This window comes from Pipistrellus hanaki (assembly GCF_964339955.1).
Source record: "Pipistrellus hanaki genome assembly, chromosome: 14".
NCBI classification, from domain to species: Eukaryota; Metazoa; Chordata; class Mammalia; order Chiroptera; family Vespertilionidae; genus Pipistrellus; species Pipistrellus hanaki.
In genome coordinates, this window is record NC_140516.1 from 32,307,171 (window position 1) to 32,451,349 (window position 144,179).

A 144,179-nucleotide genomic window follows, 5' to 3' on the forward strand; every position below is an offset into this window, starting at 1 on the left:
TGTTAAAGTGTAGAATTTTCCCCTTAAAGGAATATGAGGAACAAGGTTTTCTAAAGCAGCACACAGAACTCAGGGTGGCACTTGTAGCAGTTTATTAAAGGCTGTGATAACAGATAGAGATGATCAGCCGGATGATGAGGTACACAGAGCAAGGCCTGGGAGGGTCCTGAGCCCAGGAGCTTCTGTCCCCATGGCTGTAGATGTGTTGACCCGCCTGGAAGCTCCCTGAACCCCATACTACTGGGATTTTTATGGAGGCTTCTCATATAGGTATGATCGGTTAGTAACGCCATAGCCCCTCTCCCCTCTCTGGAGGATGGGGCTGGGAGAGTTTGGTTTTTCTGGGTGACCAACCCCATCCAAGAGCCAACCAGGAGCCCACCTAGAGTCACCTCATTAGAACAGAAGATGCTTCAAGTGCTCTTCTCACTTAGGAAATTACAAGGGACTTGGGAGCTCTGTGCCAGGAGCATGGGGCAGAGACCAATGTATGTTTTCTGTTACCTCACACCATTATTAATCAGGGAATAAGCTGCTGTTTTGGGGGTTTAAAAGGACAGGAAAGAGTTTTCATTATGTTTGTTTTGGTAGGTTATTAACCAAATCAGGTGAAGTTAATGGAACAGTGATTCTCCATAATAAAACTTATGCAGTAATACTATAGAATCTACAACGTTAAAATCACCAAGAGTTTGTAGAACTTATAAAAAGATTCTTCCTATCATGCCAACACAATCTAACAGCATCCCGAAGTGGGAAAGCCATAAAAGAAATTGCTTTATTAAGTTGCAAGTAACTGCAATGTCTTTTCTCCCAAAAATAATCTGGGAAAAAAAAATCAAAAGGCCCCTTTGCTCGGGAAATGAAATAATAGTGAAAGAATACTCTTCTGATAAAACTACATCTGGTGAGAAATACAAGTGATACATCTGCATTACATTCAGATTTTCTCATTCAAGTTAATATTCATTACATTCAAAATGCAAGGGAGAGGAACAGTGGCATAAATTATTCAATAAGTAAATAATACAATTTCCCAAAAAATGTCCAGTAATTTTCATAAATTACCTATCCACAAATAAACACAGATTCCTTCAGCATTCCTGTGTGGCTTATCACTTCTCACTGAAATCTCCGTCCTAGGTGTGGCATCTGTTTCATTCTTTCTCTATCTCAGACCTGTCCTGATTATTTTGCCTTCCTGATATTTTTATCATTTTTTTCTCCTGTCCAAGTTGATCCCAGGTCTAGCATAATGGTAAAAGAAATAGGAAGTAGATCAATTCATGTTACTTTGGATTGATTAGCCAAAAGGTGATAAAAAAAAAAAAAAGGAGAGAAAATAACATACACCGAATACCTACACTGTGTCAATAAGTAGGTTGCCTCATTTCATCCTTAAAATAACTCTGAGAGGTTATCCCTATTTACTTATGAGGGAACTGAGGCTCAGAAAGTTTGAACGTACTGAATAAGGTTATTCAGCTGTTGGGCTGTAGAATTCAGGTTCAGTTCCAGTCCGTCTTTCTGTGAAGGCTGTGCGCTCTCTCTGGATCTCATCTGGGAACACATACCCAGGTGGCTTGGGTAGTCTATGATAAATGAATAAGTTAGACCCGAACAGAAAGTGAATTTTTCTGATTCTAGCCGATTAGAAATGTAACTTATATAAATGTGTTACCCTATTTTTAGATTTTATTATGGACATGATTTTATAACTTTAAATTTTGATTAAGCTCAGTGAATAAGCTAAATATATAATACATTTTGTCTGCCCCTCTTCTGAAATAATAATACTCACCACTTTATAGACAAACCTCTTCTGTTACTTAACTTCAATATATATTAGATTAAGTTGGGATTTTATATTATTTCAAAAGTTCATCTAAAAAAATCATCTAATTTAAGATATCTCATTTTGGATCAAATTATCTGGAACATGATGCAATGGATCACCCATAAAACTGTAATTGCTAAATAATGTTTCTTTCATTAAAAAAAAATTTAGCCTCAAGTGCTAGCTTTATTAAAATTTTACTTTACCCTGTTCAAGTGATATCGTGAACAGGGTAAAGTAAATTTGTTAGATTGTTTAATAACACTAACTTTATTTACTTTAAATCATTTTTATTTTTTATCTATTTATTTTTTAATATATTTTTATTGATTTCAGAAAAGAAGGGAGAGGGGGAGAGAGAGAGAGAGAGAGAAACATCAATGATGAGAGAGAATCATTGATCGGCTGCCTCTTGCACACCCCACACAGGGGATCGAGCCCGCAATCCACGCATGTGCCCTTGACTGGAATCAAACCTGGGACCTTTCAGTCCACAGGCTGAGTCAAACCGGCTAGGGCTACTTTAAATTATTTTTAGATTATGAAATCTGAAATATATGTCATTAAAACAAATCAAACAATACAGTTGTGTATAGACATGTAATAAGACAAATGAGGTTGGAGAAATAGGTAGAGGTCAGTTCCTGTAGGGAGTTTGGAACTTCACTTACATTCAAAGGGCATCCCATGGAAGATCTTAAGCAGGAAAATAACAGGAGCTGATCTGTGTTTTGAGAAAAGATACTCCGGCTGCTGTCTGAAGAGTGGATTCGTAAAGGAATGGGATCCGGGAGCCCCTTGAGAGGTACAGTCAAACAATGTTTGGGGGAAAGACAGTGGTAACTGAGAATGTTGGGGAAACAGTGTAAACAGAGGGAAGACCACGTTTAGTATCTATTTGGTGGATTGGATTGGGGGATGGGCTGGCTAGAGATATCTCCTCTATATCTCCTCTATAGGTGGAGCACTTTCTGAAATGGAGAATGAGAGAGAAATAAAATACTTCCCTTGTTGTAAGGTTTTCATGTGGGCATGTTTTAGAGATGGGGTGGTTCCTAGGATTTCACCCCTACTCCACTGCTCACATACATTTTATGATTCTCCAGTTGTGGTAGATAATGCTCCAGGGTGATCCCCATGATTCCAACTTCCTGGTGCTCAAGTTTTAAGTGATCCTCTTCCCTTTGAGTATTAATGGGATCTGTGACTTGCTTCTAACCAATGGGATACAGCAAATGTGACAGGATGTCTGTGGATATAAGTACATGACCATATTACATAACACCGTAATCCAATTTGCTAGGAAACTCTAGTTTGTTTGGTGAAGTAAGCCATCGTGTTGTGAGATGGCCTATGAAGAGGGCCAAGTGGCAAGCAACTGAAGTTATATACTAGCTCTGGTTAGTAGCCAAGAAACTGAGGTCCTCGGCTTTTAAAGGATTCTGGTTTGGCGGGGGGGGGGGGGGGGGTGTGTGTGTGTGTGTGTGTGTGTGGGGGGGAGACACTTACATTAAAAAAAAAAAATAGACCTATCGCTAGAAAGGCAGTGCTGATTCAAATAGTTTTTAATATATATATATATATATATATATATATATATATATATACAGTATATATATATATATAATTGATTTTTTACAGAGAAGAAGGGAGAGAGATAGAGAGCTAGAAATGTCGATGAGAGAGAACATCGACCAGCTGCCTCCTGCATACCCCCCACCGAGGATGTGCCCGCAACCAAGGTACATGCCCTCGACCGGAATCGAACCCGGGACCCTTCAGTCCGCAGACTGACGCTCTACCACTGAGCCAAACCGGTTTCGGCCAATTCAAATAGTTTAACACATCTGATTCAAATCCCAGCTTCGCAGCCTTAAATGGGACCTTCTTGGGCTAAGTTACTTAAGTGCACTTTAGGTTCCTCATGTGTGAAATGGAAGCATATAGTAATATCCACCTTATAGAGTTATGGTGACAATTAAGTGGGAAGCTGCATGTAAAGTTGTTAGCATGATATTGGGCCCACCACACACACTCAAAATTGTTAGTTATCATTATTATAGTCATCATTAACTTTTTGACCCTGCACCTTGAAAATTATAGATTACAACAGGATAGGTGAAATGGTTATGGGAATTTAGCAGCTCACATACGAGGTCAAACAACTTATGATTTCTCTATCTGGAGAAATTCAGACTGAGAAATAATACCATCTAATCTGAAATAATAAATAATGAGAAGAGAGGCACAGGCCTAATCATTAGATCTAAGAAAACAAACCCCCAGGGAAAGGCACCTTCATATGTGAAACAGAGAGGTTTAGAACAAATGGAGTACTGTATACTCTAGTTGAAACTCAAAGGATATTTAACATTTCCTTAAGTTCATTCCATGTTATACCAGTTCCATGAGAAAGACATTTAAGGAATACATGCATTGATGGTCAAATGTGTTTGGGGAAATTCTACATATTTTATCACCCTCCTTTAGAAATTCAGGATTCACATTAGTGTTTTAAAGGTCCTGTGAATTCCACTGAAAACAAAACAAATTAATGTTGAACTGTTTAATTCTGTTTCACCCAGTCTTTTTCTTTTCTTTTTTATAATATATTTTATTGATTTTCCATAGAGAGGAAGGAAGAGGGATAGAGAGCTAGAAACGTCGATGAGAGAGAAACATCGACCAGCTGCCTCCTGCACATCCCCTACTTCGGATGTGCCCGCAACCAATGTACATGCCCTTGATCGGAATCGAACCTGGGACCCTTCAGTCTGCAGACCGACGCTCTAACTACTGAGCCAAACCGGTTTCGGCTCACCCAGTCTTTTTCAAATTACCTGACTAGACAATGCTTATTTTATGCAATAGCTGGTATTGTTTTGGGAACACACTTCCTCAAGTTTAGAAAAGTTTCAGAATGTGTGTGGGGGGGGGGGCGGGAGGGGGAAGGTTGGGGTAGATCTCTAACCATCTGAAGTATCATCATCATCATCACTGTGGAAGACAGCTACTGAATACCTACTCATCACCCTCATGAACTCTAAACTCAATGAGCCAGGCTTCCAGGAAGCTTGAAACCCAGAAATAGCTGCAACTAGAGAGAATGAAACAGTAGGAAAGGACTGAGAGCAGAGAAGTACCAGAACTGGTCATCATTAACCATCATCCTCAACCTCATCATTGCTGAGAATTTGCTGTACACACTATACAAAGTACCACTAGAAAAGAAAGATGATTATTTAGGGACACGGTCCCAGCTCTGTAATCCATGTTGTCTTACAGTGATACTTTTGCTATCTTGGAATATCTATATACCTTTGAGCCTCCTGGAAATGTGTTAGGAAAACCACTGATGTGAAAATACAAACATTTCAGTAGAAAACACTTTTAAATTCATCATATCATTATTTCCAGGAGTCCTAATCTAACTGATGAGAGACAAATGAAGCAGAAATATTGGATCTGGTTCTAGCTTTCCCCCATCACAGGCTGTGTGTAGCTTTGCATATGATGCTTGGCTTTTTTGGGTCTTGATTACTTAACTATACAAAGAATCGTTTGGCCTTTGTTATCTGCGAAGTCTTTCTGGATTTAGCATTTTATTATTCTAGGATCTATTAAAACCTCATTATTAGAAGGCCAAGGTCAATATTTACTATGAATCAAAAAAGACCAGATGTCCAAATATAAACAATCAGATGCTCACAGGGCAACAGGCACTCGGGGAAAGCAAGGGAACATGGAAGGCATGGAGTATCAAGTACAATTTAGAAATACAGTGGGCCAAAGACTAACTCACAGAACACCTGGAAAGGGACATCAAAATCAGTAACCAGGGGGTTTGTTTTGTTTTGTTTTAAGCATCATCAAAGGGAATAAGACAGTAAAATCAGACAGTTTTGATGATCATGGAACAAAAAACTGCCTTAAGGGAAGGAACTGAAATAGTAATAGAGACCAAAAGTATGATTTCCTGGGACACCACTAGGGAAATTCCCTTTTCTAAATTGTCTTTTGAGGCAGAAATGTCTGACAAACAAACAGAGCTAGACACAGAGACTCTTTTGTCCTGACCATGAGAAAGGACACATGTAAGTGTAAGCACAATCTGAACAAATCTCTGGGCTATCACTATGAACTGTTCTTGGGTCAGAGATTGCCTAAGTCCGTGGTCGGCAAACTGTGGCTCGAGAGCCACATGAGGCTCTTTGGCCCCTTGAGTGTGGCTCTTCCACAAAATACCACGGCCTGGACAAGTCTATTTTGAAGTGGCCTTAAAAGAAGATTAAGTTTAAAAAATTTTGGCTCTCAAAAGAAATTTCAATCGTTGTACTGTTGGTATTTGGCTCTGTTGACTAATGAGTTTGCCGACCACTAGCCTAAGTAATTCCCATTTTATCAAGAATACTGCAGGGCCCAATGAGGATGAGGGGGCCTGGGTGAGTACAGAGCCTTAGCAGTGCAAGAACCACTAACCATCCTTCCAGCCTGTCTTCGGGAAGCAGACACAAGTGGTACCCAGCAAATTGGACTATCATGAATTTCTTGTCTCTTGCTAAAATGATGGTAAGGCTCAATTTCTGAAAGAAATCTGGAAGGAAATCAGAGAAGAGGTTTTTCTCATTTCTTTAAGGTGATAATACTGATAATAAACAATAATAGCTACCATTTACTAAGTGCATTCTATGTCCCAGTCTGTAGCATACAGGTTTGTTCAGATTTCATTGCCCAGCTCTGAGTCCTGGTTCAGTCATTTCTCGGCTTGTTGATATTGGGAAAGTTATTAAACTTCTTTGAGTTTCTTTTTTTTTTTCTTCTATTTACAAATAATAATGGAATCTATACTGTAAGGTCGATAGGAGATAATTCATTTAAAGAGCTTAGAATAATACCTGTTGAGAGTAAGATCTCAACAAATACTAGCCATTATCAACTATTATTGTTAATTGCTTTACATTTACTATTCCATTTGATTCTCAAACAGCCCCATGAGTTAGGCACATATGCCAATAATAACACCAGTTAACAGACCAAGCACATCGCAGTTCATAGAAGCTAAGCAACTTGCCTAAGGTCACACAGCTAGTTACTGGTACATATTTCAGAATTGGGAAGGCTTGGCAAAAATAAACTTGTATTTGATTGGTAGTCTAAATGCATGTTGATTTTGATGTTTATATGTCAAAATAGAATTGTTTTATTATAACTGTAAAAATATTGGATCATATTAAGATGGTTCTGCTATAAGAGAAAGGTTGGAGGGAGACAGAGTTGTGAAGAGAAAATGCCCTGAACCGTGGGCCAGTTCACTCTAGGAAGACAAGTCAGAGAGGAGATACCCAGAAGTGAAAGAGGAGGTCTGAAGAAAGGAGAGCCAACCATCACTCGTATTAATCCTAAAGGGCACAAAGGATAGTGGTGAGGGGCAAAAATGGGGCAGTCAGGAGGGCAGCTGGTGATGGAAAGTTCACCTTTAGGTGGACAGAGCGTGGGATGAGAGCTTTGCCACCAACATCTCTGTGCCTCAGTTTTCTCTTTTATCAAATGAGTAGTTAATCTAGAATTGGTCCTTTGGGTTCCTTCCGGCTTCCTAGAGGAAACATATAAATGAAATAGAAGATGTAAATGAAAGAGTCAGTGAGTGATCAGGGTATTGAGTCACCAGTCTGGCTTTGAAGGAAAAGAGAAAAATGGTAAAAGAAAACTGTGCCTTTTAAGAAATGACTTGAGCAGGATCATTAATATAGCCACCTGTAGAAACAGGCCATCTACCAATGAACCCAAGAACTCTAAAGCAAAATGGTTAACAATGCAAGTCAAATAGCCTTTATTTCAGTTTATGTGAAGGTGTTAGGAGAGTCCAGATGCCCCAAAAATGTATTCCTGACCTTCTTAAAATACTGCCTGGATTTACACCCTTAAGATAAACCCCTTTGAATGTAGTTTGCATCGTAAGGTGCACATTTCTTTCACATTCAGCTGTTGACATGCTTTGCGGTGAACTAATGTAGCGGCTGACAACTAGCTAAGGACAGTCTGCTGCGGAGACGAGGATTTGGAGTGGGAGGAGGAGGGACGCTTTTGATATGTGTGGCATTGCTCACGTCAGTTGGCTCAACAATACATGGCTGTGTCTGTTATCCTAAGCTAGGCTCTAGAGATAAGTAAGGTCCAGGGGCTTCTAGTCCAGAGGAGAGATTGCACAAAGACCATGGTGATGAGGAGTTTTGAAAAGTGAAACCAGGGACTCAGAAAGGAAAGGCGGAGGGACAATGAAGATCCTCTCCCATCACAGTTTGGGTGAAGGATTGGACACTCAATTAGAACAAGGCTTTTTCTTGGTCCCAGCGAATTCCTCTAAGGAACTGCCGAAATTGAAGCGGGCGGTTTTCACTCTGGAGGTTGAGGAAGGACAGATGATTCAAATGCCTTTAGTTCCATGATTTTTCGAAATGTGGATAGTGCTTTGAAATTTGAAATTGTAAAACATGGCTGTATCAGAACGTGTAAACCATATTGCCCACTGTGAAATGCATGCCCGTTGCTAATTTTTCATGACCCCCTTCTCTCTGGAAGGACACAGTGGTACTGATTGCACAGCAGGATTGCCTGCGCAGGTGGCAGAGGAGGCAGCAGGAAGTGTGAGGAATGGGAGCCAGAAGGACTACTGAGAACTTTAAGCAGCAGATGGGAAGAGAACCATATTTTCACAGGTGGCCTTCAACAGCACCCTAAGACATAACTTCCAGTAATGGGGATAACTCAGTTATGGCTGACAGGACTTTGAGGGACCAGTTCTGGCTCTGGTATTTACTAGCTGAATAGCCACGGGAAATCATAATAATATTCACTGGGCATCAGGCCATGCCTTTTACTCGTAAAAACATTTAATTCCCACAAACTGCTGAGGTGGATTCTATCATTTTTTTTCCTATTCTATTAGCTGAGGAAACTTAAACTATACAAATAGCCTAACATTTGTCAAAGCAGGGATTTGAATACAGGTAGTCAAATACAGGTACTCAAACTCTAGTGCTCATGTTGAACTGTCTTTTAGCCCTCCCCTCACTTAAAAATGGACATGTTGGGCCAATATCTAGATAATGTCTTTCTGGCTTTAAAATACTATGCTCCTAATTTTATGAATGACATCTCTACTCAATAGAGCTAGGGTTAATCTGAGTTTCTGAGTAGTTTGTCTTAAAGAACTGGGACCTAAAAGCAAATTTATGGAATCTGGCTTTACTTGCTAGCTGTCTTTTGAGTTTCAATTAAGTTGGATGGTAATAGTCACAAAGAATGCCCTTCCTTAACCTCCATTTACCGAAATTCTACCTATCTTTCAAAAGCCAGCTGAAATGCCACCTCCTCCAAGTACCTATTCTCAATCGTTGGAGATTTAGAATGGAGATGTATTAGACTCTAGAGGGTTGGGATTTGGGAGAAAGATGGGTGCTAATGAAAGAAAAAGATGTAGAATAATGGAGAAATAATGGAGGATGACATATAGATGAGAAAGGTAGAGACCTGTCACAGAGTTGAAGGCAACCTATGCTAGCAAAGCCTTCTCTGTGATGGGCAATAGTAAAGCCACCAAATTTATATTCAACTAGAGGCCCGGTGCAGGTGCACGAATTCGTGCACAGGTGGGGTCCGGCAGGCCCACCCAGATAGGGGCTGGTTGGTACTGGGAGGGCAGGGAGGAGGGGACGCGGGAGGTTGGACAGACAGCCCCTCCTCCAATCAGGGGTTGGGGGAGCCAATCAGGGGTGGGGGTTGCTGGGGGGAGGGGCCGTGAGAGGTTGGGGGTACTATCAGGCCTGATCTGGTCAGTTGGCCTCCACAGTGCATGTCATAGCGACTGGTCATTCCCGTCACTTAACTTTTATATAGAGAGATGGTGCCCAGCTAATAGATGTGAGTTGGACATTAAATGAGATAATGTGTTAACAACAATATGATAGTTCTGAATCCCATTGCCTCCCACAGGAGCCTTTCATCTCTGTCAGCTGAAGAAGGCTGCCATCCTGCCCAGGCAGGGGTAAGACAAGCAGAGGTGAGAAGAGACTCCTTGGGGAAAAGAGGTCAGGAGCATTACATGTGAACACAAAGAGGAAAATGAGAGCCAGAGACAGGACAGCCAGAGAGAAAAGGGAAATATAAAGGCATCATGTTAGAGATGATGATACATGATAAAGAAGAGAATAGATGGATAAATGGAAGCAAAAGGGCAAAGAGGAAAAATAAGAAGTTCATGTTGCCCTGCAGGCTCTGAGAAAGAGCCCCAGAGGTAACCAGGTGCAGCGCCCATGCTGCGAGTGCTAGTCACTTGCCACCTCTCTCTCAGACCCATTCTCCTTTTCCTGCTCATCTCCAGGGCATTTCTCTGGGAGGCAGCCCCAGCAGTAGATGCATTTCCTTCTAAGCTCCAGCTCCCACTGGACAAGCCCTTCATGGCTCCAGCAGCCTCTTTCCCTCGTCCCTCCAGCCCTATAGGGAGGAGCTGAATCCAGTACTTGCTAATCGCAGGATTGCCTCGCCTTCCCCTGGTTACACATCCAGTTCTTTCAACTCCTGTGTAACTAAGCCACGATTGAATTGTCTGGGCAAGAAAACTTGACTCTCATTTGGATTCACCCTCAAAGTCCAAAGACAATTTTCCCAGAGGAAGCAGCACATCATGAAAGAAAGAAATCAGCCATCCTGAGAGTCAGGACGGCTCAGGGTCCAATTCTCCAGGGTCTGATTGGAGAGTGACACTGTCCGAGTTGAGGGACTCTGAGTCTAGAAATTAACTATAAAATGACTGCGTCCATGGCCATGCATGTCTATTCTTCCCAAAGTACTATATTCACTTTGATCATTTGAGCCTTAACTTAAAGAACATCTGCTTTTTCTTCCTCCCAGGTTATGAAGTGCCCATCATGAGTATAGAGGGTACAGAACTAAATGTGATGGGGGCAGGGGGCAGACACAGAGACGTAGAAGAAATGGAGGGCATTCCCAGTTTTTTAAAGTGTTTGCTTTTTTGCAAAATGAGGTTCGTGAACCCTCTCTCAGGAGACCCTCTTGATAGACTGGAGTTTTTCTAGCCCCAGCAGAACTGCAGACACTCAGACAATTGCATTCTTGCAGCGTTCATCTCTCCCATCTTCAGAGCCCGTTAAAACCCGGCTCCTGTGCCTCAGGATCCGCAGACAGTGGGGGCACAGTGATGCCAGCAACAGGGCATTCTGCGCGTGAAGGGGTGTGTGGGGGGGGGGGGAGAGGGGGGCTGCACTTGTTAGACATGCTGAGTAGATGAGGCTTTGACAGGTGGAGGGAGTCCTGGGGTTTTCTGTTTCCTGGCCGAGAACAGAGTGGAATCAAAATCATTTGTGGAAGGTCAGAGGCATCTGATGAGGTATCTGAAGACCAGGCTCATTGGGGTGCTGGCTGGGCAGTGGAGAGGAGACTGAAAGGGAGAGGCCCAGCCCTGGGGACTCAGACGAAAGGATTGGGGCTTGAGGACATGGGGAGTCATAGGAGGGTCTTGAGCACCACGAGGCAAGGTCACTCCTGGGGGTGGCACCTTTGAATGCTGCGCAGGGGGGCGGATTACCAGCAGAGAAGCTGGAGACGGGGAAGGAGCCGCATCCCCAGGGATGGCTTAGACTGGAAGGCTGGGGTGACCATCACCCAGGGGCCATATCAACATTTGAGCTGCTTTTCCATCCATTCAAGGGCACCCTTCCTCCGTCTGGGAGGCGGGGAGGGGGGGTGCGGAAAGAGCCTCTTCTCCGGTGAATGGATACAAAGTCTCCAGCATCAGAAGTTTCTAATTTCCCCCTCCCTGCCAATCGGCCACTACAGGTGGGCAACTGTAAGCTCTGGGCAAACGTCTGCAGCCGGGGTGGGTCCCTTCCAGGCCCCGGCGCCGCTGGGGGTGGGGGCCGAGCCCAGCAGGGCGCTCCGGGAGCTGCGCGGCGGCGGCTGGAGGAGGCCAGGCGGCCGGCAGCCAGAGGCTGTGCCCCAGTTTGTGTCCAATCAGGCCGTGCGGGCTGTGCCCCGAGCCGGGCGGCGATGCGTAAACAAACCCGCGGCGACTCCTCCGCCCCCTCCGCGCTCGCCCTGCGCCCGCCGCCCGCCCGCCCCACTCCTCGCGCCCGCCCGCCCGCCCGCCCGGCCGGCCCAGCCCCCGCCCCGCGCGGCTCGCACCCCCGCCCCGCCCCGCCCCCGCCGCGCGGGCCTCACCTACCGCCCCCCGCGCGCTCGCTCCCGCACCACGCGCCGCCCGCCCGCCCGCCCGCCCGCCCGCCCGGATCGCGGCCTCCGGAGAGCGAGGTAAGGGCGATGCGCGGGCGCCGCGGCTCTGCTGCCCGGCGCGGCCCCGGGAAGTTTCTGACGCCGCTGCTTTCCGCCGGGTCCGGGGAGGCCCGGCTCCGGGCGCGCCCGGCGGGCGGGCGGGCGGGAGGCGGCGGCGGCCGGGCGCCCGGGGGTCACAAGTTGCCCAACCTGACCGGGCGCGGGCGGCGCGGCGGGAGCGGGCGCGGGGCGGGCCCCCGGGAACTTTCTCCTCCCCGGAGGGCTTCCTCCCGCCGCGGCCGCGGCCCCGCCGCTCGCGCCGCCGGCCCCCGGGCGGAGGGAGACCGTGCACTGTGTGGGGAGAAGCTGACGCAGTTGGTGACGCTCGCTGCTTCCTGGCGGGGACCGGCCGCGGCAGCGCCGTCTCAGAGGAGGGACCGGCCGAGCGGCCGCCGCGCCGGCCCTGCCTCCCCCGCCGGGGACCGCGCTCCCTCCCGGGCGCTCCGTGCGGGGCCCGGGGGCCGGGAGCGCACGCATCTGGCCCCGCCGCCCGCCGGGGGGCCGGGCCCGGCAGCGCGCGCGGCTTCCGTCCGGATCCGCTCGAGTTATTATATAAGATGCTAAGATGTCACGGAGGGAGAGGGGCGAGCGGGCGGCGCTTTGGCGGGGAGCGGCGGCCTGGCGCGCGGCGGGAGGGGCGGGAGGCGGCGGCGGGGACCCACCTGTGCGCCCTCCGCGCCCCCTGGCCGCGCGCGTCGGAGGGAGGGGGGGTGGGCAAGGGGCGCCAGGATCTGCCCGCCGCCGCTTCCCGGACTCGGACCCGGACCCGGGAACTCGGATAGCTGCCGATAGGTGCCTTTCCTCCCGGCCCCCCGGCCTGGCTCCGCACGTTGTACTTGGAGACGTTGATCTCGCACGGAGGAAGCTGCGTGTGCGGCCGTCAGAGCGCCGCCGGGAGCGCGTGGCCGCGGGGGAATGAATCATCGCCCCGCGGAGCCGCACCGATGATTCACCCGGGGAAGGTCCCGCCGCGCGCCCCTGCCCCGCGGACAGCGGCCCCCTGGCAGCCACGACGCCTGGAGGGGCGGGGGAGAATGCCTGCAAACGCGGAGCGGTTTATTTTTTTTCTCCCCCTTTTTCACAGTTTGGGGGGAACTTTGGGGGTGCCAAGTGGCCCAGGTTTCCCCAGGCCTGTTTGTTGCACGTTCTTGGGAGGGTAACCGGACTCCTCCACCGGGCTGAATGAATGAGTCGGCGGAGGAGCGCTGATTCGCTGCGGGGCTGGGACTGTCTCATTCAGGATTTGGATGGTGTGGAATGAGGTATTGGGCTCTGAGAGAACCTTCTAGGAACCGCCTCTACTTAAGTCCCTCTAAAATGATTAGCAACTTTAAAAGTTAGTGGCTCTTAAAAGAAAAATGAGCGGCTCCTAAGTAGAGAAGTCCTACTTGAAGATTTAGGTGGGAGTTTGTGGGCTCTTTTTTTGGGGGGGGGGCGGGGTGGGGGTGAGGGTGGACGGTGATAGCCAAGTCCTAATAGTTTGCCATTAATAGGAAACTTGATCGTTGTGACCTCCCTGTGAGATTAAGAATAAAAATTTCTCATCACTTAGGACTTAGCAAGGCCCTCTTGGTCACCTGAAGTAGCCTTATGTCCCTCACTCTGAGAACCATTTCCTAGTTCTACTTCCTTTTCTTCATAGTATTTCGTCGCTATATGAAATGACTTCATTTAGAGTTGTTCTTTTAAATCCCGTTTCTTTGCATTGGAACGGGAGCTCCACTCTGGCAGGAATCTCTCTGCCTATTCTGTTCACTGTATATAACTACCACCGAGGACTGTGCCTGGCACATAGTCAGCATTTAGTATTTGTTGACTGGTGAATACGTACATTCTTTTTTCCTGATTTCTTGGTAGAAGTATCTTTGACAGTTGAAATTCAGAGCCTTTCTGGGTCAGGCACTAAGAGAGGGTACCGTTCGAGTTTTTTTTTTTTTTGTTTTTTTTTTTCATCTAAGTTTTTTGGTTGGTTGGTTTCCTCCTCTGTGCCGTGTTACCTTACAGCACAGGATGGTTTGCACATCCCCTCCGAAGATGCTGAGTCTGCAGAAAGAGAAGGTGTGGGGAGCCTTGTCAAAGAGAAAGTGTGTTACCGTGTAAGTCAGTGATGACGATTAAAAATATTATATGTGCTAGCTGGGGGAAAAAAAAGCGAGGATATTGAAATGAAATCTGCAAAGTCTAGTTCCCATTGCAATGTGTTTCCACTGGTATTTAAAATAGTGATAGTTCATCGTCTCCTCTTCCCACTGCGTGTGCACCAACCCCACATCTAGCTGCAGCCTGGGAAGGTCCATAGCAGATAGAAGTTACGAAGTATTAATGTAACTAAATGAATACAGGATTTATATCTCTGCAGAGCTCCTAACTCTGTTGTTAATGCCGCTAACTTAACTCCACAGAAGACTAGATAGAAGTTACATATTTTAAACATCTTGAGTGGGTTGTAAAGAATTAAAGCCATAATACTAAGCCAATGATATAATGGGAGAATGATTTGAATGTAGTGCTTCATACCACTTCCTCAGCGGGTAAACTTGACTTTGTGATTGATACATACTAAACTTGGGAAGCACATCAGTCTACCTTCATCTTGTGGCGGCATTTTTAGAACTCGGCACTTCCAAAGTCACTTCTAAAGAAGGCTGGGCATCCAGCAGTTCCCTTCCCTTCCAGAAGCATAATCTCAAGAGTGAGCTCAAGGATCGTAGAAATGTAAAGCTAAAAAGGACCTTGAAATTGCTTGGCACCAGTCATTGCTTTCTACCAGTTGCTTTCTGAGGAAGTGAAGAGGCTGCGAGGTGACTTGCCCAGGGTGCAGGTGGAGAGGAGAAGCCAGGATTGTCCCTGAGTTAGCCAGAGCTCCCCTGGGTGGGGGAGGAGTGATTTCTACCCGTAGTTGATTGATTGCCTCTTGCTTAAGAACTCTCAGAGAGTAAAACTCTACCTTACTCAGTTTTGGACCTTCCCATGTGTCTTGGCCATCTAGGGGCTCAACAGATACTTGTTGAGTGTGGTAGGACAAACAGTGTGTTTAAAATGGAAAGCATACTTAAGAATGGAAAGCATGTATCTTTTCCAAATTGAAGAGGTTTTCTGACGGAGTCACAATGTTGGCAGTAATTAACCTTAGAACTTTGATAGCAATGAAGCTACTATTGAGTTTTCCTGCCTCCAGGATTTCAAACAAAATGGCTTACGACTTACAAGTGTGTTACAAGTGTGCCTGCTTGCTTAGCATAATTACTCACTGGTGGAGAAACAAGTAGGAAAGACACCTGCCACAGTGTTTAATTAGAGAAGCCTAAACTTTGTAGCCAGATAGATGTGGGCCTGAAGCTCAGCTCTGGCCCTCACAGACAGGGCTGGCTCTCTGTAGCAAGTTACCTAACTTTTCTGAGCATCCTCTCATCTCTAAAGAGGATGGATGTAATACCACTTACCCCGAAAGGTTGTTGAATGAGTGGGATAACTTAGGTAAAGTGCCTGGCGTACACTGGGCCCTTAATAAACTGTGATAGCTATCATTGTGATTTCTGACTTGTGTGATCATGGGAATAGCTTAAACTCTCAGAGCTTCAGTTTTCTTACCTAGAGAATTAGTGGTTGAGATGGGGGGGGTTGGGGAGGGTCTTAAATGATCTCTTAAAATTTTGTCCATCTTAAGAAACCAATAAGAATGCACAACTTTCCTATAATTTTAGTTTAAATAAAATGATTCATATTGATCTAACAAGAGTAACTACAAAAAAAAAAAATGGTTAGTTTCTAGGCATTCCTAAGAATTTAGCATAATGAGTTTTTGGTGATATTAAGTATATTTTCATTATTTTATGTGCTGTGTAATGGATACGAAGTTAACTTAATATTTCAACCTCTCAGCTTATATACAAGGCAGTATACAGAGTGTACAGATTAATAAGCCATGGACACCCTTTCTGTGAGAGCATAAGAAAGGAAACCAAAGGCTGAATGTTACATGGAAGAACTGGTAGAGAGGCATAGCAACAATGCTTTGTGATTTCAGAGAAGGAAAAATTGGAGAAGACTTAAGGAATCTTGAGCAAAGCAGTAAAGAATTGGTAGGACTTCAACTGGCAGTGATGTAAGGATCAGCCTGTTTTAAGACATGAAGGATATCCAGAAATGGAGGGACAAAAAGCTGGGGACAGGATCGTGGGACAGAAGGCTTTAAGGCACTGTATGGTTAGGATCATATTGTGAACACCTTGAATGCTGGGCTAACGAGCCTGTTCCGTAGGCAGTAGCTAACCATTAAAGGTATTTGAAGTGGAGGGAATGATGTACTAGTCATTAAAGCTGTGCTTTGAGAAGATTGATCTGCATTGGAGGAGCAATGGGTAGTCCCAGCTCGGAAGCTATTAAAATCGTCTCCAGAAGAAAAGCAGTGAAAATCTAAATTAGGGTGGGGGGCAGGTGGGTCGGGTATGACACTGTGCAAGTAAATGCAAGAGGACTTGTTGGCAAATTGGGTGAGGGAGAAGTCAAAGATTGAAACAGAAACTTGGGATGGGGATGGAGAGAAGTGTAGTGAATGGCCGGTTTAGCAAGAACAAGGAAAAGAGAGAACTGGGAGTATGGAGGGATGATTCTGAGGCTGGTGGCAAAGGGTTATGAGGAACTTTCAGAATCTCTTATCCTCGTGGAGGGATCAGTTATGAGCAATTATGTAAATTCTAAGTGTGGCTGAATTTGAGGATGGTGAAGTGACAAAGGCATGAGGTAGAAGGTCATTGAACCTCAGGTGTTAAAATTGAGCCACGGTGTTAAAATGATCATATATCAATGTTCGTGTCTTTTAAATATGCTGGCATACATTTATTATTACAGCCTTTCTGAGCTTTTAGACCATAGAGTGGAAAGTACCTTACAGTTATTCCTTCCTTTAAAAGATGAGGAAGCTAACATCTTTTAAAAGACTTTCTGGAAAGATTGCAACTTTCCCAGATCACAGAAGTGTGGCAGAGCTGTTTCTGGGGGAAGAACCTGACCCTCAGTTTAGTACCCCTCTGTAGGACAGTGGGAGGAATTAAGGTACCCCCTGCACAGAATCTGAGAAAGCTTCCTCACCATGCAGCTTGCCCACACCATTGTTTGTGGGCCCGGAACTCCACTGCGGAGCGTTGAGGAATCCAGTCCTTGTGTTCAGACTTCCAAACCAAGGAAGGTGATGGCATTTTTGAGGAGGACTCATGAAAAGCAGCAGTTCTTCCTCACCAATCAAGGAACAGATAAGAGTTCGGCCGATAGACAAAATGTTAACTTTATTATTGATGAAGGTTGGATCAGAAAGCTTAGCTTGGTGTGAAGCCCAAAATAGTCTCATGCGCCATCTACAGCCTAGTCCAGACTTCGATTCTATTTGGTGAGAAGTTTGAGTTCGCAGAGCAGAAATACCCATGTTTCTGCCTTTCACTGTCCAGGTACAGGGAAAGATGGAGGCCAAATCTCTCATGGCTAGTATATTTGATTGAAAAACTCCATCCATTTAAGAACTGAGAAACAGAGCCATGGCTGCCACACACCAACCAAATGAACGGCTCCACCTCATGGGGAAGGAGATGGTGCAGGGCAGTGGTCGGCAAACTCATTAGTCAGCCGAGCCAAATATCAACAGTACAACGATAGAAATTTCTTTTGAGAGCCAAATTTTTTAAACTTAAGCTTCTTTTAATGCCACTTCTTCAAAATAGACTCGCCCAGGCCGTGGTATTTTGTGGAAGAGCCACACTCCAGGGGCCAAAGAGCCGCATGTGGCTCAAGAGCCGCAGTTTGCCGACCATGGGTGTAGGGCAAGCAGACAGATGTGCATCAGGAGTGTGCCTCCTTTGGAAACTGTGAGAAGGGAAAGAGGCATTCGTTCTGCTTAAACATAAAGTCAGTGACCACTCCTAAGCTTCCTGTTTTCATTTGAGTTAAACAAACTTCTGAAACAGCAGGTGAATTTTTATTTTAACTAGAAATGAGTGTAATGACTCAGAATGGTTAATTGATGACTCAGATTTCATAGCCGTACCCAGTGAATCTTCCCTTCCCTTCAGGGAATGCCAGGGGGCCCACAGATGTCACAGAAACCACCAGCTTTCATACTGTGTTGTTGAATTCAGAACTTGAAAGTTCTTTCTCCTGATAAAATATTTAAGGAGCCCTTATTGGACATGGGACGCCTGGAATCAGTCCTGATTCTGTCACTATTAGTGACCCTACTGATAACTACTCAGTGCCTTAGTTTCCCCATCGGCAGCATGGGAGAAAGTACTACCTGTTCTATTTCCCAGGGATTCGTCCTGAAAGCTCTTTGCAAATAAATAGTCTTATGCAAAGGTATCCATATTACCTTAAGGGATGCAAGGTTTGGGGTTTAAGAACTCTTTTAATTAACATGTTTCACATAAAACAACAGAGATGACTAGTGAAGTTTGGTGGGACTCTTGTTTAGGCATTGAAGGGTAAATCAGGATGACCTTTCTCCTTTTATCACTGCCAGTGTGTCTAATAATTATGGCCAAGTGAGAGGAAAGCCCTGTGCTTTCTCAACAAATGAGATTTCTGCCTTTTCATTTATTTCTGGTAACTGCTCACAGTCTTTTTATTGCCTGGCTAGTGTGGCGCAGGGGTTGAGCGTCAACCTATGAACCAGGAGATCACGGTTCGATTCCCAGTTAGGGTACGTGCCCGGGTTGTGGGCTTCGTCCCCACTGTGGGGCATGCAAGAGGCCAATCATCATTGATCTCTCTCTCCCTCTCCCTTTCTTTCTGAAATCAATAAAAATATATTTTAAAATGTTTAAAATCCTTTTATTGTAAAATATATAACTTCTAAAATGTAAATGTACAGTTCAGTGAATTATTAAAAAGTGAACATCTATGTACCTACCCACCCAGCTTAAGAAATAGAACATTTTAATCTCCCCCTACCCTTAGGAATCCCTTTTCTTTGTTAGATCCATGGTTTTCTTCTCAGGAAGGTCATGAGTAGTAGCTAGTCAGAGGCAAAAATAAGTATTGACAGGTCTAGAATATGTGCTTCTGGGTGGAATTACACCAAAGGTATAATATTCGTTTTTTTTCTTACTTTTACTCTGTAGTTATTTCTTGTTTTATAACTATGAATTTGGTGTTTAGGACAAGTTCTAGATTTCTCAGCCTTCAAGATCAAAGTCTTTAGGTTAAGAGTAGTCACTTTTGTATGTCTGGATGGGAGAGGAAAAGTTGTGATCCTTTAGATATGAGAAAAGGCCTGTGCTTAATTATTTTTTAAATGTTCTGATCTTCTCTCCTTTGCCCATCTTTGGAAGCAAAACAGCTAAGACTCCAATATTGATGATGACTGGGTGCAGGAGTCAGACGTCTTCCTGGAAAGTACTTGATCACTATCAAGGCAAATACCTTTCAGCTCAGGCCACCACCGATTAGATATGAAGTGGCAAGAAAGGAGTCAAAGCAAGCAGCTTTACTTCATGAAAATCTGTATTTTCTTGGTTTAATTGTAATGTTCTACATTCTCCCATCTTTTAAAACTAAAAGGGTTAGTAAATCGAAAGTCTTTTGGGGCACCTAGAAAAAAGGTTTTCCTGATACATGTTTTATAGTAAAAAAGAAAATGATAAACATTGAAATAATTGGAAAAGTTATCTTCGTTAATCTGGTGTGTCTGTAAAAACAAAAATTATGAGTGTTTAAAAAATTGGCAAAGGCTCATCTCTTGGGGCAGTTCCTATAGTTGTAAGATTTAGTTATAAGGACTTTAGGTTAGAATTTGGTGGACTGAACATGTGTTTACTGCCAGTCCGTCCCGAAACACCACTCTAGAAATGGCAAACCTGAGAAGAGGCAACAGCAGATGGGAGATGCCAACTAGTTTTTGGAGGATGAAAAGCAGAGAGACCTGGGGCAACTGACTTCGTGTAGCAGAGAAAGTTGATGCTGAAGGGCCCTTGAAGAAGGAGGTTGTGAGTAGACACTGGGAAGAAACAGCCAGTTTATTTCCCCCACCTCAGAAAGGCTCTAGAATTAGAGGCTTTGCAGTGGGGCACAAGGCTGGCAATAAGGAATGGATTGGAAGTCTGTAAATGGAACCGCACCCTCAGTTAACTTTCCCCATTGCATACAGCAAGGTGAAGTCCTTGCCGGAAATGGGGCATTTCCCCCCCCCCCCCCCCCCCCGAGAAATTGAAGTAAATGAAAGGTATCCCAGATTTAGGGATTTAGGGATTCCGGGCAAAAAAAGAGAGGAATAGTGAAATGCTCAACTGAAAACAGGAACTTAATGAACTTATATGTATACCAGACAGTGAGACCCTGTGTTCTTTTCACCTGTCCTGATCTTAGGATACCTAAGTAATTACCTACCCAGGCAGGACACTAAAGGATCCCTCTCTGGATAAAATGAAACCCCCTAGAGAAAAGTCCTATAGATTCTATCATCTGAGATCCCACAATAACAAAACTGACTTACTGCCCATTCTTCCTGTGGTGAGCCCACTAGTCAACAACTCTACTCTATTCCATGAACATGGAACTCTCAAAGAGCTTTTTAGTGTCTTACCCTTAAATACAAATAGATAGCCAATGAGTATGGAGTATGAGACATTTAAAGGAAGCATTTCATTTTTTAAAAACACAGAAACAAGAAAAAGTATGAAAAAAAATCGAGGAAATACAATTAGTACAACAGCACTGGAACATATAGACTGAGTATCAGCCTTGACTGCAGGAGAGGCTGGGAAACAGTGGTGATATAACTATGTGCAGCGACTGAAAGAGAGTAAGCTGGTGCATAACAGGGCATCAGCAGTGCTATGAGTTACAAAATTAAATTTGAAAGGTAATAAATCAAGAACTATCAGTAATATATTATTTAGGAATATATAATTAAATATCAAATGAGATAGCTAAATGATTTTTAAGTAGGTTGCCTTTGGGAAGTGAGTGGAGTGAGGGTTTCGGGGTGAGTGGAGAGGTGATGTGGGTTTCTGCTGTGTTTTCATTTTAAGCCTGGTAATACTGTTTGAGTTTTTACATAATTTGTGTGGGTCATGTTGATAAAAATAAAACGAATGAGAAAAAAAGTAATGCAGTGCTAAAAAGTGGATTAGGGCATTGATCCGTAGACCACTGGTGGTCTGTGAGGTCCAAAAGGTTGGCGACCGCTGGATTAGGGAATAATTTTGAATGGATCCGGAGCTTTAAAAAGTGAAGATCCTTCCTCTGAACTGTGATTCCAGCCCTCTAATGATTCTGAGAGATAGAGTGAGGTCTGGAATTCCAGTTGTGAGGAAGGATTCTAACTTCGAAACAACATTTTTAACTTTTAATATATGCTTTTTAAAAATTCAGATGATTTCCTCCATCCCATGATTCTGAATTGGTTTTCACTAGGCCCCAAGGAACCAGTAATTTTTAAAAGAATCACAGCTGCTTCTGACGTATAGGTAGGGCTGGCTACTAGCCCATGGTTTAAACACCTTTGTTTCTTAAAGGTTTCTTGTATTCTTCCTCGCCTCTCTCATGCTTCTGCTTCAAGTCCCATCTTCTCTGTCTCTCAATTCTGAACTAATATGGTCTCTTCGGGGTCAGAGGAGTAGGAGGGGAGAAAGGGAGAGGTCATTGGGGCAGCCATGACTAATGAGGATGGCTGTGCCAAGAACCAATATTTGTTTCCTTCTATTTTTCAGAAACTGCTTTAATTGATGACCTTATCTTGAATTTCCGAAGGAGCAATTTTAGAGCTCAAGTTCGAGCAAATTTGAATTTAATAGCATTATGCTGTGCCTTTGTCTTCAGTGTGGCCTCCTGGGACTCAATCAGCTGCACCCTCAGATTGCCCTCAAGATCTTTCACCTCCAGTTTTGGCCCTGGTGCTCCTAGCTGTGATCTACTGGGTGTCCGTCGATAACAACATTTTGGTTTTGCACCTGGGATCACGAGCAGTTTTCATAGTTCCCAAATTTTCTGTGAGGCAATTCTTAGCAAAATTGATTAGCAAGAAAGAATATTGGAATTACGTATTTACCAAGGTTAGACATCTTGTTGTATTGGCCTTTGACTGGAGATTTTGTACATGGAAAAGAAAAAATGGTTGTTGTGTGGATGAGAGAAATATTTAAGACCTCAGAGAAAAACTGTTGTTGTTGTTGTTGTTTAATCTAACTTCAGATTTTTAAAAACATCAATAATTACAGGGATACTTCAAGTTTCTTTTGTCCTTTTTCCTGGGCCCATTTCCTGCCTCCCTAGACTCTCCGGTTCTCATGAATGGAGTATATCTTTGATCTCCTTGTGACAGTTGCACATCAAGCCAGACTGCGATAGCACTGGCCTCTAGCCTTCTGTCCAGTACGTAGGGAGCTGTCCTGACAGTTCCTGAGGAGTTACTTTACACCTAATGCATGTATACAGCTGGGCCAAGGTGAGGGATCGATTCATCTCATCCATAAGTCTTATTTAGAGCTGGCCCACTTGGCTGACTCCTCCAGGCCAGTGCTTCTCACACTTGAACGTGCACATACATCACTAGGGATGGCATTACATGGCAGACTCCAATTCATTCATCTTGGTGGGGCCTGAGACTCTGCATTTCTATGAATTCCCATGAGATGCTACTATTCCACAGATCACACTTAGGGAAGGAAGGGTCTAGCTGATAGTTCTCAACCCTGGTTGCTCCTTAGCAAGAACTATCAATAGTATGTTATTGAGAACCATCCTTAGTGTTCCTGACTTAATTGATCTAGGGTAGGGCCCAGACATAATATACACATGTGTGTGTGTGTGTGTGTGTGTGTGTGTGTGTGTGTGTGTATAAACTCCCCAATTGACACTAGTATGCAAGTAGGATTGAGAGCCACTGTTAAGAGCTCTGTACACTTTTGCTGTGTCTCAGAGGTAAAGCTCTCATGTGGATGTTGTAGCAACCTGGGAAGCACCTTCTGGAGCCTTGATGATATGAATCCACCTGCTTTATGGATTGCTGGGTTCCTGGAGATGAGGTGGAGGTGGCTATCAGAGGGGCATACCTAAGAAGAAAAACCGGCCTTTTCCTTTTCATAAACCCAGGTGCCATCTGATACAGGAAGGATAGTTGAAGTGATGAGTAAAATACGAAGTTGGCATATCTTTATTCAGGGGATCCTTCTGTTTCCTTCACCCTTTTAGTAAGAGATCATGGAAAAAATATGTTATGAACTTTGATGCTTTTTTTTTTTCTTCAGAGAAGTCTGTAAATTTATTTCTTACTATTTCTACACATTTACTTTGGGGTCCTAACTTGTCCTAAAAATTGAGTGACTTGCCATCTTGATGAAGGGGCTGTTTATTCTCAGGGGCTTCCAATGCTAATGGCAGATTGATGATTCGATTTTCTCAAAAATCATAGGGCTTAGCTCAGTTCGAAGGTTAATTGTTTTGTTATTATAACAAAGATGTTCCTAGAAGCAGATAATACAATTTTATGTATATTAAAAATTGTTAATTACAGTTTCTTGGAGGCAGTCAACTTTTCAAACTAGCAGATTAAAATTAAATATAATTATGCTGCTAAGAAATGGGAATCCTCTCCTCTGTCTCCTCACCATTCAATGATACAAAAGGCCTTTGATTTTATTTTCTTAAAATTATCTTGTCTCCCTCATGGCCACTGACTTCGGTTAATTCTCATTCACGTTCATTGTTCATTTGCTCAATGGACCACCCTCCCTCCAGCCTTGTCCGTTACGGTCCTTCCGCCAGAGTCCTCTCTGGTCTCCACGGTCCTCTGTGCCTGAGGATAAAGTTCAAATCTCCAGGTGTCATCTAGAGCCTTCTGACCTGGCCCTACCTTTTCTCCACTCTGCCACCCGTCACTTCCCTCCGTAGCAGTTTATTCACTTCTAGGCTGAGGACTGGGGAGGAAATGCTGGAGGTTCTGTAGAAAGATAAAGGCATGAAAGAGAGGTGTAGGTGAGTGGGAGGGCAAGTAGCACAAGGAGATGAAGTACCATTGCCTGGTGGCAGTGAAGGTCCCCTGAGATAGGTGGTGGGCATAAGGGGAGACCACCTGGCATTGGCTTCAGGGATACAGGCGTGGAGGAGCCGGCGTTTGGTCAGCTGCCCGACTAAGCCATTCCACATTGTCTCTGCTTTTGTACCTGCTGGGTCCTCCATCTAAAACATATCCCTTATCCTCTTTGCCTGGAATAATCCTTCTCTTCCCTTAAGAAGCCCTGATGATCATTTTCTTCTCCTTCCAAATGGTCTTTTGTCATCTCCGTGGAATTTGGTCATCTCCCTCCATTCTGCCCCCATTGTTCCATTCACCAGCCACTGTGACTGCACTTACCATTGCTGTGACAAGCGTCCGTTCATTGCTGTCTCTGCTACACTGTGAATTCAGCAAGGGCAGGGGTGTGATCTTTTGGTGCCTCCGTTCATAACACAGTCCCTGACATGGAGTACCCACTTATTAGTATAATAAATGCTGGATGAATCAATACAGGATTTCTCTGTGAAGTGTTGAGAATCTGTTCTTACTGAATAAGGATCATTTTAAAAGTGAATTCAACTTAGTAATATATGGCGTGAACCATTTTAGGGCCTTAAGTTTTAGTCTGATCTACCCCTACCAAATATCCAAGTTAGATCTTTTTAAATATACACATATTTGTGGAAGAAAATTAGATCAAAGAGTATAACTATTAAACGTCTGAGATAACAAACATCATGAGGGCCTGCACAGTGCCCGTGGTTTATCTGTCCTCCTTCAGGCGGGCCTCTTTGTCTGGTAGGAAACAGGTTAAAACCTAAGAAACATATGAGCCAGGATTGAACACATCCATATTTTCAAGTTGTATTGAAGTTAGCAGTATCAAAATGTAGTTTTCAAAAGGTTTTTTTCCCAATCACGTAGAACCATACAGAGATTTTCACTACCAAAACAATTGCATACAGTTGACAGATGAATAAAACCCAGGGAGAAATTCAGGGTACCTTTTTTCGGAGGTAATGATTTTTCTGTAGGAGCGGAGGGGACTTGGGTTCTGTCCTGATGTGTCATTAAAAAAGGCTGTTGTGTCAGACAATGTTTCCCACCTCTCTAAGCTTTAGTTTCCCCCATGTATAAAATATGAGGTTTGGTCTAAATTATTACCAAGGTCATTTTGAATCATCTGTGATTCTGGAAAGTTATGAAACACAGCCGGTAACCATGGTGAGGAAAGTTGATTGGTGACTCCAAAAATAGACTTATTTTCTCCCTCTGCCTAACATTGATGCTCTCCCATTGAGTAAATCATTCCGTGTGTGTTGCCTTAATAAACCAATCTCTTTTTTCCCCCCATAATGAAGAGTTATCAAAAGTGAATGAAAGATTGCCTTAAATACCGAATAAACAAGCTCTTGTTTTAAATATAGACCTGAATTATTGTGCGCCTTTGCAGTCCTGTTGTAGGTATTCAGAAGGCAGAAGGTGGTGATTTAGAAACTATTCCACATCAGTTCCTGCTAGTTTGTGTGAGAACCCTATTCCAAATACGCCTTATTTATTCTTCCCTTAAAATATGCTTTTCTTCGTTTTTGCCTTCCTGCTGGCAACAAGTCCATATCTGTAAAAACAGATTTTTGTCACAATCTTTAAGTAACAGTTGTTTTTTTTCTGACTAGCTGTGTGATATTAAACAAATCACTTACCCTCTCTGAGCTTCAGTTCCTTTCTGTATAATGTTGGGATTTGATTTCTAAACTGCCTTTGACTCCAAAATTATTTTTCTTTATAACTTTGTCATCCTCTATCCAGCCCTAAAGTGACTGATGGCAATCGGTAATCTTAAACCTCAGCTAATCTCTGTCTCTTCTCCTGGTATTTCCTCAAGCTACTATGAATAGTTCGCCTGCTCCACAGGCATTTGTAGAGGCTTGTATGACAATTTTATTCCATTTATTTTTCTGTGCATTTTGAGACCAGATCAATTCAACAACTCAAATTTATTTTACTTGTATATCTGGGTGATAATATAAAAATAAATTGTTCTCATTTTTGTAGAAATAATAAATATTTTTTTCCCAGCATGCATTGCCGTAAGTCTTTGTTAATGGGAATTAAGATCAATAGGTACGATTGATCTTAGCTATGGAGCACATTAAAATATCAGGTCTTTGATATTTACCCATATTCCTCATCATCAATCAGGAATCTGTTTAAATTAGTGTTTTCAAACTGTTGAAACTAAAAAAAAAAAAAAAAAAATCTGTGGAAACAGGATTAGAGAATGTTCTAGGGTGGGTTAAGTTTATCTGTTTATTCAAGAAATACTCTTTGAATGTCTACTGGGTAGTCATTGGATTATCAGTGAACAAAGTTCCTTGATGTAATAGAGTTATTTTCTCTCAGGGGAAGACAAACAATAATAAGTATTAGTTATATGGTTTGTTATAAGATGATAAGAGCTATTAGAAAGATGAAAAGGTCAATCAGGAAAAGGGGAGTGAAAGGTGGGTGGGGAGTGGAGAGCTGGGTTGCAGAGGAAATGCCGTGGTCAGGGAAGTAGGTGTGGTGGGCAGAAAGCCCCCTGAAGATGCCCCGCCCTAACCCCTGTAAATCAAATCCCATGGTAAAAGGGACTTTACAGCTTTAATTAAAAGTGTTGACCTTAAAAGATGGGGATCATCGTGGATTATCCTGGTGGTCCAGTCTCATCAAGGGAACCCTTAAAAGTAGGGTAGTGGTTCGAGTCAGAGAGATGTGGCTGAAGTTGGAGGGATTCAAAATCTGGAGAGGCTCAACCTACTCAGACTGAAGTGGGTGGGTGGGACATGAGGAAAGTATGGGAAGAAAGCAAAGACCAACCCCTGACTGATAGCCAGCAAAGGAACAGGACTTGTCCGAAAAAAACCGAATCTAGCCAACAACCTGGTGAGCCTGGAAGCAGATCTATCCCCAGAACCTCCCAACAGGAATGCAGGCCCACTGACGCCTTGGTTTTGGCCATTTAGACTCTGAGCCGTGGACCCGCTGAGCTACGCTGTACCCAGACTTCTGATCTGCAGAACTAGGAGGCAACATGGCTGTTGTTTCAAGTCCCTGAATCTGTAGTAATTGCTCACGGCAATAATAGAAAACTCATACAAGGGATGAGGCAACGAGCCGAGGGTGTTGGGGAAGAGTATTCCATGCAGACAGAACAAGGAGAGCCAAGTCTTACAGTGAGGTCCACCTGGACCAGGGGTCTTCAAACTACGGCCCGCGGGCCACATGCGGCCCGCAGAGGAGTCTGATCCGGCCCGCCAGGTTTTTTGGGCAGTGAGCGCAGCCGAGGTGTTACAGTAGGAATTAGTAGTTCATATAGTCCGGCCCTCCAGCTCTCTGAGGGACCGTGATCTGGCCCCCACTTTAAAAAGTTTGAGGACCCCTGACCTGGACTGTTAGACGGACCGCGTGTGGCCAGTGTGGCTAGAGTGGAGAGAGCAAGGGGACATGTAGCAGGAGATGAAGCCAGAAAGGCAATTAGGGTGGAAAGTAGAGACCATTGAGGTCTTTGGCTTTTATTCCAAATGAGCTAGGGAGACAGTGCAGCATTTTGATCAGAAAAGCATTATCTTTTGACTTAATTTTTTTAAAGGGTCATGCTGGCTGTTCTGTAAACAGACTGTAGAGGGGAAACTGGAAGACCAATTAGGAAGAGACAGCAGAAATTCTACTCTGAATGGTGGTGGCTTAGACCAGTAGTAGTGGAGATGGTGAAAAAGTGTCAGATTCACAATATATTTTGAAGACCAAGTCTAATTCTTTGTGACTTTGATGTGGACTATGAGAGAGAGGGGAGTCAAAGATGATCTATAGTTTGGGGCCTGAACAACCAGGAAGATGAAGTTGCCATCAACTGAAATGTGGAAAGCTGCGGGTGGAGGAGATCCAGGCTAGAGGGGAGAATTGGAGTTAAATTTGGACATAGCAGGGATGATGTGTCTATGAGACATCCCTTTGGAGATGCAGAGTATGGTAAGTAGAATCATGGCCCTCAGATTCCCAGAACCTATGAATATGTCATCTTAGGCAGCAAGAGGGATTTGCAAATGTGACTAAATTAGAGACCTTGAGATGGAGAGATTACCCTGGATTACCTGGGTGGGCCCCATATAAACCACCTGAATCCTAAAAAGTGAAGAAACTTTCCAGCACTGGCCAGAGGGAAATACAACTCGGGGAGGATTGTCAGAGGGATACAGCATTGCCGGCTTTGGAGATCTAGAAGAGAGGCATGGCAAAGAAAGGAATCCTCTCCTAGGGTCTCAAGAAAGGAACACAGCCGTGCCAGGATCTGCGTTTAGCCAAGTGAGACCCCTGTCTGACCTGCAGGAAGTTAAGACAATGAATTTGCATTGCCTTAAGCCAGCGATTTTCAGCTGGTGTGCATGTGGCCAGAGACATACTGGTATGCCACAAGAATTTTTGAAACATTTAATAACTGACTATTTAGTCAGGGGCACTGACCTCTTTTACCTTACTTAGATTGTCAAATAAAAATAAAAATAAAATCAATGGCAACTAACACAATAGCCATCTGATTTGAATGAATCAAAATTATACCTGTTTTTTTTGTGTGTGTGTCAGATTGGCAAAAAAATATATGTTTTGCTGTGCCCTGAGATGAAAAAGGTTGGAAATCATTTTGTTGAGCCATTAAAAATGTGTGAAAATTTATTACTACCGTCATAAAAAACTAACACCGTGTAAGTGGTTGGAGATAAATCTGGAGGTGAGGAGGGAGAGTGTTGAAAGCATAGAGATGGCATTTAAAGCCAAGGGACTGAATGAGATGGCAATAGAATGAGTAGAGATAGAGACAAGGACAAAGCATTGAACCATTTGGCAGTCAACAGCCAGAGGAAAGGAAGAAAGAGGGAAATAGCAAAGCACCTCAGGAGTGATCAGGCAAGGAGGTAGGGGGCAAAGGAAGAGAGGGTGAAGCCCTGGGAGGTGAGCGAGGAAAGCAGATCAAGGAGGAGAGAATGATCGCTTATGATTTAAGTAAGTTAATGAGTTAAGTAAGAAGCACCCAGAAGGCTCCTCTGAGAATCATCTAGGTCAGTGATCATCAAAGGGGATTCTCCATCCTGATCTAGAGGGAACTAGAGTAGTTTGTAAATGCTACCTTCCTCCTCCCCAACCTCTTCCCTCCTGCCTTGAGATTGGCCAGACTTGTAGCACTCAGAATGACAGTGTCTGTGAAATCCTATTAATTTTAAATTTCACTGTTGAGCATTTTGAAGACACTATTGTTCAATAGATGTTTAATGAATGAATTCCATAAATGCAATACCTCCCAGGCTGCTGGTGCTTCTGTGATTTCCCCTGCATCGATACATTTGGTTTTAGAAATTAGAAATATGTTTAGTTTTAGGACCCTCTCCTGGTGCCTGAAAGAGATCATAGGTAGGTATTCGTTGTTTTGGCTTCAACATTGATTTAAGAACAGACCTTCCGAGGAAGTAGAAACATTCTTCTCCTTCTCTGGATTCATATTGCCTTTTAGAAAAGAATTATTCAGGCCCATCAGTGTGGCTCAGTGGTGGAGTATTGACCTGTGAACCAGGAGGTCACAGTTCGTTTGCCCAGGTTGTAGGTTCTATCCCCAGTGGGGGTCGTGCAGGAGGTTCTATCCCCAGTGGGGGTCATGCTAATCAATAATTCTCTCTTATCATTGATGATTCTCTCTCTCCCTCACCCTCTCTGAAATATATATTTTAAGGAAAATAATTCTTCAGGTTCCTCTCAAGGTGATGCATTCATTCATTCAATAAATGCTGATTATCTACTGGGTGCCAGACACTGGGGGAAATCGACAGCAGTGGACAGAATAGACAAAAATGTCAGCCCTCATGGAGCTTATCTTCCAATGGGTTGAGACAGTCAATAAATAGGTGGTGAGAAATGCTATGGGAAAAAAAACCGACTGGAGAAGGGAAATGGAGGGGTCACATCAAGTCACTCCTACCCAGTTATGTTCCCATGGCCTCCCATCTTCTCCAAGAAGAAGCCACAGTCCCTACGGTGGTCCAGAAGGTCATACACACCTGGTCCTCATCCCCTTCACCGCAGCGCCCCGTTCTCAGCCACACCGGCCTCCTTGCTGTTCTCTGTGGCTCTTCCTTGGCATCAGGATCATTTCTGCCCATGGCCCTTTCATTTCTCTCTACGTGGCCACCCTTCCCTCAGGTAACCACCAAATGAACTCCTTCCCTCTTCTCGGTCTTTGCCCCGGTGCCACCTGGTCAGGGATGCCTTCTGACCACCTTGCTTTGAAGGCCACTTACTCTCCTTACCCTGGCACTCCTTACTCTCCCGGAGGTCACAGCCTAGCAGAGGAGATGGCTGGGCACCACCAGTTGGGCACCACCACTGGCAGAGCAGCATTCCTCCCGGGGGCAGGTCTGCCTGTGGGTTGGAGAGGGGTCTGTCTTACAGTTTTGTTGGGAGTGTTTTCAGGAAAGGCCCCGCCTCCTGGCTGCACCTGGGAATCTCCTGCCCCTTCAGTCACATGGTCCAGCCCAGAGCCGAGTTAGTGGGAAGCGCCAGGATGGCATGTGCCTTTGTCATGCATGGTCTGATCTCTCTGACTGGATGTAGACTCTTGAAATAGAGGGCCCTCTTCCCGATGGAGTATTTCTCCCCCATGAATTTGACTGGGCGTGATGGGTATGGTTAGTTTGCTCCTCCCTGGCAAGGCCATTCTCGTTTTCCTTCTCCACCAGGCAGTTCTCCGTTTCTGCACCCTCTGTGACAGCCTCGTCCGAGTTCTCAGCTTTCAGTTTCACTAACTGTGCTGCCCTTTTATGTATTTCTAGCTTTTGTTCAGAAACCGAAACTGCATTTCATACATAGCTGGTTTCTATCTGCCTCGTTGCCATTTTATTAAAAGCTTAGCCTTTCCCCCTCGTCCCCACCACTTTCTGGTCTTCCAGCATCAAAAGGAACAGCCCTGCTTCCTCGGCAGAGTCCCGTAGTCTATGATTTTCGTGACATAATAAACAAAACTTAAAATGCCATTGTTATAGGTTGGGTTCCCTGGGGGGCAGACACTGCTGTGGCAGCTCAGGATCTTTACGAGGGAGCCATCTTCAAAGTGGGGGAAGGAAGCAAGAGGCAGGAGAAAAGTTTAGGGGTGTGCAAGCCCAAGGTAGCGTTGGTTGGCTCCATGGGGAGCTTGCAGCTAGAATCACTCCTCAGAGTATAGTCTTGGCGTGGGCAGAGATGGCCAGGTTTCTGTACTTCAGCATCCCTTGGTCGTTGCATGGTGGCTACCTTGGGAAAGTGCATGACCTTGGACAACAAGGATCTATCTCTATAGCTGAGACCAGCAGCATCCCCGGGCGAGTGCTGAAGACGGTGTGTGATGAGGGGTCTGGGCAGGTCTGGGCGGTACCTCCCGCTGCTTCCCCACTGATGTAGGTGCGGTGCAGCTACGGCTCCAAGATAGGGCGCAGGGTTTTCTTAGTTAAGAAGTAACCTCCATTGTCAGCTTTAGTTTGATATTGGAATTTGCTTTATTTCATTGAAAGCGTAGGGTGTTGGAGCCTGAAGAGGCCATAGAGAGTCTCTATCCAGCCCTCTGGGTTAATGGATGGACAAAAGGAGTAATAAAGGGGAGGAAGTCTCAGTTCGGTTTCCCCAGCAACAGGCCCAAGGCAAGGATCTGAGAGTAAGGGATCTGTCTGAGAGCTGTTCCCCAGAAACAGGGAGAAGAATTCCCCCACACTCCCAGGGAAGTGGGCAAATGGGAGGGAAGAAGGGGAAGCCAGTAAAGATGAACTTCAAGAGAATGACTGCCGTGGACGTGTGGAGCTGAGTGCCTGGAGGGAACTCAGGGAGACAGTCCACAAACTTTAGAGTCCTACCCACAGTGCAAGGAAGCTGGGATATTTGCCCGGAAACTTCCCCATCCGTCCTAGCTCTCTTTGCAGGCCTGGCCTGCTCCCAGAGCCAGAGGTAAAGCCACAGGTGTTCACAGGAGGGGGTGAGCCTTGAGGACACAGGAGGTGGGGGGGGACAATGACAGTCTCCCACAAGGCCTTACTCACAACGGGGGTAGAACTTAGGTGTCCTGACTACTGGCCAGGGCTCTTAACCCTGATTATTGAGCATCTCCCTACACTGTGCTCAAACCTGTCTAAGTAACTAACTAGTGAGGAGAGGGAGGCTGCAGAAGGAGCAGGGGATATAGTCCCTCTTTTCTGGGAGAAGGTCTAATGGGAGAGCCAGTGCACCTCCATGTCTGAAGGGACTCAGAGATGTCATACGCATTCGCACCAGCTGGGTGGATGATACTGCCCTGAGCAGAGTGTGGCCTCGTCAGTGCCGAGGTACTTCTGTGAAGGGCTGCTCTAGAAGGAAAGGTGTTTTTTTGTTTTGTTTTTGTTCCTTTGTTTGCAAGAGATTGAGTCTGGGACAGAGTCTCCATTGAACATGGGTTGGTGTGGACAAGAGGTGAATAGCAAGCACACTGGTTAAGAACTGGGGGCCATCGGAGTGAACCATCCAGCTTTCCATCCTACTTCCCTCATGCAGGGGTCCTTGGACAGCGGGTGGATTAAGCTTCCATTGATCTCCTGTAAAGTAGGGCCAGTAAAAGAAACAAATTCCGTGCGTCCATCTGACCTAACGCTGCTGTGTGGGGGAGTTTGGTCTTTAGCCGTGGTCACGATTCTTGTTGGAAGGGAAAGGCAGAGTCAAGTGGGAGAATGACTAGGGTGCGAGATCTGAGAAGCAAGAGGAGAAAGGCTGTGAAGGCCCACCTTGGGTGCTGGGGGCGGACGAGGGAGGGGCTGTGTACGTCGAGAAGGTCTGCCCACTCAGACCACGTTCTCATGGGAGCCTCGGCCCCATCAAAGCGAAAGCGTGTGGGGAAACCCAGCATGTAAAAGACATAAACAGAGCTGCTCGCTTGAGAGTGGCGTGGGGAAGCAGGGTTCCTTTCTTCCCCCTCCTCCTCAACCACCCACAGCCCCCGAGGGGTTCTGAGAAACCCCAAAGCTGCGGGAACAAAAACAGTTTCTTTTAGAAGGGTTTGGAAAAGCTACTGTAACACCTCATTTTTTCTGTATTTGAGTTGGTTTTTCCGGAAAAACATTTATTTATTTATTTTTTTAAAGAAACTCATCTTGGACGAAATTTTGCTTAAGTGTTCCCTTTTTTTGCCTTCTTAACAAGGCTGAATGAAAACCTTTTAATCTGTTCTTGATGGTTTTTGATTATCATAATGAACACTTAGTTACGGTTCTGTGCTTTAATGTGGTGATTTCCAACCTCGGAGGTTCTCAAGAGTTAGGACTGTTTACTTACACTGTGCTTTCCAAATTTCATCAAGAAGCAGCCAAACTGTCCAGGTTTGTGTCCCAGTTTTGCATTTTATTAGCACCGTGACCTTGAACGAGTACTTAACCACTTTGCCTCAGTTTTTTCTTCTATAAATTGGGAATACTAGTCGTACTTAATCCATAGGGTTATTGTGAGAAATTTTATATGTTTATTGCTTAGAATAGTGTCTGAATATAAAAAAAAAAGTGACATACAAGTATTCTTCTTCTCCTTCCTGTTTTTATAAAATTTTCTGTTTTCTCGTAGCACGGTGGTTAAGCCTGTGAGCTCTGAAGCTCAATAACCTAGATTTGAAACCCACCACCATTGTGATTTTGGGAAAGTTAGCTTAATCTTCTGTGATTTAGTCTATTCATATGAATATTGGTTTTAATAATACAAACTAGTTGTGAGGGTTAAATTGGGTAAGATTTATAAAGCCATTAGCACAGTATCTGGCACATTGCATCACAGCCATCATTATTACTAATTATTACAGCTCTAAATGAAGGCTACTGTAGCTGTGATGTAATATAGAGCCAGAAGTTTTGTAGGGTTTTTTTGTTTTGTTTTTTTTACCAGGTTGACTCCTCAGAAGGCTTTATAAAGTTCCTTCTTGTGACTTAACTGGTTTTCAGTTAGCAGAGGTTAAGGTGTCGAACTTAAAAAATATTTTCAGTGTGCCTCTTACTATTGAAACGAGGGGTGGTAGAAGAGGGCTTGACCATTTATACTATATCATGTGATGTTTATTGTCAAAGTGTGACTCAGAACTTGTACTAGTGTTTATGTTGGAGGAGTGGATCTTTTGGGTTACCAGTAAAAGGTTGGCATGGTTAGCATTCATACGAGGGGATAGATGGGAATGGCTTGAAACAACACAGGGTAGACAGCAGCTTTTCTGATATAGAAGAGTAGAGGCCAAATGGGATTAAAAAAATAAGCAGGGAAGCAAGCACACAGTGATTTTGCAGCCCTGTGTGTGTGGGGGGGAGATGTTCAGCACCAGCACCAGCACCAGCCATCAGCGTACTCCTTGGTGCTAAGCATTTTAAGGGCTAATTCAGGTCTCTGGAGCATCCCCTATCGAGACTAACTCATGCAAGAGGGTTTTGTATAGATGAGCATTTTTTGCCTATTGATGTAAAAGTACCGAATCCTAAGAAATAAGGCATAAGAATGATCACATGTCCTTTCAGTGATATCAGGAGCATCATCAGGATCACATCATTCTCTAGGGCAGTGTTTCCCAGAGTGTGGTACGTACCCGCAGGGGTACGGGAAGAGTTTGGTGTGGGTACACATTGCACCGGAGTTCGGTGGGGATATGCACTGCACCGTGCTTAGCTGCACCTAATTCTACATTCTCATGAGTACGAGGGGTTCTCAGTGTTACGAAAATTATAGAAGGGGTACACATATGTCAAAAGTTTGGGAAACACTGCTCTAGGGAAATGTACTTTATGTAACCTACTAATTACTTCAATTAGGACCCAGACTCATTATAGTTAAATGTTAATCGTAGATTGATGACTTGCAAGTGATTTCTGTCTGATAAAGAAGAGAACCCCCAAAGCTTATAGAGTTTTACCGACTATAGGACATGAACCACCTTTGTATCTAAATTAGCAACCTTATTTCAGTATTCTGTTTTTCATTGATTATATACATTTCAGTCTTTCCTGTAACCCACTGAACCAGATGTATCATCCTGCTGGTTTCCTCATTAATGGTTTCAACAAATTTTTGACACAGGCCCAGTTAATATATTTGTATGAGCCATATTTTTAATTTTTAAAAACTGTACCCCAACAAACCAACTACCAGTTAATGGAAATTTTCTTTCTTATTGTTTTCTACTTTCTCTAAAAATTTCATTTGCTTTTCATTACAATTTCAAAATGGAAATGTATTTTATTCTTTTAATGTAGGCATTCTGTGAAGGGTAGCAGTAAACATTAGGTTGTTAAAAGTTTTAAACCTGATTGTTTCAGGCTAAGTTTCATTGTGAACCTAATGCTTTCAGCAAGACCTACAGAGTGTGACATTAAAAAATTGTAAAAATGTCCCAATTCCTGTAACCACAACTACAAATGAGACAGTGATAATTTTAGAGGACATTTTTGAAGTTATTTGCTTTTATAAAGACTTCTTTAGAATTATGAGTATAATTTTTAGTTTGTATACGTTTCTGTCCATCTTTACTCCTTATAAAGTACTCTGACAAGTCTTGCAATGGGGAGGAAAGCTGTTTTTTAGGGGCGTTAGTGTTGGATAAACAACTGAACTTGTGGCCTTTAAAGTCACTTGGATTGTTGAAGTTATGTGATCCTAAATAAGGCTGTCATGGGAAAACTTTTTAAAAAATATGTATTTTTATTGATTTCAGACAGGAAGGAAGAGGGAGAGAGAGAAATAGAAACACCCATGATGAGAGAGAATCATGGAACGGCTGTCTCTTGCAAGTCCCCCACTGGGGATCGAGCCCACAACCGGTATGTGCTCTTGACCAGAATCAAACCTGGGACCTTTCAGTTCGCAGGCTGATGCTCTATCCACAGCCAAACTGGCTAGGGTTGGAAAACTTTTTGTGTTAGTCTCCACTCCTTTGGTTAGAGGTTTGCTCCCCACTATTTTAGGTAGTCTTAACTAGTATTTACTTACTAGGTATTAATTTAATTTAATTTAATTAATATGTAATTCTCCTAGAATGTGTTAATCAGCTTAACAATAATCCACAACCTTCGGACCAACTTAATTCTCCTAGAATGTAAACTCTGTGAGGGTAGTCATGCCTGCATAATCCACATTGGGGTCCAAGCACCTGGCCTAGTACCCGGTACATGGTGGGCCCTCAGCAAAATATTTCTGGCCTGACCGAACTACTGCCTGCTCACTGTCCCATCAGACAACAAGGACACGGGAAGAACTTGACAATAGACAGATGATTTCAAATGCTGTGAATGCTGAATATGGTTGCATGTGTAATCCAGGACTTCACCAAGCTCAGACTCATGGGGACATAGATCCTCTGTGCCAAACACTTCCAATCTCTGCAGCATTTTGGTTTTTGCCTTTTTTTTTTTTTAATTATCCTGCTTGAAATAATGGGGAATAAATTGATATGAAGTGATAGAGCTAATTTTGGGGGGGTCTTTTGTTGTTTGTTTTTTGAAGGAGGGGCGTTTGTTTTTTTAAAATATATTTTATTGATTTTTTTACAGAGAGAAAGAGAGAGGGATAGAGAGTTAGAAACATCGATGAGAGAGGAACATTGATCAGCTGCCTCTTTCACAACCCCTACAGGGGATGTGCCCTTGACCGGAATCGAATATGCCCTTGACCGCAATCGAACCTGGGACCTTTCAGTCCGCAGGCCTACGCTCTATCAACTGAGCCAAACCGGTTTCGGCGCGGAGGGGCGTTTTTAACAGAGAATGCTACTTCACAAAGTTTGTTGAGGTATTTTTGTTTTGTTTAATATATGCATACATATATACAATATATGTTTTTAATTGTTTTCAGAGAGGAGGGGAGAGGGAGAGATAGAAACATCAGTGATGAGAACCATCCATCACTGCCTCCAGTACGTGGCCCCCAATAGGTGGGGATGAAGCCTGAAACCGGGTGCCTGCCCTGACCAGGAAAGGAACCCTGACCTCCTGGTTCACAGTCTCAGAAGCCTCAGAAGATGCTAAACATAGGAACCCAGAAAATGCTAAGAGGGATAGCTTAGAAGATAAAGCCTCTTAGTCATCGCAAAAGTTCCCCCACCCCCAATTCACTATTGCTCTGCCCCTTTTCTTTTCTTTCTCAAATTTCCTCCTCTTTGTGTTTCTTTTGCTGCAAATGAGTGCTTTGGGTATTGATTTGATGCTGTGTAGATCGCCAAGTTTTAAGAAATGTGTGTGTGTGTGTGTGTGTGTGTGTGTGTGTGTTATAACTTATATATACATATAATCTAAAATTTTATAATTTGTATCTATATAAAACAACTTAAAATTTTATGGGCAAATCAAATTATATGTCCTACAGGTTTATAATGCTAGTCCTTCTCACTGAGCTATTTAAGCATAAATTGCAGCCCTGGCTGGGCGGCTTAGTTGGTTGGAGTGTCACCAGTATACTAAAAGGTTGCAGGTTTGATTCGCAGTCAGGGCACATACCTAGGTTGTTGGTTCGATCCCCATGTGGGCTCATACAGGAGGCAACTGATGGGTACTTCTCTCTCACATTGATATTTCCCTCTCTCCCCTTCCTTTTTCTTTAAATTCAATAAAACATATTCTCAGGTGAGGATTTTTTTTTTTTTTAAAGTTAAAGATATGCCTCTTCCCCTCTTTGGTACTTCAGTTCGTATCATCTAAAAAAGAGATACAGTTACCATACTCAGGAAGTATAGCATTGATACAATAGCATTACCTAATTAAGACCTGTCATAATGATGCCCTTTCTAACAACAATATACATATAACAACAGGAGGAAGTCTCAATCCAGGAAACAGTGTAGGATCACACATCACATTTAGTTATCAAGCCTCTTCAATCTTTCTGTCTGCCTTTAATGGCATTAACATTTTTTAAAAATATAGGCCATTTGTTTTGTAAAATGTTTCCCAATGTGGGCTTTTTTTCTACTTCCTCATGATTAGAGTCAGGTTATGCATTTTTTTTTTGGCAGAAATACCACATAGGTGATATCCCAACCTTCTAAGTGCATCACCTCAGCAGGTACATGAATTTGGTCACTTGGTGTAGGTAGTATCCAACAGATTTCTTCACTGGAAAAGTCCCCTTTTCACTGTGTAACTTAGAAATAGTCTACTGAGAGATAGTAGGACAGCTACAAAACTCTGTAAACCTACTCCCCAACAAACTTTCACCTGATGGTTTTAGGATCTCTGGAAATTCTTGCCTGAATCCATTATAACGATGGTGGTTGCCAAATGGTGATTTCCTAATTTGCATTCTTTATGTGTTTACTAGAGGCCCAATGCACAAAATTCGTGCAAGGGGCTTGGCCCTTGCAGCTGCACAGCTTGCCTTGACCCTTGTAGCCCTGGCTTTGTCCGGAAGGTTGTCTGGAAGAATGTCCGGCTGTCTAGTCTAATTAGCATATTACGCTTTTATTATTATAGATAGTTGGCATATTCTTATAAAGAAGAGCTTTTGCTGCCCTAGCTGGTTTGACTCAGAGGACAGAGCTTTGGCCTGCGGACTAACGGGTCCCAGGTTCAATTCTGGTCAAGGGCACATGCCTGGGTTTCGGGCTCAATTCCCGGTGGGGGATGTGCAGGAGATAGCCAATCAGTGATTCTCTCTCATCCATGTTTCTATCTCTCTCTGAAGTCAATAAAAATATATCTCCCTTCCTCTCTGAAATCAATTAAAAAAAATTAAGAAAAAAGAAGAGCTTTTGCTTTACTCATTTATTTCCTTATAAATAATGACATGGATTCTTTTCTTTAAAATCAGTGTGTAATAATCTCTAACTATCATTCATTTTGATGCTCAGATTTTCTGCCTATCTAACTTAACTGATCCCTGGCATCTGGGGAGAGAAATATCTAATCCCAGGAGTAAGAAATCTTTTTTGTACATTCACAAGGCTTCTGAAATTTTAATTGTGTATGAATCATCTGGGGCCCCAGTTTCTGCATCCTGTCCAGTTCCCTGGTGGTGCTGATGGCCTGTGGACTGCAGCTGAAGTAACAAAGGTGTAGAGTCTGCAGGCTGACCTGGAAGGCTTAAAACATGTCTTGCTTTCCCTTTATTAGGATGAAAAATTTTGCCTCCTTTACATGGAAGAGACTCATCTTTTGAAAGTATATGAGCTCTGGTAGGCAGTGGGGGAGAGAATTGCCACACCCAGCTACTTAATTCTCAGAAACCATGATAATGAGGTGGGCTGTATTCCCCTCCCTCAGGCTTGTTTTTACATTTCCCTAGAAATCCTGACCTTTCCGCCTTCAGGTCCTGAACCCTGGGACCAGGGGAATAGTGACACCAGAGCAGAGGATGCCTCTCTACCAGCACTGTCATTGGTCAGACTTTATTAATATCCGGGGAAGGTAAAGGGCAGGGAGGAGGGGGGAAGGCAGGCAATTTGAGCTATCTTCATCACAAAATAAATGTTCAGTGTTTTTGCTCTGTGGGAATTACGAGCTTTCTGTCATTGGCAGATTTCAGTTGCTTTTGGGCAAATAATTTTCTCTTTCCCTTTTAAAGCCATTTCTAGACAGATTGTTGCTGGCACACCGGCCTCTGCAGTTTTCGACCACTACATTCATAAAAATTCCAAATGTACATGGTGTTTTGCATTGCTTGGTGATCTTATTTAGTGTTTACATTTTAATCAGTAATCCTTTTTATTTCCTTACATCATTTCCCTTACCCATCTGTCATCTGACTTTTACATGTTCCCTTACTTCAGTCTATTAAAAATGGATGTGGCCGAAACCGGTCTGGCTCAGTGGTAGAGCGTCGGTCTGCGGACTGAAGGGTCCCGGGTTTGATTCCGGTCAAGGGCATGTACATTGGCTGTGGGCACATGCCCGGTAGGGGTTGTGCAGGAGGCGGCTGGTCGATGTTCCTCTCTCATCGACGTTTCTTGCTCTCTATCTCTTTCCCTTCCTCTCTGTAAAAAATCAATAAAATAGCCAAAAGCGGTTTGGCTCAATGGATAGAGCGTCGGCTTGGGGACTGAAAGGTCCCGGGTTCGATTCCGGTCAAGGGCATGTACCTTGGTTGCGGGCATATCCCCAGTAGGGGGTGTGCAAGAGGCAGCTGATCGATGACTCTCTCTCATCGATGTTTCTAACTCTCTATCTCTCTCCCTTCCTCTCTGTACAAAATCAATAAAATATATTTTTTTAAAAAAATCAATAAAATATATATATTTTTAAAAATAATAATAATGGATGTGGTCTTCCTGATAGAAGAAAACTTTACAATCAAGGGAATCCTTCTGTGGAGGTCTCAAAGGACACATTAGAAATCAGAGGATACCTACCCAGCAGGCATGGCTCAGTGGTTGAGCATCGACCTATGAACCAGCAGGTCACGGTTTGATTCCTGGTCAGGGCACGTGCCTGGGCTGCGAGCTCGATCCCATCAGGGGCATGCAGGAGACAGCCAATCAATGATTCTCTCATCATTGGTGTTTCTTTCTCTCTCTCCCTCTCTGAAAGCACAGTGAAAGCACAGTGCTTTCAGAGAGGGAGAGAGAGAAAGAAACACCAGTGATGATATATATCAGAGGATACCTGGTGTTATGGACTGAATGTTTGTGTCCCTCCAAAATTCATGTTGAAATCCTGCCACCTTGTATGCAGTCCGTAGGAAATGAGCCTTTAGGAGGTCATTAGGGGTAGATAGTCCTAAGGGTGGAGTCCTCATGAAAGGGACTAGAGACCTTGCTGCATCTACTCTGCTCTTGGCCGCATGAGGTTACAGCAGTAGTCTGCAGTTTGGAAGAAGGTTCTCACGACCACTCAACCTTGCTGGCATCCTGATGTAGGACTTCCAGCCTCCAGGACTGTGAGAGATCAGTTTCTGTTGTTCATAAGCTCCCCCTCCCCCAGCGTGTGACATTTTGTTACAGCAGCCTGCACCGACGGAGATACCTGTTGAGGTAAAATTATGTAATCATCCTACTTTAGCAGCGACTGGGGAGCACTGGAGAATGAAGGCGTGTGGAACCAACCCGTGGTGCACACACCAACTCACTTAACTGCATCTGGAAGGTTTCCAAAATGAACGTTCTGTTTGTGTTTGTTTGTTTTAACCTCTACCACTTGTATGTTTTTGCGGTTTCTGGCATCGAGATAGCTGATAATAGTATAAAACTTGAGTCAAGCGTGGGCAGTGTCTGACTTATGAATGAACGACTCACAGCGCTCTGTGTCCCAGTGCTTTCTCTGCTCCCCTTCCTTCCAGCTCTCCTGGCCCCACCTCCCTGCAACTCTTCCCCTTTCTGCAAAGACTACCTGCTGCTACAGCCCTTCTCCACCAGGAAGCACAGAGCTCTTGTGATCCCTTTCTTCATCTCGGCACATGCCTGGTGCTCATGGACTGTGTGTAGTTAGAAGGGGTTTTATTCTCCCTCTCCGAATGATGTGTGTGTGACACAGCCGCACCCTGAAAACATTGCTTCTAAAACCTACCCTGGAAATCTCCTTGTTAGATGCATAAACAAGGAGATGCTTTCTCTGTTTTCTTTGTTAGGAGATGCCACCTGAAGATTTCTAATATCAAATTGCAGTAATGGGCTTGACCTGGTAAGAGCTGATTGCCCCACAGAGGTTTCACGGTTGCTATAGAAGCACGGGGCCGGCAGAACTGGTGGTCTGTGCAGGCCACTGTTAGGTCCTCAGGAGTGTGGTCATGGCAGGGGGCCAGGACTCTGTGGAAACAGAAGGGCTGTCTCAGTGCCTTGAGTGCTAGGCACCTGTTACCAGTTGGACCACACCTGCTTTCTGCTGTTTGGTCTCTCTTAAAAAAAAGTCACTGAAAATCAGAAATGTTTCAGATTCGGACGCAGATCTCTATGAATCTTTATAACCTCTCAAAACTGTGTGTAAAATCTGGCCATAATAGTAAGAGAGCAAATTTCCTCTATTCTCTGCTTCTGATGAACAAGAATGTCATTCTGACATTGAAAAGTTCTCAGACAGGCGAGCTGCTTCACACACAGGTGCACACACATGCACACACATGCACACATGTGCACACACACCTTGGGAGGACTATGTTGGCATCCTTTACAGTGCCCCACACAATGATTAACATGTAGGTATGAGGAAGCATTTGCTAAATAAATGATCCAAAGCATATATGTGTACACACACACACACACACACACTCTGAGTGACCAGGTTATTATGCATTCAGAGATCATAATTATCTATGTATAACATACAGTACTCAATCAGGTACTCATGCCTGTGCTTCTAAGTTCAGTTTCTAATTATAAAAATTATTTCCTTTTCTGGTAGAAATGAGCACCCCACTTAAAACTTGAGACTTCGTTGATAAAAGGAATTAAAGAATAAATTGTTCAGGAAATACTGTAAAGGAAACGGTGATCTACCAATTTATAATCATCAACTTCCAATTAACCACCTCGTCAGTATGTGTGATAAGCATCATCCTTCTAAAGTTTTTAGGAAGGGAAGTATCATTATAAATCGTTGAAATCAAGAACAATCTGAAAAACCTTACCTTTTAAAAAAAATAAGTTAATACGTTTAATTACCTCTCTCCCTTGGGTTTTTTCCTGCAGTGTTCTTAAGTTAGTCAATTAAAATGCTGAATACCAAAGGCTCCTCAATTGTAACTCAGCAATATAGGTAGTGAATGGACCTCAATCTGATCACTTGTATGAAAAGTCTACTTGGAAACTCTTATACCCTCTTCACAGATTATTCTTGATTTGTAAAAACAGTCATCCAAAAATCCAGAAGGGGAGGATATTGTCACATCCATTGTCTTTGATTGCATCAATTCCTTTCAGCATCAGAGAATTAAATGCCTCCTTTTTCTTCTTCTTCTTCATTTGTCAGGTCACGTCTAGTTCTCATAGCTGCAGCTTTCTTATTTCAAGTGTGTCCTCTCTTGTTGCAGCTGCGATCCTTCAGAGGAGACGAGATGGTGAGTTCTCACCACTCTGACCTTCAGGGCCTCTTCTCAGCCGGGACGCAGGCTGCTGAGGCTGGCCTCAGGGAGGCTGGCCACAGGGAGACTGGAGCGGACCTACACAGCCTCCAGCTGCCTTCCCAGGCCAGGCCAGCATGCAGCACTCTCTCTAAGTGAGCAGATAGCTTACCCCTTGAAGCCCTGTGTTTTCTCTAGATCAGAATTCTAGAATCTCAGGTAGAATGGGAAAATACTTTCTCTTTAAATGACACTAAGACTGTGTGGTGTCTTGAAGGCAGAGAGAGGTGAGAGACAAAGCCTACTCCTTGGCAAACAGGAGAGAATGTTTTGGTTTAACACTCCCTTTCTCATCGTTGGTAGACTTTCTCCATTGTGACACAGGAGAAAGATAAGATCGTGGCAGCCCTAACCGGTTTGGCTCAGTGGATAGAGCGTCAGCCTGTGGACTCAAGGGTCCCTGGTTCAATTTCGATCAAGGGCATGTACCTTGGTTGCAGGCACATCCCCAGTGGGGGGTGTGCAGGAGGCAGCTGATTGATGTTTCTCTCTCATCAATATTTCTGACTCTATCCTTCTCCCTTCCTCCCTGTAAAAAAAAAAAAAATCAATAAAATATATTTTTTAAAAGATTGGGGCAGACCTTTACAATGAAGAATCAAGGATGGTTTCTAATTCTCTGAGCCATTTGATGATGGTGATGGTGAGGAGGAGGATACCACCCCCTTTAGTAGTTAAGCTATTGGAATTGTAGAAATGATCGATCCTGGGCTATAGGATGCTTCTAATTGCTATCGTCTATGCACCTTCACAGAGATCATCTCCAGGTCAGGGACTGGCAAACTATCCCAAGGGCCAAATCTGGTTCACTGTTTCTTAAATAAAATTTATTAGAACACAGCTACATACGTTCCTTTATATACGTTTTTGATAGCTTCTGCCCGATGTGGGCAGAGTTGAATAGTTGGAACTATGGTCCACAAAGCCTAAAATGTTTACCCATTACAGATAAAATTTGCTGACCCCTACTTCAGGTAATGTTTCATAATTGTGCAACTATATAATTAAAGAATTTCAAGGCCTGTTAGAGATTATGTACTTCAAGTCTAAAGTGACTTTATAGAGCGGCAGGTCAAAGCTCATGAAATGACTTGCCAGGGGTCTTACTGTTTGTTGGTGATTTTCTTTTACTTTTTCTAAAAGAGAAGATTTTTTCCCCCCATAACTATTTTTTTATTTCAAGATACACAGAACAAAAAAATTCATCATTTAGCCATTTTATGTGTATAGTTTAGTGACATTTCAGTCAAACAATATAAATATATTTGTACAACAATATGAATAAATTGTTCGTAATATGAATATATTGTTGTACAACCATCACCACCATTCTTCTCCAGGACTTCAATATCTTCCCAAAGTAAAACTCTGTACTCATAAAACAATGATGCTCTGTTCCCCCTGCCCCAGTCCCTGGAAGTTCCATTCTACTTTCTGTCTCTATGAATTTGTCTACTCCAAGTACTTCATATAAGTGGGGTCATATAATAGTTGTCCTTTTGTTTCTGGCTTACCCATAACATTTCTAGTTGAAGGAAATATGCTTTACAGAAACAGGAAAAGTCCAGCCTTGTCCCTGACTGATTCACCACTGGACTTGGTCCAGAGTAAACTGATCAAATTAATGTCTTAGGCTCTAAAATGTTACATCTTTTCCTGAAGAATACAACACAATATCATGTTGTTAGTCAATTAAAATTACAAAGGAAGATCTCAAAACTTAAGTGGAATAGTTACAAAATATTAACTTTGCAGCTCAGGTATGTGCTTCCAGTATTTTGGTATTGTTTGTGAGAACACAAAATAATACTCATAAAGTGACTTTGTGAATCGGAGCCAGAGATGAAGGATGATAACTCAGGTCTCATGACCCACTCCTGGGTAGGATCAAGCATACTTCTCTGGTGACTAGTTCTGAGTTTGTCAAGTTCAGTGTCTTCCTGTCCAAGACAGTGTTGCCTACACATTGTCCACATCTTGGGCTTTGTACTTCCCTTTTGTGAGCTTCACACTCTTCCTTCCTTTTCTATATACACCAAGTTATTTCAGACAGGGTAGAATAGGAATGATTACATTTTAGTTACTATGTCACATTTAAGTTCTGCCTTTCTGAGGCTATACCCAGGTCACTCAGCTAGGGTTCTGAGTGTTCATAAAACTCTTTGAACTCCCAGGATCATGCTATTTCCTGGTTTCAACCTGAGATGAGTAATTTAAGCCATGCTTTTCATATTTTACTCAGTCAGCACTTAGAGATAAAACTTACTGTGACATTCTTGTAGAGGGCACCTGGCAGGAAAGTTAGGTGACCAAATGCTGCCTCCATGTACTTTTTAAAAGAAAGTAAGTTGTACTAAGACATTTGTCTAAGTATTTGTTGGCCATCAGGCCTTAAATTATATCCTATTTTTATTGCTGTTTTGTCCCAATAGCAGGAAAGGGTATGGATATGAAATTCTTAAGATCAGTTCAGCAAGCATTTATTTGCTTGTTATGAACTAAGTGCCTTACTTGTATTAGCTCTTATAATCTTCTTAAAAACTCCTGAGATTTGTACTTTCATTATATCCATTTAAATGATGAGAAAACTGAGACCCAAAATAGTTCTTTGCCCTATGACACTTACCCCGCAAGAGGTTGTGCCAGAATTTGAATGTGAGCAGTTTTGATTGCAAATTCAGATTTCGTTTATTTGCATGTTCATTTGTCTATTCATTCAACCAATATTTAATGAGCGCCTATTATGTTTTAGACTTGGTTCCAGGGATACAGCAGTAATGATAAATACCTTGCCCTCACAGAGCTCATACTTTGTTAACCACTTTTCTATTAAGCCATCGTGTCTTCTCATTCATTACCTCTCCTGCGATGCTTCCATGCTGGTGCTTTCTTACAGCTTCTCATTAAGGAAGGTATCACATGAAGGTTTGGTAAATGGCAGTTTTTCCAATCAGCTAGGATGGCTTCTTTCAACAGGCAGAATTGAAGAAACCATTGGAGACAAATAATTGTTTCTTCTTGAGCTATCAAGGACACGTTATCATGGCATCTGAGACTCTTGTAGGGCTTACCACCCTGCAGGTCAAGGATTAAGGATCTTATATTATTGCTACTGTCCACTGCTTTAATTTATGCCAGTTTTCTCTTAGCTTTTTCTGCAAACATATTTAAAAATCAACCAGTATCTTAGTCAAGTTGAAGACAGTATGGACATATTAACTTGCCCATTTGTTTTCAAGAAGTTTTTTTTGTTGTTGTTGATGATCCAAGACAAAATTGTGAAGCATATTTGGTGGTTTGCGAACCTCTTTCAGATACTCTTTCTTTCATCCTTCTGGCTTCCCCGCCTCCCAGCCAGGAAAATGCTCCAGTTAATACCCTGCTAAAGTGTTATAACTAAAACCTCCTGTTCTCATATAGAGTAAGAAGTCTGCTAATCCTGGTGAGCTGGGCATAGATAGCTCAAGAGATGGCTCATAAGGGCTTAATTATGACCCTGCCTGGAGAATTTGCATTTTAATGGAAAACATTTCTGCTATCCCTTCACTTGAGGGGAGCGATTGAAGATTTAACACACTAAGTCTACACCAGGCATGTCAAACTCTCTGCCGGCGGGCCGCACGCCTCGTTTATGCCTATTTAAACATTACACAAGTTTATGTTTATTTAAACATAACATGAGTTAACATGCTTGGTCTACACTGTTGAACTAAACCAAATTATTAAACATTTTTGGGGGAACTGGTTTTCTTTGTATGATTTTGAATTGCTTCGTGAAATAGTTAGGCTTCCACATCTTGATTTTTTAAAACGGGTGTGATGAACATTGGTGTAGAGCACTTCTTAGTTGGGATTCAGGAATCTGTAGTTTAACAACTCCACCAGGTGATTCTCATCATGAGAGAAGTTTGGGAAACACTGGTGTAGAGGAAGGAGTACTTTCTCACCATTGCATGCCTTATTTTATGCTGTGTCCCACAGTCTTTGGATATGTCTTAGTATCAGGACCTCTGCTAGGTGGTACTATTCCACTCTGGTGGTTCACAAAATTACCACTTAGACCTCGTGCTTTTTATAGTTTGCAATGTAAAAAAACACTTCTCAGTTATCTCATTTATGTTCATCTTCTATATGCTTATTATAACAATATACAAGTATATAAAGAAGGTCTACCCTGTAGACTAGTGATGAAGATGATATTAATATCAATTTCCATAGGAAGAACATGAAGTCAAAGGAAGTTAACTGATTTGTCCTGACTAAATACCACGTTCTCTTGACCGAGTCTGGGGACCTTTGTTTCAAATCTAAGCCATAGCTGTCTATAAAATCATACCTGTTCTCTCCCTGTGCCTGGTCTCCTTTGATATGTGAATGATTATGTTACTGAGTTTCTGTACTGTATTTGCTCCAAATGAATTTCACATCTTCCTATTTGGTAGGACTTTTTTTCTTCTTCTAACTTTTCTACAACTACTCCTAATTTAAAATCATCCACATTCAGATTTGATGGAATGTTCTTAGTGTCTGCATTTAAGTTATTTGTTCATTTATGATCCTCAGATCTGATCTCCCAGAATAACAATTGTGGTTCTATAGTGATGTTTTAAAATATCACAGCCTTGATAATTGGAGTAAATCCAGTTTTTCCCTAGAATATGTACCTATTTTAGTGGTAGTCTTTGTTCTTTCAGTATAAATGGAACTAGCTTCAGCCAACTGTTGACATCACAGTAAAAAAAAAAAAAAAAAATACAGCTAGTTTTTCTGACTCTCAAAGGGGAAATAAAAATTGCCGACCTGTCTCTTTAGCATAATGTATTTCAAGTATTTGAAATATTTATTTCGCTAGTTACACAGCCTTTCACAGACTAATCTTGTCCCTGTACTTATCTGTCCCCACTTTTAGCATATTGACTTAATTTCTCTTCCCTTTATTCTGGCTTTCTCATTTAATACCATAGCTTTTGGTGTTTTACCTTGCTGTCTTTGTAACTGGCAGGTCTCCATCATATGGGACTAATTTCTTAACCACCCTTGGCATTCCATCTTTCAACTGGAGCTTTTGTCTTTTGATCAGGTTCCACTTAACATTTTATTAATAAATTTGGTGCATCGCTCTGTAAATTGTTTCTTGTGGATAAGTCTGTACTCCCTGGTGTGATTTTAATTAGTAGTCCTAGAGGCAGCTCATCCTTTGTAAAGATCCCTCTAAGAAGAAACTGAAGAAGACACAGAATACGTTTTAGATTGCGTGCAATCCTTCAGCTTTTCAGTCAGTATTAATTTGAATGTCTACCATTTGCCATCCACTCTGCTGGCGATGTACAGTCAAGCAATGTGTCTACCGGGCTTACACTAGAAGTTTGTCCACACAGTTGTATCAGATAATCCAAGACAGTGTGGTGTGGGACTTGAGAGAGTTAGTATGAGTTGTTATGTATGTGGGTGGTGTATGTCTATTGAGGAAACTCTTAAGCAACTTGTCTGGGAGGTGGCCTTCGAGATCATCTGATACCTAACAGGATAAGTAACAGTTGGTCAGCTTTAGCAAGGGTGGGGAGACTGAGACAGGGTGGTCGTTTGCAAGAAGACCCTTCTCTTTAGCCAGAGGGTAAAAAGGTTCATTATGGCTGCAGCAGAAGTTCAAGGGAGAGGCTGTGTAGAAGTAACAGGGGTCCAGAAAGGGCTTATTACGTGTTTGGTTTTATCCTAAGAACAAGGGCTTTTTCCTCTTTTTTTCTTTTTCTTTTTCTTTTTTTCTTTTTTTAAGGCCAGGGAACAGCACGATCAAATTTGTAGTGAGAAAGAGTCCTCTGGCTGTGCTGTGGAGAATGTTTTGGCAGAGAAGAGTTGTAGGGAGACTGCTTAAGAGTTCATTGAAGTAATGGAAAGTAGAAATGAGAGTGATCTGAACCAGGGTAGGTTAAGTGGAAGGATTCAAGAGACATTGAGCAGAGAGAGTCCTTGAGAATCATTGATTGCAGGGGAGGGCTGCGTAAGAGAAAACGAGACATGGTCAAGGGTGCTTGGAAGTCTTTCAGTTCTCTATTCCCCTCCCATTCCTCCACCATTGGTTTTAGGCAGTCATAGATTTTGAGCTGTAATATCTGTAGCCATAAAATAAGTACACTTGGACCCCGTAGGATACTTTAAATTGTCATCTATTCTGAAATCTCTGTAAGAATATTTTTAGAATACAAAGGGTAGTTTTATGTGAGAGAGATTCCATGTTAAAAGACTAAATAGCATACTTAAGATATATAAAATAACTTACAAGAAAAAAGTCATATTATTTAATATTTCAGGCAAATGTAAAGATATAACCCTATTTTTTAAAATGCTATGCCATTGAACAGCAGTTCAACAGTTCATTGATGATATATTCATTTAGATAAAGGAAGGAATCTGAACTTTTCAGTAGAGAATTACCCAGCCATTGCCCAGCCTTAATGGAAATAAAAATCTAGACATAAAGTATAAAGTAATGAAAACATTCGTTAGGCATATAGATAGTTTCAGGTAGTTCCAAGGGTTATCAAGAGCCACATGTGATTTCCTGGGTGAAAGTCGATCAGGGCTCAAATCAAACAAGTTACTGCTTTGGGATTCCCTTTGATAGAGAATCACCGGTGTCCAGTTCACTCCTAAATACCGTCCCAACAGCTATTTCCTGCCCTCTCTTCGCCCATTCTTCTCTCCCTTTGTTCCTTTAAAGTTAATTTGTTTCTTACCAGACCGCCCTTCAATTCTTGGACTTGAGAAGTTCTCTTGAGAGGTGTAAAACAGTATGGAACTGGTGGTACCTTTATTTTGTTCTTGGCTTTACCCAAATCAGCTCTGTGGTTATGCATTTGCCACTTTCCAGGATCTTGCTTTCTATACCTCTGTAAAACGAGAAAGCTGAAGTAGATCAGTGATAAGGGGGCTCCCAGGTATGATTCTTTTATCGGCCTTTTCTTTTTCCTGGCCCTGCATATCCAGTTGCTTCCAGGCCTTTGTCTATGGAGGGTCCCACTGGTGCTTGAGATTTGTTATCATAGCCACTCCTCATATGGAGGCTTAGAGGTGTGTTACAGCCCCCACTGTCAGAACCGAGGATCTAAAGAGGGAGCTGCCAGAGAGCTGCCCCAGGGGAGCGGGGAGGCAGCACAGCAGCTGAAAGTCTTATGCTGAAATGCTAAGAACCTGCAGGTAGGGCAGGAAAGTCATCTGTTGGTAACATTCTCTCTTGCCTTCTCTTGTTATTATTATTATTTTTTAATCAAACAGATGTTTGAATTTTTTTTCTTTCTTTTTTGGGCTTATGCATTTTTGGGTTTTGGGGGTGTTGGGAGATGGGAAAGGTAGGGTGGTTGCTGAAGCGGGAAAGAAGAGACCACTGAATGTTTTTTTTTTAGGGACCCTGCTGCCTCGAGGGCCACATTTCTTTACAAAGGTTGTAATTGTTTCCTCCACCCTCAAGTCCACCATTCGCACTTTCGATGATGGCAACCCACCGCCACATCTGTTCCGGGGTGCTGCTCTATAGCATCTTTGTGAGCCTCCCTTCCTCCTTTGTCAATGTAAACCCCCCCTAACATCCATCTTCAAGCTCATTTCTTCAGGGAATGCTAATAAACTCCACTCAGTGTTGATCACTAATCACATTTAAGCCTCCTGGACTTCATGAAATGTTATTCTGTAAAATATATACTTAGAGTAGGTTCACATGCAGAGTAGGAAAATCCCAGGTCATATTGTACATGTTGTAGTATGTATGGTAGTATCTTCCATTACGTACTTTAACTACACTAGAAATAGAGTGACTTTTCACATATTGATCTGTTTAGTCTCCAAGATGAGAGATCTGAAGAGTAATCCTTCAGCTATAAAGTCATTTGACCTGACTTGTTTTTCATTCTCATTGTGATGGCTGTGAGTTACTGAAGTTGATTAACCTTGGAAATGGGCATGTTAGCTTAAAAAAGATCACCTTTGCCTTAAAAATGCGGTAATTGAATGCTGTTTCTGAAAATGTATTGCTCCTGCTATATTACAAATGGTAATTTTTAAATGTTATGTTCAATCTACATAAGTTTAACTATAAATTGGATATTTTAAGTTGTCCTGGTCTACTTTTTGGTGTATTTTAAATTGGAAATGAATCTTTGAATACCTAGATGGTTACTGGCTTAGTGATCACTGGGTTCATTGGTTTGTCACTAGAGCCCTCTTCACAGTTGATCACTCTGGCAATAACCAAGGTGACTCCTGTCAATTGGAGGTAAAGCAAATACTTTGCATTAATTCTCCCCTCCCCTTCCACTACTGTCAACCCCCTAACCAGCCATCACCGCTCTCACTTCAATGGACGCAATTGGCAACACCTTTTCCTCTTTTTAATACTACCCAAGATTGAAAGCTGCCCTTTGCTGATTCCCTTTGTCATGTTAGTTTTAACTTCATTTTATGGGTGGAGATTACACTGCTTTCCCTGCTACCCTGAGATTACTGGATTGCAGTCTTCTAAGAAGCCAAGAACGAGATCTAATTGATGTTTAGCAAAATAACAATTGTAGTAGAAACTTGTAAGTTTGTAGAATGCAGAATAGGATTGAATGACTTTGAAGAATTTTTTTTAAAACATATTTTATTGATTTTTCACAGAGAGGAAGGAAGAGAGATAGAGAGCTAGAAACATCTATGAGAGAGAAACATCAACCAGCTGCCTCCTGCACACCACCTGCCAGGGATGTGCCCGCAACCATGCCCTTGACCGGAATCGAACTTGGGACCTTTCAGTCCGCAGACAGATGCTCTATCCACTGAGCCAATCCGATTTCGGCTTGAAGAATTTTTTAATACATGCTTTTGAGTACTTTTTTTTTTTTTTTTTTTTTTTTTTGCAATGAATGGTCGTTTGAAGATCTCAAAGTCCACTAGAACTTATGACCCTTACAGTCATAACTACTTACCTTTCCACTAAAACCCCCACTCCCTCTGTGCCAACAGTCATGCTGTCGGGACCCACCCCACAGCAGCAAGTTCGTTAATGACTTTTTTTTTTTTTTTTTTTTTTTTAAATAAGGCACAAATGAAAGGATGTCTTCGTCCCCCTCTTGGCCCAGGTGGGACTGGCTTGGCGAAGACGCAGCCCAGTGGAGTTCTGCAGGGTGACTCATTCATTCTCCACACTGACCTTTGTTGCTAACCCGCCAGGAAAACTAGACCAGACATTGTTAGGATGAAAGACGACGACCGGGAGGGGTTGGTGGTGGGGAGACGAACGGAGATAAAATTTGGCCAAAGCTACGTGTCGCACAGCTGCGCGCAGCGGGACGGGCGGGGCGGCCCCGCACCTGCGTGGAGCACGGGCCCGCGGGCGGGGCGCGGGGGGCGTGACCGGGGCGCGTCGCGGGGCGTGGCCGGGGCGTGTCTAGGAGGTGTGACCAATGGGCGGAGTCGGGGCGGGGCCAGCCCCGGCGCCGGCGGTTGGAAGGGGGTGGAGCTGCCCTTGGGGGCGGCACCGGCCCTGGGCCCGAGGCCCGTCGCCCTATCGTGCCCGAGCCGAGTGGCCCCGCGGAGCCGGCGCGCTCCCGCCTGCAGGGGGAGGGCGGACGGGGCGGCGGGACCGGCCAGGCCTCGGCGGGCGGGCGCTGTTTCTCTTTCACTTTCCTTCCTGTGAGGCCGGCGCGCTGGCGGGCGAGGAGCGTTGGCGGCGGCGGCGGCCGCTGGTAGGTATCCGGCGGGGGTGGGGGCGGCCGAGGGGCCGGGTCCCCGCCGCCCCCGCGCTCCCGTCCCCAACTTCGGGCCCGGAGCGGGCACAGCGCCGGCCCCTCCAGGCACCTGCCGCGGCCCGCCCCGTCTGGACCCGGAGACGCCTTCGGGGGCGGCGGCGGCGGCGGCCGGGGCTTGGGGGCTCCCCCTCGGGGCGCCGGGGGCTGCGGGCGCCCGGCCGGCGGAGGCGGCGGCGGCGGCCGAGCAGCGCGCCCGCGGGCCGGGCACCTGCGGGGCGGGCGGGGCGCGCTGTGCGCGGGGCGCCCGGGGACGCGGAAAAGTTGCTGTCACTGCCCGGCCCCGCTTCCTTTCTGCCCCGGTGACAGGGCTGGGAGGCTCAGGACCTCCATTCCGGCCGCGCGCTTCCCCTTTCCGAGAACTTCTCTTCCTGGGAGCTTCCCAGATCTTCGAACCACCATTCATTTCCTACCTGTGGGGAAGGCGGGCCCACGGATGGCCAGTGCCGGGCTGAAGGTCATGCCGAGCCCAGGACCCGAACCCAGACCCCTGTCTGGCTGTCCCCCCCAGACCCCTGTCTGTCCTGCTCTCCTCCTGCTGCCCCCGCCGCGCACTCTCCCTGGCGGGTAGGGTGGGCACTTGCAGAGCCTGTTTCTTGCACATTCTCAATGGCGATGGCGCCTCTTAACCTTCCTAGTTGCTTTATGTCTACTTAGCAATGAATGAACAGCTAAGATAGGAAAAAAGTTGCTGTTGACGGAAGTAAATTTAGGAAATCATCTCTTTCATGCTTGTTTCCTAAGAGGATACATTTGTTATACTAAGGAACCTTTAAAGCTTTTTTTTTTTTTTTTTTTTTTTTTTAAGTAATCTTATGTACAAGTCCATTATGCTAAACGTGTCTGGGGGGAAAAAAGTGAATGGTTTTCAGATTTTACTGTGGGCTAGTTGCATGCATGTTGTCTCATTTAATCCTCGCCAAGGAGACTGGCTGTATTATTTTCATTTTACAGTTTGACAAACAAACAAAAGACTTGGATAAGTAACAATGCCTGGGTTATATAGACATTTACTAAATTCCACCAGTTTCTAGCAAAGAGTTTGTGGTCTAATAGAGGAGATAAAGAGTGACTATATATATATAAGCCTAAGCGACTGTTCTACCATTGGGCCAGTGGCTATGATGCGCACTGACCACCAGGGGGCAGGCACAGGCATGGGAACCTGGAACAGACTGATGAATCTCAGAGGGAAGGGGGGGAGAGCAGGAAGAAATTAACCGAAGACCTTACATGCATACCAGAGGATTTGTGCACCAATGGGGTCCCTTGGCCTGGCCTGCGGGGATCAGGCCAAAACCAGAAGTCTGACATCCCCTGAAGGGTCCCAGATTGCAGTGTCCAAATCTGTGCACCAGACCTCTAGTATAACTATAAATCAAAATATGTCAAAGGAGCCCTAGCCAGTTTGGCTCAGTGGATAGAGCGTCAGCCTGCAGACTGAAAGGTCCTGGGGTAAGTTCCCATCAAGGGCACATGCCCAGGTTGCAGGCTCAATCCACAGTAGGGGGCATGCAGAAGGTTGCCGATCAGTGATTCTCTCTCATCATTGATGTTTTTATCTCTCTCCCATCTCCCTTTCTCTCTGAAATCAATAAAAATATATTTAAAAATATGTAAAAGGAAAATGTAACAGGAAAGAATTAAGAGTTAAAAACCATGGAGAGATTACACCAAGGATAGCTTTGGAGAAGGGTTTGGAAGGAAAGGTAGGCTCTAGACCAGGGGTTTTCTACCTTTTTCATCTCATGGTACACATAAACTAATTACTAAAATTCTGTGGCACACCAAAAAATAGATTTTTTGCCGGTCTGACAAAAATAGGTAACTTGGATTCATTCACACCAGATGGCTATTGTCATTTTTTAATTTGACAATCTAAGAGAAAAGAAGGCAGTGCCCCTGATAAATGGTCAGCTATTGCATGTTTTAAAAATCCTTGTGGCAGACCAGTGTGTCTCTTGCAGGTGAAAACCTATGATCTAGATCACATGTGTCAAACACAAGGCCCGCGGGCCAAATCCAGCCCGCCAGGCCTTGCAATGTGGCCCGCACCACGCTGTCATCACTGCACTCCGCTGTCAGTTTATGACATTGTCAGTTTATGACTGTTCAGTAAACCATTCGGCCCATGATTTAGGCTGGATTTTAGATTTTGGCCCCTTCTCTGATTGAGTTCGACACCCCTAATCTAGATAGAGGAGAGGAAGGGGATGTTGGATAAAGGGCATAAAGCCTCCAGAAGCTAAGAAATGTAAACGTTTTTCTGGTTGTAAAGAGGAGACACTGACATTCTTTGTCACTCTTTGACATTCTTTGCTAACCTGGTAGAGAATATATGATGGAGTGAAGATGGATGTGGATGAAAAGGAAAAGGACATCAACTTGATTTGACTACTGACTGGCTATGGGGTACAAAAAGGAAACGGGCCATTTTGATAGGGTCAGTAATGATTTTAATTTTTAATCCTTTAACTTGTGTCGCCAGGAGCTCCTAATAGAGCAGACAAGCAGACAGAATGCATTACTAAAGAGGTAAAGATGGCAGAACTGGAGTTAACAGCCTGACTGTCATTGCTATAGAGGAGGATAGTTAAGGCTTCAGGAGTAGATCAGTTTTGCCATTATTCTGAATTAAATTGTAGCAGGTTTACAGACTACGGTTACAATAAGGCAATGTTCTCTTCACCTGTTTACCTAATTTAGAACATGTAACATGTGCTGCTAATATAATGGTATTGATACAGTATGACAAATCTATACCATTTTCTCTCTTAAATTATTGTGGAAACAGGTATGGGAAAGCAGAACCACCAAAAGGAGTGATGACCAGCAATCTCGTGATACATCTGGATGTTAGTTCTCATGCCGCAGGATATCCAGCTGGGAACTCCATACCAGCTCTTGGGATCAGACTTTTATCAACTTAAAACCCTTCGTTACCTGAACTATTGAAGCCAGCCCGAGCTAACTACGAATGGCTACCCAAAGGAAACACTTGGTGAAAGATTTCAATCCTTACATCACCTGCTACATCTGTAAAGGGTATCTGATCAAGCCAACCACAGTGACGGAATGCCTCCATACCTGTAAGTAATTTTGTCATGTACTCATCAGAAGTTATGGGTTACACTTGCTTTTTTAAAATTACCACATTTTGCTTTTATCCAGTTTTTAACTTTTAAAACAATGAGTATTCTAATACTTACCTTAACTTTAAATATATTTTCAGGATTGAATTTGTCATTGGGATTCTAGTGGCATGAAATTATTCTTATATTATTTAAATTATAATAGTTGATTTTTAGCTGACATTTAAATGTTCTAAAAATAATAAGCATATTATTGGTTATAGTTTTAAGTAAACTGTTTTAGGTTTTTGATTAAGAATTATGTTGAAAGCTCTAGCTGGTTTGGCTCAGTGGATAGAGCAATGGCCTATGGATTTTGTGTTCCCCGTTTGATTCCATCAAGGGCACGTATCTGGGTTTTTGCTCCATCCCCAGTAGGGGGCGTGCAGGAGGCAGTCTATTAATGATTCTTATTGATGTTTCTAGCTCTCCCTCTCCCTTCCTCTCTGAAATCAATAAAAATGTTTTTTAAAAATTATACTGAAGGAATTAATCTGCTCAGAGGTTTTGTTAGAATATGCATTCTTTAAACCATTGTTATTTTTAAACTATTGAGGTGTGATTAACATAAACAGCTGTACTTGTTTAATGTATACAACTTGATGAGTTTAGAGACAAGTATACACCTGTGAAACCATCACCACATCTATGCCATAAACCAATTTGTCACCTCCCAAAGTTAAATATACCCTCTTAGCAAATTTTAGATATACAACAGAGTATTGCTACCCATAGGCACCATGCGGTACTGTAGATCTCAGGACTTCATCATCTAGCATAACCAAAACTTTGTGCCCTTGAACTCATAACTAGTAGCTCAGCATCATTTGGGAACTTGTTAGAAATGCAAATTCTCAGGCCCTGCCAGAATTACTGAATCAGAAACTCTGGGAGTGGACCCATCAACCTGCATTTAAACAGCTCTCCATGGGATTCTGAGGCACTCAGGTTTCAGAATTACTGTTCTAAGGTGATCATATCTGTGGAACTCCCAAGTTTCTTTCTCATCTGCCCTATCAGTAGAGAAAGAAAAAAATTTATAGCCACTTATGCCAGGATTTTACTTTTGTGGTTCTGCCAATATGAATTTATTTTCTATTTCAATTAAAGTAATTCCAATAACTCTAGTTTAATGCTTATTTGCACAAAACTAGATATTTTATATATCTACTACATTTCATTCTAGCTTTAGAGTAACCTTGGAGCAGTTTGGAGTGGGAGGAAAGAGAGGGTAGCCGAAACCGGTTTGGCTCAGTGGATAGAGCATCAGCCTGAGGACTGAAAGGTCTCAGGTTCGATTCCAGTCAAGGGCATTTACCTTGGTTGCAGGCACATCCCCAGTAGGAGGTGTGCAAGAGGCAGCTGGTCGATGTTTCTAACTCTTTCTCCCTTCCTCTCTGTAAAAAATCAAATATATTTAAAAAAAAAAAAAAAAAAAAAAAAAAAGTAAAAGAAGAGAGAGAGAGAGAGAGAGAGAGAGGGAGGGAGGGAAAGGTTATCTTTATTTTGTGGGTGTGGAAACTTTGAGTTAAGTAATTAAATATTATACCATAGTTTTAAACAGGGGTGCAAAATATAAACACCTGGAAATGGTTAAAATGACAAATTTTATGTTATGTGTATTTTATTACAATTTGTAAAAAATGGAATCACCTAGGAAGCGGTTTAAACATTCTCATGTTCAGAGTTTTACCTGGAGAGGTTTGGTGGATGTTGTGAGGTCTGGGCAGGTATATTTTGAAAAATCTTTCCAGGTGATGCTGGTGTATACTTCCTTTAGTGTTACTGGCCCATGCTGTTCAATTGGCAATTAACTATGAGTTGTCTTGAAATAATTGTCTATTGCCCTATATAATTATTTAACTTGAACAATTACCAGTTAAATGTCATCAACAGACATTTGTTGAATACCTACTGTGTGCCATGCACCATTCTAAGCACAGAGGAACAAGATGGTAAAATATCTCTGTTCTTAAGGAGTTTTAGGGGAAACTAATAATAAATATGTGTCACATTAGTGATAAATGCTATGAAGAGGAACAAAGGCAGTTTGTTGATAGAAGAGATGGGGTTATTTTATATAGAGTGTCAGGGTTGGCCTCTTCAATATAATGACATTTGAATAGAAACTTGAAGGGATTGAGCATTTTAGGCAGAGGGAAAATCAAATACAAGGCCTTGAGGTAGGAATGTTCTCGGCAAGTTCAAGGAAGACCAAGTCAGTTAGAAGAGCATTGCTACAGGTCAGTGGAAGATTACAGGGCCTTCACCTTGGGTGATGCAGCATGAGATGGAGGTAGGGAAGAGTGCTTGGATTGTGGATGCGTTTTGGAGGAAGAGCCAACAGGATGTCACTGCTCCAGTGACATGTTTCCCACTATACCCAACATGTACCTGGACATGGTCCACAGTCTGTTTTGCTTTTCTGCTTCTAACATGTGTACATTGCTTTTACATTTGGATGTCTCCAGCAATAACTGCCAAATCATTTGGAAGAAAATAAGAGGGCACAAATTTTTCATTTTCTACCTATATAATATAGATTTTATATCTGTTCTTCTCAAAAAAATATTTGGGGCATAATGAAATCCCAATTTAAATGTAACTTTTTTGGAGGAAAGACAAAAGATTCCAGAAGTATAAATAATCCATTTATAAGCAAGGGTTATGTTTATGCTTGCAACAACAATTTAAGGTATAAAAAGGGTGAGTGACAGTTTAACTGCATTTTCAGTCATTCTGGCCTGAACAGTCACTTGGAAGTTTAACAAGCCCCTTTACTGAGAGAGAATAAAAATGACAGCAGTGTGATTAAAAGACAGTGGGGAAAAAACAAATGTGACCTTTTATCATCAACAGAGAACAAAGAACAGAGTAAATGATGGAGTACTCAACCCAGGGTCACAGTGCTAACCTTTTTGCACTCCTAGTTCTTGGAATTCTATGTTTTTGTTTTTGTTTCTTTTTAGTTACAATAGGGCTTATATAAGGCAAAAGTTATCTCACTAGTAACATATCCTCTTATTAGTATTGATAAAATAAATAGCACCACAAAGTAGTGTTTTTCGGTCATTGGTTGGTCTTTGGTATTACCTGGTTTTCTTATGTATAATGTGGGACAGATAGAGTGGCACTGTGATTTGGGAGCAGTATAAAATAGAAAAATAAAAAACCAAATGGAATAAGAAGAAAGTGAGAAGTGTTAAATGACATTGTGATACTCCATAATATTTTCAGTCTTGATTTAGTTATATAAAAAAAAATATCTTATTAAGGCAACTTTGTACAAAGACTATACTTTTATGATACTATAAGTAAAGAATAATTCTTATTATGAAGCTAACTATAAATAAAAGATTTGGGTCTTACTGTTCAAGTTTGAAATATGTAAGTAGAGCTTTATTAGTGGTGAGCAAAACCAGACGTGGAATCTGCCTTTCTGGACTTTCTGGTCAAGTGAAGAAAGATAGAGTAATCAAGTTAAATGCACAAAAGCCATAGCTGGTTTGGTTCAATGGATAGAGCGCCAGCCTGCGGACTGAAGGGTCCCAGGTTAGATTCCTGTCAAGGGCACATGCCTGGTTACTGCCTTGATCCCCAGTAGGGGGCGTTCAGGAGGCAGCCAATCAATGATTCTCTCCTCCTGTCTTCTCTTAAATCAATAAAAACATATTTAAAAATATATAAAATAAAATTTGATGTTAATTGTGATGAAAATACTACTAATGAAACAGAATGATAAAATAACAGATGTGTGTCAGGTTATTGCAATAGAATGGAATGCAAAAGAAGGAACTAAAGTGTTTTCTGAAATTCCTAAAGCCATCGGTCCTAGATCTTCTCAGGCAAGGACATTAATTTTGGGGCAGTAGAGGTACATTGGGGTGGGAAGTAGGGATCATGAGTGGCTCTCTCTACTTTGATATGGATAAATTAAGTTGCTTTATTCTTCTTTCAAAATATTCTGCAAAGGCAGGTCAGCTTTTTCTCTCTTCAAATCAGAGAGGTTGTTGCTCTCCCATTTCCCATTGAAAAATTCTGGAGCTAATACTGACTGGCTCCCACGTAGATGTAGAAAGAAGGGCCAGAAGGACCTGCAGGATGGCTGAGTGCAGCAGCCCTTGATGTTATTAGCACTTGAGCTCGGTAGAAAGAGGAGAAAGGGGCAAGCCAATCAGAAGGAAGGGGGAGCCAGAGATGGCAGGGCAAGCTGTGCCCCAGGATCCTGGCAAGAACTTGGGGGTCGTGGGGGGGACGGGATTTATAAAAGCTTACTAACATCACTTCTCTTCAGCAGGCCAATGACATTCTATAAAAAGATGAAAGTTAAAAAATTTAAAACATAAATATGAGTTTTTAGTTTTAAATGAGAAAATATTAGAGGAACTAAATCTGCATTTACTATAGTTATAAGTCTATAAGATAATTTTAATAATCCAACAAATGTAATGAAATAAATATGTTCTCACAGATAATTATTGAATTTTGTCTATAAGATAATTTTAATAATCCAACAAACATAATGAAATATGTTCTCACAGATAATTATTGAATTTTTAAAAATAAATAATTAGCACTTTGCTAGCCTCTGGGTTATATTGGTTAAAAAAAAAGATAATTGGGAACTTAAAACTCTATCAAGCAAAACTTCTCATAAGACAAGAAGAAATTTCTACACATGTATTTGGATCTTTTTCTTTTTTGTGTGAGCTCATCTACTCTGAGATGTCAGTTACCTTGTTGATATCTCACAAATGTTTATTTCTGGCATAGTCCTTTCCTCTGAGTTTCAAAATCCAACCGGATGTCCACTTAGATGACCTAAAGTCGGTGGTGCTCAACATTATCTAACAACGAACGAATGAGATTCTAACACTCAGTTGTCCAAACGAGGTGTATTCCACACTTGACCTTCTTTACCTTCACTGTCAAAACAGGGGCAAAGTCCTGACTGGTTTCCCTCCTTAGTATCTCTTAAATATGCCCCTTCACTTCCTTCCCCCATGACTGTTTATTCAGGTCCTCATTACTTCTCACCAGTCACTGCAGCCCACTCCTAACCACTGTCATAGTGGTGATCATTTAAACATTTTGCTGTCTTCATCACTCACTCTTCAGCTGACCAGTATTTCCTATAGATACCCTAATGCCCTCAGGATAAATTAAAGCTACTTAGGTATGACCAGGTTCTGTCCCACCATCCAACATACACCATGTGCAAATACTTTGTTTAGCAGCTTGTTCTGCTCGGAATGCACTTCTCTTGTATACCTGGCTAGCAGTTACTCATTCTTCGAAAATCATTTCCTCCAAGATATGCCATCCACCTGCTATCACAGACATATTTGGGTTAAGTGTATTCTTACTACCTGATCCTTGAGTGTTCAATAAAGGCTTACATGAATAAGTAAATAGCCAGTCGGTTGGTTATTTTATTGTGTGTTTTTCCTTTCAGAGATTCAAATGCAGTGATAGGTAGCTTGTAAGGCATGTAAATAGTGTTGGTTAGCACTTACAAATTTTTAAAAACTACCTTTTAAAATATAGGGGGAGTCTTTTGTGCCATAGGCAGAGAGAGGGAGAGATGCTGGGTTGAGGACTGGAGATTGATGGCTCTCAGTTAAGGGATGCTCTGTCTTTTGCACTAGGGCTCTGAGGAGCTCTTTAAGGTTACATAGAGGCTGTATAGGTTGTTGATTTAAAATGGAAGATTTTTCGCTTAAACTAAGAACAAAGGACTTTTCCCCAATAGTTAAAATGTGTAGAGAAAACAGTGCATTGGTTCTTAACCCTTTTGTGGTTAGCATGCTATAAGAATATGATTATTCTCTCAGGAAAAAGGGGAAGGTTTAGACACAGAATTCTGTGGTATAATATAGGAAAGTTTTATTCTTTTTGCCCTTTCAGAGATTATTGCATTAATCCCCTAACTAAGAATGAATTATTTGGAAAAACACAACGTTGTACGTAGTGTTGACTTAGCAAAGAACAAGGGTTAATTGATAATTAAATATAGTTGATGTGACAAGTGACATGATTTTATGTGGTAATACGGAAAATGGAGGAACAATTTAATCGTAAAATGGTAAAATTTAAGTACTACCAACCATTTATTGTTTTTGAACAACTATTATAAATCCACAGTATTTAAGTTACAGAGAACTTTTGATGCATTGATACTCGGTGTTTAAAAATCTTGTAGTACATATACTTGCTATGCAAGGTGCTGACTGGAAGCATCCATGCACAGCACCACTTGGGAGCTTGTTAGGAGCGCGTATCTGTGGGCCTCACTGGGGGCCTGCTGAGTCAGGATCTCTGGGGAGGAGGCTGGAAGTGTGTGTAATGACAAGTCTCCAGGTGACTCTATGGTGCACTAACGTTTGAGAAACACTGCTCTGGACCAGACATTTATAATCTAGCATCTCTTGAACTAGGCAGCTTGTACTTTTAATCATAGAGTAATTAAAATAAATGCTAATGAAAGATTAAACTAATAGCTGTTATTTATTGAATGTCATATTTGGGGTCATGAGCTTTACTTTCATTGTCTTATATAATTTTCCCAAGGATCCTTCTAGTTAGGTGGTAGTATTTAATCATTAACGGATTTGTATCTATATTTTATCAGTTTTTATTCTAGCCAGTGGAAACAAAACAGTAAAGAACACAGTATAGTATGTGCCCTCCTAGGATTTATGTTTTAATAGGAGAGACAGACAATACATTAATAAACAATATGATTTCAAATGCTGTGTGTATCAAATACTCTGAGGAAAAATAAAACAGAGCAAGTTTTATCTTGGGAGTTACCAATTGAGCAGACTGGAGCAATAGGAAGGAGCAAACTATGAGAAGGTTTCTGGGCAGAGTATTTCAGATTCGTTTTTCAGTGTTTTTCACAAAAACTCAGAAAGTTAAAGTGACACAACTAATAAATGCTAGACCTGGGTTCTGACTCCTGGAGAGCTGACTCAGGCACATCTTCATATTAAATTGTCATATTCCTAAATTTTTTTCTTTCTGCTTGGCTATATTTTCTAAAAATTCTTAAATGGCATGTGAATTTAAAATTCTATATAATAAAACCCTAATATGCAAACGACTGAAAAACAGAATGACCGGTCGCTATGATGCACACTGACCACCAGGGGGCAGATGCTCAATGCAGGAGCCGCCTCTTGATGGTCAGTGCACTCCCTCAGGGAGAGCGCTGCTGAGCCAGAAGCTGGGCTGGCTGCTCCTTAGTGCTGCCTCAGAGGTGGGAGAGGCTCCGGCCACTAATGCTGCGCTTGCCAGCAGAGAGCGCTACTCAGCCAGAAGCTGGACTCGTGGCTGGTGAGCACAGCAGAGGTGGTTTTAATTTGTGTGCTTCTTTGTTAGTTTAAATAAATTTTTGGTTTTTTTGGGGTTTTTTTAAGAGAATAGGGAAAAAATCAAAGGTCTAAGAAGTTATATTAAAGTCTCGGTGGGTACAGATATAAATTTTTAGGGTTATATTAGAAATGAGATCACTGGTATACTGATAATACATATTTCCAACAGTATTTTGGCAGAAACTAATCACTTATTCATGAAAGTGATTATAGTGCTCATTTTGATGATTCTTTTTAAATAAGGGAAAATAATTATAGGTCTTAATCTAGATGCCATCTATTATTAATATTAAAGAAGAATTATATGAAATGTATGTTTCTTTTAGCTTTTGAAACTATGCATTAGATTAGCAATTTTCAACATGTGCCACAAGAATTTTTAAAACATGCAATACTTATTTATTAGTGGCACTAACCCTTTTTCTCTTAGTTTGTCAAATTAAAAAATCACAACAGCCAATACAACAATAGCCATCCAGTGTGAATGAATCAAAATTATACCTTTTTTGGTCAAATTAGCAAAAAACATGTTTTTTGGAGTGTCATGAAATTTTAGTAATTAGTTTGTGTGTACCTTGAGAAAAAAGGTTGAAAACTTGCTGTACTAAATAAGAATGTTTAAACAGTTGAGCAAAACATCATTTAGTGGACACTAAAAGATAGATAAAAAATAAAACTGTCTTTTATATTGGCTTCTGAGAAGAAATTATGTCTATGTCAGAATGAGTTGGAACTGATACCAATGATGATTTGAAGGAAAATATGTAACCTAAAGTATGTATTCAGAATTAGAAATCATGGTCACTGCACTTCTGCTAGACTCTTAAACTTCTGCTAGTTTAAGAGTCCAGCAGAAGCCCTCTTTGCCTGCTATCCACAGCCTGGATCGCTGCCGCCATGCCACCTGCTCACCCGAACTACTTCAGTGTCTGGAGGCTGTGAAGGTTGCACAGGGGGGTCCAGATGCATTTTGCTTTGAGAATGTCAATGGATATACCAACTGCTGCTTTGGACTTTTCCCGGTGGGTGGTGGTTGGCCAGCTGTTTGCAATGCAGCCAGTTTGAGGGAAGAATATCCTTATTTGTGGCTTTGTTACAACAGAGGAATCTACAGCCACCAGGAGCTACAGTGCCATTTTGAACGTGAATATCACACTAACATGGATGGTGAAATAATCCATCTTATGTCAAAGGGAGAATTGAATAGACGTGATTTGTATGTTGGATGGTGTATTTGCATTTATTTTACTGGATACGGCCAATAAGAAAGTGTTCCTGGGCAGAGATACCAGTGGAGTAAACCTTTGTTTAAAGCTGTGATTGAAGATGGATTTTTGGCTATGTGTTCAGAAGCTAAAGGTCTTGTTAACTTGAAGCACTCCACAATTTTTTTTTTTTTAAATGAGCCTTTTCTTCTGGAAGTTTTGGATATAAAGTCAAATAGCGAAGTTGCATCGGTGGAAGTGGCTAAATATAATCACTGCAGAGGGAGCCTCTGCATGCCCTCTGTGAAGTGTGGAGAAACTTCTCAGGTTCTGGGATAGAAACCACGGAGAGCAGCCTCCCGGTCCTTTTTGACACTGCCACTAAAATGTTTGATGACAGACAGAAGGATTGGGTGTCTTTTATCAGGGGGCTTGGATTCCAGTTTGGTTGCTGCCACCCTGTTGAAGCAGCTAAAAGAGGCTCTTCAGACATTTGTGATTGGCATGGAAGACAGTTCTGATTTTCTAGCTGCCAGAAGGGTGGCAAGTCATATTTTCCTTTGAAGCTTATGACATTACAACGGTTTGCATTTCAGTGGGTATGTACCCAATTTTCAAGTACAGTAGGAAGAACACAGTGTGGAAAAGGTCCAGATGAACTGATGCAGGGTCACATACATTTTCACAAGGCGCTGTCTCCTGAGAAAAAGCTGAGGAGGAGAGGAAGAGGCTTCTAAAGGAACTCTGTTTGATGCCCTCCATTGAGATCCAATGTGCTGCCCATGGCCTGTGACATCTGAAACTAAAGAAGGCTGTTACTGCTGTCAAGTCCTTGCACACCACTACCCAGACAGAAATGACTGGCCAACCCATTACTGGATTCTCAGGTGGATTAGTGCCACTGACCCTTCTGCACCCACTCTGACGATCACAAGTCAGCCACCAAAACTTGAGTTCTTTCTAAGCTACAGAGTGAAAGTAAATGTGAAGGTAGAGGCCTTTGGGCTTGGAAGAGTGGCAAAGAACATCATCCATCATGGGGTAAAAAAATGTCAAATCTGAAAAACAATCTTAACAGAAAGATTGAATATAAACATTAAGAATAAGTACAGTCTAACCTGTAAAAAAGACAAAAGGCAATTTCCATTGCGATACTTTAAAGACTTTTTATAGGTCCTGAGGCTTCATAACACACTGGTTTTTCCCAGACTACTACTACTACTACTATATTATATCAAAAATTTAAATACCACTGAACAAAAGCTATGTTCCCTCAGAGGCTTCATTACTGACATTGTAGAGGGTACAGGCTGTGCTGAGGGACACACACCTCCATACACTAATTTCATATACTGGGCCTCTAGTAGTGTATATTTGAAGGTAATAAATGGTATTGAAAAAGGGAGAGTTAAGCTGGTAAGGGGAATTGGGCAGTCAGTGAGAAAGTGTTAAAATTTAAAATAACCTTGTGTTCTAGGTTGGCCTCATTAAAAAAAATGACATTTGAAAAAAAGAAAAGAAAGTGATATTTGAATAGACTTCAGGAGGTAAAGGAGTTAGCCAATTACACAAATGAGGGAAGAATATTTCAGGTAGAGGGAATAGAAAGAGCCAGCAGTCTAAGGCAGGCATGTGCCTGACATGTTGAGAAATGGTCATGCTAGTATGGCTAGACAGCAGAATCACAGGGAGGTGATAGGGTGGATGTGAGACACAAGCACAGTGTGCAGTTCTCAGAGGGCCACTGTAAGGATTAGGCTTTTCCTCTAGAGAAATGACCCATATCAGGCAGGATTTTGAGAGAGGAATGACATCTGATTTATGTTTAAAAGCATCACTCAAGACTACTATTGAAAACAGACCTGTTAAGAGGTGGTTGCAATAGCCCAGGCAAGAAGTGATGGTTTGCACCAAGGTAGTGGTAGTGGTAAAAGTGGTCAGATTCTGGTTATATTTTGAAAGTAAAGCCAAATTTGCTAATGACCTGGGGTGGGGGTCATAAGAGAAAAAAGAGTCAAGGAGTTAAGTTAGTCTTAAAGAATATCTTTGAGATTTTGGTCTGAGAAACTTGAGGATAAAGATGTCATCCAATCATATAGAAAAGGCTGAAGGTGGAAGGTCAGGAGGCTATTTTTGGAGATACCAAATGGAGATGTCAGTTGGGAGTGGGATGTGTGAGTCTGGAGATTATTAGCATATAGATCATATTTCAACAGTGAAAGTACCAAGGGGGCAAGTGTAGACAAAGAAGAGAAGAGGACCAAGGATGGAGCTCCAGGGCGCTGAGGAGGAGTCATCAGTAAGATAGGAGAAAGCAGGGTAGGATTCTAGGAGGCAAAACACACAAAAAGTCAAGAAGGAGGGAGGGATCAGCTGAGTCAACTGTGTTGAATAAGATGGAACTGAGAATAGACCACTGGACTTAGCAACACAGAGGCCATGGATAATCCTGTCGAGCAGTTTCATGGAGTGGTAAAGAGTGAAAATCTGGATAAGTGAGAGAGGATGGAAAATTCCCTGGTTTTGCTCATTATACTGTGATTATGTAAGTATTAGAGGTCTGGTGCACAAAATTTGTACACCTGGAGGTGTGGGTCCCTCAGCCCACCCTGCACCCTCTCACAGTCTGGGAGCCCTCAGAGGATCAGACATCCTAAGTCCTTCTGTGGAGGCAGGAGAGGCTCTCACCACTGCTGCTGCGCTCACCAGCCATGAACCCGGCTTCTGGGTGAGCAGTACTCTCTCTGAGGGAGCACACTGACCACCAGGGGGCAGCGCCTGCATTGAGCACCTGCCACCTGGTGGTAATGTTCATCATAGTGACCAGTTGTTCTGCATCAGGCCAAAACTGGCTTTCTGGCATCCGCCGTGGGGTCCCGGATTGGCAGAGGGCTCAGGCAAGGCTGAGAGACCCCATTTGGTGCATGATCAGGGCCAAGAAGGAATGCATGAGGTTGGCCAGCCAGGGAGGAACCATGGGAGGTCTCCAGGGTGTGTTCAGTCCCAATCAGCTGGACCCCAGCAGCAAGCTAGTCTACTGATCAGAGTATCTGCCCTGGTGGTCAGTGCATGTCATAGTGAGTGGTTGAGCAACCTTAGCATATCATTAGCATATTAAACTTTGATTGGTTAGGCAGATGACCAGACAGCTGGACACTTAGCATGATTAGGCTTTTATTATATAGGATTTTATGTTAATGAAGGTTAAAAAGAGGTGGGGGGAAAACGAATGGGAAGAGAGGAATGGAGAGAATGAGTATAAGTAGTTCTGAAATGGAGTGACAGCTGACAAGGGAAGTAGGGTCAACAATTGTTTTTTTAAGATGAGGAATATGTTTAAATCTTCAGTAGATAGCAAAAGACTAATGCTAGTGTAAGGGGAGAACACTGAAGCAGTGTTCTTAGGTCATTGGGAGGGAATTTTGTGCACAGAGTAGATACTGTTAGTAGATAAGCAAATTAAACTTCTGGAAACAGGCAAGAGCACAAAGTACAGTTGCTAGTCATATGGTGATGTGAATTCTCTTGTTCAGTTTTTTTCCCTTTTGTTTTCAGTAAAAGAGGAAACGAGGTTATCAGTGGAGAGTGAGATTGGGGGAGGCTGTGTAGAGGATTTGAGGAGGACAGAGGAGAAGGTATGAAGTATTGATGGAGGGCATAATGGACTTGGGGTGTTCGGTATGACCACCTGGCAGATAAAGGATCTACTTTAGGTTCACGGTCATGAATTTAAGGTAAGATATGATCAGCGAGGTGCATGTTTTTCTCCCACAGTTATAATGTTGTAGAAACAGAGTATGTTGGATTTAGCCAGTGTTAATAGTTTAACTGAGCAAATATAATGAAAAAAGCGACAGGTAGAAAAATTGAAATACAGAAGAACAAAGTATCAGGAGTATGTGTGAGAAGTGATCATTATGATTGATAAGAATTTGTATTGATCAGGAGGTTATGAGGACATTGCTGCACTTACTGAGCTACCAAACTCTACCCTGACTCTGTAAGTCTATCTATGGAAGTAGAACCTTCCAGGACATTTTGGTCTCCTGGCCTGATTGACACAAGATCCTTCTTCTTTGCTGCTGCCTGATCCTCTGTGGTGGTGAAATCATATAGATTCTTCTCAGTGGGAAGTAATGTTATCCTAAATGTTCTTCATGATATTGCAACTCATGTGGGCCTTCAAAAGAAATATACCATGTGTAACATAACAGAAGGAGGTGTTTATTAGATCCTTATATAAGTGAAACCAAGAAGTACTGTCTCATGGAAGCAAATACTAGAAAACTCTTTTTTAATATTGTCAGTTTCATCTATAAGGATATGTAACAAAATCAGGAAGCTGTCGCCTCTTCTCTTTGTAGATGACCATAGGTTACTTAAAAACTGTTAGTAGATAATAAAGTTTTCAAAGCAAACTGTATCAGATGAGTGTTACTCAAGAAGGGCACATAAAAGATGGTAATGTGCTAAGGAAGGAAGGAATGTGCTTGTGTTGACAGATAAAATGAATACCTTAGGATGATTTTACCAAAGGAGTCAGCATTTGATCACTTTTAATAGAACATTACCAATGAGTGATAACACCAACATGAGAGAAAAGACTATTGTTTTATTATCGACTAGAGGCCCAGTGCATGAAATTCGTGCACTCGGGAGGGGTCCCTCAGCCCGGCCTGTGCCCTTTCACAGTCTGGAAATCCCCGGGGGATGTCTGACTGCCTTGGAGACAGGTAAGGCTTCCACCATCCCTGTTGCTCTAGCCAGCCATGAGTCCGACTTCTGGTCTTCTGACTGCGTGGCACTCCCCCTGTGAGAGCACACTGATTTCACCAGGGGGCATCTCCTGTGTTAAGTGTCTGCCCTCTGGTGGTCAGTGCACATCATAGCAACCAGTTGTTCTGCTGTTTGATTGATTTGCATATTACCCTTTTATTATATAGGGTGAGAGCAGGATTAGTGGTTAAGAAGAGAAACTTGTATAGGTTACTTTGTGTCATCAGCTGAAAAGCTAGCTCTCTGATACATAGAGATGTGGGTAGACCATACATACAAGATAGCAACAACGTTTCTTGTACCTGTTGTGAAGAACACCCCACCTCTCAAGAATTGAAAAATAAGGATGTAGAATGGCCCTTTATTAGTTAAATTATGAAATCAACATGCAGTAGTACTTCAGAACAGGTATATGCAAAGTGTAAAGATTGAACAAGGTAGCTCCTGACCAATAGGACTGTTTTGGAATTTTGAGGCCTGGTGCACAAAATTCATGCACAGGGTGAGGGGGAGGTGTACCTCAGCCCAGCCTGCACACTTTCCAATCTGGGATCCTTCTCACAATCCAGGACTGCTGGCTCCCAACTGCTTGCCTACACACCTGCCTGATTGCCCCTAACCGCTTCTGTCTGCCAGCCTGATCACCCCCTAACCACTCCTCTGCCAGCCTGATCGATACCTAACCGCTCCCCTTAACAGCCTGATTGCCCCCAACTGTCCTCCCCTGCCGATAGAGGCCTGGTCTCCCCCAACTGCCCTCCCCTGTTGGCCCAGTCACCCCTAATTGCCCTTCCTTGCCAGCCTGGTCACCCCTAACTGTCCTCCCCTGCTGGCCCAGACACCCCTAATTCCCCTTCCTTGCCAGCCTTTTTCCCTAACTGTCCTCCCCTGAAGGCCATCTTGTGGTGGTCATCTTGTGTGTTGGAGTGATAGTCAATTTGTATATTATCTCATTATATAGGATAGGATATAAAGTTGAAGAAGGAATGTATAATAGAGAAGTGTTGGTCAATCTTGGACCCTTCACCCCAGAAAAAGAAGTATCATGCATGCAAAGATAGGCAGTTCCCATTCAGGTGAAGCAATGTGTAGAAAATATCTTACTTGAGCTGTAAGACTATCTCTAGGGCTGTCATAACTGCAGAGGATTAATACCAATACATAATAGACATTTAAAGTCCCGTTAGCAAGATCATCTGTTATTTCAGATGGACGCATCAAACTAATCATAGTCTGTTGCCATTCAGTATTCAATTATTGATTTTTCCTTGTTATGATTTTATGCTCCTCTAGTGATCTAATTTCTAGTTATAGCTCAAATATTTGTTGAATATTTGTTACAATATACTTATTTACACATTTGACATGTATTATCTCATTTGATCCTTACAAGAACCCTGTGAGATAGATATCCTTATCTCCTTTGTACATAGAAGCATAAAGTAATATGCCTGGTGTCTGCCTTCAGATTGTCTTTTGTCTAGAGCCGTGATCGGAAAACTGTGGCTCACAAGCCACATGCGGCTCTTTGGCCCCTTGAGTGTGGCTCTTCCAAAAAATATCATTGCCTGGGCGAGTCTGTTTTGAAGAAGGGGCATTAGAAGAAGTTTAAGTTTAAAAAATTTGGCTCTCAAAAGAAATTTCAGTCGTTGTACTGTTGATATTTGGCTCTGTTGACTGAGTTTGCCGACCACAGGTCTAGAGCATTATGCTGTCCTACCTTGGCCTCTGCATTACAGGAAGAGTATCTTCATCGCATATTTTTTTTATTGTGTTTTGTCCCATGGCTGATTTCCTAACTGAATAGTAAAGTGACTTCTGATTATGATTTGGCAGAGGGCCAAATCCTATACCACCCATCAGAGGTTCTCTCTGGTAAGGATTTTGTGGCCAGCGACTAGCCTCATTTTGGCCAGGATTTCCTACTTCTCTTTGACTATCTTGATGGAGAGCTTTGCAAAGTTAGTCCTGTTGTTGATCTCCTGGAGATTGATTTGTTTTGGGATGGGCGCATTAATCTGTTCTTTAAAAAATCTCATTGGTGATTGTGGTGCCCATCTCAGTTTGGGAACCGCCATTTTAGATGACACATGACTCTATTGATTTGTGCAACAGCTTAGTTCAAATCTAAGAAATGGTAAAAGGAAAGATTTCATTTTGTAAGCTTTACGCAGAAGTTTTATGATGTTTGTGTTGGGCTAAATATAAAGATCAGCTAAAAATAACAAATCTGGATGCCAGGGATCAAGTGTTATTGGCTTTATTATGCCTAGAATAGTAGTTGGATTTTAAGCCTGGAGATGCACAAGCCTGGGAGTGGATGCTGTCTCTGTTACACAGCTGGGCAGCTTGAGCAGCCATGGCAGCCTACTCAGGCTCTCCAGTCCTGTGCTTCTCATTTGCCAAAGGGGGATGGTAACAGTCCTTACTTTCATCTATACTAGGGGTGTCTAACTCAATCAGAGAAGGGGCCAAAATCTAAAATCCAGCCTAAATCGCGGGCCGAATGGTTTACTGAACAGTCATAAACTGACAATGTCATAAAACTGACAGCGGAGTGCAGTGATGACAGCGCGGTGCGGGCCACATTGCAAGGCCTGGCGGGCTGGATTTGGCCCGCGGGCCTTGTGTTTGACACATGTGATCTATACAAAGCCCTGAGCCCAGAGCCTGATACTAGGTTCGTGCTCAGGAAATGTTAGCACTTGTTGCTATTTAAGTGGTTTTTCAACTGGGAATATCATTGGTGAGCCTAACTCCCATTCTGACCCAGGTGTTTCTTGTGGCCACAGCATCTTCCTGTAGATGGCTGGCGAGACTGAAGATTGTAATTAGTCTCCATAGAGTCTTCACCCAGACCTGGACCTTTTTATCTTGGACCTGTTGGGTTAACCAGTATATATAGCAGTTGAGCAATTAAAGAGCTTGGTATTAAATCTTTTAAGATATTTTAAAAATGTTTTATAGCTGGTATAAACCAAATTAAAGGCTAAGAATCAAAGGGTAGATTTGCAGTGATGATTTTGTAAACATCTTAGGGAAAGCAAATCTTTACTGAACTTTTGCCTTGGATTTTCTCAGGTTCTACTTTGTATAAGGTTGGGCTTTATTACAGCTTTTAAAATCATGTGGGAGATGTATTTACTACAAGAGTTGTTGTTTTTTGTTTTTGTTTTTGTGTTTTACTGTTGTTTTTTGATTTTTGTTTTTTAAAGCTGTTTTATTGATTTTTAGAGGGAGGGAGACGGAGATTGAGCTCAGGCCTGGGAGAGATTTCATTTCTATATAACATTTTTTTTCCTTTTGTAAAATTAAAATCTTTACAATTTGATGTAAAATTTGTGATTTCATGTCAGAAAACCTGGATTCAAATCTCTGCCATTCATCAGAGTAGACAGGTTATTTGCCTGTAGGAAACTCTTCTTCTTCTGCAAAATTAGAATAACATAAGGTTATTGCAAACGTTGATGTGAAATATAAATTGACCTCCAGATGGAGCTTTTTATCTTCCTCTAGAACAGCATTGTTCAGTAGAAAGAAAAGTGAGCTACCTGTGTAATTCAAATTGTTCTAGTAGCCACATTTTAATTTGGAACAAATAAAATTTTAATACTTAATCCAATATGTCAAATATTATTTCAACATGTAATTAATATAAAAATTGAGATTTTTTTTTCATGCTAAGCCTTGGAGATCTGCTGCATTTTACATGTAAAGCACCTCTCAAGTTGAACTAGCAACATTTTATGTGCTCTGTAACTACACATGGCTAGTGTTGCCATATTGGACAGTCCAGATCAGGAATATAGGTTAGTATTTTCCATCAGCATCCTGGGGCACTGGTGTTGTCTCAGCCTTAAGCAATTAACACAGCCTTATTCTTAAGACTTTGTGTACCTCTGGATGGATGAGCTTTCCATTTCTTTCTTCAGCAACCTGGGCTAGTATTTTGTCCTTGGGAGGACAGGCTCCTACCTCAGCCTTTTGGCTGACTCAGCATAGTGCTTGCTCTGAGCATATCACGTGCCTCTCTATTTGGCCAAGGCTGATAGACAACCAGGAATTCCTGAATCCTTGAGTGTGATAAACCTTTTGAATCATCAGGATTAGACTTTGCAATACCGCTTCATTCTTGCTTTCTTTTTTCTTTCTTTTTTTGCCGCCTTTCCCAAATTTCAGAGACTTGTCTATTGTCCCTGGGAAAAGAGCAAATACCAGGAATCTTCTAGGAATTCTGCTTTTCAATCCTCCACTACAGTGTAGCTTAACAAGGAAGGCAGCCCTCCTTTCCCAAACGTCATTTTGACTTTTTAAAAGACTTTTAGAACCTTTTTGCGACAAAGTGATTTGTGGGGTTTTTAAAAATATTTTTTTATATATTTCAGAGAGAAAGGGAGAGGGAGAAGAGGGATAAAAACATCAGTGATTAAAGAGAATCATTGATCGGGTGCCTCCTGCATGCCTTCTACTGGGGATTGAGCCTGCAACCCAGGCACATACCCTGATAGGGAATTGAACCCTGACCTCCTGGTTCATAGGTCCACGTTCAATCACTGAGCCATGCCAGCTGGACTGGGACCAAGAGATTTAGAGGAAGGAGGCTATATTCTTATCTAAATATACTTTTTTAATGTTTTTTAATACTGTGTTTTATCCAAATTTTGAGAGAACTATGTTGAAGGGTGTTCCCTAATAGCTGTATGTAATGGTGTAAAGAGATAGGTAATATGGGATTCAAGTATATTTAACAAAAAAAATATGCTCAGATGTCACCTTAGAAAGTCCTGCCTTGATCAACACTCTGTCTAAAATAGCTTCCAGCCCCCAGTTCTTTTAGCATTTTTTTTGTTTTTTAGTCTCACTTATTACTAAATTGTCTTCTCAAATAGAATATAAGCTCCATAAGGGTATGAATTTTGTTTACTCCTGCACCCCAGCTCCTAGTACAAAGTCTGGTCCTCCATAAATGTTCCTTGGATCAATGAAAAGAAGTGCCAAGATATTCTCTATATGTATTAATAATTTTAAAGTTAGATACCCAGTAGAATTCTTCCCTGACCATTGCTGCTCTAACTAGTATATGAAATTTGCTTGAACTTTTCAAACCTAATCTCAGTGGTAAGAATCCTTTAGTTTACTCTTGTTCAGTCATTTAAGCTTTTACTTCTTTTAGACAGTGTGGGGCATGAGCAGTGGAAAAGGAATATTTATAATGGAGTTGTAAAGTAAGGGTTGGGGAAATCTTTTCTTTCACAATACAGAAAATAATCTGTATTTTCAGATTATTATAAAGGATAGTGAAATGGAGGTGGCGGTATTAGGATAAGGAAGTGCGTGAAAATTTTTAATAGTTTGTCTAAGGTTTTGGGGCAAGATAGTTGGCACAGTAGGTAATAGAAGCTTAGGGAAAGGTGAGAGAGATTAATACTTTTTGGAGGAAATGTAAGCTATATATAGGTTTGTGGTAAAAATTGAAAAAAATCCACAAGTCATTTTTCTATTGTCTTAGTTTAGAATCTCTATTTAAAAAATCTTAATTTCCCTCTCAGTTTTGCAGTCATTCTTTCACTTTGCCTCCCGTGTCTTTGTGCTCCATGGACTCATGGGACCTGTGCAAACAGACTCTCATGCTCCACCAGGGCCAGAAGTTCTCTTGTAACCCCTGTTTTGGTCCAGGAACACCCTGCCAATGAAAAGTAATCCAAACATGTTGAGAACTCACAACTTCTTTTAAGAAATATTTATTTTGCATTCAAAAGAAGTAAATGCAATTAAGGTAAAAGCCTCGTTTTGGTCCTACATCTTTTTTTTTTTTTAATATATATTTTATTGATTTTTTTTACAGAGAGGAAGAGAGAGGGATAGAGAGTTAGATGATTCTCTCTCATCGATGTTTCTATCAGCTGCCTCTTGCACACCCCCTACTGGGATGTGCCCGCAACCAAGGTACATGCCCTTGACAGGAATTGAACCTGGGACCCTTCAGTCCGCAGGCAGACGCTCTATCCACTGAGCCAAACCAGTTTCGGCTGGTCCTACTTCTTTAAGAAAAACAATAAAATGGTATATACTTTTTATATTGTGACAGCAGGCTTTATTTCAGTTGGGTTTTTTCCAGTGTTACAATTTTAAAGTTTTATAAAGTTTGATTAAAGAATAATACTCTACCTATAGTAGATAATTTTTAAGGACTATTCAGTTTAAATGATGCATTTTAACCTAATACCTTCTTTCTTCTTAGTCTGTAAGACTTGTATTGTTCAGCACTTTGAAGATAGCAATGATTGTCCCAGGTGTGGCAACCAGGTTCATGAGACAAATCCATTAGAAATGTTGAGGTAAGTAAATACATAAACACTTAATAACTTTTATTATGTGTTGTAATATTTTTGTTGGCACCTTGATTCAATACATACAGATTTTAAGAAGAAAAGGATAAAATATGACTGTACATATTAAATATTTAAGGAGTACATTTCCAAATTAAAATTATAACTATTTCAGGCTCTCAGAGTTACTTTCGTTGTAGTTTTGCTTCAGTATTTTAATATTCTACACAATACACCACTTTTGTTAAACTACATGGCAGTAGAAAGAGAGCAGACCTAATAGTGAGGAAGACTAATCTTGGTTCTATTAAATTTTTAAACTCAGAATTTTAAAAATGACTGCCATTTTTTTTAAGTATAATCACATGTTTTTAAAGCTGGAAATGGTCTGTAAGATCCTAATCCAAACCCTTTTTCCAGTTTAGAAAATTGAAATTTACTATGACTTTGCCTAAAGTCTCAGCAAACTCAAATGTCATTAGCCAGCTGTCCCTACCACTAAACTTATTTTTCCCCTACTGATCCTACCATAGCTCTATCACAGGTAATTGTGGGATCTTAGGAAAGTACACATCTAAAAACAGTGCTAGATATTCATAGCCTTATATAATGTTCATTTCTGTGTGATGTTTGCCATCATTCCATCGAATCTGAATTTGCAAGTCTTAAATTTCAGACTTGTTTTTTCTATTTCAGTGGCATGTAGTTGGAGTAATTTATCTACAGGTAAATGTCTAGCCCGTGGTTTTCAAAATATGGTCCCCAAACTAAGAGTCTCTTGTTAGAAATGACAGTTCTGAGACCCTACCTCTGACTTGCTAAAAGTAAATATTAGAAGAAACTGGTTGTGTTTGAAGTGGTTGCCTCTGGGGTTGTAGGAATCAGGATGAGAATGTTCTATTTTACTACAAGATTTACAGGAAAGTTTTACTTGTATATTACACATTTATATAACTTTGATAAAAATATTAAATTGAGAAATGCTACTTTTTAAATATTACTACTAAATGGTCAGGGGAACTTTGTGAACAAGTTAGTATTTGAGTTAAGTCTTGAATAAGGTAACATTGGTTTGGTTGAAGGGTAGGAAAAGAATAATTGAGCCAGGATAAAGAACAATATATATTTGATTTTTTTTACAGAGAAGGGAGAGAGAGAGAAACATTGACCAGCTGCCTCCCGCACACCCCCCACTGGGGTTGTGCCTGCAACCAAGGTACGTGCCCTTGACCGGAATTGAACCCAGGACCTTTCAGTCATCAGGCCAATGTTCTATCTGCTGAGCCAAATCGGTTTCAGCCAGACAAGACACCATTATGGAAAACTGAATAGGCCTGTTGGATAGGGAAGAGAGACAAGAAAATAACACTCGTTATGGTTTGTAGGTTAGACTCAAGTTATAAAATCAATCGAAGCCAGGTGGTGGGAAGAAATTGGTGCTTGAGTAAAGCAAATGGTGAATCTTCCTTAAGCATTAATTTGATCATTATGAGCATGTCAAGTTAAAGGAACATAGGTATATTCTGTCCTCTAAGTACTGTGGTAATTAAGGAAGTAGAAGGGTAGGGAGCATGAAGACCATATTGGGAAAATATCAAGAAGGAACTGTGAAAGCACAGTGGCTTAAACGTGTGAATCAAGGGGTGGGGAGAGGTACGTGTATATGTATTAAGATAATTCTTGCATTTTGAGTCTTTGATCTCATTTTTAAATTTAATTTTTGAAAAGTATGACGGTGATATTCAATGTTTTGTTGGAGGATGGATGAGACAGTGTTGACAGATTAACAAAAGGAGGTGCTTGAGATATTAAGCATCTGTTGGAAATGTGGCACTTAAGCTCAGCAGAGATGTAGTTTGTGTGTGTGTGTGTGTATATGTAAAAGCTATTTGCTTATATGAAGTCACAAAATCCTACTGAAAAGGTCAAGAGAGCAGAGCATTGGAAAAGAAAAATACTTAGGGACCAAGAGAGAGTAGGCAGGGGAAAAAAGAAAACTCAATTGTTCTTTCTTAAAAGGAGCAATTTTAGACAATCCTATCAAACTGTTGCAGAGCAATATAGGATAAAAATGACTTTAAAAATAATTTAATCATTTTTAACTTTAATTCTAAACCTATTTAGTTGGCAGTTATGGATAATTTGGGGAAACATTATCAAAACACAGAATATGTGAAAAATGTAGATTTTTTTTCTTTCAAAGTTTTTCCAATTAAAAAACAGCCAACAGCTTGAAATACAGGTTGGATTTTTTAAGATGCAAGGAAAGTATTGATATTAATGTTCGTAGTTAGAGAAGAGTAATGCTACTGAGCAGGATGAAGGTATGAAGGTATGAAGAGAGAAAAGGGTGTTCTGGGAGAAAGAGAACGAAAGAAAAGAAAAAGGAAGGGTTACACTCTCATCAGGAAAAAACTAAAGTAATATCAAGATAAATATTTACATTTTTTATCTAGAAAGATAAAATGACTAAATGGTCTGACTAAATGGTCTAAATTTTTCAGAAGAATGGTGATTATTTCCTTTATAGGAAAGAGCCAGAGTTGTTGTAGAGATTTTGAGAGTGAATTTATCGACTGTTAAATAAATAAATAAAAATTTCTTATTCCTCACAGTTCTGCAGTTCACGGATCTAGGTGGTTCTTCTGTTCTTGGCTGGGCTCACTCATGGTACTGCTGTTGACTGGATAGATAGAACCAGCTGAGAGCAGCCTCTCAGATTGGGGACAGGCTGTCAGTGACCTGGTCTGAGATGGCCTCAGCAGGGTTCTCTTACGCATGGTACCTTGTTCTCCAGATTTGTTCTCATGGTTGGCAGAATTCTGAGAGAGGGCCTGCAAAAGCATGCAGTGCCTCTTTAGGCTTGGGCTCAGGACCATGCACAATATTTCAAGCATATTTCAAGGCCAGCCCATATTCTTGGGGTGGGGAGGTTGAATTCCTCCCGTGGCTAAGGGATGGAGTCATGTTCAGTGGTTCCCATAATGGGACACATGTCCCACAGGGGGACAATTCGGGAATGAGTTATTAACAGTGAATTTTTTGCATTTTTTACATTATAGGGGCCTCATATACAGTATATAAATATATATTGTGACATTTATGCATTTCATATAACTTCATATTATTTTTTTAACAATTTCTTAGCGATTTATTCCTCAGTATTTCAACTGGCCTGTCATTCTTTTATTTTTCTCCTTTATGGATGCCATGTCCTTTGGAAGCTTGTTTAGACCAAGTTAGTGGCCTACTTCCTCCATGTGAAATATGTCATCAGGATTTTAGAGATGCTTAGGTGGGGCATGGCCAACAAAGGCTGGGAACCACTGGTGTATATGTAGAGAGAGCTGGGGACTAGGACTGTTTTGTTATCAACCTACCACTGTGGGAAAGGCTAGAAATGGGTGTGTGTGCTCTGCATGCAGAGGAGTTTGGTGTAGATGTGCTGAAACGGAGCATGTTCTGCATTTGCAGTACATTTAAGATAGAGATCCCCAGCTGCCGATATATTGGATTTTGATATCTTGTTACTTTGTTCTCTTTTCCCCTTTGGAAGGTTGGATAATACGTTAGAGGAAATCATATTTAAACTGGTCCCTGGACTACGAGAACGTAAGTTACTCTTTGGCTTCTTGTAGAATTCTGTGTTTTATGAAATCAACATTTCTATTACATATTTCATGACTGTTTCTATTATTTTTATACTTTTTTTCTTTCAATTTAGAAGAACTTGAGCGTGAATCTGAATTTTGGAAGAAAAATAAGCCTCAAGAAAATGGACAAGGTGACTTTCTTACACTTGTATCTGACAGCTTCTCACAAATTAGCTTTTAATAGCTTTGGTCGACTAATCTCTCTCTTCAAGCTAAAGTGTCTCCTATACAGAATTCATGTACTCTTTTACTTATATTATGAACCTTTCATATAAAATCATGAGTTCATTCCAGTTAAAGGTAATAGGAAATTGGATTTTGGGAATTGGATTTTGGGAAGAGAAAAAGGAGCTAAAACAGAAGAGTACTAATTGCATGATTTGCTAGAGAGCTAAAGGAAACTGAAAGAGCTATAGTATACAACTAGACAGTGAGGGATTTTGTTTCCGTTTGTACATTTGAATAGGAAAGGGAACTGAGATGTGGCTGACAGCATAGCAGGGGGATCTTGGAATGAAGTTTTCATGAGTGGAGCTCAGGTGATACAAATTTTTATATAACTGGAAGATATTTTTATATATCTAGAAAATGCTTTTGGGAGTTTTCCCTATCACCAATGCTAAGTGTCCAAATTTCTCTTCTGGGTCAGGCACCCAGAAAATTTTTAATAATTTTAGCAAAATAATAAACATTACCAAGCAGAGAAAAGGCTTTTGGTAAGTATATAATTCACACAAAGAAAATAAAAAGTATAACATACCTAAAATTATTGTATAAGAAAGTATCCTTATATAAGATTATTTAAGATTGATTTCAAGATGACCTTACACCACTGAAATCTTTAAATATGTACATGTGTTTTTATAGGCTCATTGTGTGAGATTAATTTCCCATCTCTGGCTTTTCCATAAGATCACAGGATTGTCAATTGCACATAATAATTAAGATGGGTCAGAAAATTCTCTTTCTTTTTCATCTATAAAATTTGGGATCTTAGTTTCTTTAGTTTAACTTAACTTCCTGTAGTAGGGGAGGTTTGAGCATAGTTTTGAATGACAGAGAATATAGTAAGGGATTATTTCTGCTCTATAACAACAACAAAAATGACTTAACTAAAGGCTTGTTTTACCCAAGTGTAAAGTACAATTTAGATAGTAGTTCTAAAGTAAAAACATAGGTGATATAAAGTGGACTAAATGTTCCCAAGTTTTGATTACCTTTTCATCAGAAGCTATCTGTTAGATTTAGTTCATGGCACTATGTATCTTATAGGTTGACTTATGAAGGACTATAATCTATTTTGTGTTTTTCTCCCTCTCTAAAGTATTTTGTCTTTAGTTTAGAGAGTTTGTATTTTTTCTTGGAGCTAGGAGTTAAGTTCTTAAAAGGTGACACTGTCTATAACCCGTCTTTTTTTCCGGCGCTTTTCCATACTGTGATGCTTGATTGGCTAATTCTTTCCATTGGAAATTTTCCCTGAATCTCTACTTCACCCCACAGTTTATGTTTATTACCTTTTTTTTTAATGTTGCTGCGTAGTCTTTTACCTCTTCCATCAAAGGTCTTATCCGACTTCTGTTTTCTCTACCTGTTTCTCCTGTACCTTGACCACTGTGAGGATGCGGATGATGATTCTAGTTTCAATATTGTTTCCTCAAGCCTAGCACAATGCATATCTAACAGTTACAGGCACACAGTAAAACTATATATAGGCTGTAGGTATTTCATAGGTTAAAAACATTTGGATATAATATGAAGTATATTATTCAGATTTCCTTAATGGAGTTTTAACATTTTATAGCTATAAACATGTTTAAAAAGAATTCATTTTATTCATTATTTTTAACTAGTTAATTTTATGAATATCTAATAAATTTGAAATTTTTGAGAACTTAGAAAGAAAAAGTACTGTTTTAAATTAGAATATATATAGAATTTGAAAGTATTTTAATATCCTCTCTACATTCTAAGTTATCTAATCACCAATTGCAATTATTTTTATGACAAAACGTAGCTAGTCCCGAATCTTGCATTTGGATGCCCCAGTGAGCCTAGACATCTTAGGCTATATCAGTAAGTCATTGATGGTTTTTAAAAAATATTTTCATTATTTAGTTGATTCATTTAAAAAGTATTGAAAGTTTCAGTTATTCTTCAAAGTTGATTTTTGTTTTGATAATTATTGTTGCTTAACTTCAGTATCAACTTTGGGTTATATCTGAGTTTTGTTTAAATTGTACAGATGATACTTCAAAAGTTGACAAACCTAAAGTAGATGAAGAAGGTGATGAAAATCAAGATGATAAAGACTATCACAGAAGTGACCCACAAATTGCTATATGTCTAGATTGTTTACGAAATAACGGACAGTCAGGGGACAATGTAGTAAAGGTGAGTGCATAAGTACAGTTGTATTTTTACAATTATTTTATTGTAAACCTTTGATAATTTATTGATGAATTTTCCTGTTTCGTTTGCTTTCAAAGTTTTTATAACAGTCCCATACCTACAAATGGCCAACCAATTGCTTATTCCACACACCTGATTTCCAACCCCCACAACTGAACAGTCCTGGGCCAATGCCACCACCTAGTGGTTCATCAGAGAATCACACCACTGATTCTCTTGCCACCACTATACCTTTGTTGGGAGTTTATATACATTGTTTTTCCTCTTTTAAGAGTGGTAACCAACTCAGATCATTTCATGTTGGGCAATATCTCCAATCTTTGTTCATCCTCTTCTAATTTCTCCCTTTATTTTTCCATTTTTATTAATAAAAAAAACACACACCATGTTTTTGAATAATATAATTAATTGGTTCTGAAATAAAATTGGTGTCATAAAATGCCTATGAACTTGAAGTCCTTGAAGGCTTCCAGATGTTTCCTATAGAATCTCAATTTCTAACCCTGTATGTGTACTAATTGAACCTTTTTGTAAAGATCTCTATACTAGAATAGAGTTTCTGACACACTGTTTGCTTTTTTGTTACAGGAACTTTTGTTTTTATTATAAAGGTTCACTGCTTTACCGGTTAAATAGATTTTTCTCACTTTGTCCTAGCAAATGTCAGCCCCTGAGAATATTATAGTCCATGTTTTATTCAAATACTATATTCAGTGTCTCTTCTTTCACTTCCACTGTGTTATCTATAAGCCAGTGGGTTGAATTTTCACTAATATATTTAATGATATATTTCTTTTAAGAAATTAAAATTTTTTCATCTCCAATTAAGTGTCGCAAGCATTTTGCAACAAAGAATAGAGCATAATGAATCAGTGAATACTAATCTACTATGTGGGTATTAGACAATGAAGATATAAATAAGAAAAAAATTTCAGTCAAGGAACTTTGGTGAGGTCTTACACAAATAAACAGTTATAATACAATACAATAATTGATTTATCAATTGGGTAAGGCATGTAATAAAGTGCAGAGATCTTTAGAGGTGTGGCCTTGACCTTCCAAGGCTTCTCTATGGCTTTTTATGCTCTGGTGGAGCACCTTTCCTTTTTTTAAGTCTTTTCATCAGGGTTTTTAATGACCTTACTTTTCTCTCTCATTGAATCATTCCTGTAATTCCCATGTATGGAGGTTCTTCTTAATAGAGAGATGAAAGATGATAAAAATCTCTAATACATGGGTTATTATATAAAATATCAACTTATTAATATCTTCACTATATTAATATCTTTATAATATAGTAGATTGAATATATTTTTAAGTAAATGTAAAAGCTACTTTTCTGCAGGATTTCTAGTATGAAAGTAAGTATCCCAGTTGGGAGTTTCCCTAACACTTGAAACTTCATGTATTTAAAGACAAATTCATTATACTTTTACCTAATTGTACTCCAATTTCAGTTATTATTACCATCTCTCAACCAATCGTACAAGTTCACAACCTTGGGCCTTATACTCTTTCCCTTCAGCCTGTCATAAGTCCTGAATAATTCCCTATCCTAGCTGTTTACTTTATATGTAGATTTTTTAAAGTTGTGTCTCAGTCTTTTCTGTATCCTTAATTTCTCTCTTATCCAAGGTTGAGGCCACAGCCTGAATGTGTGTAAGGCAGAGGGTGAAAGTCAGAGTCAAGGCCAATATCAGGGTCAGACACTAAATATTTTAGGCTCTGTGGGCCATGTGGTCTCTGTTGCGGCTACTCAACTTACTCATAGTGGCCCTAAAGCAGCCATAGACAATAGTGAATGACCTGGCATGGTTGTATTCCAATAAGACTTAAGAGGTGGCCAGCCAGATTTGGCTTGAGAGCTGTGGTCATAGTTTGCAATCTTTCAGCCAATAGAATCAAGTCTTAACTCCTTTCCAATAACATTCATGGCCTTTAACTAGTTCCTATCTTGATAAGTGTATCTCCCATGATACTCATCAGTGAAATTTCCTCTCAAGACAAGTGACTATTGCTTTATGATTACCAACATATATGCTGACACTCATACCTGACAAAGGACTTGCATCAAAATATATGAAGGCTTGTATTAAGACCTTAAGTCCCCTTCTCCCCCCTCCCTCCACAGACACCAGGAAGGATTGTGGGAGTTTGGCTCCAGGACAGGTCTGGCCTATCTTGCCCAGTTCCAGCCTACCAGCCACTTCTAATTAATTTCTTTTCAATGTGCACAAATCCATGCGCTGGGTCACTAGAATAATAAAGTGTTTCTAGAGAGAGAGAATACATAATTGTTGTATTTTTATTTTCTAAGTGCCTACAAATTAAGTATTAAATTCCAGGTTGGAATTTTGTTAGATTGATGTCAAACTATCATCTGTAGAGTTGTTTCTGTTGGTCTTTGCTAGGAAATTTTTCCTGGGAATACATTTGCTAAGAAATACATATTGACTGGATAGTTCTACTTTTGACTTAGTGGATTTAAAAACATTTTCAAGCCTGGCTAGGATGGCTCAGTGGTTGAGTATCAACCTATGAACCAGGAAGTGATTCCAGGTCAGAGCACATACCCAGTTGCAGGCTCCATCCCTTGTGGAGACATGTAGGAAGCAGCAGATGAATGCTTCTCTCCCATCTTTGATGTTTCTATCTCTCTCTCCGAAATCAATTTTTAAAAAAGAACATTTTTAAATTGTCTACCTAATTTTCTATACATATAAGTAGAAGTAATACTTTATATCTTTAAAAGATCAAGTTAAGAGTCCATTCTACATGACTTGGTTGCTAGGGCTCTTGTGGACTAACTGATCTCTATTCACCCCTAGGGCTCAAAAGAGCCCCATTTGAAGTTAGTGCTCCTTTTTAAAATAGTGGTTTTGAGACTTTTTAAAATGTCCTAATGCTTTCAGAAGCAATATTGTCTAATAAAATATGTATATGCTTTTTATGACCTTTCTTTACTTTCAATTAATGATCTGATCTTTACCAAAATGTCTAGAGGTATACAGATGTCTATATTTGCTAGGATTTTCTTAGTAAACACATTCTCAAAGAATATCATGTATCTAAGAATTAGGAACATTTAAAAAAAAATTTATGAGTTTATTTGAGCCAAACTGATGACATGTGGGGAAGCAAGATGTCCTAAGAACATTTTTACTCACAAGTACTAAAGAGCTGTGAACTGAAACATTTTCAGAATACATTTTGAAAATACTCGGAAATGACATCTGTGGTTTCTTTATAAACAAGGTAGAATATTATAATTAGTAATCTTTATTATTTCCTTTAGGGTTTAATGAAGAAATTCATTCGATGTTCTACACGTGTAACTGTGGGAACTATTAAAAAATTTCTAAGTTTAAAACTAAAACTTCCAAGTTCATATGAGGTAAGTTAATAATTTAACCTTGATCAATTTGATAACTCTGATCTGAAGTGAAAATTATCTGAGAATACATTTAAATTAAAATTTGTGGAAACTTTGGGTTATTTTCCCATTAAAATTTTTAATGCAATATTCCATTTATGTAATCAGGTTATTTTCCCATTAAAATTTTTAATGCAATATTCCATTTAATGCAATATTCCATTTATGTAATCTGTATTTTTAAAATTTAACATCCCGATTAAAACATATTAGTAATACATTTAGTGTTTTATAATTAGAGACGACATTTAAATAACATTAAGTAACCCTGACCGGTTTGGCTCAGTGGATAGAGCGTCAGCCTGCGGACTGAAGGGTCCCAGGTTCGATTCCAGTCAAGGGCATGTACCTTGGTTGAGGGTACATCTCCAGTAAGGGATGTGCAAGAGGCAGCTGATCGATGTTTCTAACTCTCTATCAAAAATTAAAATATATTTTTTAAAAATAATAACAATAATAACATTAAGTATTCTCAAAATAAATATCCAAGTTAAATGGATTCTTTGTTTTTATGCCAGTGTGCTTTAGTGTGTGTCTTTGTTTATTTTTAATGAGACATTTGGGATCCATTTTTACCAATTCTTCACAGACTTACTTTTTAGAATGTGAAACATTGTCAAAAGGGATTTTGTAATAATGTCTAATTTCATGGTGCGTAAAAGTTAGTGTTTAGCACTAGGTGAAAGCTAGTATTTTAGTATTGTATCTGCATATATGCAGTTTAACAATTTTTTTGCAAGAGATAAAGTGCCCTCATATTGATCCCAGCACAGCTGGTAAAGTGTTCAATGTTTAAAGAATGTTTGCGATTCTAGAGTGTGGCTATAAAAACATAAGGAAACAAAGTTACTATTTTTCACCTGCCCAAATGGTAGTCTTCAACTTATATTAATGACCTCTTCCTCCCCTTTGGTTTCTGATAGTAGCATCAAAAAGCTACAGACCCAGCCTGGTTTCCAAACTTATGGATAGTAACACGAACAGTCATCACAGCAGAAATAAGATTTGAACATAGGCATTGATAGGGATTAAATTTCCATCTTGAGGAAGCCTCTGATCCTGAACTTACTTTTATTTTATTTTATAGAAAAGAAGGGAGAATGATTACATTTGAAAATTTTCTCAAATGACCGATTAATCTATGGATTAAAAATGGTTATGGTTTGATTCTACAAGTACTAAAAATTTTTCCAGTAACATCAAGTTTACATTAGGGGAAAAAAATGTAAGGGTTAAAGCCCTATGTATTTGGTAAAAATAAGAGATAAGAATTTATAAATACAACAACAGCGAAAATAGAAAGTAAAACTTTTTTATGCTTTCGTTTTGCACTTTATTTCCCTCTTGCAAGGTACCATGTGCAGTTTTATTTCCTTTTAAATGTGACTCATTATTTTCTAGTTTTTAGGAAGCTGTTAAGAGCTGGCACCTACACTGCTCTGTAGGAGAGGATGGAAGGGGAAGAGAGTGCTGACAGCTCCTTGTCTATCCCAGTGCAAAGGACTTTTCCTAGGATTTTCAGAAATATTTACTGGTGTCCCCCCCCAATATGCAGGGGGATGACTTAATGTTATAGCTGAAGATTCTGTAACAGCATTATTAATTGGGGCAGAATAGCTTAGTTATTAATTTAATTAACAATATAAGCAGTATACCTGGTTAAGAATAGAATCCTAAGTAAGTCCCTTCTTGGCTTATGAATTTATTTTACAGGTTAGATAAAATGAAAGTATTATCTTGTACTTTTTGAAAGTATTATCTTGTACTTTTAAACATAAAATGATATCTGAAAAACATAAAATATTTGAAAAACATAACTTATCTAATACAATTAGAACTATACTCATTTTAAAGTTCAAAAGTATTTGCTGTCTAGCCAAACCCATTATTTAAAACCCATTTTTCTTCCCCCTTTCCATCCTTTAAATTAAATTCTGTCAGTTTGCTTTTAATACTAGAGAACCAAAATGTTTCACTTATAGAGACTTGTGATAAACATTTAATTGTGCTTTGTTGAATTAGCATAGTCACAGTTTTTACAGACTTCTTAAGTATTTGGGGTTGTTTGGTTCTTGCAATACTAGAGCTAAGGTGAGCATTGAAAAGTGCAACCCTTTTTTGAAGTTTCATGCAAGGTGAGAAAAGAGTTATGTAGGTATCAATGCAAGTGACCAACCAAGCAGAGCAGAGAAGCCACGAACCATAGGAATCAATGCAAGTGACCAACCAAGCAGAGCAGAGAATCATGGGCCAGTGGCATGGTCCTAACTGTGCTGTCAATTTAGCTACAGGTAATTACTCAAAATTCTCAGGTGCCTCGAAGGGCCCATAAATCACACGTCCACATTCATTCATTTAACCTCTAATGAGAGGAAAGTAACTCTCAAATCTTGGGTTATGAAGATAAAGGGATTCTGAAAGATGAGTCTATAAGGCAAAACTGCCGTGAGGAACTAAGGTTTCCACAGTTTCTTGATTTCGTAAGAGGCAATCAGATATATGTCTCAGCTCAAAGGTTGCACAGACATGGACTAAGAAACTCTACATTGCATTTCAAAATTATCTGTTGAACTTGAGATACAGGTTAGTAGGCAAGACAAACAGTGCTTCGTGGTACTTATGTCTGAATAAATACTTATGAGATGGATCAAATAATGTTCTTTTTAAATAAATGGATAATACTTATATTTTATAACTATTTCAACCCTTTTTGAAATTTGAAAAAACATGTAAAACACATACCGTATTTTCCGGCGTATAAGACGACTTTTGAACTGAAAAAAAAGTCAACCAAAAATCGGGGTCGTCTTATACACCGAGTATATACCGAAAAACTGGTGTTGCCTCAGAAGTGGGGGATAGTCTTATACAGCGAATATAGGCCTAAACCTATGTTTTAACTGTAAAATTAGGGGGGTCGTCTTATACGCTGGAAAATACAGTATATTCAAAATTTACATACGTTAATGGATCTGTATTCTTTTTCAAGTTGGATGTGCTGTGCAATGGTGAAATTATGGGGAAGGATCACACTATGGAATTCATCTATATGACAAGATGGCGACTAAGAGGCGAAAACGTAAATTGCTTTTATATTTACCTATGTGTATATTTAGCTATATATCATTATATTACTCAGATTTAATAGTATTATTAATAGTCAGAAACTCAAAGAACAAACTAGCTTAGGAAAGAGAAAAAAACTGATTCCTCTGATAATTAGTCCCAAGTACAAGACCAAGGTCTGTGTTAAATGCAGTTGTGTTATACCAAGGTGAGTTTAAAACCCCAACTAAATATGTTCAGAGCTCTGCTAACCTCAGTCAAGACAGAAGGTGGCCCTCACATTTTTTTTTTTACATAACTATATGAAGTGGGGGTAAGAAGACGCTAAGTTCTGCCCTAATACGTTTAATGGCTGATAATATATTATCTTTCTGGTTATGGTAGAGGAGGTAGCTAGAGTAGAATCAAGATAATTTTTTCAGGTACCTTTATTGAAGTATAAAATTAGACTGAAGAGTAAGTGGGTTTGCAGAGGTTTCTGATGCCAGGTTAGATTATTGTGCCTTCGGCCCTAGGCAATATAAGGAGAAAAACTACGAAAATAATAATAAAATAAAAAACTTAAAAGGAGAACTTTGTATTTTGAACAGTATCTTTGATTAGGGTTAATTAGAAGGTTCAAGCATATCTTATCTGAGTTGTATGTAACAGTATTAGGGACATTTTAGAGACTAGGGATTATAAGGCTGATATATAACAATAAATATAGTAGTAATGCTAACAGAAATTCTCTCTGAGCACATGAATAAACATACGATCGACTACAAGGTTAGACTAAATGACCTCCATTTAGACCTTAAGATTTACGGTGTTTAGGGTACAAAATGTCTGTGTAATTTTAATCTTTCTATAAGCTAGGTTTTATTATATTTTTAAATATGTTTTTATTTACTTTAGAGAGGAAGGGAGAGGGAAGAGAGAGATAGAAACATCAATTATGAGAGAATCAATGATCGATCGGCTGCCTCCTGCATGCCCCCTACTGGGAATTGAGCCCTGACCTAGAATCCATCTGTGATCTCCTGGTTCATGGGTTGATATTCAACCACTGAGCCATACCAGCCAGGCTATTATGAAAATATAAACTATAAAAACAATCACATAATTAAGAAATATAACCTCGCACTAAGGTAGATAATATAGAAACTAATATGAGGGTTGCCATTATGGTTCAAAACATACTTATATTGAATGTCAACATCTGTGGAACTTCTGTGAAACAAACCTCAAAATATATTCTTTATGTGTCATTCAATGGGTAGGATATTTGGCTATTTTTAAGAAGAAATGTATCTTGATATGATACAGTAAATGAAGTACCTAGCTTTTTTATTTTTCTGTTTGAGTCTCACTTGGGTAAAGCCTTCCTTGTGAGGCTGAATTCTCATGACCAGGAAGGAAAATTACATTCTAGTACTAGAGTCACCAACTAGTTGTTACCCTTGAACTCATTAAACCTTTCTAGGGTTTTTTTTTAAAGAAAATAAAAATCTGATTATATTTGGTAACTTACTAATTGCCCTTATATGACATTTCCTAGTTTTTAAATGGTTGTACACACATCACCCTTACTTAATGCTTCCAGTTCCAAGCACAGATTATAGAGACAGCCCATTCTCTCTTCCCCAGCTCTGTTGGGGCCTATGTACGGTGATATTGCATATAATATTAATGTCATATTGATATAATTTTAGCTTCCTTTAATAATTCTTTGGACATTTCGGTGTGTGCTTGAAGCCATCATGATGAGTAGGTTTCCCTTAAGGTTGAAAAGATGTAAGTAGTCATCCACCACAAGATCTCTGCTAGCACTCACCGTCCTTCCTGAGAACCCTCCCCAAAGGTCACCCACACTGCCAGTTACTTCAAGGTCAAAGCATGAAAGCTAATTCATAAAAATTGTTACTAATAGATTCGAAGTTCAATCAGTCCTTGCTACAGTTAGGTTTTTTACCACATTTCTGAATAGTTGAAGTTTTTAGTTACTTAAGGCATACTTTAATAAAAAGTGGTTCAAATAGTGGTTCAGTATCATGATTTTTCATTCATATAAAAACAAAACCAATAGAGGAATTACCACATTTTATAATTAATGCAACAGTCAAGTAATTATTAGCCTGTTTCATTTTTCAGTATGAGAAACCTGCTTTTGTTTGATCCTCTTCTCCAGCCTGTTTCTCCCTTAGTTTTCACAATTGCAGTAGTTCCCTTTTGGTCTCTCAGACCAAATTCCTGAAGTCAGTCCTGGTTAGTTTCTTTTTTTTCTGTTCATCCTTAGCAAACTTTGTGACCTATGTAATATACAAGGTAGTCACGGTTCCATTATGTCTTATCACCTCCACTGAACCAACTCTGATCCAGGCCCCTGGCCCCATCCTCCGGAATTTCTACCAAAGACTCCTAGCCTTCCCCCCACGCCCACCCCGCCCCTCTTTGTCCGGTAGAGCAGCTGGAACAGTCCTTTTAAAACAAGTTAGAACACGTCATTTCTCTGGTTTGAGCTCTCCAGTAACATCTAGTAGCATGTAAAGCCAAAATCAGGGACCTATAGATACAGACCCAAGTGATTTTCCTAGCCATGTCTCTGGTCTTACCTTCTCCTTCCCTCCGGCTCCCCCACACTCAGCCTCACTGGCCCGTGTCCTCTAACGTACCAGACTTGCTCCGGCTCCCCAGTGTCCACCTAACTTGTTCCCTTCACCCCTTCGCTCAAAGAATTTTGCTTCTCTACCTTCTCAGTGAGGCCTCTGACTCCGACACTCTAAATCCTTTTTTATGCCTTACTGTTTTCCATAGGATTTCATTACTACCTGAAATCCTGTATCTCTTATTTATGGTTTGTTAAAATATATTCGAGGGCAGGGCTTGTCAGGAGCAGTGCCTAATACAGATACTCAAAAAATATTTGTTTAAAGAGTAAACCGAATAAAAATTTTTCTTATATAAGGTTAGTAGTTATGTAAAATATACCCTAAAGACCATTCTGTTTATTTGAATCTCAATTTCCCAATTGTTTTTTGTTAAATAAATTTTAAATATTTGTCTTGTTCCAATTAATTTTGAGTTATAGTAGTAATTGATGAATTCTGACCTTTGAAATAAATGGACAAATTATAAATAAAACAATATTTTTTAAAAAAATGTATTTTTATTGATTTCAGAGAGGAAGGGAGAGTGAAGAGAGAATAGAAACATCAATGATGAGAAAAAATCATTGATCGGTTGTCTCCTGCATGCCTCCCATGGTGACCAAACCTGCAACCCGGACATGTGCCCTTTACTGGAATTGAACCTGGGACCCTTCAGTCTATAGGCTGATGCTCTATCCACGGAGCCAAACCAGCTAAGGCAAAACAATCATTTCTTGATTAAACCCCTACTAGCAAACACATACCCTTTCCGTCTCTACCTTCCATTGCCAGCAAGTTGCCAAAATGTCTGAAAAGCTTGCAGTACTTTACCTGCTGGCATTGCTCACTCACTGCCTTGGTTGTGACCTCAGCTTATTTTCTAAACTAGTGTCTACTTTGTGGTTCCTTCACTTGCTTCTAGTACATTTTATATTCCACCTGGGATTTGTTTAATTACACACACATACCTACAACAAGGCTAAGACTCTTATTGACCTCTAGGACCTCTTTCTGTATTCTGGATTCTAACCTTTTGTTATTTATGTGGAAGCTGTTTCCTTCCAGTTTTGTCCTGGTTTCTAGTTTTGCCTCTGTCTTTTAAGCCTTAAAATTTGGGTAATGCTACCTATCTCAAATATTTTAGAGAGAATGAGGTAATATAAAATACTCAGTAGTGTGTCTAGCATACTGTTACTTTATTAATAGCTTATGTTAGCTTTTATTATTTTGTAATTCTCTCCTCCTACACTTGGTCTCATGTGAGAGCTCACTGTTAATATCTCTTTCTGTTCAAGCCTTCCTTTCACATGAACTCATATTCTTCCTGCTCACCTCTTCAGAGGGCTGAGTACCCACTCTTGGGACAGCCCGTCTTTCCCAGATGGTCCTGGTTGGGTTTACCTTCCAGCAACCTCTGTTAGTCCATATCTAAAGTCACTACACCATGTTTACCTTGCTTTGCTTTATTTGAATTTTCAAGCAGTTTTAGAAAAAGCAAACATCTATTTGAACTAATACCAGAGAGATTAATGTAGGGAAAATAAGTGCTATTTGGGACTTGTATAGTTAGTCCAAATCTGATAAAGCTAAAAGATTTTTTAAAAACATTTTTTAATTCTCACCCGACAATATTTTTCCATTGATTTTTTATAGAGAGTGGAAGGAAGGGGAGAGACAGAGAGAGAGACATCGATGTGAGAGAAACACATTGATTGGTTGCCACCCACATGAATCCTGACCAGAGCCAGGGGTCAGATCAACCTGCAACTGAGGTACATACCCTTGACTGGAATCGAACCCAGGACCCTTTAGTCCTCAGGCCAATGCTCTGTCCACTGAGCCAATCAAGCCAAGCCAAGCTTAAAGGTACTTGAGAGAGGGAAAGGTTGCCAAGAACAGCAGTGGTGGGCATATCTTAGGACATGTTAATGAGCCCCACACAGAAATGCAAGGAGTAATGTTTAGGGGGGGAACTTGCTAAAGTCTTTGGGGAAATGGAAAATTTCTAAAATTTTATTTTAAAGGCTGTCAATATATTTGTTTTAATTATTGCTTAAGTGTCCTTTCAAAGTATATATTTTTAAAAGCTGCTCGGGGATGTTAGATTTCTCCTGGTTAATTTACACCTTTCATTTTTTTTTCTTTTTCATTTTGAATAGGCATGCAATGTTGAATTCACATATGCATAATGTTGAAAATTCATTATTAGGAGATGGTTTTTTTAAATATGAATGGTTAAACTGCTAACATTAGTGAGTTTGCAAATGAATTTACTTAATAGTTTTAAAATATGTTTATTGATTTACTCAAAAATATTTTTGAGTGGCTTCTGTGGGCCTTAGCTATTAACATTGAAAATACAAATTAGAGACTCAAGGAGCTCACCATCTGATCTTATTAAAATAAACATGGAGACTAAGAATCTAACCTGCTAACAATGGAAGGAACCAAATTTAAAACAGGAAATGGATCCCTTTCAAGTTGAGGCAAATTTCATGCCCCTGGCAGAGCTCCAATATCCTTAAAAGGGATGCTTTCAAAAGGTAGTTGAGGAGGAGACCTAGGAGATTAATCATAGGACAAGATGGTGGAAGAGGTGAGGGTTTTGCTAAACATTAGTATTTGAAGAGGAGATGGAAAGGATGGGTAAAATATTTGCAGAATATTAGCCAAACTCTTATTTAGATACTAAAATTACTTCAAGCTAAATTTTACCAGTCACTATTATTAAAATCAATTAAAACAAAAAACAAAAAAACTCTACCCTATTTTGGAACGCGTTTACTTAAAATTAATCATGTTGACTCATGTTTGACGTTAAATTATATTTTTTGAATAATCAGTTTTAAATATGTATCCAGTTGTGGATGCCTCTTATCTGATGAGTTCATCTCCTCCGCAGTTTCGGTGTCTGAACTGCTCAGCTTCGCAAGTCTGCCCTCAGGATGGCCCTTTGTATCAGGTAAGAGGCACTCACGACTGTACATATGACCCTGACGATGCTGCCACCATGGGGACTGCTTTCATCCCAAACTCAAGTTCCTAAGACACATAACTTGGTGAAACTAATACTTATTTGAGCTACAAAACTTCCTTTCAAATTATGTCCCCAAAGTTTTCCATTATTTTAGTTCTCTTGAAATATCTAATTTTACTAAACTAAAAATAAAATTATTAATGTTAAGGCTATTATTTTATGTGTTAGGGATTTTTAATAATTACCAATTTTAGCCCTTGAGAAATCTCTGCTCCACACATAATACTTCTTTGTGTATTACTTTTTTCAAATTAATCGTTCACCCACAATGAAAGGTAAAATGCCGATGAGGTGAAGCTAAATAATGGCAGCAGCTAAATGTAATTGTGAGCTGGCTTACTAGGCTCTCCCTAAGTGCTTTACTTGAGTTACCTCTTTCAATATAGAAATGATAGTGAACTAATTTAATAATGCACTGAGAAAACTTGAACATGGATCTGAGGAAAGTTTATCAATAAAAATACATTTTATAAATTCGGAAAACAGAAGGGATTAAAGATGGTATAGTAAGAATTACTCTACAGAGATGATCTATGGATTATAGCATTTCTTTAAAATCCCCATTGTTTGGAATATTACTCAGCCATAAAAATAAAATCAACATTTGCAATAGCATGGATGGACCTAAAGGATATTAAGCTAAATGAAATAAGTCAAAGAAATACAAATATCATATGGAATCTAAAGAACAATGTAAATAAACAGATACAGAGAACAAACCGATGGCTGTCAGAGAGGAGAGAGGCAAAGGCATTAAGAAGTACAAAATGGGAGTCACAAAATAGTCATGGTGAACATAGGCAATAATCCTATATAATAAAAGCCTAATATTCAGATTGACCAAATTGTGGAACGACCAGTTGCTATGACATGCATTGACCACCAGGGACCAGACTCTCAATGCAGGAGCTGCCCCAGGCCCACAGGCCAACCAAGACAGGTGCAAGCAGGGGATCCCAACCACCCTGCCAGTTGCCCCACAGATTGGCTCTGATCACCAGCCAGGCCTAGGGACCCTACCCTTGCATGAATATCATGCACTGGGCCTCTAGTATTGTAATAAGTATGATGGTACCAGGGGGGTACTGGAAATATCAGGGGAACACTTTGTTGGCACTGATATCTATTTCCTTATAAATAAATATGTTCCTAAACACTGATGTAAAGTATTACGAGAACAGTAGGAGTAAGACCAAATTTTCAGTAATCCACATAGTTCGTGTGTGTGTGTGTGGGGGGGGGGGGGGGGGGGAGGGGGCGGGGTGGTTGTATAAAGTCCCCGACATGGACAATTTTTAGAAAACACAAGTGGACCAAAATTTACCTCAGAAGAAAGAAAATTTAAATCACTAAATCATGAAAAGCATAAAAAAATTATTAAAGAATTACTTCCTCAAAAAATACCTAAATAGTTTTATGGTCACAAACTGAAATTTTCAAGAAATAGATCATTCCCATTCTAAATTGTTTTAAATTATTGAAAAAGATCAAATTCTTCCAAATTCATTGTACAAAAGTAACACAAACATGATAGCAAAAACTGACTTCCAATTAGAAAACTAGCAAATCTTATTTTAATTGATTGATTTTTTTCTTTTAGAGAGAGAGAGGGGAAGGGAAAAGGAGAGAGACATCTATTTGTTGTTCCACTTATTTATGGATTCATTGCTGATTCTTATATGTGCCCAGAGCGTACGCTTTGGTGAATGGGATAACACTCTAACCAACTGAGCTGGTACCCGGCCAGGACTCAAATCTTATTTTGAATACAAATATAAAAATGATAAGTAATATACTAAATATTATACTACAAATATAAAAATGATAAGTAATATATTATACTAAATATTATACTAAAAGAATGAATCCAAGACTAAATAGAACTTTAATCAGTAATTTAAGAAATATAAAATCTGCCCTACTTGAAGGGTCCCAGGTTCAATTTTGGTCAAGGGCATGTACCTTGGTTTGCAGGCACATCCTCAGTAGGGGTTGTGCAAGAGGCAGCTGATCAATGTTTCACTCTCATCGATGTTTCTAACTCTCTCCCTCTCCCTTCCTCTCTGTAAAAAAATCACTAAAATATATTTTTTTAAAAAGAAATAAAAATCATCAGTAGATGCTGAAAGGCATTTGACAAAAAGTTCTACTTTTTCTTATCAGCTTCTGATTTTTAAGTTTCGAAACAAAAAAGTTGAGATAATACAAAGGAATATTCTTTACTTACATATAGATTTATCAAGCAACATTTTGCTACATTTTCTGCCCTCTCTCTCCTTATCAATCTTTATACATATACTATTGTTTCTTTTGAAACCATTTGAAAGTAAATTGCAAGTATCATGATAATAGGCTACTAAATACTTCAGCGTATAATATCTAAAATCAAAGACCTTCTCATATAGAACCAAAATACCACTACACTCACAAAACGTTTATTTATAATAATAAAAGCATAATATGCTAATTAGACCTGACAGCTGAACAACCTTGGACATCCTTCCAGACATCCTTCTGGACGAAGCTGGGCTGGGAGGGCCAACCCCCTTGCACGAATTTCGTGCATCAGGCCTCTAGTATACTAAATATTAGAGATGTCAGTTCTCCCCATAAACTATTCTATTTAGAGAGGTTCTAAGCACATTTTACCAATTTTTTATTTAACTTGACAAAATCATTCTAAAGTTCATCAGAAAATATAAATCAGTGTTTCTGATCAGTCACATTTTTAAATGAGCAACCCGGGGACATGTGCAATGCCACATACTGACATGTATTTTAAAGCTGGAGTACCTAAAACAGAGGACTAACTTACAGACATATGAATAAGAAGAGTAGCTCAGGAACAGACTGTAGTTTGTATGAATCTATAAAGAGAGAGTTTTAAATTATGAAGGAAAAAAAATTCATTTAACAAATATTGTTAAGCCCATAATTGTGCATTCTTTTAGGTCCTAGGGAAACAGAAGTAAAAATGAGGGAAAAAAAATTCTTTCATGGAGTTTACACTCTGGTAACATGAAAAATAAAATTTATAATGTTGGAATAAAAATTAAAGTTAATAAATAGAATTAGATAAGCTTGCCAAGGAAAGATGGTGATGATATTTGAGCAAAAGAACTGAGAGAGATAGCTATGTATGTATCTGGGGTAGGGTACTCCAGGCCGAGGGAACCCAGAGCAGAGAGCGGGAGGAGGGCCTTATCTGGTTGGCTGAGGCTAACCCGTGAACGTGGGACATAGATATTGGGGGTGGGTGTGATCTAGCAGGAATGTGCAGGATCTAATCCATACTTCACATCTGAGTTTCTCACGGCTTAAAACTAAGTATTTAAAGGAGAAAATGTAGTTAAATAGTGAATCTCAGAGTGGGGATCACCTTTCTCCTTGTACATGCAAAAGAAAAACATGCAAACTGAGTTGACTATTAATATTGTAAGGTACATGACAAATATACCACAATTGAGGAGATATCAGTAATATGATGCAAAGGTTTAATGTCCTTAACACAAAGAATCCATACGAATCTATAAGACAAAGTCCAACGTTCCATAGAATAATGAGCAAAAGCTTTGATTAGGCAAATCACAAAAGAAAGAAACTGTCCAATAAGCAAACAAAAATGGTTTACTTCTTTAGAAGCCAAGAAAAGAAATATTTTATGCTTATTAAATTGCCAGATTAAGAGGAAGAAGGGGTAGTGCTCCTTACTGATGAGGCTGTGGAATATTTCTTTTGGAAATATAAAAATAGAACAACTTTCTTGGATCCAATCTCTTGTGTGACAACATTTAGCAAAAAGCTCTAAAAGTGTGTGTGCTGTTTTAACCAGCAGTTCTACTTCTAGGACCAACCGGGGAGGGGGGGGGGCAGGCAGGAGGTGAGCTAGAAAGCAGGGACTAGACCATAGATCATTGAGTCAGCATTAATTTTTAATAGAAAAAAAAATGAATAAAGTAAAATGTACAGCAAAAAGATTTATTGATAACTTATGGGTTCATTTCTGTAAAGGCATTATACAGCCTTTAAAAATTATCAATTTAGCCAAAACTGGTTTGGCTCAGTGGATAGAGCATCGGCCTGTGGACTGAAAGGTCCCAGGTTTGATTCTGGTCAAGGGCATGTACCTTGGTTGCGGGCACATCCCCAGTAGGGGGTGTGCAGGAGGCAGCTGATCGATGTCTCTCTCTCAATGTTTCCATCTCTCTATCCCTCTCCCTTTCTCTCTGTAAAAAATCAATAAAATATATTTTAAAAAATGATCAAGTTGAGTAGAAACAAATGTATGGAATTTTTTAATGGGCAAAATTATTTACTGAACAATATGTGTAGTATGATTTCAGTTTTAAAAAACAAAGTACAAAAGCAAAAAGACTAGAAGGATATACACCGATATCCTATGGTATTATCTTTGGATGGTAGCATTTAAATCAAATTTTTTTTCATGGTGCTTTTCTGTATTTTCCAAATCTACAGTAAAGCCAATTTATTTTTATGATAAAAATTTATTTAAAAGAGTACATCGAAGTTAATTTTAGGAGTTTCTAACATCACATTTGAAATATATTTGGAAGTATCTGTTCTTTATTTTAGTACCTGATGAGACTAGGGACTAGCCAACTTGTGAAATTTGGGTTGATTCAGTGCAATCACTTAACAACATCGGGAGAGGTGAGTGATGTGCCATAATTCATTAGAGTAAGAAAGCAACTGAAACACAAATAATACTTAAAGTTCATCTTGATTTCCAGTATTGTAACACTTTTCAATAAATTTATTAACCCTCATATGTTTTCATAGATCAAACAACCACAAATATTTACTTTGAGGCAAAACCATTTTTGGCCAAAAACTGAGAAAGTCCCAACCACTTACAGCCAAGCCATTTTACTTCCCTGTCTACCTTCATGCTACTAAAATCAGTGATGGGTTCTCCTGTGTATTATGAGTGGATTCTAGAACAAATGACTTAATTATTTGCCAAGTGTGTGCAGATTCAGCATCAGGAGTGGAAGCAGAGGTGGCAGGCGTATTGGGGTGAAGGGCAGGCCGTAGGCTGGGGGTTGGTAGAATAGGAAGCAGTAAAGTCAGAGTTGGATGTCTGTGAGCAAGCAATAGCATACACAGGTCTCCAAATCTGGCTGAGCTTCAAAAACACAGGGAGTTCTGTAAAACAGATTCTGTCTCCACTCTTATGCTCTGATTCATAGGGAACAAAATAAATTTTAAAACAAAAACAAGCAAACAAAATTTAGACCAAAAATAATTTTGACGGTGGAAACCCCGAGAGCCTGACTTTTACTCCAGCCCCTAGAAAGCTGGTAGTGGTGCCACCTTACCCAGCTGGGAGGAGCGGTCCTAGGAATTTCCGTTCCCACTCTCAATCCCATCCTGGCTGAATGGCAGCAGAAAATCCACCGCTGGGTTTTCTCACTATGTAGCACAGCTATGCTGAATATTGAGACTCTGTCAGGTCATTGTCAGGATTACAGACCGTTAGTCTGTCCCTTTGATTTGCACAAAGAAGACAGTTCTCTGCACTGGATTTGTGCATTCACCACACTGAGATGAAGGGGAAACAGTCAGGGGCCATTTCAGCCCTTTCATAAAAGTAGCTCCTCAAAATTTCATTTTAAAGGGGAGAATCTGCAGCTTTAAGAAAAGGAAAACCATGGGTTCTACAGACCCTCTCTGACTTGGGTTCTGTACATGTGGTAAAACAGAGGGTACATGCAGGTGGAAAGGAGCACTGTGCCACATACCATTTGTCTACCGGCAGCTGTTTCCTCTCTAGCACCATGTGCTGGCGTATGGCACTTTTTCTACACAGTGACATGAAGGAAAGCTGGAACCATTCAATTACATTAAGAATCAAACTGAAATATTTAATAGGATCAACTGATTGTTGAAAGGAGGCATGTTTCATGTAATAAATCAGCTACTTGGTGTGTGTTTTTTTTTAAGCTGAAAAGAAAATGTGGAACTGACTTAAAAACGTCATTTATGAAAACTCTCCCACTTTCACAGATTGATAACGGGGTGTGTGTCAATTTGTGACTCAGTAGGGTCTCACCAGTCCAGCTCTGTTGGAACCCAGCCTGCGGCTTTGCCTTGGTCAGTCCCACAGGTGCACACCTCTAAGGAGGCATCACAGCTCTCAGTGCCCACAGCCCTGCCTCCCCTGAGTGTCCCATCAGGACTAGTCATGGGCAACCGGTGCAAGGTCTACAGGACTTTAAACTCAACCTTTGTTATATATTTTGGGAAACTTTACTGATTCCAGAAAAATTATGGCAATTTAAAAATACTGCGTTTTTATAGATACCCTTTGGTAACCACCATTCTGTTGTTTGTAAGTGAGGTAGGGGAGGGCAAATTGTATAAAGGGGGTCAAATATATGGCAATGGAAGGAAACTAGATTTTGGGTGGTGAGCAAGCAATAGAGTATACAGATAGCAAATTACCATTGTACACCTGAAATTTATATATTAACCATTGTTGTTACCTCAATAAGTTAAAAATATATAGAACAACATAAACTGATGAAATAAATAGATCTAGAGACAGAAGCATCAAACTGACTGTCAAACCTCAGAGGGAAGGCGGGAGGGAGTGGGTAAGGGGGACTTGTATTTATGCATATAAGCATTGCCAATGGACACAAGACACCTGGGGGGGGGGGGTGAGGGCATGTGTTGGGGGGTGGGAGTGGCTGAGAAGAAGTCAATGGGGGGGAAGATATATGTAATACTTTAATCAATAAAGAAAATTTTAAAAATATATAGTTTTAATGTCACCTTGTTATAATCACTAGTATCAGCAAATATTGGAAATTATAACTCCTTAAAATCTTTTGTATACGATCTATATTGTTTTCATATAAAAATCTTCCTCATCATTTGTTTTTATTTGTAGTCATATCCCATGGTATTGCAGTATCGACCAAGAATTGACTTCGGTTAGACCAAGGGGCCTGGACCCCACTGAGATGAATCCTGCACTATTTGTTTACTCATGGACAGATTGCACAGCAAGAGGTGTGTGGACTAAAGGGACACAACCAGATTTTCAGCATGCAAATAAGGCCATTGTCTGTCTCTAAATTGTCAGTTGCATTTATGTTGTTTCTGTTAAGAGCAAACCAAGTGCCATTCTGCTACTGAACCACCTGTGTAAGTTATGTGTGCTGTCTCACAGTGTACAAGTCACACTGAGGTCAGCTGGGTGTGCATCCCTGTTGCAGCCTTTGGAATACTTTGCTTGTTGTCCCAAGACTGTTCTAATGTTCAGTTACACTAGTAATATGGCTCGGTCTTTGTGGTGTTACAGTTTTCACATACTTTCTCTTTTATTCTTGTTCAAATAGAGTATTGTATAAGAAACTGGTTATTATATCTGGAAATTATTTTATATGGCAAATATGTTTAGAAAAATGGTTTTTGAACCACTGTCCTATTCTCAGTAAGCTTTTTCTGTGTAACATAGTTCATCTTTTGGGAAGAATTCCAATTATTCTTTAACATTAGAGCACATTGTAATTGTAGGCATTTTAAGTCATCTGTCAGTGTAGTCTACCAACTGCACAAGGAGGGCCTGTTAGCCCTCCACGTTGAAAATGTGTGCGATTCTGGGAGAACTGAAGCTGGATTCACAACCATTCAAAATGTTGGCAGCTGATCACATTTACTTCTAACAAAATGACTGTGTAAGTAAGGTTCCTCTTCTCTCATAATGCCTTATGACAAGCGGGTACTGCTGTGAACCGTCTTTGTGTAGCCCATTTTATGGATGCATCACTATCTTGTTGTCTCATTTAATGAGAACATTGTTTCTCTTTTTAAGTTGGCCTTAGGTATGTGTTGCTGTTGCATGAAGAGGGTTATGATGATTTTAAATATTAGGATCTTTAGAGCAGATAACATTAGTTACTTTATGGGTTTCAAGTCAAAACAGTTGTAGATTAAAACTGTTACCTATCACATTTCCAAACCATTTGCATAAAATAGAATAAATGCAGTGTAGTAGATAAATATGCTAACCACCATTAGTGGGCTGAGGATATTTCACTTTAGAGCCTGTAGCAATCAGAGGGGTGGGAATACTGTTCATACATAAGTTTATTACAGTGAGAGCTATGGGAATGGCCTTGATTTCGTAGTTTTGTTAAGTCTTCCACTCATTTTGAGATTAGTCTGCAAGTCAAAGAAAATCTTGTTACCTTAAATTATGTGAAGAACTTCATTTAAATGTTTTAAAATGTGTATTTGTTTTCCAAAAACTTCGTTGGCGATTGTTTTATTAATTGCTTCAGAACAAGTTAACCTCTGAAACTTAGGAAAAACCTTGAAAGTTAGGAAAATATTTATTTTAGAAATCTGACATGAGCACAATCTGTGTGTTACACACACGGTTTTTATACTGTATACATGGTAGATATGCTACATTTTCCAGTAAATTGTATCACAAATCAAGCCTTCTAAATCTCAAAATGCTTCTTAGAAATAAAACATTGTAGAACTCAAACACATACAACATACAACTAAGCCTTGATGCATTTCACAATATAAAAGGCTGAAATATCATAATTATTTTTCCATATGTCTTTGTTTCAAGTCTCATAGCCTATATTAAAGCTTTCTGGTTTTGTTCTGACTCGTGGGAAAGGTTAGGGCAGTACTTTCGTTTGTTAAGTTGTGTTTGTGCCTGGAAGGGCTCACAAGCAGAATTTAAAAGGCAGAGTTTTTTGTTAAAAATCTATTAAAATGGTTGGAATAGACCATTACCATTATACTCAACCAAAACTGATTTTATTCTTTAGCTACAGAAATTATTTTATGCCCTAAAAGCTAACTTCCTGACATCCCTAAAAAGTTTTAAAATTTTTTATAAATTTGTTACATCTAGGTCAGTAATTAAAATAATGTTTTACAAATGGGAATTTATTTTAATTGACTTAATGCAAAATGCATTGAGAGTCCATTTTAAAAACCACAAATGAGACCTGGTCGTTTTGGGGGCATCAGCCAAAACCTACAACCTTAAGTGAGTTTTATGGATACAGTCTCTTTACATTTGTCCTGCTGCTTCATCATATGTAATTTCATCATTTTCCAAGGAGATACATAGGAAGCAATTATGAAATTTAGAGTAGTTTTTGTGAATTTTTACTGAAATGCAATGGAATATGTGCCAAAACGTGTGAAAAATTTACATAAAGAAGGATACCAGTTGTCGTCGGGGCAAGGTACACACTTTGTGATGGTCCTGAGTAATGCTGTATTACTCAGAGCCACGAACACGGACTTCTTCCGCCAACCTCTTTTGATACATTCAACTATGATTTTCTAAGTATGGGACTACTTTCATATCTAGTAATACACTAAATCCCAGTTATTTATTCCCTAAGTTAGGTTGTGAAATTTGCAAGAAGCCAGAAATAGAAAAAATATGCAGACAAACTTTGTGGTTAGTTTTATAAACTTAGGGTAGTAGTAAAACAAACTCTTTTTATAAATAACCCATAGGAATAATCATCTGAATCTGCAAAGTTGGGAGAATAAATAAAACTAAGTTTTTATTTAGTCTATTGTTTCTTAAACAACAACCTGAAAGAACTTTGCTTTCATAAAAGATTTTGTCATCTGTTTTCTCTGCTTTAGATATCATATTAGTAAAGGGGTCAAGGAACGTGGGATTTGAAGGTCCGTATCACATCACTCTGAGGTAATCACATCAATTAATAGAAAAATCAGAATATGGCCTCTTCTCTAGATTGACAAAATACTTTCAGGAAGTACAAAAAGAAACTAAAAGTCTCATTAGCTCATTCATTCTGGGGTACAGCTACCTTGGGTGATGTCTTTTAACTACTTTTAGAAAGGATTGAAAACATGTCCCATACTAATTTGCCACATTTTATAAATGTAATGAGTTTGCTCAACTATGTAATATACTCAAATGTAATCTAAATTTAAATGGTTCTTTAAGAGGAAAAAAGGTATGTTATATAATACTATGAACTGTTTAGCTTTATTGAACTATTTAAGAGAAAGTGCCTCATTGCTACTGTGCATTTGTTTTAGATTTACTGCATATAGTTTGTTATCTGTACCTGTCTCTTATTAATTATTTCATATCTAAATAGACACTTGTAAGTTAGAGTGATCACTTTTATAAAGATTTTCATAAGAAAATACCTATCACCAAAGACATTTTACTGCTAATGAACAACCATGTTGGAGAGATAGTTATAACGGTTTGGAGTTTGGAAATTAATTTTATGAGGCAATAAGATTGATTAATTGCTAAAATATCACCAAAGAAAGGCTTTAACTCTAAATTTTATGGTGAGATTAATCAAATGCAGGTTTTTTCTTATAATTAGAGCACACTTTCTTTCAAATACGCTTGTTTTTCTGCACCATTTGACAGGTCGTAGGAAATCCTCAAAGGCAAGAAAGAGACAAACACAACAAATAGCCTTCCTTTGGATGAAAAGTGGGAGAGAGACATACTTTGAAATTCTTCTAATTTGAGAAGCTTTTTCTTTTATGAAGGAAATAGAAACAAAAATAACATTTATTTGGTTCCTGAGTTCTTAGTAATAGGATAAATTTTATTAAAGACAGACTTTGGTAAAGTGTTGACATGCTTACTTGTATAAAAAATAGCACATTCTATTGGACTCGCATACATAAATGCTTTTTCCATATTCAAAAACAAAATTTTCATAAAGGCCTGTTTCACCTCCCTGTCCTGTTTCTCAGCGATTGCTCTATTTTTATTAGAATTCAGACTCACAGCCAAATTAGCAAAATGGGTCTCAGATCTAGATCATACATACTGTTCTTACACCATTCTCCCTGGGAGTTCAGGCTGTGGGCTACCTCAAAGGTAAAGCTCGCATCCTGAAGTCTCTGACAGGCCATATGTGAGCCTCTGTTAAATACTGTGATTTATCATAAGGAATTTCCCACAGGCTAAGCTTGATACTCAAGATGTTGGTTGTAGGAGAATTGCAAAAATGAATGTGTTTGCCATAACTTTAAATACCTGGATTAGAACCACAAATACTTAAAGCGCTATTATAGATCACACACACGCACACTCACACACAAAATAAGGAACATAGCATGTCTGCCAGATCTGGCATATGACAGGTTGAAAAATATTAAATATACTAAAGACTCTGAAACCCTTGGAAAGCACAGAATAACCAACCATTGCTCGATTGACTCGAGAGACCTAGTTCAATAGTGTTTTGATGGAAAAACATGATATTGAAAGCTCGTTAAAATGTATTTAAATACGCATTACTGGGTGTTCACCATTTTTTTCCCTACAGCAATGGCATTTCCCTGATAATTTAAAAGTGATTCTCTTCCCAGTATAATGTAGTTGTCACATAGTGTGTTTACTTCTTAGTCTTTTACTATGCTTTCAAACACTCAAAATGCTTGAGCACTTCCTTTTCAGAAAGTTATGAAATTAAACTTAAAAATCATTTAATTTTAAATGCTCATTAAAATGTGTCTGTGTACTTGTTATGCCCCTTTTCCTAGGAGCCAGCACTGAGACATTGTTCAGCAATGCTTTTTAATGTTCATTGTCTGTAAACCTAGAATCAAGTGCAACTGATATCTGTCAAATGTTGGGTCTAGTTTTCTTCTATCTTCCAGAGCTTCGTGGCATAAGAAACTAATCTAGTACAAATGAGGATGAAATGTTTCTGGGCAACAGTAGGGTTAGTGAGCAGATTATTTATCCACAGACACACGTCAGTCCACTGGAGCAGGGGCTCAACACATCGGAAAGGGAATGGGATCAGCCTCATCTGTTCGGGGTCAGTTTTCTTTGCTGTGTTTTGTAGAGTGGGGTGGGGGCCCAAGTGTCCTTATGAAGCTGCGGTCCACGACACGTGCCCGTGAGGGAGCCGGTCCCGCTGCGCCCTCGTGTCGGGCAGCACCAGCGAGCACCAGTGTTGTCGAGTAGCCCTCACGCTAAACCATCGTAGAGTACAGTGTACAGTTGTGTTGCTGATTTTCCTTTGAAATATAAGATATTTTAAGCTTTTTTTTTTCTTTTTGTCAAAAGTGGTAACATCTTAATACAGATAAAAAAAAAAAACCTTTTTGTGGTTGTAAGATTTAGCTTATGAATCATTCAAATTGAAGTGAAAGATTACCAGGTCATTGTTAATGACTTAGTCTATTAAGAATATATGTATTTTTGTAAAGGAAAAGCAGTTGTAGATATTTAATCAGTACAAGATATATGTCTGTTTTGCAGAAATAAAATGCTGCTTAGAGATTATCTTTAAATATTTTTTATTTTTGTGCTCAAATGTATTTTCTGTTGATCTATGGAATGTTCTGTACAAAGCTGTATGGTCGTACTGTTGGGCTAGATACTTCTGTTTTTTAAAATATGGACTTAGCCAAGTATACTTGACCATGTTAAAAATAGTATCTTTGTTATTAAAATTTTGATTGCCTAACTTATTGTCTGTCATCCTTAATAGTAGTTGTAAATTATTATCTCCATTTAAAAGTATCAGGTATGACTATGGCAAATTTTGTTGAAATTTGTTAGAGTATATGAGATCATAAACATTTTCTAGAGTTTGAGCTATCTAGGATGGCAGACTGTCCCTCAAGTAGTACTGGGAGTGTGCTCACAGGTACAGTGAGCACATCTAAGGAGCCTTTCCGATGGAACTGGTATCACAGAAAGGCCCAGCCGATTGGAAGGCTCTCTCCACAGCAGTTAGGGAACACCCCCTCCTGCACACTGGCCTCGGGAATCCTGCATAGACTACAGGAGGGCCTTCCCCCCAGGAGGGCTGCAGGGTCATAGCCCTGCCCCTGTCACTTTGTCTTGTTAGTGATGCCAGGAGGTGACAATGCAGAGAGGTGGAGAGGCACATCCTCTCATTAAGACGACTCTCCATGTCAGTGACCTTTACCCTCTTCAAGGGCAAATGGGAAAGAGCGTGGAGTACGGTGCCTGTGAAGTGCTCAAAACATGACATCTCTGTCATAACACAGAATTGGCCAAAGCTCGCTCCATGACATATTCTTCTCTTCTTTTACAGTCTTTTAAGAAACTTTTTGAAATGTTCAACAACCAATTAAATAAACATGAATTAGGGGAGAGGACTATGCCCTATAATTTGGGATAGTGGGAGTATTCCTGGCCTGGGAAACTACAGAAGGGGCTGCTCCTGGCTAAAGTCACAAACCCCAGGTCACCCAAGTGAATGTCTGGCACACAGGCAGCCACACCTCCCTCACCTCTGGGTAGGAGAGTTTGGGGAGATCCTGGCTCCCTGGGGATCTTGGCAAGTCAGTCTTCATGCTGGGTTCAGGTGGGTACCAGAGGGTCCAGGTAACCTGGGTACCTGTGCCAAGGCCAGGCTTCTGCTGCCCGCCCTTCACCCCCCCACCAGGTCCATGAAACGACCCCAGCTCACAGGCAGCAGGCTGCCCAGGGAAAGTCCGATCCTTTGGGGTTAGATGCAAGGCCCCGGGTGAGAACAGAGGATGGCCATGTGACTTCACATATCTAACCTATTCAGGGACATGCCATGTGGCCTCTATTTGTATCCTTGCTCCAAGCACTGCAGCGTTAGAGGTGTGTCTGCCTGGTGGCCCTGTGCTCAGGCTTCATCAGCCATGCCCTGTCACTCCTGTAGCCTTTGATGAGCCTTTTTTTGTTAAAGCTCCTATTATGTGCTAGGTATTGTGCTGATACATAGTCCTGCAAGGGTCTCATTGCCCAGCAAAGTTGACGGACACATGGACAAGTAAATGATAATGCTGTACGCTCAGAGCAGTGAGAGATACATACATGCAGGCTTTTTGGGAGAACAGAGAAAAGTGTCTGATTATTTTACATATGTGTAAGTGTCTGATTATTTTACATTACATAGGAAAATGTCAGGTTATTTTACATTTAAGCTCCTCCCTAAGCCACAAATCGAGGACAAATAGACTGGCAATCTGGAATTGCAAGTGCTTCCTGGAAAAACTAGAAGAATCCAACCGAAAAAAAAAAAAAAAGAAAAAAAAAAAGGCCAATGAAAAAATAAGAGCAGAAGAAACTACTACTATAATTCTTGTGTTTATTTTGTCAGGCATTGTGCTAAGTCCTTTACATGTATTATCTCAGTCAATCCTCAGAAACTAGGTTTCATTATGATCCTCATTTTGCAGATAAAGAAACTGGCTCAGAGAGGTTAAGTAATTGTCCTAAAGCCACAGAGCTAGTGATTGTCAGAGCTGGGATAGACCCAGGTCTATCACATTCCAGAGCCTATGTCTTTAGCTACCAGGGCTTTTAGTAAGCAACAGTTGTGCACCTGCCATATGCCCAGCACTCTTCTGGGTCCTGCATGCAAAAGGACCTTCCTGGCAATCATTCTGAAAAGGAGAGCCCCACAATAGCACAGACTCCTCAGCTGCTAAGACCAATCAAGCAAATTCAACAGGAGTAAAAGTTATTTGTGACAAATTAAGTGAAGAGCCCTTCTCAGAAAGATAAAATGTCAAGGCTCCAGGAGGAGGGCTGTAGATGAACAGGAGAAACTTTTAGGTCCATTCTGTTCTGCCATGTTTGGATTTATGTCAAGAATCAGAAAATACTAACACCAAGGACAAAAAAAGTGAATTCAGAAAGGATAAAACCTGTAGTTTTCTCTAACTGCTGTGGCTAGGGTGGTCCCACAAGGCACTTAGGGACTTTCTCAGGAAGTCATATCCCTGCCCCGTCAGGGCCAGCCAGCACTTGTGTCTTCTCTCCATTGGTTCCCCCATAAGAATCAGCTCCAGGTCTTACTGCAGCTTAAGTCTGAACTCTCCTGGCCAACTGGGAAGTTTATAGGGAACGTTTGTACTTGATCATAGAATAAAATTAGGGAAGAAACTGGAGGGGGATAAATTATAGACTATGAAAACATTGGGGAGATAGGAGTGGAGAGAGATGCTTATAAAATTTCCAGCAATGTGTTGTTTTGGTAAGGTAAAAGCTTATATGCAAGACAAATCAAATATGCATGGGTAAGAGCACAGACTTTATGATCAGAAAGACCTGGGTGCAAATGTTTCTCTCATTTGCTTTGGGCAAGTTACCAACTTATGACTCAGTTTTCTTATCATTTGAGTATAATAAAAAGACAGTGTCCTGAGGAGTATGTGAAAGTACTCAGTAAAAGGTAGTCATTAACCCAAAGTAACCTACAGATTCAATGCAACCCCGTTTACAATTCCAATTGCCTTTTTTTTTTTTCTTCAGACAAACAATTCTAAAATTTGTATGGAATGAAAAAAGATTGCAAATAGACAAAGCAATCGTAAGAGAGAGAGAAAAAAAAAAACAAAGCTGGCAGCATCACACTTCCTAATTTCAAACTTTATTACAAAGCAATAATAATCAAAACAGTATTGTTTTGATATATTAAAAAAAAACAAACAGACACATAGGTCAATGGAACAGAACAGAGAGCCCAGAAATAAGCCCATGCATATATGGGCAATTGATTATAAAGAACACCCACTAAATATATAATAGGGATTATATATTTAAGAATATAAAATGGGGAAGGAAGTCTCTTCAATAAATGGACAGCCACATGCAACAGAATGACACCAAACCACTATCTGACACCATACACAAAAATTAACTCAAAAATGGATTAAAGACTTGAATATAAGACCTGAAAGCATTAAACGCCTAGAAGAAAACAAAGGCAGTAAGCTAATTGACATCAATCTTAGTGATAAATTTTTTTAAATTTGAAACCAAAAACAAATAAGTGGAACTACATCAAATTTAAAGTTTCTGCACAGCAAAGGAAACCAACAAAAATAAAAAGCCAACCGATTGCCGAAACCGGTTTGGCTCAGTGGCTAGAGCGTCAGCCTGTGGACTGAAAGGTTCCAGGTTCAATTCCGGTCAAGGGCATGTACCTTGGTTGCGGGCATATCCCCAGTAGGGGGTGTGCAAGAGGCAGCTAATCAATGATTCTCATCGATGTTTCTAAATCTCTATCCCTCTCTCGTCCTCTCTGTAAAAAATCAATAAAAATTATATATTGTATAAAAAGCCAACCTATTGAATGGGAGAAAATACTCATTAAGTCATATGTCTGATAAGGTGTCAAAGAACTCATACAACTCAATGAAAAAACAATCCATTTTTAAAATGAGCAGAGACTTTATAAACATTTTCTAAAGAAGATATACAGATGGCCAATAGGTATATAAAAAACGTGTTCAATATCATTAATCATCAGGAAAATGCAAATCAAAACCAGAAGGCAATATCTCACACCTATTAGAATGGCTATTAGCAAAAGGATCAGAAATAAGTGGTGGCAAGGATGAGAGCAAAGGAACGCTTGTGCACTGTTTGTGGGAGTGTAATTCATGTAGCTACTTTGAAAGAAATATGGAGAATCCTCAAAAAATTAAAAATAGAACTACAATGGAATCTAGCAATTCCACTTCTGGGTAATTATTCAAAGAAAATGAAAACACTAACTCAAAAAATATGCACCCCCATGTTTACTGCAACATTACTTACAATAGCCAATATATGGAAGCAACCTAAGTGTCCATCAGTGTAAAGAAAATGTTACACACGCACACTGGAATATTAGCCATAAAAAGGAAACCTTGCCATTTCATGACAACATGGTGGACTTTGAGGACATTATGGTAAATTAAGTCTGACAGATAAAAACAATCATCATCTCATTTATACACGGAATTGAGAGAGGGAATGAGAGAGAATGAGAACAAGGCAGAGAGCCTGACTGACTCTGGAAGGTTGGGAGAAGGCTGAAGTAGTTGCCAAGACAGCAAACAGTTCCCTCGCTGGCCTCCAGGGGGCGCCATCAACCCGCAATAGTTCTTTGCCTTTTAGGCCAAGTCAGGAGGCAGCAGGTGGACCTTGAGAGGCAAGACTGCGAAAATGAAGATGCGGACCAACACCTTCAGGGGAGGGTGAGCAAGAATGAAAGAATGAGGTGCTTACAGTCAGAGGAGGGCCTGAATTTCCTTCTCATTAAGTCTGGCTGGGATAAGCACCTCGCTGGCCTCCTACAGCCGAGGCTCTTTCATGCTTGCTTTTAACTTTCATGCCTGCTTTTAACTTCGCTGGCCTCTTTACTTTGGAATGAATGAGAAACGGCATCCTGGGAGAAAGAACTCGGAAAGGCTGTTAACAGCCCATAATAGCGAGGCCGAGGCCGGCTCCCCCAGGGCGTCCCTGTCCCCTGGATGCTTCCACAAGGCACGGGCCTCTGGGTCACCGTCACCGCTCACATGAATAGGGAGCTGATTGCCACTCCACACTGACTGATGTGTGCTTGTCCCACTGGAAATGTTCTGAGGAAAGAACTGTTACTGAAAAGGAGAGATTTGTATGAGCAAGGCAAACATTCAGGCCAGACTCCAACACCACTAGGGAGGCAGCCTTTTCTTTCTATCAGAGCGTGCCAAGGGACGCAGAGCGGTTTCCAGCATCCTCTGGTAATCCGGGAACACCTGTGAGGAAGGGCCAACCCAGTCTTCTCTTCTCAAACCAATCAGTGGGAATTGTTAAAGACAGCACAGCTGGCCCAAATGGAGTTGGGTAGGCTGAGTCTCGTTTCACCAAACCGAGGCAACTCAAATACAGCTTCAGCCCTCCCAGAATGCAATCTTACCCCGTCAGTCAGGGATCACCTGGTCAGCGTGAGTCACCAGTGGTAGGCAAACTCATTAGTCAACAGAACCAAATATCAACAGTACAATTGAATTTCTTTTTCTTTTAAGAGCCAAATTTTTAAAATTTAAACTTCTTCTAATGCCACTTCTTCAAAATGCCCAGGTCGTGGTATTTTGTGGAAGAGCCACACTCAGGGGCCAAAGAGCCGCATATGGCTCTCAAGCCGCAGTTTGCCGACCACAAAGTTAGGCCATCTGTCTGATAGACCCTTGCCATCCCTGAAAGGAAAGCAATAATCAACTGGCTTTTTTGCCCAATATAACTTGCTAGTTTCTGCTCCCTTCTGCTTAGAAGTCATTCATTTTCTACAGCTCCTTGGACTTCCCTTCGACTTGCTGCCATATTTAAGCCATTTTTTATTCAAATAAACTCCTAAGGATTTCTTAATATGCCCCCTCCCACCCCCCGGGTCAGCACTTCTTGAGGGTGATGTCCGTCACCTTAGAGGTAGGACCAGTTCTCACACTTTTTGCTCTCAGAACCCCATCACCACCCTTAGAAGCATTACAAGTTCACACAGAGCATTTCAAAACACAAGAATACCCAGATACACATACAAAGCAATGATCTCATCACCTATTACAGTCTCAGAAAACTCCCCTGTGAGAATGAGAGTGAAATGTAAAGACATCTTAGTTTTGTTACGAAATAGTTTTGGTTTGTAGAACCCCTCAGCAGAGTCTCTAGGACCGCATGGCCTACACACCCCGCTGCTGTGGGCTGTGGGTGCAGTGAAGGCCCCCAAAGCCAGTACCTGCACCTGAATTGTGGTTTTGGTACTTGCTGAATCCGCGCCCTGGGGTCTGTTGTTCCCCACCCTGAGCTCCATTTCCTGGAAAGCTGCAATACCGGCTTTTACAGGCTTATGTCAAATAACACATAAAAGTACGTCAACAAATGTAAGTGCTCCATAAACGTGGGCAATTATTCATCAACCAGAGATAAATGTTCGTCAAGCAAGTACAGTTGGAAACTCAACAACAGAAAGAGAAATAAAAATAAAACACTTACCAAGCAACGCAATTGCTGCTTCCCGCCGGGAGCTGCAGGCGTGGGCAGGGGGTTCCACGGGCTTGAGGCCCATCCTGGGTCCCGGGGCCGAGCCACCCGCTCTGGCGGAGTCCGGAATGAGCGCTGGGCCCAGCAGACCTCCGTCCGTCCGCACTGCTCTGGGGCAGTAACTGCCGGCCCAGGAGCTTCCCAATTATGCTGAAGGCTCCTCCCCGCGCACCTGCCCAGCATGAGCCCCAGTGAGCAGTTCCCTGGCTCCCTCACCTGAGCGCCTCCCTAAACACAGGGCTTTGCTCCTTGGCAGCCAGTGCTGGTCACAATGGACTGACATGGGCATTTCAGGTCAGCCTCCATCGGGATGAGGCTCTCCCCAAACCCTCATCTCTGCCCCTTAATTTCTGCCTCTGTCTTGGTGGATGTAACGCCGGGTTATGAGCTCTGAACGTGTATTGCATTCACCTGGAGAGCTGAGCTGCAGCTGACCCTGCAACAGCAGTCTGAACGCTCGGGTTTTATTTTGGGAACCGTAGCTAATGAGTACACACATATAACTCTTCCACATGACCCATCGGCCCCGCCACAGCTCCTTTGGCCCAGGGTGGGCCCCTGGCTGCTCTGGGGCTTGGGGGTTTGACACTGACACCTCCCTCTCGTGACGGAAGCTGGAAGGCACTAGCACAGCTGGGTGGCGTCTCCAGCCACATGGAGGGACCGGTCTGTGAGGACAGAGAAGGCTTGGCTGAAGCCACGCAGAGCAAGGAGACCAGGGGAGCCTGGCTTTAGTTATTCTCGGTGTTTCAACATTCCCTTAGATTTTGTGGCTCAACCAATTCCCCTTTAACATGAGCTCATGGAATTCTGGTCTGTCCCTCATAACCACAGCCCTGACCAAAGCAGGTGTTGAACACCTTTAGGGCCATTAAAATGAAAACAAGCAATGGTCCTAAATTCTCATTTTTTTTGCTGCCTCATGTCTTTCTTAAACATGAATTTTAGGGTCAATTACATAATGTTTAAGCAAACTTTATGGAATTATAACATAACCCCCCCCACACACACACACACACAAACAAAGCACTGTGCAATCATAACTTTTTACAAAATACATACCTGTGTCACCAACGCACAGATCAAGAATCAGCCTGGCCGGTGTGGCTCAGTAGTTGAGTGTTGACCTATGAACCAAGAGGTTGCACATGCCTGGAATTGCAGGCTCAATCCCCAGTGGGGGCATGCAGGAGGCAGCTAATCAATGTTTCTCTGTCATTGATGTTTTTATATCCCCTCTCCCTTCCTCTGTCTCTAAAAATTAATTTTAAAAAAATAAATTTTTTTTTTTTAATCAGAGCATTCCCAGTAACCCAGAAGGCTCCTCATGCCCTCAGTGTACCCACTCTCCTGTCTCTGACATGGAGATCGGTGCTGCCCGTTTCGGTGCTTAAGGAATCAGACAGCATGTTCTGTCTTGTGTCTGGCTTCTTTCTCATTTGTGAGAAGCATCCATGTCATTGCATGAGGCTGTAGAGCCTTCTTGTTGCTGAGTCATAGCCCCAACTTTGTCTTTAAATCTTATCTTTGCTTATGGACAGTAGCTGGCAGTCAGTCCTGGGGGCCTAGCAGAGGAGCTAGTTTTGTCACGATTTCTGATTCAGCAGCCCACTTCCAATAGGTACAAATTCGATGGCCTCTAAACCACCTGAAGGCTGGAATGGGCCCAGCCTTTCCTTCTCTTGGAGATGCACGGCTTGTGATGGTGAGTGCCTGGAACTTTTCAGCAAGAGAAATCGTTTGGATGACGCTGGAAGTTTTATTGAGAAATTACACTGCTCAGCTCAAATGAGGGCACAGGCTGCTTCCTTTTCGTGGAGGAGGAAAAACAACAAATGACCTGCCCCATCCCTGTTCAGAAAGCAGTTTCTGAAAGAAAAACTCGGCACAGCTCTCCTCCAAAGTGACCCCTTCCAAACCTAATCAGACTGCATAGTGTTTACTTCCGCAAACTGCATTCTACCGATAAATAATAAACAATGGCTTTAAGATAAAGAACCCTTAAGTGAAATTGTACCATGACTTCTGGAAGACAGCACCATTTTTCCAGTTTTTTACCAAGCAAGCAAGCTAATTTATCCACAGGAATTAACTCTGGTGGAGTCCAGGGACCCATAATGGCCAACAATCTTTTCTGGATGAGGTCTGAGAGTCCCACCATTCCTATCTCGTCACAGTTCTTCTCTATGCTCTGCCCATCCTTTAGGCCCAAGTTTAATGGCCTCCATCTGATAGTGATACAATAGCTACCTGGTGGGAGAGGGCCCACCTTCCAGGGTCTCTAAGGCAGACTGCCTCTTGCTCGTGAAGAACGTTGATGAGAGATATTAAGAGGATATACTAGTAAGTGGGGAGCCAGATTTGCTTTTATCCCCATCCTATCAGTCTCACCTCTTGCTAAATATCTTTCTTTTCTACCTGTTGTGGTTTGCATCAACTTTGTACAAATGTGGCATTTCTAACCTTGAAAATCTCCAAATTATGAAACTTTAAATCAGTTTAGATTGCAGATTATAGGTAGAAAGAGTCCATATTGCAAAACTCTTGTTTTCTTCCATTTCTGCATTCAGCCCACTTTCATCTAAACTTGCTTCTTAAACTATCTCTTTTTGGAAAGTTACATCAACAAATAACCAGCATATGCTAATATCCCCAATTCTCCTACCCTTATCTCCAGTCGCACAGTCTCTGCAGGAAGCTGAGGTCCAACAGGTGACAACTTGCCAAACGCCCCAGACTCAGAAATTCTGAAACATGGCTTCTGCTGCTACAAAAGGCATAAGAGCTTCATAAAGGAAGAAATGAAGGAGTTGACCCCCAGTAGAAGCCAGGAACGATCACACCTCAGTTCTTGAAACACCAGTTTTACTTTACATATATGGGTGCATGCCAGTTCCCAGACCTGCTGCCTCCTTTCCAGAAAGTGTTTTAGAATCTACACGGGAAGCACTTTTGCCCTAACCTGTTTGGCTCAGTGATAGAGCATCGGCCTGCGGACTGAAAGGTCCCAGGTTCGATTCCAGTCAAGGGCATGTACCTTGGTTGCGGGCACATTCCCAGTGGGGGGTGTGCAGGAGGCAGCTGATTTATGTTTCTTTCCCATCAATGTTTCTGACTCTTTATCTCTCTCCCTTCCTCTCTGTAAAAAATCAATAAAATATATTGTTTTTTAAAAGGGAAGCACTTTTATTCACAAATAAACATGCATTTGAAAAGGGATTTCAATACACATTTTGAAAACAAGGTGAGTGACAGCAAACAATGTAAAATATGTATCTGAAAATAGATTAAGATACACCCTTCCTATAAAAGGAGGCATGTCATAGTTATCAGAAGAACAAAGGGAGTATAACATTAAGAATTTCTTCATTGCCCTGGCCGCCTTTACTCAGTAGTTAGAGCATCAGCCTGAAGACCAAATGGTCTCAGGTTCTATTCCTGGTCAAGAGCACGTACCTTGGTTACAGGCTCAATCCCCAGCCCCTGGGTCGAGGCACGAGTGGGAGGCAACCAATCGAGGTGTCTCTCTCACATCAAAATTGCTCTCTCTCTCTCTCTCTCTCTCTCTCTCTCTCTCTCTCTCTCTCTCCTTCCCTCCCTCCCTCCCTCCCTCCCTCCCTCCCTCCCTCCCTCCCTTCACTCTCTCTAAAAGTCAATGGGAAAAATATCCTTGAGTGAAGATTAACAAATAAAAAAGAATTTCTTTGTTCATTGAGATTTTCAATTTCAGAAATCATGCCATGAAGTTCTATCCACCATGGATGGTCCCTCTTAACTTTCCTTAAAGTCAGGATGCGTGTCCTCATCAGTGTTCCACTACCGGGCAGTGATTTTCCTCCAGGACCCCTGGGAGGAGGGTTCATGCCAGTGCACCTGAGCCTTCTAACTGCGCTCTTACTCAAAGTCAACATTCTAACTGGGCACAAGCAGGGAATTCACACTGAACCCCGTGGGGCTGGGCAGTCTTGGTGGTCCCAGCACTAACACCAGCATCCTGGGACTTACCATGTGGTTCTAGTGGTATAATTCTCACCATGCAAGGGTTTGCCATTCTTTATGTTATTTAAGCCAAATCAAATATTCTTCCAAAAGTGACTACTCCTATTTGGTGTGGGGTTGAATGTTAACCAGCTCTCTGTACACAAGTTCAGCACATTTGACCAGAACAGAACTATGTTCCAAAAACAAGATTGGTATGGTGTAGCATGTCCACCAGTTCATTCCTTATGGTTAGCAGTCCTGGCACATGGTAGGTGCTCAATAAATACTTACTGCATGCCATAGATGAATACATGAAAACAGTCATGCCTACTCAGTGGCTCCAACAGCACTGGCTTTGAACAGTTTCCTGGTCACACTGAGTTGTTTACAGTTTACTAACAGTGAGGAGCGGAGCCAGACATGGAGAAACCAGATTGCATTTCATTAGATTTTGAGTCTTGCTTTCCTCATTAAATAGTGTCTATCAACATCTACTATCTTCCAGGTAGAACTCTAGGCAGAAAGTTAAAATTCCCAGAACAAATCTCTTTCTAAATTATTCTTCTTCCTCCAAACCATCCGTCTCCCCCCCTCCCCCCGCCCCCACCAAATACCTGGTTCTGAGCCAGGTGGCTGTGAGGCCCAGCCCTGACGTTGCTGCAGTGATTGGTCCCACACAGCCACATGTAGGCCTCTGGTCAGCCCCAACGAAGTTCCCAGTCAACAGCTAGCGTCAACTGCTGGCCATGTGTATGAGCCACCCAGATACCCAGCTCGGTTGAGCCTTCGGATGACTGCAGCCCAAGCCAGTATCTGCCAGCAACAGCTAGAGAGAGCTCAGTGAAAGCTGTGGAACTGCTCCCAAATCTGATTCCCAAAGTCATAAGTAAAATTAAAAGATGGCTTTAAACCACTGAACGTGGGGGCAACTGGTTACACATTACTAATGACTGGGCCAATCACCTCTGGCCATGGCTACCATTAAAAAAAAAAAATCCTTGAGTGTTTCTCCCATATTCCTGAAGGGGGCAGTGCAGCATCTGTCATATTCAGGGTAAGCATACACAGGAACACGGATGCACACACTTTATCAGTGAATGTCTCTGTCCCTGGATAAAGACAACACCCAGGGGCATGTGGGATCCGTTCAAATGTAAAGTAAAATCACGGAGGAATTCTGGAAGAGAAGCAGTCTCTGCTTAATTAAGGCAAGCAATGCAAAACCTGTCTAAGGTGAGAGTCATAAGAATAATTACTAGAGGCTTAACCAAAGTGATGTTTCTTCGTTACTGAACAAAGCCTTGGTTACTAGAAAAGCTCCTTTGAAAGGAAATGAAGGGGGGAACATTCACAGAAACATCTTGTGACTGAACCAGCTCTGCCCCCATGCAGGGCCGCGATGCTGACTTCCGTCCCCTAAAACATTCCCGGGACCAATCTCTGACAATTAGTGCGTATGTAACAAATACTCTCTCCAGCCAAGGCAGCAGTGGGAAACCTTCCCATATGGCACAGTCAGGAGGGTTTGCAGGCTTCGCAAATTAAGCCTTCACCGGCACAGAAGGAAAGAATCGCATGTGACCACGCGTGCTTTCTCGCTTTGTTCCTTTTCCCATCAGAAGCGGGCCCCATCCACGTGCCGCTGAGGAGGAGGCCTCCGGGGGCTCTGCCCTTCCCTGCCTGCCCTGTTCTGTCCAGCCCTTCGGCACTCCCCACGTTCGAGAACAACCGGCCCAGCTGGCCTGAGGGGCAGACAAGAGAGAGCTGAGCTGTTCTCACTCATCTGTCCCCGCGGCCTGGCAGGCCAGAGCAGCCCCAGGCCAAGAGCACATGAAATCGGGTCGGTAGCTGGCCCCAGGACAGGCAACTGAGAACTGTAACCTACTTACTGGCAGCCCCCAACTTGAGCAACTTCCTTGCAAAGATCCCTTAGCTATCCAAAGAGACAGCTGCTTGCAAACTGTGCTCTGAAAAGCTACGCTGGATACACGCGGGGGTCACCACAGAGAATGGAAGATGGGAGAATGAGGTGAGTAGAGCTCTGAGCCACCCACCCACATGACAAGCAGAGCAGCTCATCTCTTTTGTTTCACACATCTGGCTTGAAATATTTCATTTTTTAGAAAAAAACATGCTGCCCCTAAAAATTCTCTGGAAACCACTGCAGGGCTCTGGAATCAGAAGGCCGTAAGCTCAACACCTTCGGACCCTCCCTGAATGTCTCCAATCTCAATTCTTCTGTAAAATGGAGATAATCATGCAAAACTCACAGACATAGGGAGGATTGAATGAGATGATGTGTTCACAGAATCTGACACATAGTAGTTGCTCAATTAATGATGAAGGTTGGAACTTTAAGGGTCAGTAAATATTACTTTCTTTTTCTCAAAGTTCAGGATCAATTGAGGAAAAGACAAGAATCAGATTGATAAAGGCCCAAAGTAGCAAACTGTTTAGAGAATGAGGTTTAGCTTGGTGGCAACAAAAGGCTTTCCAATGCTTTGTCCCAGAAATAAACTTAACCACTCACTCCTGGGTAGAACTGGAAATCCCTCTAGGGGAGGGATGGCTCTCTTGCATAATTTATAGCACAGAAAATCTCTCTCCCAAATAAACAGGTAAGTAGAAGGAAAAGGCTATGTTGCAGATATTCAGTTCTCTCAAATTCACTCACAGACAGATTACCCAGAGCTGAAATGTACAGTTGCACATGCTATTCACTGCACAACTGCGAATAATAACATTTATTACCTTTTTATTTTATTGTTATTTTTATTTGCCTTAACAATAAATCTAGTAGTTCCCATAGGTCATAGTCAACAATACCATTGATTTCTCAACATTTTGTAAGGTAGAAACTGAAGAGCAAAGTATCCACTGGAAAAGTATCCAAAGAGAAAATTCACCAGATTTAATCATAGCCATCAATGGACAAGCTCTATGTGTGTGTGTGTGTGTGTGTGTGTGTGCGCGTGTGTGTGTGTGTGTGTTATTGTTGTTGATGATGTGTTGTTGCAAAGTGAAGGGTGGATAAGTCCCATTCTAGTCAAAATGAATAATGCTTCTTGGTGAGAACTGGTAACATGTGATAGCTGCAGGTCACCACTGGTGTCTTCATCTTGGATGATTGTCCTAGGACATGACACACTTCACACACCTGTTGGGCCATGTGACATTAGCCTTGTCACTCATCTGTTGTCAGGGTAGCCTTTGGAATAATTTTCCAGGGGTGCTTTTTTTTGGCACATTTCACTTCTGTAGTCATACAAAAACTTGCTCTCTGCCCCGAATCAGAGTATTTCTATTCACCCTCCCTGGGTGTTTCTTGCCTGGAATCTCCACAGATAAAAAGGGCTTTTACAACAAGTCCTCAGCCTCTTGAAGGGAGAGAGTTAGAAATGTCGATGAGAGAGAAACATCGACCAGCTGCCTCTTGCACACCCCCTACTGGGGATGTGCCCACAACCAACGTACATGCCCTTGACTGGAATCGAACCCGGGACGTTTCAGTCCGAAGACCGACGCTCTACCACTGAGCCAAACCGGCTTCGGCATTCTCAGCCTCTTTTAACAGGAAGGCTAATCATGGAAGGGTACCAACAGCTCACCCTGATGTCACAGTGTTCAATGAGTGTATACCCTAGTGCAGGCAAAGGCACACTTGTTTCGTGAAAAAAATCATGAGGCACACCACCATTAGAAAATGTTAAAAAATTTAACTCTGTGCCTATATTGACTATATATAAAGTAATTCTCTTGAATAGGAATCAAATAAACACAAAGAAAGTATTTTATAATTACTTTATTATGAAATATTAAGTAAACAAAATAGTGAAAAATTATAAAATTCTTGTCTTGTCTGCACCTACGGCACACCAGGCAACATCTCGCGGCACACTAGTGTGCCGCGGAACAGCGGTTGAAAAACGCTGCCTTAGTGAGATGCAAGTCTTAACACAGTGTGAAGATAAGTGTGTCTCCTGATCTCTCTAAATACACTCAATTTAACTAATATTAGCACTAGTCTTGAGTTGTCAGAAATACTTGGAAAAGAAACAAAGATGATTTCGTTTATTTTAGTCTCGTTCCCTTGTTACCTCCTATTCCTAGCTTTCTGCTGATGGGGTTTTGCCATATTTGGTTTTGAGAAATGGGCATGGGTCTTACCTGTGGAAAACAAGAGAGGAGCAACTCCAACTGTATGGTAGACAGTAAGGCCTTAACAGAAATACAGTATTTCTAAGAGCAGAGGCTTAAAAAATTTGGTGATGGTTCTCTATAACTACAGAATTTCTCAGATTTTTTTTTTTTTTTTATTTCCAAAAACTCCATGGATTTGAACAAGCTATATGGAGTGAAAACAGTCACTACCATTTGTTGAGCTTTTACTGAGTTCTTCCCAAAGCCAGACAGTCCAGTTTTTCCCCGTATGAGTCTGGATCCCCAGAGTCTCGCCCAGAACTGGAATTCAGAGCAGTCAGGAGCTTGTATCTCCCTCCAGATTGAAAAAGATAGCCTCGCACTCAGTTGCCAGCCCTTTCCTCGCACACCTCTGTACCTCTGTACTTCCGCAGCTCTTCTGAATCTCAATGTGCTTTTCTCTTTCCTTCTAGTTGAAGAGTTTCCACTCCGCCAGCTTTTCTGTGGTTCTGGGTGATGTCTGTTTTGTCTTTCAGTTGTAGTTTTGAAGTAGTTGTTCGAGGCAGCAATTTCAGGTGTTTACCTATGCTGCATCTTGGTTTTTCAGTATGCATTCTTGTAATAACTCATTCCTAGACCCGTTTGATGTTCCTGACTCCCCTCCCCCCTGTTTTAAATAAAAAGTGTGCATCTACAAAGACCTATCAATAGTAGCAGCCACCCCTTAAGTCAGCCTGGTGGTGGCAATGGAAATGAGCACAGGGCAGGGAATTGGAAGGTTCCAGATTCCCTTCCCAAACAGAGGGCTTTTCCTGCCCTGCCAAATATTGGCAAATTCAAGTTTGACTGCTCTTGGCATTGCTGACTACCACTGGTCAGCATCTCCCAAACAGTTCATAGAAGGGAGCTTTACAAGGACATCAAGGTTGGAAACCAAAGCCTACCTGCATGACATAACCCCACATTATGATAACAGGAGAGGTATGAGAATTGTGGAGATCCATGGAAGACTACTGGCAAATCAAACCTCATAGTAGTAGAGGTTTGTTTGTTTGTTTGTTTGTTTATATTGAGAGATAATTTCAAAAGCCTGTGTGTAGGAAGCTCACATGAAGGGGGAACTGAAACCATGTATCTGACCAAAAAAAAGGAAAAAAACCCTAAAAATTTTGAAAAGCTGTCTCACCCATGAAATATGGCTAGAAAAACCAACACCACTTCCATCCTTACATTTCTCTCTTTTTTTTTTGCCAACCTAAGACAGTTTTCCCCTTTCTAAGATGCCCCTGAGAAACCCCACAATTCCCTTAATTTATTTTGCAGAAAAATTCAGCCTTCCTTTTCTCTGTGTGTATTTTTATCTCTTTTTCTCCCTCCTTTCAGAAGAAGCCTTCAGAACATTTCCCTAAAGAAAATATCTCCCCTAATACAAATTAAGTCACTACTTAGGTATATGGAAGTTGCTCCTGTTGGTATTTTGTAATAAATAGCTATTTATTTTCCAGAAACAATGATATTCTTTATTTTTTTTAAATATTTTTATTGATTTTAGAGAGGAAGGGAGGAGAGAGAGATAAAAACATCAATGATGAGAAAGAATCATTGATCAGCTGACTCCTACACTGGGGATTGAGCCCACAACCTGGACATGTACCCCGACTGGGTTTGAACTGTGACCTCCTGGTTCACAGGTCAACGCTCAACCACTGAGCAACACTGGCTGGGCCAGAAACAATTATTTTTCCTCACTTAATTATCAAGTTCTACTTGTAGTAGTTACCATGGCTTTTAATTCATCTTTGATTCCTAATTTTTTATACTGGGCCAGGTGTGGAGTGGAACACACGAATGAGGTAGGGATTCTCATACCCATATGGCTTTAAAAAAAATCCTCAAAAGTAGGGTTTGCTATATCTGCAGGCCGCATGAAATTCTGTAAACCAAAGCAGCTACATCAAAACTATTTCTGCCCGGCTGGTGTGGCTCTGTGGTTGAGGGCTGACCAATGAACTGGGAGGTTGTGGTTTGATTCCTGGTCAGGGCACATGCCTACGTTTCAGGATTGATCCCCAGTTCGGGGTGTATAGGAGGCAGCCTATCAATGATTCTCTCTTATCACTTACGTTTCTATTTCTCCATCTCCCTTCCTCCCTCTGTAATTAATGAAAACATTATTTAAAAACTATTTCATCAAAATGCCAGGTACACACATTGCAGTAATACTCCTTTCTTCCGGACGGGTAAACTGAAGCCCCAAGCCTTCATCCAGTGTTCAGCTCCCAAAGCTGGGGAGTGCCTGAGCTGGGCTTTCAACCCACATCTTCTGACTCAAAACACCATTCCCCTTTAGCGACACATGGCAGCCTTCTCAACTTAATACGTTTCATTTTAGCCTAAAGAAAAACACTGAAGGCTTTGGTAACTACATATACATAATTTTCTTCCTACATGTCACAATGAGTTCAATTGAGAGTTCAATTCCTCTTTACAATGGAAGTTCCCGGAGGATAAAGAGGGAAAGAACACAGGCGATTCTTCTAGTAAGGCTTTCTTTTTTCCTTATAAAACAGCATGTAAAGTCCTATGGTAAGCTGTGACAATAATGCTTAGGAAAATTAGATTGGCCTCCTCAACTACAAATAAAGTGGGTATCTTGGCACATGTACTTTTCCTGCAGGTGGTGTTCCAGCTGTCAGAACAGCACCCCCTATCGGGCAAAGTGTCTTTCTGGAAGCACTGCTTGGAAGCTTCCCTGTGGATCTCGGGCAAGGGGACAAAGAAGCATTGTATTTTGGACTTGGGTTCAGCTGGGAGCAGAAGTTGCATGGAGCCACTGAGTGGAGTCATTTGGGTATTCATCCAGCAAATATTTGAACACCTACTATGTGCCAACATCATGCTAGGCACTAGGGGCGATATGCTAACAGGAGGCACAGTTCCTATCCCCATGCAGCTCCTATGTGAGGTGGGGAGAAACAGACATTAAACAAATACTAATTACACAAGCCATTCAGATGTCACTGTCCATGCAAGCTGCCTCTCTTGATAAAAACAGCGAAACCTGGCGGTGGGACACAGCACCTCTCTTCTTCCAATAAGTAAACAGGCAATCTGTTCTGCACCAAAAGCACTTGTAAGCAGCACAGGTGCTGACCCGGAGCTGGAAGAAGGGGTTCGGTTCCCGTTGTTACACATGCAGTGAAATCTCCAAATTCTCTTGGGAAAAGTCTGGTCTCTAACCTGGGATGCCCTCTGCCCTTTGCTGAAGCAGCTCTGGGCCTCGCTATGTCTACCTCTTCTGGGGTTGTCCCCCTGGAACTTTTGTTCTGTCCTCCACCTCCATCCCCACCCCATCATGGTAAGCAGCTTGGCTCTGCCTCCGACTCTGCCTCCAGCCTGCTCGCTGGCAGCATCTCTGGGCTTGGCAAAGAAATGCCTCCAGAGGCTAGGCCCACCTCCTGCCCACCTCCTCCCTACCTCCTCCGCACCTCGTCATCACTTCCTCCCCACCTCCTCCCCACACCTCCTCCCCACACCTCCTCCCCACACCTCCTCCCCACCTCCTCCCCACCTCCTCGGAATTTAGCTTGTGTGTTACAGTGGGGCGGCATAACAGCCAATACTGGCTGTGCTACATTTAAATCGGTAGTGATTATAATTGTGATAATTTGCTAACGGGAGAAACACAGGTGCCAGAAGACCGAGGAAGAGCCAGCTTGGTGTGGTGGCCAAGAACAGCTGCGCTCGGCTGCCTGTCGGGCCGGCCTCCTGAGTCCGCCTGCGTCTGTCTCATTAGGAGCAGCCACCATCGCTGTCTGAGTAATTCTCTGGGACGGAGTTTCTTCCGGGATGACTGACTCACATGGGATGAGAAACTGTCTCTCTCCACTAGGAAGTGAACTAAAACAGCTGACTCACGCTTCACGCTTCCATTTCTGCCAAGAGCAGGTGATGTCTGTTTCTCTGCTCCCAGCTGAACCGAAGTCTAAAATACAATGTTTCTTTGTCCCCTTGCCCGAGATCCACCGGGTAGCCGGTGGCCAAGGGGGGCTTGCTGGGTTAGGTTCCGGGGTCCCAGATTCCAGGGGAGTCCTGGAGTGTGGCCATTCCCGCAGTTGGTGGTCTGGACCCATTCAGGACAAGAAACTTCCGGTCCTGTGGATTCAGAAGTTTCCTCCCACCAAGCCTCACCCTCCCTGGATGTCTCCTGGAGCAGGTGCGTGTCCCCGATGTCCTCTGAACATGTCTGACATCCCAGCCCTGGAGCATGGAGCCTGAGGCTTCAGGTCCAGGGCTGGATGCCAGGTGTAGACACTACAGAAGTCCGAGTTGAGAACCTGTGGCAGAGACCAAGCTCAGGGACTGAGCTGGGAGCAAACCTGACCACCACGGCCAAATGCAAGAACCGTGGCCAGACCTAGAGTACTGGACAGTCAGCGGGTTTAAAGGCCCAGTGATCGTGGGCTGCAGTATATTGGGAGGGAGGCAAGGGCTGGCACCTGAATTCATGTGCCTCCTAATTACTGGCAGTGATAAAGGGAGTCAGCCAATAGAATCCTACCTTTTCTTTTACCAGCATTTCCTAAACATTTACCTCGAGTCATTACATATTGGAGATATGGTAGTCTTACCGTCTACTAAAAAAAGAAAAAAAGAAAAAGAAAAAAGACTTGTGATTTATCTGCACACAATCACACCACATTGAGTGTTGCCCTCTGTGGTCTGCAATATGTCCTCACAATATGTACCATCTCAGTAAGTACCCTGTACGAGCTGAGATGACAAATGCTCTTCAGCTATGCCGTCATGACCACTAGGGAGTTTATACATTCTCCCACCCACGTGGTTGCAAGACGTGACTGTTGTTTTAAAGACTAGCTTGCCAATTCAAAAGCAATAGCTTTTGAGCCTTTCCCTTGGTACTCACAAAACTAAAGAAATGACAAATTAAATTCTTTCTTGTGTGGGCTCTGTAAACTTATAGCCAGCTGACATGTATTGAGCGTGGCACTCATATTAGTGAATCCTCACAACTATGCAGTTTAAGCACCTTTATTATCCATGTTGTATAAATCTTAAAAAGATTAAGTAACTTGACCGGAGTGATTAAATGAGTAAATTACTGAGGGTCATCCAGGACTCAGATCAGAGTCAGGTGCATGACTACGCTGTTCTTCCCAGGGCGAGCACGTCGGGTACCTTCCTGAGCCTTTCCTGAGCCTTTCCTGACGCCCCTCGGGTTCACAGTGCATTGATTCTGCACCTTGGCTCCCCTGCCCTCCACAGAATGCTCTAGTCATAACAGTTCTCAGGGTTGAGAGAGTCCTCGTTGGTCTAATTTTATCAGGACCACTCTCTTTCCTGATCCTCCTGTCCTTGATCAAGTCCTTAAGAAGGTGGGGGTTAGGGCTTCAACATACAAATTTCAGGAGACCATAATTCAGTCGGTAACAACCACATAAATAAGAGCTGCTGTCTCTCTTCTTCTCCCTTCTCTCACCTGAAGGAAAGAAGGAAGGAAGGAAGGAAGGAAGGAAGGAAGGAAGGAAGGAAGGGAGGGAGGGAGGGAGGGAGGGAGGGAGGGAGGGAGGGAGGGAGGGAGGGAGGGGAAAACCAATAAGACCTAGGCCCTAGCCTGTTTGGCTCAGTGGAAAGAGCGTCAGCCCAAGGACATGAGTCCTGGGTTTGATTCCAATCAAGGAAACATACCTTAGTTGCAGGCTCCATCCCCTGCCCTGGTCAGCAACCAATCAAAGTTTCTCGCATAGATGTTTCTCTCTGTGTCTCTCCCCTTCCTTCCCACTCTCTAAAAATCAATGGAAAATTATCCTCAGGTGAGGATTAACAAAACAAAAAAATCCTTCAGGATCTGCTCTGTGGGGCTGCATCTGGATTACACCTTTGGGAGCAGAGGCTCCGACTCACCCACCTGCTCCCTGAAGCAGCACCCATGTGTTATTGGTACATTGTTGGTCCTAATCCCTTAAGAGAACACCATTTAGCACCTCAGAGTTTCTGTGGGGCAGGAACCTGGGCATGGCTTAGCTGGGCGCCTTTCACTCAGGGTGACTCACTGGGCTGCAATCAAGGGATTGCCTGGGGCTGCAGTCATCTCAAGGACCAACCGGGGGATGATCGTCTTTCAAATTCACTCCCTTGGTGCAGCCTGGTGCCGGGCTATTTGCTGGAAACAGTAGCTCCTTGCCACTTGGGTTATTTCTAACCAGGCAGCTTGCTTTTCCAAAACTGAAGGAGGGAGGAAAGGGAGAGAGAGTGAGAGAGAGAGAGAGAGAGAGAGAGAGAGAGAGAGAGAGAGAGAGGGCGGGAGGGAGGGAGGGAGGGAGGGAGGGAGGGAGAGAGAGAGAGAGAGAGAGAGAGAGAGAGAGAGAGAGAGAGAGAGAGAGAGGAAAGCAAGAAGAAAGTCACAGCTTATGGGGTAAGGAGTGGGGAGTGGGTACTCCTGGCATCTAGTTTGGGGAGACCAGGGATGCTGCTAAACATCTCAAAATGCACCGTGCAGCCCCCACAGCAAAGAATTATCGCCCAAAATGTCAAAAGTTACTAAGGTTGCGAAACCCTGACCTTGAGTGTTGGATGGAAACCATTTCATGTACATTTCAACCCTCACACAATCCAATGAGGGAAACATTATTATTATATCTCCCTTTCACTGTTGAGGAAACTGGGGCTTAGAGAAGGTCAATGACTTGCCACCTAACAGGCATGTGGGGAGGTTGGACTTGAACCAGGTTGGTCTCACTCTATTGCCAGGCTCCTTGGTGAAACAGGTGAAAAAGAGAACAAGGTCTGGGAGCAGGAGGGGCTAAATGCCCTCTCTGCCAGGAGATGTGACAGAAGTCACTCCGTCACTCATTTGAGATTTGCAATTAGGCAAGAACATGAACCTGAGCAGACTGTTCCCTGGGAAGGGGTGTGCTGGCCATGCCCAGGTCTGCCTCAGAGTTGAGCTGGTGCTGTGGGTCCCTGTGGTCCCAGAACCACGGTGCTCGCTCTGACTGCACTCTCTTCCCAGCACTGGGGCCCAGCTGTGCCTCCAGATGAGTCACTGTTGACTGCTCACAGAGCCGTGCCACCCCCAGCCATTCCGCTTTCAATACAGTAGGCTGGGCTTCCTTTGTGCCCAGAGACAAACCATCAATGAGATCACATTGGGAAACCACCTGATAAACACATTTCCATCCTTTCCTATCCAACTGTGTGCCCCACTCCCACTCTCCTTTTAGACTTTAGGACTTGCTTCCTCCTGACCTGACCCCAGCAGTCGTCAGGATTTGAACATTTCTTCTTCTGAATGATCAGACCACCCTGAGATAAGTTATGCCCTCTTGCTGTGCCCTTCCTTCCCTTGGGGGCCAGCCCGTGCTGGTTGTGCTCTGTATTTGAACAGGACTTACCCCGTCTGGGATGGAAACCTGCACACCTAGTCTGCAGTGACTCTCAGACAACAGTGAGAGGCTCTTAGTGCCATGGAGTTGTAGGGGATTTGAATGAAAAATTTCCAGCTGTGTGAGCATTATGGAAACTCGGTTCTTATGTAAAATTTTATATTTTAAAAAAATTTGGCAAGGGGGAAATTTTTTTTCTCCACCCTAGGGCTGTTAGAAGAGATGAACCTTTCATCAGCTGAGAATTTGTAGGTATGTGCCTGCTGGGATTTCAAAGGGCACACGTGGCATATAGCCAACCTTGAAGGAGCATCCTTCTTGTAGCTTCCGTCTGTAGTTGAGTGACTCATGTCATCTTACTTTGCTTTTACCATCACCTAAACTGGGGGGTAGGTGGGGAGAGAGAGAGTTCTTCATTTGGGCTCTTGGTGGACCAACTGAAAAACTGCCCAGGCTTATAAATCCCCCTGCTGTCAGCTGATATTGCAGCAGCTGCATCTAGAGACAGACAAATTCCAGTGTGGAAATGGCAGTTACAAACATGCATAGGGCCTTTTAAAATTCACAGAAAACATAAGAAGCAGAACCACACACACAAAATAAACATTGATAAATCAGGTGACACCTAGTAACCTGTTTCTTCTGCCCGGTTATTTCTGATTTTTGACCTGTTGGCTTCTCTATTCAGGTGACCAGTTGTTGGGAATTTGATTGGAAAGAAATTTTCATTCAACATTATCATGTTGTTTTTTCTCCTCTTGAATCTTTTTATTTGGTTATTGTATATATAAATTCATTACCTAGGGGTTTTCAAACTTTTTTGGCAATGACCACAGTAAGATATTAGTTTTACATTGTGGCATAGCGTACACATGCACATGCACACACACACACACACACACACACACACTCACAAAACTAAAAGTCCAACAGAAAATATATTTCCTCTTACTATGTGTGATTCACTTTAATATGTCAATTCCATTTCATTCCATTCTCATCTAGTCTAGTTTATTAAAATTGTCTATTATTGCCCATTAATTTCACAATGCATTAAATGAATATGATCCACAGTGTGAAAATATCACATTACCTATATTGTGGTTTAAAGAATAACAGCTTACAGCATTCTGCTAAAATTCAAAGTGTACCTAGGAAGGGAATTGATTAGCATTTTCCAGGATTTTTATCTGTAGTGATAGTACTATTGCTCATCCAGCTCTTCAGTGGAACCATAATGTACCCATATTTTCACACTTTTCTCTTCCAGTTCTGATGATCGGTTGTGAAAACTGTGTCATTATAACAAACTCTTTCTACATCCTCAAACAGACATGTTCTTTAGGAGCCCCTTTCTTAAATTTCCCTTTAAGAATCTGAATTAAGCCGAAACCAGTTTGGCTCAGTGGTATAGCGTCGGTCTGCAGACTGAAGGGTCCCAGGTTCGATTCCGGTCAAGGGCATGCACATTGGTTGCGGGCACATCCCCGGTAAGGGGGTGTGCAGGAGGCAGCTGGTCGATGATTCTCTTTCATCGACATTTCTAGCTCTCTATCTCTCTCCTTTCCTCTCTGTAAAAAATCAATAAAATATATTTAAAAAAAAAAAAAGAATCTGAATTAAGTGAGGTCCAAGATTATCTATCATCACCATATCACACAGTGGCAAAGCCAGACATTTCATCATTCCATCCATAAATTTGCCAGTATGTATAAAAAAAAGCTATTTTAAAGACAAAACCCAAATTTTATCACTTAAAATGTTTTAATAATTATATTTTAATAAAAAAATATATTTATTTCAGAGAGGATGGGAGAGAGAGAGATAAAAACATCAATGATGAGAGAATCACTGATTGAGGCAGCCTTCTGCACGCCTCCTACTGGGGATTGAGCCCACAACCCAAGGATGCGCCTTGACAGGGAATCAAACTGTGACCTTATGGGCAGTGATTTCTTAATATCATTCAATAACCAATTAGTATCCACATTTCCTTAATTATCCTATATTTGCTTGTTTGTTTTTACTTTGGTTTATTTTAATCAGACTCCAAATAATTAGGTGCATGTATTTAAATTGGTTGATCTGTCTCATAAGATTCTTAGAGTTTCCCCCATTTGGGGGCTGGGGCGTGGTACCAAGGTAAACTCCAAACCTCTTTAAATAATGGAATATGTCCAAGCTAATATAAACTGTTTACTTCAACTTGTTTTTCATCTGAGAAAAACGGCTACAGGCCTCCTGTGCATATAGGAGGGGGAAAGTTTGCCTTGGGTAGCACCAAAGGTGATGAGGACTGGACCTACCTCGCTTCCTCCATCAGTCATTCCTCCATTAGACTCAGTCCATTAGATGTCTAAAAGGCCTCTTTTAAAACACTGCTGCATTAAAATCCCTTGTATGTCACTTTCCATAAACAGGAAATACATTAATCTCAGATATTAATCTCTCAGTTCTTTGCTGGCACAGAGTTTATAAATGAGGCCCAGGGAATGGCAGCATGGTGAGTCTTCAAAGAGTCAATTCGACTCAGTAGAAACCAAGCAAAAAAAGAGTACATACTATTTGAGTCCCAATTCTAGAAAATGCCAAATAATCTAACTGACCATCTGCAAACTCTGCTCTGCTCTGAAACGGGCCCTCAAGTCTGAATGATTCATCAATAAGCCCTTCTCCACCACTACTGCTCTTATATCCATTTGAATTTGGGCCTTAGCTAATTGGATGGATTATACAGTCTGTTTTAAACTTTGCATAAAGGAGGATTCTGAATAGAAAAATATTTGAGTCTGTGAGAAGCTAAAGCTAGAGTTGCATCTCATCAAACAGCCTACCATGTTTGTAGAACAGGACAGTTAAAGGTCTATCAAGCTCTAACCAGTTTGGCTCAGTGGATAGAGTGTTGACCTGCAGACTCAAGGGTCCCAGGTTCAATTCTGGTCAAGGGCATGTACCTTGGCTGCAGGCACATCCCCAGTAGGGAGTGTGCAGGAGGCAGCTGATCGATGTTTCTCTCTCATCAATGTTTCTAACTCTCTATCTCTCTCCCTTCCTCTCTGTAAAAAATCAATAAAATATTTTTTTAAAAAAGGTCTATCAAAATATCAGAGAAAATAAACAAAAGAATAACACCACCTCATATTTAAATTTCTTAATTGGGCCTCTCACTAATCCTCTGAAAAAAGCAATAGCTGTTGGCATTCCCATTTTACAAGTGAGGAAACTAAGAATCAAATCAGGAAATTGACTTGGCCAATGTCACATAGGTAAATGATAACGGAACTCAAAAAGACAAAGTCACTGTGAGTAAATTTACCAGTGATGGCCTGTTACATGGGTAGCTCAAACCAACCCTGGGAACAGACAGGACCAACTATGAGGTGTGATTTGAGAGATGCCAAATCATTCACCCCCTAGCTTTCCATGGGACTTATAATTTTAGTATTAGTCATTCATTTTTAGCTTGAGCCATCAATGAGCTGTTAAAATGGAAATTTAATTTTCTTACATTTGTACAGCAATTCACATTTTTCCAAATGTGTTCTATATTTAACAATACCTAATATCTATTATGAGCACTCTCTATGTGGCAAGTACTATATTACGTGTTTTTGCATAGACTGACTATTTTTATCTATATAATAATTCTAAGAGAAAAGGTACTATAAATATCTCCATTTAAATATGAAGAAACTAAAGCCTAAAAAGTTTAAATATCTTGCTTTATGTCATACAATTAATTAGAAAGAATTAGGATTTGAGTCTAGGTCCAGAATTCTTCCTTTTTAACCATTAAACTGTTATGTGATTAGATCCAATTCAAGGTTTTGCAAGATAAAGACATTATTAAATCGCCTTTTACAGATGAACCAACAGAGACCCAGAAAATGTAAGTGACTTGCCTAAGGTTTCCTGAATAACTATTAGTTGATTCTTAATTAATCCTGGGAATCATGATTCCTAGTCAACTATTTCCAACATACTAAGTCAAAAGAATTATTAGTTAAGTCATTATCAGCAAAAAGAAAGATTGAGGCAAAGATAGCTACATTTTTATGAGAGCTAAGGTAAGAGATTTTAAGACACTAAAAAGCAGCTTGAGAATTTTTAGACCTCTGATGTTGACAAAAAATATGAATTTTATACTATCAATATTTATTGATCCCATAACTATGTTCTCATTACAGGAATATATCCAAAAACAAAGCAAAAAAAAAAAATTCTGCTTTCATAGGATTTACATTCTAGTGGAATATCAGAAAACAGTATTGATGAAATAGAAGAATTATACTGAAAATAGAGAGATGCAAGATGAAGCAGAATTAAAAGTAAATTCAGGGGGGAAAAATTCAAGTCTACTCTTTTAGTAAATCACTTATTTCCCTTATGCTTCTTCCAAGAAACAACCCACAACATGCAAAATGTTATTGCCTTGAGATTTTTCAAAACACAATGGTAAATTTGATGGTGTAAGTTATATGCTATCAAAGGAAGAGATAAGTTCCACTATATAGTAAGATAGGATCAGATGGAGCTGTAAAGACACAGATTTTCCAGCCTATAAGAGCACATAAAATCTTCAAGAAAGTTGCCTGGCCTTAAACAACTGATATATCAATAAAATCTTCTGTAAAGTCCTCTTTTAGGTTATCCAAAGTTCCTACTACTAAAAAGTGCAGTGCTGGCAGCCATCACGGAGGGTTGGGGAGGTCCGAGAAACTATTTCTAGTCCTGTGCTACCTTCACCATCACCACTTTTACAAAAGCCCAGCTTCTCCAGTTCTCTACTTGGGTTTACTTTAACAAACTCATCAGAACTGACAAGGGATAAATTCTGAGCTCAGGGTAGGAAAAAACCTTTGATTCTTTGAGTTGCTAGGCAGCAACTGTTCCCAGGCCGAAGGAACCAGCTTTGCTTTTATCTGCAGTTGTCAATCATGCCCAGCAGGCAGAGCCTCCAGGAAAAGCTCCTTTTCCTCCTCTCTCCTACTGGTCCCATCCACATCATTTATGCGGGATTTCTTTCAGGACCGCACTTCACTCTCAGGGCTACCTGACCCCAATACCAGTTCATTCCTACAACTCAAAGGGTGTTCCCTCTCCCCAAACAATGTCTGCTCACCCAAGGCAGCCAGAGGCTTCACTTCGTTGGGCCCAATGACTCTACTGTACATTGAAATGCAAATCAAGTTGCTGTGATTGACAGGTCTGGGTAAATAAATTTATCAAATCATTTCCACTGGAAAGGTGCGTGTCCTAGAGTGGGGGGAAATGAACAGAATAGCACCTGGCAAAAAAAAAAAAAAAAAAAAAAAAAAAAAGGCGTGTGTGTGTGTGTGTGTGTGTGTGTGTGTGTGTGTGTGATGAGGAACAGTGAAAGGAAGAGGCAGTGGCAAAAGAACAGGAAATTCAGGAAGGGAAGTTGGGAGCACTGACAACAAACCTGTCAGCTCCTAAGTTTCATTAAAGGATGGTCTTATACTTGGCAACTAAGCCAGGGTCTTTCACTAAACAGAGCTTAGCAGCATCCTGCTGTCCAACCACGTAAATCAGGAATGGGAGCAGGAGGTCAGGATGAAGGTAGGTGTGGAGGACCCTGGGATACATACGCTGTGGAATGAGGGACCAATTACTTCCAGCTGCTAGGACTGCTACCAGCCCTTCACCCTCAGCCTCAGGAGAAGGAAACTCCAAGACCAAAATCTCCTCTCATTTCAAGAGGACCCACATCTAATAAGTAAGTCAGCGGAAGAGAGACCCCGAATGACATCTCTGCAGTTTCATTCCACTTTCATAACTCCTGTATGGTGGGCTGAGGCATTTGTTAGGCTGCACCCACTACTCCCTCTGTTCGGTCCTGCTTCCTTTCCTTCCTTTCTTAAGTTGATATCTAAAAAAATCTGCATGCTAATCTCTATCTCAAGTTCTGCTCCCTGGGGACCCCAAACTGTGATAACAAGGCTTCCATTTCCTAGAGGAAGCTCACCCCATCCTACATCATTAAATAGTTGACAAGACTGGGATGTCTTGGGCTGCAGTAATGACTGCCTAATGCCCTGTGTAGGCTAACACTGGGAAATTTGGCTCATTGACAAAAGCAGTCCAAACAGGCCCAAAGAAGTCTTCCTTTGTCCCTAAGGGAGGTCCTGAAAGCTTGGCTTCTACATTTAACAACAACAAAAAGGTGTTCCATTCCCCTGAATAAGCATTCACTGAATGACCTCTTTAACAAGAACAAAATTATCATCATCATCATCATCAATGTTGTTAACTAGTTAGTATTTCAAGTGTTTATCTCCAGATCTGGTATTCCAAGAACTGGGGAACAAACTCCTATTCATTCATGTTCCCATTAAGATTTCACAAACTAAGATGATATCCCTATGTAGTCTTTGTATTTCCTAATCAAAGTAAACTTAGTTCTCAAATTGTCCAGCTAGAGATATTTCCCCATCTGCTTCATCATTCCACTTGCCTTTCCCTGGAATTGCTTCACTTCTGCTGGGACTTTGGAGTCAGAGTGATCCTGTGTGTTTCCTTCTTTCTAGCTGTGTCTGAACCAGAGCCCTGAACCAGGTGCTCCCAGTGGTCTCAACGAAGATGTCCAAGCTGACTTCCCGGTAAAGCTATCCACTGGGTCAGGTGACTTTAGAGCTTCTCTGGCATATGTAATTGTTCAAAGTCCTACATTCCCTCACTCACTACTTTATGTTCCCCTCACTGACACTCTGCTACTAATTTCCTTAGAAACACTCTATGATTTTCTTAGTTGGTTGACATTTCACTCGCTCAAACAATTTATTATCTCCTATAAACGTTGAAGCTTGGCTACAGATGTCCTTTGCCAATATGCTCTTTGTCATGAGCAGTAACTAGTTCTGATTACTCAGGATTTCATTATTTAGACCTCCACGAAATGCCCATATTCCTACCTTTTCTTTCTTGCCTTGATTTTTCCTTTACAAAATAATCCTACAAAGTTGATGTTTGCTGGGGACTGAGGCAGTGTGGTAGCAACCATAAGGCTACCCTAAGTTACATGCTGATCCAGACATACCATGGATATACATATAGTTCATTGGTTGACTGGTCCTTGGCCAAAAGAACCTGGAGACTTACCCATGTTTTCCCTCAGCCCTGCAGTGGGTTCGGAACTCCTTCACTGGCCTGAAACCTACCCCGCTTTCAGGTTGTGATCTGACCAATTTCAGAGTCCTGAATATGACCTCATTAGCCTTTCTCCTCAGGTTGAATTCACTCCCTAGAGATTCCTAATAGACTCAGAGTAAGAGCAGAACACAAAGTTTCTTGTGCAATTACCACCTACGGGGCACGGGCAAATTACCTTATAACTTCCAAGGTAGACAGAATGACACAAGTAAAACCTCACCATTGCGTTCAAGATGTGAAGCATTGGCAAATTCCGCGTTACTTTTCAAGCATACTTTAAACAAAACCGTGGGATTCTGCCACATATTAGAGACTGTGAAGAATAAAGTGTGCACAGTTTACAATATCACAAGGAGTAAAAGCATCTATTGTCTCATATTGATCCATGAAGAACTGGGAACTGGGGCATTTTATAAGATGTGAATATTAAATCTATTCTTCCTGGCTGTGAATCATATCCCTAAATATAGATTCATGTGTGTGTGCATGTATAAAATTGTGGCATCTACCCTGTTGACTCAAAGGATTTTATTTCGGCTTTTCATTTCTAAGAAGTCACTGTGCTCTCCTCCCCCTCCTTTTGCTCCCTGTAAGATAACAGGGACACATTTACACAACTAAAGCACAGGGTATTTTTAGGACCAAGCTACTAAAGTTAGCCTTCTTGATGGGAATCAAAACCAGCACATCATATTTCAGGACAAGCTTCTCATCTAATGACTTGATAAGGCATCTTGAATCATAGGAACTGAGAACTAAAGCAGGATTCAATACTTTACTCATAAATTTCTACATATACTATACATAAGTTTAGGTCATTGTTGTTTTATTTTGTTTTGTTTTTAAAATATTTTTAATTTATTTCAGAGAGGAAGGGAGAGGGAGAGAGATATAGAAACATCAATGATGAGAGAGAATCATTGATTGGCTGCCTCCTGCACACCCTCTACTGGGGATGGAGCCCACAACCCAGGCATATGCCTTAACTGGAAATCAAACTGTGACCTCCTGGTTCATAGGTTGATGCTCAACCACTGAGCTACACTGTTTAGGTAATTGTTAACAACAAATAATGATAGATAGATAGATGATAGATAGATAGACAGATAGACAAACAGGTTTAGTTTATATATTTGGGTAGAGTAACTTTAAATATTTAACTTGGTAATCTTCCTGTGCTTAAAATGTAGAGTGTCAACTATTTTTATTTCTTTGTAAATATCTATAATAATAAAAGTGTAATATACTAATTAGACCAGACAGCCAAACGACCTTCCAGACGTCATTTCAGACATCCTCTGGACTAAGCCATGGTGGCGGAGGCCAAGGCAGAGGCAGTTAGGGGTTATCAGGCAGGCAGGCAGGTGAGCGGTTAGAAATCAGTGGTCCCAGATTGTGAGAGGGTGCAGGCTGGGCTGAGGAACCCTCCTCCTTTGCCCCCCTCCCCTGAAACCAATAAAAATATATATCTAAAAAAAAAGCACTTGGGGGGGAAAAATCATAGATCAATCAGTGCTGTTGTCTAGGTTGCCATCTAGTGATCAAATTCTGCACAGCAGGCAAGGAGCCCTGAGGCTGTCACCACTGAGAGTGACCCTATTCCTTGAAATTCATTCGTTGATGTCCTCACACTCCAGTTCATCCAGTATGTGCACGTGCTAAATGCCCAGTTAACTGCTGTGTGATTTGAGGTGAGTAACCTCATCTCAGCCCGCACCTAACTTCCTCTCCGGCTCCCCATTATTCGTGATCTGCCTGGAGAGGTCAGAGCCTGGGAAGGTACACAAGAAGCAGAGTCCTGCCTGGAGGCCATGGGAAAACTAAGCTGGAGGAAAGGGTGAAGCCAACAACTGGGCTGAAGAGGCAAGGTCTGAATTCGTGGCAAAGTCCGGTGGAATCAAAGTCAGGGAAGCAGAATTTCAATGTGATTCAAGAGGCGGTTGGGGAACTTTGTCAGCACCCGCCCTCTCAGGGAAGGAGGAGGGACTCACAGATCACAGCTGTCTCCCAGGCAGTTACCATTTTCCAGTCTAGCTCAGCCTCTTATCACTCCATGCCTCTGGACTCGCCCAATGTAGCTGACCCCACCCTCACTCTCCACACAGAGCCCCCCCTGTCAGGGCCTCCCTGCCATTCTCCACTTCCAGGCCTGTAAAAACCCCAAATTTAAGTTCTATTAGAGAGCTGGGAGTCCCAGCCCATTTGTCAACCTCAGCCCGTCCAGAGAGGGCTAAATGACCCAACACTTAGGTGCCCATTTGACTTCCCATGTTGACTGTTCAGTGGATTAAAAAGCAAGGAGGGGGTGAGCCATTGGCTTCCTAGATGTCAGGCAGGAAATTGAATTGGACAAACCTAATCAACTGGAGGTACTTCACTTGAATGACTAAAAAAGAAAATGACTGCTTAGCCCAAAACGACATTGAGGCTTCATAAATCTTGTGGAGAACTTACTTCAAATGCAGGTTCCAGGGCCCCTCCTCTGAGATTTTTATTCCTGTACATCTGGGATGACACCTGGGAACCGGGGTATTTAAATTCCCCCGTGAATTGGGATGCAGGTATTTTCAGACCAGACTTTGAAGAGCAAACACCTATCTTTTAAATACCTCTGCTAGGTGATAAAAAGGGGTCACCTCGCCCTGCCTAGGAGACGTCCGTCTGTGCAGGGTCCATCCCTGTTGTGAATTATGTAGCGGGGCTACCCTGGTTCTGGTGTGGGCTCAGCTACCACCTCCTGGCCACGGTTGACTTCCTTTGTCACTTGCCAGCAGGGAGGTAACTGCAGATCTACCGACATGAATACTCCGCTCTGTCCACAGCTGTCTTTCTCATTATATGAATCAATACATTGGCAATCAGTCATTTTCATTGCTGTGGCTTCGCTTACTACTGGTCCCCTCCAAAAAGCAGAGCTTCTCTCCCGGTGCAGACAAAGCCCGCTATCTGCCTTCACAGACACTGAGCCTTCCGTGAGCGGATCAGTCTCATGTGCTGACACGTCCAGAAGAATGTTCAGAACAGTAATTTCCAGCTCAAACCATCTGCTCTCAGCCCAGTGTACACAGAGCCTCAGCCCCACCCCCTTGGCCTTTGTTCTCAACTCCCAGCGCCACCCACAGTGTCACCCTCTCCCAGGGCCTTGGGGACCCTCCTCCCCTTTACTGAGTGCTTCTTATTCCCTACCACCTCTTCTCTTTCAGACACCTCTGCTCCTTGTTCTCTGATCTCATCTCTTTCCCTCCACGGCTTTTGGTCTGTGCTGTCAATCATTTCAATGTGCCTGCTTTCTGCTCTTCTCACCATCACCCCCTCCTCCCAACAGTGGAGCTACAGTTTCCATCCCTGCTAGTGTCGGAAATTCTGGAACAACAAAAGACCCCTTTCTGTTATCCTTGCTCAGTGCATGCCTGACCCCAGAGAGGAGCTGGCTGTGTGCCAGGTCCCAGGGAGAAGGCGGAGGAAGACTCACCCACCAGCGGGGTTAGAGCCAGACCCTGTGTTCCGTTCACTTCAGGGAACACCACCCCTTGTGAGCAGCCTGAACCACATGCATCAGCATTCACGCTGCATCGCCATTCAAGGAAAAGAACAGAAGAAAGACGCACGGAGATTAGACCAATCTTCCTTCCCAGGCAATCCCGGCTCTTAATAGCGGTCTTGACTGACAGACTGCCCTTCAAGCTGTTTACCTCAATAGATGCGGGACAGCCCCAAACAGCTTCTTTTCTCTAGTACCCTGCTATTAAGCCTCTCCTTTATGCCTTCTATCAAGTTTGTCATCCTGTCCTGCCAATTTCCGTAGCCACCATCGTGGTTATCATTGTTCTAATTCTCATCAGCATCCTTCCTGGCTACTCAAGGGGTCTGATTTCTGTGTTGTCTTCTCTCTCTCTCCTACTAGAGCAATCTCAAGATGTTCACCATCTCACTTCTGACTCAGAATCCTACTGGGCAGGCAGACCCAGGCCCCTCCCGGGTCTCCACAGCCCAGCTCCACCTTAACTGACCCTCCTTCCCAGCACAGACTCCTCTTTGCATCCCATACTGGTCCAGCACCCCAAGGTTCCACCTCCCACCTGCCTGCAGTGCCCTCACCTGTACACTCTTCAAAACTCTACCTCTTTTCAAAATGCCGGCCTCAAACTGTGTTGTTTAGAACAGGCAGCTAGGATACAAGGCTATGGTGAGATGGCACTGGGCCAGGGGTTCGAAGGTTTCGGCTCTGAGACTTCTACTTTCCAGCATGTGGAGGCAACTTAACTCCTCTGAACCTCAGAGTTATTAGACAATAATCATACTTCCCCGGGCTCTGTCTTTCCCACCCAAACCTGCTGAAGGATAAATCAGGGAAGGGTTTCACTTCCCACCAGCTCAGGTCTGCCACAGGCTTAGAGCAGCTCTTCCTTCCTGGTCCTTGAACAATAGCTTTCTAGGAATTTGGGGTAAAAGGAGAAATCTCATTTCCAAATACTAAAAAGTCCAGTCCAATGCCATTACAACCCTAAAAGCTCCTCCCTCTGCCCCTCTCTTCCCCTTCCCCACCCTCTCAGGTTTGGCTCTTGGCTGGGAGACCTGCTGCCCTCCCTCCACCCTTTCATCCCTTCCTGCTCGTCCACTCTTTTGCCTGCGTCGGGTCTGCCAGAGTCAGGGCAGGAGGGGGAGGAAGAGAGGAAAAGTGGCCAAGTCTTTACTCAGCGGGCGCTCTCTGAGCCACCGATGCCCTCTGACACGACAGGAGACTAAAGCCTGGCTCTTCAGTGGGCGCAGATGTGTGGATTGTTCGGAGGCCCCTAAGAACTCTGCACTGCTCCCTAAGCAAGGCCGGCCCAGCAGCACACGACACATGGCCTCTTCTTGGAAGAGGGCCGATTCGTGGGGTCTCGATAAGATGGATGGAGCCAGTTATATTCCCCCAACATCTAATCGGCCCAGTACCGATACCACTGCAATATAAGCTCCCTCCTCCCCTGCCACTGGGCAGCACAACCTTCAGAATCTGCAAACAAAAGGCAGCTCAGTGTCCACAGCACAGCCTGTCTCTTCTTGTTGCTGAGCCCTAATCATTTTTTATCCCTTTTCACCTCAAGGGAAGATGGCGCTAGGTCAAGAACTCAACAACGCTTCTGCCTCAATGACATTTTCAGTCATCTCTCTCTTCCAGGGTCTCTTTGCAAAGGCTGGAGATGGGTGAAGGCAGTGGGAGATGAAAAGTCAGTTGGGCATCCTCAGTCTTGCATGGATGTGTCTAAGACTCCAGTTAAAAATGTGGAGCTATTTATCATCTATTGTACTCAAATTTGGAAGCCTAATCAAAAAGTCCAAGACCTCAAGAAAAGTTCCTTTCAACATTCAACCGATGGAGAACAAAGCAAATTCTTGACAGAGCCAGGCATTGCATAAACTCCATAAATGGTCATTATCAGATGGCTATCCTCAAATGGATAAAGCAGTACACTAGTATACATATGAGGTAATCTGATGCTAGTCCTGTGTGATATTTATCTGAACACTGCAATATAAATCTATTGTAGACTATCATTTAATCATTCTTTCATATGCTTATGTATTGTATTTTTTTAATTAAAATGTAAACTTTCATTGAAAGAAATGTCTTTTTTCTATTCCCTATACCATCAAATATGGGGCTGAGCATGTTCTAATTATTTAAGTAATATTTGTTGATTAATTTCTCTCATTTTTCTTTATTTGATCTTCAATTATACTTGATTTAGGATCTCATCACATTTTTCGTTGGTGATCATCCTATTGTTGTGTGGGCATAGGAAACTATAAACTTGCTGAGCGTAGAAGTCAAAGTGTTTCCTTCTTTGCCATCCGCTTTTCAGTTTAATCCATGAGCAAAGGTGAGTAGACAGGGATGGCAGAGCACAGGTTGCAGGAGAAAGGCGAGGTCTCGTGAGCACTTTGTACTTAATAGACAAGGAGGCCATTAGTGACTTTCTGAGAAATAGCTTAGGTCTCAGAGATTCCCACAGGGAGTCAGACTGGTCAGCCAAAGGCGGCGAGTCCCGTTCAGACTCTAAGGAAAGGGGACAGGAGAGCACCTGCAGAGGAAGACTGGCCAAGGAAGGAGAGAGGCTGGGAGCAAGGTTACAGGTCAGAGACAAGGCATCGACGGGCATATCCTAAAGTTGACAAGAAGCCCAGGACTGAGACTCTAGGCAGAACCTGCCTAGAACAGGCATTCTCAACTGGAGAGGATTTTGCCCCTGAGGGAACATCTGATCCTGTCTGGGGACATTTTTTATTGTCCTGACAGGGGGGCCTTCTGGCATCTAGTGGGGAGAGACCAGAGATGCTGGTGAACATCCTACAATGCAAAGGACAGCTGGCCTACCCCCACTTCCTGCACATGCCCCTCCCCCAACAGTAAAGAATTATCTTGCCCAGAATATTAACAGTGCCAACGAGGAGAAACCTTGTCCCAGAAAGAGGCAAAACGGAAAGTTAACATGAAACAGACATTATGAAAACTAGCAGGAGTAAGAACTTGGGGTTACCGACAGGTTTCAGGGGACCTTTCCAGAACCCAAGTTGGGAGGTGTAGCTTCTCATGAACTTGACAGGGATTTGGAAGCCATTCCCTTGCTCACTTTGAGACTCCAGGCTTCCCTTTCTGCTCTCTGCTTCCCAGCACATGGCCAGGCTGCCACCCCACCCCTGGCCCCAAATCTGTACAGGGGCATGAAATGCAATCATTGTGCTTATTTGGCTTCTCAAAGGGAGTCTTGGATTGGCCAGTCCTGGCAACGAATGCTCTGGCTCTGAGTCCGACTTATAATCAACTACAGCCAGAGGAAAGCCCCTGTCCACTCCGCAGGGCTGTGGCAGGCACCGCAAGAAGCATTTTCCCCTCAGAGATGTGAAGAAAAAGAACGCGTGAGGCAGAGGGAAGAGAAGCCTAAAGAGCTCAAATCAGGTGGCCTGAAACCTTGATAAAAGAGATGGCCAAGTCCCCTGCCCAGAGTGGGTCCTCTGAGAAGAGTGTGGGGAGATGCAGAAGTGGAGAAGCTGAGAAAGAACAGCTGCAGAGAACTTGCAAGGGATCGAGCAGGAGCAGGGGGTGGCCAGTGGCTCTGAGGGTCTCCAGGGAGAGGTGCCTACTCAACCCTGCGAGGAGAGAGGTTCCTGCCCAGGCCCAGGTTCCGAGGGCCCACAGATCACTGCCCCTGAAGCTTTTTTGTTGTTCTCTTTTGGTCTTGTGGAAAGTTTTTTGAAAGTGTGAAAGCGATTATGGAAATGGGAGCTATGGGAGACACTCAAGCTAAATCGGACTTTCCAGGACAGACTATGAGAGCTGAGCATTCACAGGGCATCACCTACTGTGCCCTGAGAAACCAGATAGGGAGAAGGGGTCCTGGCTGTCTGGGCAAGTTTCCCGCCCCCCCTGCTCGGGTGGTGGGCCAGTTATCAATGTCCTGCCTCCCAGTTCTAATACACCCTGCACTGCCCGCTCTGTGATAGTGCAGATGGGCCCTTTAAGCCTTTTCCTGCAGCAAGCACAGTGGTCAGCTCTATCAGAGGGAGCTTTGGAAGAGGAAGAGTTTCTCTCCTAGTTGCCATGTGCATCCACTTGTGTCATTTCCATCCTATTGCAGCTATGGGAGCTGTGGGACACTGAACAGCAGGCGAGTGCCCAGCACGCAGCACTTTGGAAAACGTGCAGCAGTGGCCTGGGACCACTTCATTGTAGCCCTCCTGATGTGGGTAATATGTTCTACATACACACATGTAACACACGCATTATGTTATACATACATAAATGACATAAATGTGTGTGAGCGTGTGTTAGCAATGATCTCTATGCTGTGGGACCATGGACAATTTTTATTTTACTATTACATATATGCCAGGAATCTAGGCTAAAGAAAATATATGTGATTTCTCATATGTTATTTTATTTTATTTATTTTGTTTAAATATATTATTATTTATTTCAGAGAGGAAGGGAGAGATAGAAACATCAATGATGAGAATAACTGATCGGCTACCTCCTGCATGCCTCACACTGGGGATCAAGCCTGCAACCCAGGCATGCGCTCTGGACCAGAATCGAACCCACAACCCTTTTTAGTCCTCAGGCTGATGCTCTAGCTACTGAGCCAAACCAGCTAGAGGTGATTTCTTTGATTCTGAAAGATAATCTACTTTCTCCTTTTACAAATGAAAATCCCCCCAGTTCAACTAGTGTGCATCAATAGATTAACTGTCCTTATGTAAGTGCACGGAACTGTTACACTGAGTTCTTACATTGCTTTGGACGTGGTGAAATACTCAGAAACACACAGTCACTTCAAGTCTACTATTACCTGCTATTAAAGACTATAGCAGCCCACCTGGGGGGATTTGTACAAAACATAGAAAAATACATCTTGTATTTCTTTCTTAAAACTTGGGAGGTAGGAGGAGAAATTAAAAGGAATGAGGAATGCAAGCAAATATGAGTAATTACACGTGTGAATGTGTAATTATTCCTTTGGAGTGTTTCTTTTACCCTTGCAAATGTATGTTCTGAAACCGCACACGATGACTGGTATGTACCCTGAATCTCTATCTTAATT

At 41.5% G+C, this 144,179-nt stretch overlaps 1 protein-coding gene and 1 pseudogene across 6 annotated transcripts; both read left to right on the plus strand.

The window, feature by feature from the left end:
- The first annotated feature begins 12,069 nt into the window (after positions 1–12,069).
- On the plus strand, positions 12,070–106,565 carry PCGF5 (polycomb group ring finger 5). Of its 5 annotated transcripts, none has more exons than XM_084904358.1 (10): positions 12,070–12,163; positions 55,818–56,112; positions 75,753–75,849; positions 79,397–79,452; positions 79,565–79,624; positions 81,736–81,884; positions 85,198–85,296; positions 88,325–88,414; positions 93,934–93,993; positions 100,985–106,565. In XM_084904358.1, the coding sequence occupies exons 2-10, from the start codon at positions 56,001–56,003 to the stop codon at positions 101,030–101,032; spliced, it is 771 nt and encodes a 256-aa protein (XP_084760484.1). In that variant the 5' UTR covers positions 12,070–12,163; positions 55,818–56,000; the 3' UTR covers positions 101,033–106,565. The 5 variants fall into 5 exon arrangements, with proteins under 5 accessions (XP_084760484.1, XP_084760485.1, XP_084760486.1 ...); XM_084904359.1 differs by lacking the exon at positions 12,070–12,163 and adding an exon at positions 43,102–43,184; XM_084904360.1 differs by lacking the exon at positions 12,070–12,163 and adding an exon at positions 52,765–52,963 and having other exon boundaries at positions 79,568–79,624.
- On the plus strand, positions 56,895–65,366 carry LOC311632653 (asparagine synthetase [glutamine-hydrolyzing]-like; annotated as a pseudogene). The gene is made up of 2 exons: positions 56,895–56,899; positions 64,369–65,366. The product of its transcript is annotated as an asparagine synthetase [glutamine-hydrolyzing]-like (transcript).
- Positions 106,566–144,179: the final 37,614 nt, after the last annotated feature.

Bases quoted from the DNA above. Each gene is read 5' to 3' on its own strand.
- PCGF5 (XM_084904358.1), top strand. From the start codon at position 56,001: ATGGCTACCCAAAGGAAACACTTGGTGAAAGATTTCAATCCTTACATC. The intron at 56,113-75,752 runs GTAAGTAATTTT...CTTTCTTCTTAG, and splicing joins GACGGAATGCCTCCATACCT to TCTGTAAGACTTGTATTGTT. The intron at 79,453-79,564 runs GTAAGTTACTCT...CTTTCAATTTAG, and splicing joins GGTCCCTGGACTACGAGAAC to AAGAACTTGAGCGTGAATCT.